Genomic DNA, 144179 nt, shown 5'->3' with positions numbered 1-144179 from the left:
AAATGACAAAAAACAGTCAAGTACATATTGTAAATCTTTCCTGCTTAATAAGAGCATTGTCTGTCCTGGTACACACTCCCCGAAGATGTATTGTTGCCCTGCCAACACTGTTAGAGCGGTGTAGGTGGGTGTAGGAAGACAGACAGTGAGGTGTAACTTCTGTCCTGTACTAACAGATCCTTTTAGCCACAAAACTCTACAGGACATACGCTCGTGTTGTTATGAGCACTTCAGCGAGGTCAAGAGAGCTTGGTGGCGCAACACAAGAAACCTTTCACTACAAACCAAATAATGTATGATCATCATTTATTTCTGAAATATTCTAGTTATATGCATGTGTGTGAATTTACTGCAATGGCACTGTACCTTAAAGGAGCTATGTACAAGGGTTTCATCCAGGTCGATCACCACACAGTTCCTGCCATAGTCTTCTATACTGACATCCGGGAGAAGGAACTTGGCTGGAGGCTGCAGAGACGACAAACACCAACATTTTACGATGAAGACATACAGGAAATACCAGTCAGCAATGCTTATTTGGGTACACTCACGCTCAGGGTGTACTGGTCACTCAGGTACCGCATTGACACTTTGGGTATCATTTGCAGGAGGTTGTTCTTTAGTGACTGTGGATGTTTCCCTCTATTGATTTTAAGGATCTATTAATTAATGCATCAATTTGTGTTGCTGGAATATCAAATAATGCACTTTAAATGCTTAATGCATGTAATTTGTTTAGCTTTCATAAGATATACACTTAAGTGATATATTGCACGGAAGCTGGTAATGATTTTGATGTAAAATAACATTGATCTTTGCAGCCATGAGTTATATTATATGTCTGAGCTACTGTTTCTCATCAATAAAGAGCTATCACATATTTAATTAAAGCTCATTTCTTCAGCTAATAGCATTTAAATTGACAGACCCACATCTTTTGTTTTTTTTGTGTGGTGCGCTAGTATTCCCGGTATCGTCTCATCGTTCAGGGTCAGGGCAGAGAGGAGAAACGCTCTCGTCCTCTTCCAAGCAGGCCTTTGTGTTACACACATGCATGGGGCAGATGGTTCAGCCATAGGAGGCACTCACACCTCACTCACTCACGCACACAGACACACACAAGTCTGTACAGAGGTGAGGAACAAGGACTCTGTCAATCTTTCACACACGTACCTACTGGGGAGTTGCTGCTCAGTATGCCAGGCATTTCCTGCACACATCAGTGTTGGAGTGTGTTTTTCCCAGCCTGGCTGTATTTATCATGTCTTATCGCGGGCATGTGTGCTGATGTATCGCTGGAAGAATTCCCTCAAAGCAAGGACACTGAATGACATCCTGTCAGGCTGTGATGGATGTGATTTACTCGTGCAGGTTGAGAAAAGAAAAAAAAAAAAGACTGATTGGGACCTTGAAATTTAACTGGTCAGCTGTGCTGAGTTAATATAACTTCTAACGCTATGGCCTGGCGGCGCTCTTCTAAACCAATCACAGTACTCTATATTGCCTGGTGGGAAATACTTCACACATGATGAGCTCAAAAATAAAATTATCTAAACATAGAAACTTTTACTCGGGTGTAAAAGGAAATTTGAAATGCCAGACCTTCCCCCTCATATTATATAAATCCACACATGAGCGAAATGTAATCTTTTGTAGTAGAAATCCGAAGTACTTTCAAAGATGTACAGATCAGAATAGGCTCCATTTGTATACTTCATGCATCTACAGTTTTATTTTTCACTTACTTATCTCTTTATTATGTTCTGGGATCTCAGTCAAAGCGATATTAAAATAGTTTGACAGAACAGTGAGGTAGAACTGGTTTATGGGAGCTGATGTTTGCACTGCCGCTGCTGATAAAACTCTGTCGGGCTCGATTTAGACAGAAATCTTTGAACGTAAAATATATGCTTCGGTGCTGTGCAGTGTGTAGGTTGGTTGCATCTTCTGTTTCTGTCGTTCTATTATTTATTTACACCGATGCATCTTTATGTCAGTTCCTTGACATATACAATGACAGCATTATCAGACATTATTGTTAACAAATATGTGTATTTTGTCTATGATTTATAGAGAGAAATGATTAACATATATTTACAGAGATAATCTGTGCAGTCCTTGTCGCATAACGTTTGATGCATTTATGTATTTGATGAGTTGTTAGTTTAAATTTTTGTTTTTTTTAATTTTCTTTTAGATGTTGTGTTGCACTTCCCTCTTTGATATTTGGCATTTTGCAACAACTCCTCGATACCTGCTGGGACATCTGTTTCAGGATCTTGATTTTCAATGAGAAAGTGAAAATGAAACGGAACAGCTTTTTTTGCTTGACATGATGCGTGTCTAATGTTACTCCCAATCATAAACTTAGACAACACATTTGGGGCCATCTAAATCTGTAAATGGAGATGTTTTCCTTTCACATATCAATTCTGTTACCTGGAATTTAGGTGTCAACTGATACTGAGAACTGACGCAATACCAGACAAGCTTTTGAATTATTTTTTTGAAATTATTATTATATTTACTTCTAACCTTGAACGAATGCCAGATAATTGTCAGAAGAGCATCAATCACTCTTCTCTGTAATGGCAGGCCTTCACTGAACTATGCCCCGGCTCCAACTGCTCGATTAAGAGGCAAACTCCAACATGTTCAGTGACTGACAGGACTTGGTCATTGAAGACAATGAATGCTGCAGTTTCCTGCATAATTACTGTGGCTCTCTGGCTTTCTCTGGGAATTTTCAATGCCTCCATCTTTCCCTTTGATGGGTCAAAGCTGTCTTGTCCTTTCACCTGATGACTCCCTAAATGCTTAATGGGGTTGCTCGTGTCACATTCCTCATCATCCGTGCCTCCTCTCAAAACCACTGGCTCGCATAATGAGCACGCTAGCATAAAATAACACACTGTTGACATCGTTTCAATGTTCGTACATAGCTAGCCCAATCTAACAACAGACATCTTCATCCGTTGACTAAAAACAGGATCTTGCAAGGCAGTATAGCATAACGTCTTGAGCTAGTTTTGAGAGTAAAACAGATAGATTGGGAGTCTGCTAATAAAAATGTAGTGGTCGAATCATGTATTCGAAGATACCGATACCCCAGTTTGTGGCAGAATGGATGTGTATTGTCATTACTGTTTTTGAAATTATAACAATATTGGAGTAAATAAGTAATTCAATAAATTAAAAAAATTAAAAACTGGGGTTTCTTAATATTTACCCCCATCATGTCATTTCACATCTTGCTTTATATGATGAACGCCGGAGGTCTGTAGTGCAAAGGTGTATCAATGGTTTTAAAAAAAGGCACAGTCCATGTCATGAGGGGGTGTAGCTGAGACAAGTGTCTGACTCCACCCCCTAAAACCGACTGTTATTGAGATATCTGAAAAGACGCATTCAACACGAGGGCTTTAGTCCTGCATTCCTGTGATTTGTTGACCAAATGATGTCACAGAGGTTTCAATAATACCTCCGGACATTATGTCCTCAGAAAAAAGTCTTCGGTGTTACGGTAAGAGGTTACACAGGTCCGAGCTTGAGTCATTTTCCCCTTTGGCTCGGATACCACCGGAAACACAGAGGGCAGACTTTATCCCCGTTTTTATTTCCTGCTACTGTAGGGAGGTTTCTGCTTGGCAGTGCAGTTTAAAACTTGGCTGTGATAAAAAGGATGCTGCGAGTGTGAATTTTCTAATTTACAGTAAACCACAGGCATCGCGTAGAGTCCAAAATAGCTTAATGAATTGCAGTTTCAGCACAGTCGAACGTTAGATCTGATAAATCCTCCTTTGTGATGAATATCCAGTAATGTGCAAACTGATTAGAAAAAATCCTTCTCGATGTACAAACTAGAGTTTATGGACTACCAATTGCATAACGACAATATAACTATGCAGACAACAAGCCAAATTAACCAAGACTTCTACGGGTACGTAATCCATTTGTTGACCCAGTCAATTCATTCAGAAATGGACAAGTGGACAAAGCCACAAATAAATCAGGTGACAATAAATAGGCCCCTATTCCGTCCTTTTATCAGTTGTCTATTTTGAGAGTAAGCAATACAAAGGGAAACCTTGAAAGCCTCACGATCATATGAATGGGAGGGAGTCCAAAATCTCATTTGCCAGCAAAGAAAAATCACCTTTGCGTCAAGAGCCACATGCGGCTAAAATGATGAAGCGCAGCAAGTAGAGAGAGGAGGTTACTGTGATGGAGCGAGATAGAGAAGAAAAATGAAAGATAATAATACATACACTGGGTGTAGGAATGGCCTCGACCTGGTCACATTGAAGAAAATAAACAAGGACAAAGAAGAGGAGACGATGTAGGGGGAAGAAAAAGAAAAAGAAAAACAGTGAAAAGGATGAAATCAATATTCTAATCAACAAATGCACAAGGAAGGAGGCAGTGATAGGGGAGGAGGGAGGGGGCACACGGTACATACGGTGGGAGAAAGAGAGAATAACTCGCTCGAAAACAAACAGAGCTGCCATAGTAACAAATACAACTGGCCAGAAATCTAGCAGCAGTACACTAGTGGGAGGGACCGCAGGCACGGCCCCAGTTTAAAAATGAGCTTCTCACTATAACAAGCCTTTTTATGGCTCAGTTCACTAGGTTCACTCTAAATTAATGGGAACGTATTTGTTAAGGAAAGGTCCGGAGCAGGTCAGCGCTGACCACATGTATCGCGTCTGTAAAGGGCCACACATTCCTTCCCTGAATGCGAGACATTTACAGGTAAACAGGAGTGGAAATGTGATACGATTCTGCTCCATTTTTAGCCATGTGTACTCGCCTTAGTAGCAGAACACTATGTTTGTAGAGGCGCTCCGTGGTTTGGCGCCTTTTCTGCAGCCAGAACGTTCTCTTCACACATCCTCACTACACTGGTCAGAGTGTGTACGAAGAAAGGGGGAGGCGTGGGTGCCAGGCAATCCATCATACCGTACACACACACAAGGTCGACTTTATGGAGATTAGAAAGGCAGCACTTTGAGTCGCATGTCTGTGTCCGTGCATGTGTTGTCATGGTAAGACTTGTGCACTCTTGCGCCCCGGAACGAGGGAGCGGGCGCATGTCTTTAGCGCTTCACAGCGTCCTCAGTGCTCTGTGTGTTATTTTGTGTGTGGTTGTGTGCGTAGGCAGATATCGAAGAATGCAAAATGGGAAGCCAGCCCGTATTTTCGAGCAGTGGATGGTAAACAACCTCTGGGTTCAACGGGTTTGAAGCAGCTGGAAAAATTTGTGGAGGGGAGCTCGGAGAGGCAACACAGCACAACGCCTCAGCCTCAACCCTCTGCAGGAAAAGGCAAACCCTAACAAGCTCTCTGTAATAAAACCAAACAAATGTTCCTCGTTATGGGACCTCTCCAGTCAAACTGGGAATCCTGTCATAAAATAGGAACTCATTCCCACAAGGTTTGTTCGATTCCCCTGAATGCACATGGTATGTAATCTGGACCCTGGTCAACTACAAGAGAGAAAAATGAGCTTTACCTTGGGAGGACTGCCATTCTCTTCTGGCGGAGGGGGCAGAGACAGTGCCTTGTTGTTGGTGGGTGGTGGCTCCACGTGGTAGTCATTGTAGTTGCGGAAGCAGCAAAAGAAGGGGCTGAAAATACTCCGACTCCGGTGCTTCTTTAGACTGCTGTTGGACTGGGAGACTGGAAGAAGGAAGCACAAATACAAAGAAGAAGCACAGTTACAAAGGCTCTCCTTTAGTACATTTGTCAGCCAGCACCAGCGTTAAGGTTATACACCGTATGTAAGGACCTAACTAAGGCACACACTTGAGGAATATCACTTTACAAGGCTGGTGTGGACAGTGAGATAAGCAGTTCAATACCACTCTCATATTTGTATGAGGAGTAGAAAGCTACAGCAACAGCCCAAAAAGCAATTTTAAGCCTGTATTATTCAAAGATGCATGTATGCTCCAACACCGTCTTTCTATACATCTCACAAGAAATACAAAATCAGACTGTTTAGATCTGTATAAACAATCATCTCAGGGTGAAGTCACCATGGGAACAGCAATAATCAATTTTGTCCACGTGCCTCTGTGTCCACAAGTGTCCAGGGGAACGGTGGGTCTGCTGCCATGGCAACATTACCGGAGAACACGGACAGTCACAGCAAAAAGGAGCTCCCATCTGATGATTTTTTAGTATCTTCTGATTATTTTATCACCGTAAAACATTGTGTAAACATTATAAAGGCTTGGATTTAATTCTGGGGGAAAAAAAAGTTATTGTACGGTGGAATTGCGAGTCTTATTCCTGTGTATTTTTTATTTGATGTAATCATTTGTGATGTCACTAGTCCCCGAACTGCTCAAGTAAATTTAGTGCACGAAAAAGTACAGGGAATTACTATATAAAGTGGCATGAAATGTAATTTATCAAGAAAAGTAAAAATAGCTGAGATGATTTTATTTTGGTTGTTTATTCCATTTCTAACAAATAACCTTTTCAGGAGCATATTTTTTCTCTACATGCTTAAGAGCTAAAATATTAGTAAAGTAGCTCCTGTATGAGAAAGAGGCTGTAAATGTGGCTAAGATGGAAAAAGAGGGAGACAAGGTTGGAGTATAATATGTATTTGAAAAAGATGCTGTAAAATGAGAATATTGTGGTGAACATACAGTTTGTTTTACATTTTGTTCAGAAGATATGTGAAATATTTTCTGGTACGTGACTTTAATGAAACCACAGCTGTTTGTTTGGCAATGGCGGTTAATCAGTGATGGAGCGTTGCAGAGCTTTGCAACTGATCAGTTCAGCCTGCTCAGTGTGATCTGCTCAGCGTGTTGTTTCAGAAAACAATGTACACATGTTGGGCCCCAGTTACATCATTCCTTGAACTGCATTGTATAACTTCTTGCTAGTAAAAATTTGTAAAAAAAAAAAAAACAACAACATAGAAACTTCAAGATCTCCACATCTGTTTATGGCTTTGAAATGTCCACAGGCTGACATAAGCTAGGGAGGATTTTCTTTCCCTGGAGCTGCCATCACACAGCATCCTTGTTTGCTGCCATTTGGTTAACGCGTCCATAGATCCGTGTGTCACACGCAGTGCAGCTAGCCATGCATGCTGCGGCTGTTTACAGCCTGCTCCGACTGCCTTCAGACTGATGCCAGGAACTATCTTTGAGTTACTCCAACTGGATCTGACAGGCTCTGGGCAGTTCATGTTCTTTGTTCTTTCTCTGTTTGTGGCTCTTTTTCTATTCTTATCGGGAGAGGCAGACAATCAGCCTATGAACGCCGCTAAATAGTTGGAGAAGGAAGACTGTGACAACATGTTGTGATCCCTGTAAAGTGGTTAAATCAAATGTATTACCGTTGTTGAAAAGGCCACTTTCTGCTGCTAAAAGTAACAAGGTAGGGAGAGCAACAATTTTATGGAGGTAAATTTCTCTTTCATGTTAAAAAAAACAAAACACATGATTTAAAGCAACTTTATGTAGTACTATCACTTCTGACCACAAGGGGTAATATAGGTCTGATGTATTGATAAAACAATCACTGACAATACTGTATTAATGAATGGGGATGGCCTGGTATGGTTTGTAATACTACCTTGTCCTAGGTGCACTTTGTTGTGTCTCACACCAGAGAATGACAGATCAATCTTCTTGTGATAGGCTTTATTCAATTTCTCGGTGTAACACTTTATGAACGGAGATCATTTATTCATGCAGTGTTTCAGCAAATGAATCCTGATAAATAGTAAAAAGTGTTTAACCCTTTAAGACAGAGATGTCTGCATGCTTCACGTTTATCCTGAAACAACAGTTATTCTGTTACGTAATTCTTATTCCGAGCTTTCAATTTATTATGTTACAATAATGGCAGAGTGAGTCATTTAAAATAAATGTGGAAGATTTTACCTTTCAGTTTTATATAAGCTTATGTCTTTTTTAGTTTCTTCAAAAGCTGAAAAACATAGCTTTAGATCACAGTTTCAAGTTTTCCGAACAAATATATGTAGTTTTGACCGTTTTTGTATTACGAAAACAAAAACAGAAGGCAACAAACAAACAATTCTGGATCTGAATAACTGCTGACATCACGGCTGCTTGGGCTTGGTTGACGAGTCAAATGCTGCACACTTAGATTGAATAAACACTGAAGAGATTCAGCCTAATGCTTTTGCCGCTAAATCAGACCGAGAAAGTCTAATGAGGATCAAAAATGGGAACTATCTACTTCATAACAAATCCTAGTGTTAACATGGAAGAGGTTGTGCTCTCAGAACCTGTTAACGCTGACAGACACACTCTCTCTCCCTGTATTTGCTCCATCCTAAAGGTTTCTGGTTTGTTTTTCTGCCAGTGATGTTTGAATTTATGTACAGTTTCCCTGGTACACAGAAAACCTGGTGCACAGTTACAACTATAATGGTCAATGGACATCCTAAGGAACTTAAACATAAAGAAATACTTTTTTGTTAAGTTAAAAATACAACCCCCTTTCGACCACAGATCTAATTTTTTTTCTTTTTGTTGTGAAATTCCATGGATCAAGTTTAAGCCATTGATCACAACATCCCCAAAAAATTAAATAATTTGGACCAAAATTCCATTTATTAATAACGTATTATAGTTGTGTACGATGCAGAGATATCCAGATTGTACTGAACTGATTGTACTATTAACGCTGGATGATGAATGCGTGTTTAACGCTCGTTGGCAATGTTAACACAAGGCGTGTTATTTGTCACCTCGTGCCTGAAGGCGAGTTGAGGAGAGGGAAGACGAGTCGGAGGCCCTATGTGTGTAACATAGTGTCACCTGTGTGGACGTGAAGAATGACGTATTATCCCTACATCAGCAAGATTTATATGCTGTCAGACAGGTGTAGTTTTCAAAACGAGGATGGATGAACATGGGGATGAGCGTTTTTTTGGCCATTTGTCATCTTTGTGTCCAGTTGTTCAAACAATAGACCATCCCTCGTGGTTCTGGACATACGCCAGTTTATGGCGTCCTCGTCTCTGAGGCTGAGTAGCGGATCTTCTTGCCCTACCTGTAACGTCCTGCGACTGTCGTTACACTCATCAGCTGTTTCTTTATTTTATAAAATAATAATAGTAAATTAAAGAAATAAAAAAAAATGGTTAATTTTACCCAGGTTACGTGACCAACAAATCCCTCCCACGACCCGCCATCCCGTGTTAGTTCTGTTTACATTAGACCCGACCCGCGGTTAACTGAACCCTCGGAGCCGAGTTATTCGCGGGGCAGCTAGAGATCCATGTGTTAATAGTGGGGTATTCGCCAATGTAAAAGGGGCTATAGATAAGTGTTCCAAGAGCCACTATTCAAAACAACGAAGATGGCCGCAGAACTGCTAATAACACCATCCTTCAACAAGTTGTTTTTCTCCAAAACCAACATTTATGCACTGTTGGCTGGCTAGAGTTTATAAGGAGCCGTCAGCTCCTCCGTCCACAGAATTTGACTGCCGCTTCCCAACAGCAGGCGAAATAATTTCATAGAAATAGTTATGAAAACCATTTGCGAAAGTCCCTGGCAAAGCTGAAAGAAAATCAACTCCTTGCATATGATGACCGGTTGAAAAGTCTGTTGGCAAGATATCTCCGTGTCGCTCCCTATCATCATCCATGCAGTGGGGTTTTTTTTGAGAGCGCAAAATCTTGCCCTGGTCATGACGAAAACATTTATACGATCTATACCTGCCCCATCTTGATCAGGGTTGTGATTTTGGATCGTGGCAGGAGGCCGGAGGAAATCCGTGCAGATAGAACTCCTCACGGTAAGAGCCCAGCCTGGATTTGAGTCGTCCTGTCGTGAGTTGACAGCCCTCATCACACTCTACTCGACAAACAAACCTCTACAACTGCTAGTGGCTTAATAAAATAGTAAGACACTTGTTATCTTTAACTTAAAGGGGACCTATTATGGCACCTATTTAAAACTGGACTAGAATGCCTTAAAAACAAGCTTTTGATTGTTTTTGCTAAATAAATAGGAAATGAAGTCTCTGAGCCATGTCTTTATCTTCCCATTCTCTAACCTCATTATCTATGTGGGATTCTGAGTGGGCGGGGCTATGATAATGAGGCTCTGTGCTGATTGGCTGCCTGAATGATGCAATACACCGCTACGAAAAGATGGTGGAAGCTCCGGCCGGCGGAGTTAGTTGTGGGCGTGGTTTACGCATCGGAGGCCAACCTATGTTAATTGCATTTTGGTTACGTAACGAAGGGAGCAGAATCTGAACGGCTCGTAGATCCACATCACACTGGATGGCTCATCCGGGCGGCTGTACAGACACTGCAGAATTTGGTTGCTTTCCTCCTTCTCTGAGTTGGCAGGCTGAGGGGAGACCACTTTATATATGTTAAAGCAAGAAAAAACGTGTTTTTCATAATAGGTCCCCTTTAAAATGTATTAAGAAGTTCAGAAAAAATGACTGTAGCTCTTAAAAAACACGGTTTACGCTGGACGACCAGGTCACTCTCACGATTTCCTGACATTTTTTTTCAATACACTGGAGTGGAAAAACATTTTTGTATAAGATGCAATCTGTTCATACTGTATATGAGCACTAAAAATGGCTAAAAACGGACGGTCTCCTTTAAACTGTAAACCTTCCTTTACAAAACCCTGCATGAGCCCCCAATCCCCTTAAACTTGGCCTCAGACATCTTGATGTCATTCTTCGCTCCTCCATTTTGAGACCCCCCCCCCCCTAAATCTGCTGCCCCAGTCAACCGCCCCGACAAAGCAGGTGGGAGTTTGAGAGAGGGAGAGAAAGGCGAAGGATGTGGAGGGGGGGAGAGAAGAAGGGCGTAGAATGGGTGGGGAGAGTCACTGTGGTGAGACAGCCTATACTTGGGTCTGGTTCTTACTCCACCCCCTCCTGCACCACCACCCTACACAAACAGAGCTTTCCTTTCTCCCTTTAGACACAAACAACATAGCTGAGCGTTGACTGCTGTCGAAGACTGAGCAGACATGCACTCAAACACGCGCACAGATGCTCTGTACACTCTGAACACTGTTCACATGTTGAGGCAAAGAGGCGTGTGTGTGTGTGTGTTGATTAAAAAAAACTGCACATTTAACACACTAAAGGACATGGAAGATTTATTTTTTCCTTTCAATGTCCTTGATCAGGAATGTGTCCGAAGTCAGCTCGCCCTGCATAGTAATGCAGCTTTTCTCAGGCCCGGGAGTAGCAGCGGGAGGTTAAAGTGCAGCTTTTGCCATTAAAGCAGGGGGCGTGTGGGTCTGCACATAACACTATATGAATGACTTAATTCACAAAAGCAATCAGACTGAAGGGATTAGCATGTCGTCTGTGGGTCTGTTGATAACAGTAACACAAAGGGCGGTGCAATAAAGTGGCTTTAAACACCAGAAAATTATCTGTGCAGGTGCGCATTATTTCACCACTAAATATGTTTCATTTCATTCAGTATCCGTGTTTGATGGATGTTGGGTAATGCAGCAGAATGCTGGCTCGTCAATCAAAATCAACCAGGCCCCGAGCTCTCTGTCACATGTTCAGGCACAACCGCTAACAAGGCCGGAAGAGGGAAAAAAACGCAGGAAATTCTTAGCATTCCTGACAGGAAGAGATAATCACCCTGTGACCCACAACGTGGAAAACTGCCAGGCTCTGAGACGGAATATGATCCGCGGCTTAGCCCCAGACCGTGGAGATGGTTGTCCTGCGCTATAGATTTATAAAGACACAAAAACATGTGCTCTGATGAAATACAACACATTTAAAATGTCAGGCTTGGATTCACCTTTGACCCAAATGAATCCTCCAGAAAAAACGTCATCTGTGATCTTGTTGTTCTCTTTCTGGAGCAATCCAAGAAGATTGTGGGGTGTTTTTGATCAGTTAATCATTATCATTATACTGAAAATAACTACAAACTTTCTACCCGACAGGAAAGCAGTACTTGCATTTGATACCTTAATTTATTTAACTTCTGTTACTCAGCTCAGCTCGGTAAAAGGATCCTTTAAACAACTAAAATGACTTTTCATGCCTGCATGTGAGCACACCACAGACCCTTATATAACATGCTTACATAATGACATCATCACATAGCCATGCACGCCCCTATACAGTATGTGATAGTGATTGATTAATAGTCCGGGGCCTTTGTGTTGGTAATTTAGGGTATAGCCTTTTATCGTTGTTTGCATGAAAAAGGGATCAATAGATCAATTTTGTTGCATATATAAATTAACTTTTGGAAATATTTCCAGCATCAACAACTTCAGTATGCTATACCTCTCATGTGTCCTCTCATTATATCATCATCTTAGAAACCACATAGTAGAAATAATGTGTTTTTTAGACTTTTTCCCTTTTTTTCCTGAAGGTACATTGCCATCACTTCCCGTAACCATTAAAAAAAATGCTTTCATTGTGTTTTTGTTGGACGAAGATTTGAATGTGGGAATGTTTCTCAGAGTCTCTCAATGTACTTTTGGCTTAAACCAAGTTGAAAACAAGTCTGGATTGAATGAGTTCTGTGTAAACAGATATCTGCATATGAACTTGGAGAATGAGTAAGGAAGGGACACGATTTGTGGTGCAGAAGGTTGTGTAGTTCCCCTCCATTGTCTGTTGCCCAAATGGTATTTACTGGTGAATTATTGAGTTTGACTGAACTTTGGCTGCAGGCCGGCAGACATCAAAAAGAACAAACTACAAAAAGTGACCATATGATTTTCCATGTTTTGTGTAGAAGTGTGCAGAGGCTCAAGAAATTAGTTGAAAGCACGTTGCAGTATTCTCATGCATAAAATAAACGTCTAACTGGATTTTTTCTACCTTCAGCTCTCTGTGATGTCACACAGGGCTGGATATCCTTGCATGGCAGTGTGCCTCCACAAACAAGAGCTTCACGAGTCATTTTAAAAGCAAAAATGCTAAATATGACGGCAAAAGCATTGAATGTTTGTAAAATGTAAGTGTCGATAGCCAAGATGTGTTTGAATTGTAGTGCAAATGTTGTTGGTGCAGCAACCAAGGTTGTATCATTCTTTTATCTTCTGTCTTGTGCCAGCAAGAAAAAAAATCAATTAACTTCAAAGAATCTCACACAAAAAAGGGATCAGTATTACTGACGAGATGGCTTAAACTGTTAGCAACACTGGAGTCAAAAATAGATTGACAACAGGGAGACATCCAGCTGTCTTTGTCTTTCTGCTTTGTCCCACTTTCATTTGCCGTACTGTTCAAGTTTAAATTCTTAATCTGATTCTGAATCAAACATGCATGGAAGGTGTTTAAATCAATCCATCCATCCATTATCTATACCCGCTTTATACTTTGCAGGATCACGGGGATCTGCTGGAGCCTATCCCAGCTAATTTCAGGCAAGAGGCAGGGGTTCACCCTGGACAGTGGGGTGTTTAAATCGTTTACACGAAATGCTGAAATCGTCATGTTGATAACCTGTCAAACTGGCGACTGGCGTCTGACTGGCGAAAGGAGCTACACTCGTTCACGAGCCGTTAACTTCGCCCCTTGGTGAGCCTCCATGAATTTGACCAATCAGAGAACACTTTAGCAGCCTCTGCTGGCTCTTAGGAAGAGCCTTTCCTTGTCCTTGTTCTGAAATAATTACAGGCTTTCAGACATGCAGGGGGGCATAGCTAAGCACAAAGCAAAGTACAAGAGATTGAAAGTAGATGACTGATTATAATATGGCCACTTTAAATGAAAATCTTGTCAAACGTTTACGGGAACAAAGAACAAGAAGTTAACCTTTAATCTGTTTATACTCTGAGTACATGGGAGCCCACAATTTTTTTTAACCCCAATGGATTGCCATGTTTGCAGTAAAAGTGTCCAAAAAAGCCATCAAACTCACAGAATCAATACATAAGCCAATTTAAATACCTAATTATTTTTTGTGATATGGCATTATCACTTAGGGGACAGATGTTGAACTGCACTCTAGTAGCACCTATTTGACCACCCGGGCAGGTAAGGTGCACAGTTCCTGGGGGGCATGGTGGTAAACGTGAGAACTGCCCATGTTAATGTGGATCTTTAATAATTTAGATGGAAAACAGGCTGGTTTTAAATGGGCCAGCCAGGTACTTTCCGCCCAGAGAGATTTTTGTGCAGTCTAGCTGGTTGATTTAAAAAAAAAAAAAAAAGCCTTGAGATGGTGGTAATCTGACATCAGTCGAACAGACAGCACCAACAAAAAAATGACATGCTAAAGAAGCCCTGCTCGTTCCCTCAGGCTCTGGGCATGGTTTCACAGAGTATTTGTCGCTTCTCGTCTCTGCGATTTTGAGAGTGGTCGGCTTGCATTTAAAGTGGAACCAGCTGTTTAGGGAGTATGCAGCAACATGTGAGATAAAGTACTTATTTGACAGTAGCTAAAATGAGGAACAGACCTATCACACACACATATATACCCAGCAGGGTTTTGATGCTCGCCTGAAGCTTGAGGTGACAATATTAAGTGGCAGAGTGAGCACCTGGAGAAGAGCCGGTTCCTGTCCCCGGCTATCACTAACAGAAACAGACAGCAGCAAGGGAACTCCTTTGAGGGGTTGTCAGCAGAATAATACTGAAGAAGAAAGACCGGCAGCAATACACCATCTCTGGGAACACTTTAAATACACAACACTACTCTTTTTTTTCTTTTTACCATACAGGCGTATAATTCATGAGCGCAGGCATTAATCAGCCTCTGAATATTTGAGGTTTTTATTTATGATGAATATGATTTCATCAGACACATCCCATTTGCATGAAACCAAGAGTGAACATTTCTTTATACTAATGCAATTTTATACGAATATACTGATTAGTATATACACAAATCTAACAATTTATAAACATAATCTAAATTATTAGAGGTGCCAGACGTCACACATCACATGTGATTTTCCTGTTTTCTGCTCCATCCTTACTTTCTTGAGTATGTTACCTTATGTCACACTGGGCACCGAAGCGCCACTGTCTGGCTGACGCATGACCAAGTGCCAAGGGCGCACATGCGTGGCACGGTACGTTGATGTGTGCGAGATCAGCCGAGAAGCATGCTACAGGAATAAATGCGATGGAGGAGGAGTTTATGTACGTGCCACACTGCTGAGGTTTCCAGCACAGCGTCTAGTTTAACAGCTTATATGAACTGATGCATTACTGCAGGCGGCCCCTTGCGGCCCCGGGAGGGAGAGAGTGAGCAAAAATAATAAAAAACCTATCTACTGTATATCTGGTCATTTTTTTCTTTGGGTCACAGAGGTCTGTTGTAGCCTGCCCGAGCTCTATTTGGTGAAAAGGCATGTAGGGGTGCAACTGGCACAGGTCACCAGTCCATGACAGGGCCACATACGGACAAACGAGCTAACACACCCACTCCAGTGGGCAATTAAGAACCACCAGTTAACCTGACACACAGGTTTTGGACTGTGGGAGGAAGCCAGAGTACCACACTAGCATGGGAAGAACATGACGCAACAATTCTAACCACCAAGCTGCCCATAAATTAATTAAAAATTTAAAAAAATAAACCAAGTTCAGCTCCAGTTTCGGTGTATTCATGAGGTAGAGATGTCATAGTCCTCCATCAGTGTGCCCAATGTGTTTATGCTGAACTTGTTCTAAATGAATACGACCTAATGATGGAACAATGCAGCCAGCAGCAGAAAACACTTGCATAACTTGAACAAAAATGTTTATATTCAAAATGTACTGCATATATCAATCTGATTAGCATATCTCTACATGACTATGTTCCTCACCAGACACTTTTACTCATGGAGGCTTTAAGTTTTAATTTCCCTTCATCTCACAATGTAAATCAGGAAACTGTTCAGTTCAGTGATTCATTGTATTGATTCAGTATCTTTAAGGACAACAATAAACACAAACTAAGCTATAAATACTTTTCTAATTAACTAATTAAAAATGATAAAGGTCTCTTTAGAATTTTATACAAAAAAAATACTTTGCTCATGTTTTACACAATAAAATTCCTGCAAGAAAGGTGATGACAATTAAAGCAGATCTGTTTCTGATACAATATTCAGTCCAAAGGGCATCTGCTTCACTATGACACTTTCTACAGTCACATATATAGAAAATACAGCTGGGCCGGTTGGATCAAATGAGCCGAGACTGACAGTTGCTGGTGTCACTCAGCGTGCTTTCTGTGCTGAGGTCTAGGAGGTCCTATGTGTGAGGCCATCGAGGCAATAATAGCACAGTATGACTAAATGAACTCCTATTAAGCCTCCTAACTTCCCCACACAGACAGCTGAGGCTGGAAATGACAGTCTGTGGAGGTACCCTCAGTTCAGACGCTTTCCAATCACACTGACTGACCGTCAGTCGCCCTTCTGGCTTTATCTCCTGTCTTATCTGGACAGATTTATATACATGTATGGCCTTATGTATGTGACACTAGTCAATAATGCATTTGAGTATTATGACTTGCAGTCAAATGAACATATAACCTTTATATAATAACCTTTTCAGTGTCACTAAAACTCCGGACCGGACACACACATGTGGGTGGGCCTGCCCCTGCTTTCCTGCCCCAGCAGTGTGGGAACTGTGCTGTGGAGGAGCCACTGTGCTTGCAGCCCCCGGAGGACGAGTCTGATTGTCTCTCCAACATTCTGCAAGATGAAGAAGGCGAGAAAAGCCAGGGAACAAACCCACTGAGAGCTCAGGGAGAAATAATGAGGGAGATCTGACTCTTCTACAAGCGTTGCGCAACCGGCAGCATTGTGGATTGTGTTGTTTGAGGCGGCTGCAGTTTATTATTTATATGTCTTTTTATTTTCTCATCTACAACTGTGCGCTGAAAGCCAACAGCTTTGGTGACTAATGGGAAATCCTTCTCGACTGGTAGATGGCTTCGAAACAAACCGTAGAATAATTAATGTCAGGGTACACGAACGCCTGTCTTTAGGCTTCACTCTGAAAGACTGATCCAGTGAGTGAGGGAAATTCAAATCTCCATTTAGTTTTTAATTTTTCAGGAACCTGGGACACTCAGGCAATCAGTTACACAGGAGAGGTATCGACATGTAGCGGTTAGAAGTGATGTCTCAAAGTAAGAAGGCTCCTAGCTCATCCTGGTCCTTGATAGATGGTCAAAATTAGAGTTTCCTTGCGGTCTCTAACATGAATCACGCCCAAGAACGCTGGGTATTAGTTGCTGCACAACAAAATCTTTTGGCCAGGTTACAGATTGGGTCTTGCTTAGTTAGTTTTATAGTTGTCTGAAGGCATTTCCATGCACAGACTTCTCATGGGCGGCAGGAGGATTAATGAAGATTAAAACTCACTTGGTTTTAAGAAAATCTTTTATTTCTAATTCTCTTATACATCCTACAGAACATCTTCATCCAGGATGGACTGTTTTCCTTGCAAAGACTCACTTGTGTTAGTTTGGTTGTGGCTCATCACATGTCCTGTTCCTGTAGCTGGAAGCTGGAAGCTGACTCTCTAAGGTACCGTCTTCTCCAAAGGATAAACTATGATTTGAGTATTTTTCACAGTAAACGAGCTGAGAGCCCATTCCAACCAGAACCCGCTGCAGGTGGGGAACCTCTTTATGGGGTTGCGATTCCAAGATCATCGAGGCCTCAGAAAAAGAAAAGGATGCAATTAAGTCTGTCCAAGATGAGACAGCCAACTACCAAAAGTCTGCAGGATAGCGACCGTAATAAAAATTAGCTGAAGATTAAAGTCGGACCAGCAAGCAGATATAACTTGTGCCACGTTCTTAATATTCTCAGAGCTCCATGTCTGTGTTTAAAAGAAGTTTGCTTCCTTTTCCTTCTTCTGGCTGTTGCACTTTTGAATAACTGCTTTATTCGACAGAGACTTTGTTTCTGTGTGGCTACCAAAAACATTTATTTGATCTTAAAACTAATTTCTAGTTTTCACAAACTCTATCATGATATGATTTTGATTTGATCCGGTTCAGCAAGCCGGCAACCTACACGAGATTGATAATATCGCATGTTGACTCGACACGATGACTTCCATTTAGGGGTGGGCAAAAATATCGATATGGCAATATATCGCAATACTTTTCCAGCCGATTCAATATCGATATTAAAAATTTGAATATCGATTTTTTTTTTTTTTTTTTTTTTTTTTTTTATCCCCGATTTTTTCCCATTATATCACCGAGTGCTCCTACCTAAGTGACAGTCCTTGGCATTGCCACTCTCTACCAACCCTGGGAGGGCCCTGCACTGAGCTCAGGTTTTATTTCACGTTTTATTTAATTTTATAATTTATTTTTTATATAACACAATTGCCTGTCCTTAAAAAATGAAAAAATAATGGACAGAGGTTTATTTATTTATGGATTTATATCTATACTGACTGATCACTGTGCCTGTCCTTGGTTTTAGTACCCATCTTTCTTGTGTTTATTATCATTTCCCACATAATTAAAGCAACCTCATACTAAATTTAATGTTAATTTCATATGATGTAAATAATATGAAAAACATATACAAATATGTTGTAACTTTAGCTTGTATAGTTATAATAAAACATTGTTTTGACTCAGTTTGTCCCATGAATTGTCACTATAATCTGATGAACGTGCAACTCGGATTTTAAGATCCATCACTATCATCTGATGTACATATATACAACTTGGATTTTAAGATGTGTAATGCATTTTTAAAATTTTCGGTGAACTATGTAGAATATAATAATCGGGATATTGCATAATCGGGATATCGCAATGTGTATCGTATCGTGGCTCAAGTATCGTGATGCGTATCGTATCGTGAGGTCCTTCCCAATACCCACCCCTACTTCCATTCATATCAAATCCCAATAAAAAAAGAAAATATCACCTCACATTTTTATTGCTGGGTTCAACTAGAAAGTTAAATGAGAAGCGATAGACTGCAGAAGAGGAGAGGAGTTGCCACAGGCCCGAACATACAGAATAACGACACATCGAGCTGCTTCCACCCACCTCCATCACGCTTTGCACCCACTGGTGACATGACATGTTGTTATGATGAACTATGACTGTATGAGGACTTGAGTTGATGCACAGCCCAGGGTTATGCAAATGTCTTACACATGCACCATTGCTCTCACGGTCTCTACTCAGGTAAATTTAAATAAAATGTTAGGAACATTAAGCCAAAGAAAAAAGAAAAAAAGTAGGCAATGCCTGAAGGACCGAATGTTGTCGCTTTAAGAGGCAGATGAAGCCATCAGCGTTACGTATCTCATGTCTGAAGCTGGTTTTTGATTACAGCTGCCGAGCAGCGGCTCTTTATTAAAAGTAAACTATCACTAAGTGGAATCTGTTGATGGCCTTTTTCACTTTTGTTTTGAGTAAAACTCACTCACGACTGAACCAGCACTGAAACATCAGACTGCCCTTTCTTGCAGTAAATGCCATTTATGCACATTAAAAAAGATGCTTGTTGCGGGTGAAAATGAAGCAAAACAAGTAGGGCATCCATTTGTGTGTGCGTGTGTTGGTGTGAGCATGTGTGAATCCTGCTCATGTATCGCAACTTCAGATTCCCATTCCTCCGCTCTCTGGAAGGCATTCACCATCATTTCCCCACACAGCATGTCCTACTTGGAGCCCTCTGAGATTCACAGCTGCACGGCGTTCACCTTTACCTATGGACGATGGAGAAAAGCCCTCCCTGTATCTCTTGCGGCCTCTGTATGGGAGTGTTTGCTTATTCTCTGCTCAGCTCTTTAAAAATGTATAAGCCCGTTCGTGCCCTTCTGCCAATTATCTCACAAACTGGGACGCGGTATAATTCAGGAACGGGTGGCAGAAAATCATTGTGAACAAAACAACGATCTCACTTTTAGAAAGGCAATTACCGACAGACGGAAGAGAGCGAAATACGCAGAAAGGCCATCCCATGTCAGCGGCAGGTTGAATACCTGCCTGTAATCCAAAGGCTTTCCCCTGCTCCCTCCTCTTGACCCACACAAACGCACACCAGCACACTCCCGCTTTGTCTCCTGACCCATGCCTTTCTCCTGACTGTATCGACCTGTTTGGCTATGTCCGTTTCCACAAATGGATGCTGAATTAATCCTAGTTTGTGCCGCCCTGTTAGAAGCGGTAGCAGAATACCGGCGGGAGTGGCCGCGTGACGTAACCCCGCAACAATACTGGGCATTTAAACTGAGGCATGACAAGCATGAGCCAGAAAAACAAGAGAGTCAGAGCTGATTAAAAGTCGTCTGAAGTTTGATGAGCTGAAATTTGACTATAAAAACTGAAAATGTCGATGAGTTTAATTGAAAACCGTCAGTAGTAGACTATTCAGAGCCCACACTGAACATTTTGAAACACTGTTTGCTCCAAAACAAGCAATCACAGCATGTGAGCTCCACTTGAGACCACATTCAAACATAAAACTTTGCCACAGTGCTGTCAACCACAGCGTCCAAAGCACACAGACATAAAAAGAATCCCGCTAAAACCCAAAGTTTGCTCTCCAGAAGAACCAACTAACAGGACAAACTTGACTGCGTGCAGAGAAATGTTGAGATTTTGATGCGCGGGTGCACATATTCTACTTGAAGTGAAGCAGTCACAAGAAATTATATAAGGAGAGGAAAGAATAAAAGCTTAAAGGAACACAGACTCACATGCTTCAGCTGGTTCAAAATGGCAATAATGTACCGCAGCCAAGAATAGAAAAAACTCCTACATGAACCATGATCCAATCAAGAAAAACTCACTAACTGTTTTAAAGACACGACTGAACCGTTGATACGGATGGGATTAGAAACAGGGGACATTTCCTCATATAACATCCTATAACCTCATCGCATGCCTGAGAGACAAGATCATGAAATGTCTGTCTAACCAACAAATATCCAAATATTGAATATTTACCACATGAACCGATAGACAGATGTCTGAATGTTTGTGTCCAGCCTGAAACTATTAACAGCTGGCCTGTAAAGCAGTTATAAAATATAAAGTGCACATAAAGCTTAACAGTGCATTACGTAAGTATTTTCAGCTGCAAAACGTGTGTACATCTAACCATGTACAGCAAATGTTCGCAGCAGCGTGAGTCGGTGCAAAAGGCCGATAATAATTGATTTTGGACACGCAGATGGTCAAATATATCCCCTAAAACACATATCAGTGTGGCTACTTGTGCTTGATGGCTGCGTCCCAGTACATGGACACGACGATGCACAATTGTACTTACATTTATGTGTTTTTAACAGTTTTGAGGCAATATTGTAACTCGAATACAAAAGAATGAGAAACATTAGTGTTTTCATGGGATCTGTTGACAGGTTCTGGCATATCTCCATCTTGAAAACGAGCTCGAGGTCTATAAGTGCAAACATGTTCGTGTGTTTCATGGATCCTCGTGCTCTGCCACGATACATGTACAGGACACCAACAATATAAATGCAAAAGGATATTTTAAACTGAAAGCTAGTCTGGCTGCCATGCAGCAGCGTGTGAACTCCCCACTGTGTTCTGAGTGAAGGTTCGAGTGTTTATAGTCATCAAGTGTAGGAGTGAGAGAAGAGTCGGCCCACACTTAGTTCCTCTGTGGTCTCTCAGAGGATGGGTTGCGTTATGATCTCCTGTGAATGTTTGAGAATCTGAAGAAGGCTGGCTCATAATTACTGGCTGGCTTTAATTGTGAGTAGACGTGAAAAAAAGATGTAAACCCTCCTAAATAATGCTGGCTCTTAAAAATGTGCCTGCCATCCCAGCACAGCATCATAAACACCAGGATTGTATCTGTCACGGCATCAGGATCAAAATTAAACAAGGAAGTTGAGGTGTTGCTGCCCAGTTGGCTAAAGCATAGGTTGTTGGACCTTTACATGATTACTTGAAATAAAAATGAATAGTCAAGATACATTTGGCATATAGGGACAAAGATTTAATTTATTACCTAGATGAGAAATATTTGTTTCAGAGATTAGCTTAGTCTGAAGGCTGAAGTCGCCAGCTAGCGTTGTGCGAGGGTTAAATGTCCCATCAGACCCTTAACTTAAAATGATTTTCACAATTTCAAACAACTAAAAAAAATAAAATAATATTAATACTAAAAACACCAAGAAAAGACTAAATTACCATACAAAGATATAAATAAATGAAATAAATATACTCACGATTTTGGTCATTGAGGGGAAAAAAATGACATCGGACGATGAAGCTTACTAACACCTAACTTCCACGTGTTTTCCAAATATTCCTGATGAAATAGTCGCAATGCCCCTCGTGTTCATCGCAAGCAAGAGCAGCTCATTAAAGGCGACAACTTAATCATGAGAAATGGGAAAAGAACCTGATTTCCTGTGTTTTTCTTCGTTCAGTTGACATATTTACGGCAAATGTGGAATATTGACCTACATAAAGGACATGAAGTGACAAGTCTTTAACTAAGTTCTTTCATATTACCAGTAGCCTTCACATGTAGTCAGTTCAGATTCAGTACGTGCCGGTCAAACAAAACCATGCATGTTAGGCTTATTGGTGACTCTAAATTAGCCATGATTGTGAGCGTGTGTAGTTGTTTGTACATATGTAGCTCTTTGATGGACTGGCGACCTGTCCATGACGTGCAAAACTGACAACAGTCATTCAGCAATATTCCTACTCCGCTGCACTACATTTTAGATGTCTGTTGTTGCTAGTCGGGTTATCCCTCTGCCTATTTTCTGTGTTTGGTTGTATAATCCAAGGCAGTTTCTTCAGCATCCGTTGGTACAGCTCCCTGGAAATGACAGGCGAATCCCGGCCCTGACCCTGACACATTAGGACCAGATCTGGGCTCATTTCAGAATGTGTGGCTCATTCACAGCATCGGCAAACGCTCTGTGTGCCAGACATGCCCCGAAGCTCATAAAGCGGGCCAAACGTAGCTTTTGATATGTGTTGTATGAGCCAGATGTGGCCCAGAATTCGTGGGCTGCTTTTGACATCGGTAATGGCCCAGGAGCCAAAGATCCAAAGAAAATGAAGATTGAGTCCACATCTGGTGTATGTGTGGTTGGGTTTAGGCAGCTCCACTCACCTTTAGTCACTGCAGCTCAACAAAGCCCAATGTGGGCCAAAAGAAACTGCAGATATGGGACAAGTTTGGGCCAAACGTTCTGTCTTCATGATTGAAGGAACCAGACCAACTCTTTGTACCAAGGAGGAAAACAATTAGGACGGACGGCCAAGCGAAGCCAAACATGCTTCAGAACAGATACGGGATGGTATCAAAAAGGTTTTTAAAGAAGCGGAAAACCAAAAAGGTGGCATATATTGTCCACTCTCATCTTTTCGTTGTTTTTAAAAGATTCAAGGTCGGCCACAGAAAAAAAACAACTTTAAAGAACGCAAAATGCTCACAAAGAAAACCAACTTCAGAGAAAAAGCATCTGAAAAGAGACAGAAGAATCGCATAAAAACACAAGTAAAAAAAGGCACAAAATTATGTCAAAGATGAAAGACATAAAAACACATAATAACTAACAGATAGAAATAAAATTGAGACAAAAAGCAACAAAAGCACAATATAAACAAACCAAAAGCATAGAAACAGAACTCGTAGCTAAAATAGTAATCTTAGGAAAACATAAGTATAACCTCCTTTTAAGCACGACCAGCAAACACCTTTTAACACTTAGGCATGATGAGATGTACAAACCATAATGGCTACTTACAGTGGCAGAATCTCTGAGCAATAAAAACACACAACAAAACATGTATTTGCTGTTTAGAGCTAATGTTCCATCGCTCCTAGTTGCTGGGAATGATTATAAACCATAGACTGATGCAATGCTGCATGTTCTGCTTCAGACGTCCACGCGCTGAGTGACGGGTCCGCGCCACACGTACGGTTAACAAGCTTTTCAATCAAAGAGCTTATGCTTGAAGGAAAACATTCAACTGTTCCCAATAATCTGCCCACTATGGCACTGGACTGGAGTAATGAAGATGTGTTTGGAAACATCTAACGCTCCAACACGTCCCTGGAGGGCCAGATAATCAGCTTTTCTGAGCAGCTCTGGCTGCAACACACTCATAAATCTGTAATAAGGACCTGCACCTCAGGGCCCAGAGTCCAGCTCCTCTCTCTTCTCGCTCTCGGTCAAAATGCTGGACCGAACATTGACTCCACAGTACGCACACAAAGCGGTTTAATGCGACTCTCCAGGGAGGTGGAAGCCTCCAAGACGAGAGCAAACCCAACACTTGAGCATGGTTGTGACAGCAGACCGCTGTACGCAGGAGAGAGGCAGGTTGGGCCGGAGGAGCCGGGACCGCCACAGCTCACAATACTCCCCCTCAGTCCCCTGCAGGTGTGGTCCTCACATCATAAACACTTTATTAATGTGCAGCAGCATATTCCAGGAATAACCTCAAAAGCCAAGTGTGCATGAAATCACAGGCTTTTTTCCAGATTAATATATAATTACAGCTTCAGTGTTTGTTTTTTTCCTCATTGCCTTTGGGAAGGCAAATAATTCCTAACCAAGATGACTTGGAAGGAATAATATTTTAACATGCCATTAGGCTGCTTGAATCTCAGCATCTGCTACTCCTCCTTGTCTATGTTTCCTTTCAGATGGCACATTTGATCTCATTTTTTTGTAAGAGGGCAGAAGGTGCACTTCAACCCCTGAAGATATTTAAAGAGTAAAGGTTAATGGTCCCAGTATAGTATACAGTTCAGTGTTTAAACTGTCCTGTTGCAGCTACAACTGAAGTGAGGACAGGACAGGATCCCAGTTTGTTCAGAAGAATGCACACTACTGAGCCTCAGACAGGAAAACCACACGTTTTTTTGTTGTTTTCCCAAGAAAGTGGTTTTTAAAAAAGCAAACAGTTACTCAACGCACTTGAGGGTAAATTCAACAAATGCAGACGGCAGAAGCAAGAAACAGCTCTATCCTCGTGTGACGCTAGATCAAACTTAGTCGCTTTCCGGGATACACGACGCGAGTCAAAGCCAAGTCGGTGAGGCCTTCCAGAGAGAAGGGCTCGCTCCGCCGTCGCTGCATTGCTGTGGGATCACGGCCCGCCATCTCTCACCCTGCGAGAAGGAAGGGCTAAACTCGGATTTGATCTAATCTGATTAAGGCAAGCGGCTCGTCCACTGACACCTGCCATTCCTGTGAAGTTATCGGGGAAAAGCCTGGGTGATTTACGGAGCGAGAGCGAGAGCGGCCGGCCTGCGCATGCACCCCCTCCCCCCCATTGTTAGTCCAGCAATTACCTCTCATTGCATCAGACCCTGTAAAATAAGGGGCTGCCAAATGAAAAGCATAATATAGCTTCGGAGAATAGAGACTCTTTTTGAAATAAATTGCTTTAAAAGAGTGCAACTTTTCTCTTTCATCTGAAAAATAAACATTATGATGTAAATCACGGCTTGAGCTTGTGGCAAGCGATGCAATTCATATAACATACACGCAAAAGTGACTTTATGGTAAAAACAAAAATACATAGCTTTGCACCAAGCTTGGTGTCACAACTGAAATAACCCATTTTGTATCGTATATTTGGAGACAAATAAAATAGTCCAAATGTGTAAAAGAAATATGCATAAAGTAGATTGAGAGGAGTCTGAGAATATCCTATCTGTGCTCTGAAATATTCAACATGTGAGTGCGTATGTGCAAGTGTACTTGTTTGAGGTTTCTCTGCAAGCAAATCACAGAGACAAGTGCCGTTCACAGTCGTGTGTGTGTGTGCTGTCATCTCTTGTCAGGGGCTGACCCTGGACCTTATCCTGCCAGATTAATTGTCAGATTCCACGTGTCATCTAGGGTTTAGTGTTCAAGTTGAGCAGGATGCTGAGGAAAAGAAAGCGTGGGAATTCTGCCCAAGAGATCAAACGGAGCTGCAAAGGAAGGACTCAATAGTTTAATTTTTCTTCAAATAAATTCCCCATTGCCAGGGAAGGAGTGCAGAAAGTACAGTGAGCTCCTGAGGGGGATGAATTCTGGAAAAGTGTAACGGCACACAAATCACAACTAATCTTGTCAAAACAAAAGTTACGGTTTCAAATCCAGATGATGCTTTCTTGTGATTTAATTAAAGGTTATCCAGAAGATTTGCCTCTTGTTAATCAATTAGCTTTAATCAAGGCAAAAAAAGAAGTCCAGATTGTCTTAATTAGGTCTGACTGTGGGGCCAATGAGTCAGAGTGGTTCATGTGCTGGATGTCAGAGCTGTTCAGAGGTGGGTGATGCAGGAAGGTGACCTTTTTCTCCAACAGAGCGCTGGGTGTTGCAGGAAGCTGTGGTCCCTCTGGCCTCCAAGCACCCTGTGGCTCAGGGGGATGGATGCCGACGGGGGGGTTGGGGGGGGGGGGGGGGGGGGATCAGAGCATATGTGTTTTTACAGCCATCCATAAAATTTTCTTCAGTATTCAAGTAAACAATAAAATGGATACTCAGGAGACACTGGTCAGTGGTAGGAGAGGGGCTCCAACGACTAATGAGAAGCCCTCTTAAAGTTAATGAAAACTCTCTACTCAAGAGGGGGATTTGTAATCTGTGTCATCACTACAGTGAAGTCTGACTCACACAAAGCAACACGGAAAAATGTGCTTTCCTTCAGCCTCTGTAATCTGCAGAGCAGCTGTTGGGTGCTTGTTTTCAGGCACTTCTTGCACAGTTGGAGATTGACATTTTTAAACAGTGTTTACACTCTCAGATCATATGATAATGCACGTTATTATGATAGCTTTGCACAAGGGGGAGCATTTTGCTTCAAAATTAGATTTTCATTGTATCATGGGAAATAATTGCAAAATATACACTGTTAAGACGGTTGCAATGCCTTTTTCAATCAAAAAAAAAAAAGTCCCTTCCAAGGGCCCAATATGGCCATATTAAATTGGTTTAATGTGTGTGTTTTCCACGCCTAATTGTTTATCACCAGTTGAATTTGTTTGCATAATGCATACAGTCAGTGATGTCGACATTGGGGAGTGGAGCAGGCCCTATAATAATCAACCCTCAGGAAACCTCACGTGATATTGGTAATAACATTTGAAAATCTTATCTGCCTGGCTGCAAAACAAATAAAGTTACAGCATGTTCCCAGCCTCATAAAGGCCAGGCCAGCTGAGGGGTCTGGCTGTAAAATGTCCCCCCAGCTTTCAGCTGAACAATGGAGATTTGCACGTCGATATTGTTTTTTTTTTTTTGCTGTTGCGGTCCGGATCCCCGGTTTCCTCTCTGCACCGAGGGGGGCTCCAGATTCCCACAAAATAAATAAATAAATACATAAATGCGCGGAGATTCAAGCATGTCAGAAATGAAAACGCCAGTCTGCTATGAATCACCATTTCTGTGCGCCTCGCTTACCTTTATCTTGACCTGAAGAAATGCTCTCCTCCTCTTTCGGATTTGCAACCTGTGTTATTATGGACGTGTTGTCCATGGAAACGAGATGGAAGTGCGCTCTCGGCTTCACCGTGTTATTCCTTGGCGAACATTACCAAGCGCGCTCCGTCCTGGCTGTGCGCAGGCTGCGAGACGGTCCACCATTAAATTCCCATTTTCTTTCTTTTTTTTTTCTTTTCTTTTCTTTTTTTCTTTTTTTTTTGTTATTACTAAGAGCGTTCAGTCCTCTCAAAAAAACAGCGCGCAGATGTCAGCGAGGAGGAGCGGCCACCGCGGCAAAAAAAACAGAAGTGACAGTGGGACGTGCGGGAGCCAAACAAAGCGCACGTCCTGCGCTGGAGCCGTGTGTGTGTCCGCTGCTGCAGGCAGCATAACCCCCCCCTCCTCCTCCTCCTCCTCCTCCTCCTCCTCCTCCTCCTCCTCCTCCTCCTCCTCCTCCTCCTCCTCCTCCTCTTCCTCCTCCTGCTGCTGCTACTGTACGAGTAGATCCACACACTTCAGTATCAACTGCGTGATTCGGTCCCAGTGTTTACGCAGAGATGGCGACCGTCTCTGTTTCATGCCTAAATTATGGTTCCACGTTAAATCGACGCAGAGCCTACGCCGTAGGTTTCTCGGCGACGCGCACCGTACAGTTGGTGTAGCGCGGAACCATAAATACCCTCAGTCCGCCCACCTCTCCCTTTTTTATGTCCTCAAATCTCGGAGGGGGCGAAAAACACTTCAACTAAGCGCCATAATGAACGCTTTGAAAACATAATCCTTAAAAAAAAAATGAATTAACTAATTCATGTAAAAAGAAACGTAGGGAATTTCAGTGTACAGTGTATTACACCACAATAACAACAATAACGTGCAGTGGATAATCATTATCCCACTACGTGATTACATAAGACGGCTCATGTATTGCCAGGAACGTGATTCTTAAAAATAAGAAAAAAAAAAAAAAGCTTAGTATTACATCACTAAAAAAAAAAACAGATTAAACGATTCTTTTTAACATAATCTGTTACAGAATGATTCAAGTACAGTACAACCGTCTTGTTTTATCTGACTTTTAATGGACATTCAAATATGTTTTTCTGTCTCTTTATTCATATAAAGACGGAAAATACAATAATAATATCAGGGTTATAACAAATAACCGATTGGCCAGTTGTTGGCCATTTTTTTAAAGGTAAAGTAAGCCATTTTTAGCATGGCACGTCTGTTATTGTTGAAGGAAATACCAACAAAGTATGGAGTGGTAACTGATCTCTCCCCCATCCCTCCAATGTTCCCAGAGAAAACATCATAAACATGGACTATACCTCCCAGCGTGTCCCCTCCCCCTGTCAGGGATTGGCTGGAGCATTGTTGTGTTCTGAGGGGGCAGCCTGTCCCCTCTCTGTCTGTGGCAGCTTTATAGAGCCAGGGCTGTTTATGAAGACTCTTCATTTTCTTTTACAGTGGACTCATAAGAGCGACAGCTAGCAGGTGGAGATGATCAATGACTATGAGAAAGAGAGTTCTGGGTTAGATACTGAGTTTAATTGCTTACCCTATCTTTAATAATTACATCAGCCATTAAAAAAACAGAACATATAGGTTGACTACTAGATAATATATACACAAAATATAACAACGTTCAGGACTAAATGACTCTGCAAAAAAAAAAGAAAACAGGATTATGTGTGAACCACAGGATGAAACATGGATTTCACTCTTTTGAAGATGTTTGCTTTTATATTATTTACAAATTTAGGTTTAAAAAAGCAAGGTTCTTGTGTTGTATGTGATTGAACTTTGATAAATCAACAAGACGGGCTGCGTAAGACGGCACAGTTTGATAAATATAATCATAGTCATCCAAAATCTGTCCTACCAACAGCCTGCAGCATGCATATTACATTCTGGCACATTATTTATTGATGAGATAATTACTTTTCATTAAGAAGCCTTTTACAAAGAGAAAACTGGCACAAATTATTGCACACAAGTTTTTGATTATTTCCCTTTTAATCTATGAGAAGTTGAACTTGAACCTCTTTTTCCCACAACAACCATCAGCAGCATACCAGCCTCAGAGTCGTAGTCCTGGATTAGACGGTGTGGCCCTCACAAAGATGTGGGCTCCACGGCATCACAGACTCTTGAATGACAAAAGAAATGCACCGTGACGGGCGAGGGACCCGGCGAGGATGTACTCCACCTTTTGCCTGAATGAACAGTTCTCCCTGGTGCTCAGAGCACCTCGTCTGCATTAAAGGGCTTTGTGCAAGTGTTAGAGTTGGCGCTGTTTGAAAGTGCCATCTTCATTCGTCTTCTTTACTGCATTCTGTATGCAGCTCACTGAAGGTGACATTAGCTTTAAAAGCCCTCGCTCTTTACTTTTAATAAATTTTAGTCAGTCAACTGTCGCAACACAGACTTTAAATGCTTCCTCAATGATAAAACACTTGGCTTTTGGCGTCTGGGCTCCGATCTTATTAATCAATACATCCACCTTGCACATGCTCTGAGAAACAAATGTGATTTGTACTGCGTGAGCCCCGGTGGACAGGGGAGTTAAAAAGGTTTTCTGGTCCGCTACCAGCAGAGATGAATTTGACCGTCGGTCCCTCCTCACATCAGCTGTCTCTTAATGGAGCCCCAAAGATCTCCACCTGAGAGACAAATGTCTGATGACATGGACAAGAGCAAAACAGCAGCAAGTGCACACTGTCATCTGCTGATGCTTCTTATAATTAGGAGGTAATCTTCTTGCTGATACAATGCTCTCACTGGGGGTCGGTTACGTCCTAATGCCTATAACCACCTTAGAGAATATTAACAATGATTATCTAACTAGTCAGTAATTGGTCATTAATAAGTGAATAAAGCCTGCTCTGATATTGGTGATACTCTGCAAGTTTTAAAGCCTTTATATTTATTATTTTAATAAAGAATCAATTTGAGTCTCTCAATGAATGTATTTATGGTGCATGGAAGCGTTTTGTTTTTTCTTTTACATTTTTTTTATTAGCAGCTTTTAGTCAACAGTTTTTATATCTGTGTCCACAATTTTGTGTCAGACTCAATAAAAGCAGCAGCACATGCACAAGAAATTCATTAAATGTGTCAAAATATGTCAAATTTAATACTCTTTTTTTTCCAGAGTCATATTCTAGATGAAACCTGTTAAAGCCCATTTTAGAGCTAAAAGTCACTTTCACGCAGCAATCATGCTATAACATTATGGTGGATATCTCTTCTTTATTTCGTCTCTAATCTCTAGCTGCGCATTCGCAGAGATTCCAGTAACAGGAAGGTGTTGGATCCCTTGGTTATTCACCTGAACATGCTGTAAAGCAAGCCCGTTATTTATTCTTTTCCTTGTTTTTGTGCCTGAACGCCTCTGTCAGACGGCCCTCTGGGCCATGTCGAACACCCCTGTGAATGGACTGATTTTATCTTCTCCACAGAGTTTTGGAGCCATCCTCATGTGGCTATTAAGCCTTTCAACAATGCCATATCAAACAGCTCTCATTTCACCCCCGTTATGCCCAGCTACTACCTCCCAAGGTGGCACAGCTGTGAAACAAAATATTACGCCATTCCACCTCCTGTGCCATTCACACTGCACGGTGGGTGAAATAAAGGTGTTACAGGGGTGAAACAAATGCTGTGATTGAGAGAAAACACACAAACACACATACACATTACATTACCAACACACCAAAATACCTATTCACAATATGCAAACAATAGAAATGGAATTAAAAGAATCTTGATGACATTAAAATAAGTAAAACGTCTGTAACACCATAGAAGACCAGGTTAGTATGGCTTAATATTTGGTTTAATATTTGTTTTTAATTAATGAAAGAAATACAGTTTCAAATAAAGTAGATAGCGATTTTAACATTTACACTACAGGCCATATTCAACCATTCACGCAGCAGTCTACAGTATATAGTCTACAGTATGTGCCATGCCCTTTCCTCCACCTCATGCTCACTCTAAAGGTAAGTTTAGGAAGGTTGTATAAGTGTTAAAATGATTAATTTTGCTGTCAACACTGATTAAAATTCATAAACCATTGTCAAAAGGTCATGTTTTTAAAATCCAGTAGATATTGTGACAGCACGGCAGCCAGTAGTCTGTTTAGAAACACTGAGCGTCTTCGCACTTGTTCAATAGTTGCAGTGTAGCTGCGTAATGAGGCTCTCATCAGCGTAATTATTGGTACAAATAATATGTTGGAAACGGTAGCTGCGAGGTATAAACTCTTGCTCGTGTCAGTGGGGAGTGTCAGGGAGGTGACAATTCATCCAAGGGTAATTAACCACTTCTACCTCAAGTAATGAGACTTTTTGATCATGGACATCAAACACTGTTGATCTCTGATTCTCCCTCTGAGAGACTCTCTGAACAGCTCAGCCACCCCCCCCAAGCTACACATTTCTGTTGCTGAATAATTAAAATACATACTGTCTTGATATCAACTTTGATAGGACACGGATGATCTTTCTCATCGTTGTTAAATATATCTGGTGTGCTGCTGTCAGACTGCGCGGTTCTTGAATGTTTTATGAATGTGGGTGGACTTCAGTAAGAAACTGGAATCACATTATATTCTGTCTCTGAACAGGCCATGATAACCCCGCGTCTGCAGGCAGACTGCACTTAAACACATATTGAGGTGTGCAGAAGTACATGTTTAAGTCAATTGCATCCTATAACGCTGAACATTACATTTGCTGTTAACCAACTGTATCATCTTCATCTAGGAGAGATAGATAATTACAAAACTAGGCATGAAATGTCATAGCTGTCCTTTGCTTTGTTGTTCTATTATTGATTTTAAAAGATTATTCCTATTTGATAACCATTTCTTCAAGATGGACAATTGTGTAAGAAGACATTTGTGGCTAAAGAATCTGCGTAAACAAAAACAACTTTGTTTTTTTAATGTTTTTTTGTATTTCTTTTTTAAACCTCTAATGCCACCTTGTGGAAAAGATCTTAACTTCCAGGAGGCAACATTCATTTAATTGTGATTGTGATGTGGATCCATTTGGATAGATTATGTAACACAGTGCACATTCTGGGTAGTTTTCTGAGTAATCCCTACCATGATATATTCATGCATAATGCATACCAAGAAAAAAATTAAAGAAAAAAGAAATGGCATTGCATCTTTATGTTTATATTAAACTGGAGGAATAAAAACACCATAATAGTGTTTCTTCTTCTTACAGCACTCTCATTTTATTTTTTACCATACTTAGAAGAAAATGCAGCTTTGGCAAAGGAAACCACATTTCTAAATTAGAAAACAAATTCCAGTATAAAAGGAAGTAAAATATCCCTGTGTAGCCATACTTCGATTATTTTACATAAGGCCATGAATTAATGAAAACTAAATTTGATTAAAGCAGCACAACGTAACTTTCAGCTTTTCTGAGTTTGGCGGCATCTTTTGGACAAAAGCGGTATTGTTTTACCAGAAAGAACACTACGTTTCCCATGAGCACCAGCGCGTACTGCTGGAAAACTCCTGTCCCGTCGCTGCATTTGTTTTGATGAGAGAACACGGGACACTTTTCTGTCCAAGTGAACAGACGGAACGCAAAAAAAAAGATGTTAAACTGCTGGAAAGGAACTGGAATTTACCGGGATACCTTAAACAAGGAAGCCAGGGAGCGGTATATGGAGAAAATAATGATTATTAACGTTTGGGTTCATATGAAATCCCTACTGAAGACCCATGTGTTTCAATAAATTTGTATAATAGTACAACATACAGGACATGTTTTGTATCACTCTTACTTCTCTTTTCTTTTTTTTTTACTGCTATATTATGCTGAAGAGGCTCCGAGGCGTGAGCAATATTTTTTTTTAAAGCGACACTACGTAACTTTTCCACCTTAATATCATATTTCCAGAGTCATTGTGATGGAACATCAACTTCCAACAGGTTTAATGACACCTCTGTCATGGTCTGAGGGGGTCTGTATCGCCTTCACTGGCACTATGTAACTTTGAGGAGCATGGTAGGAACCCTGCCACACTAAAAAACTACAAATCGTTACGACTTTGACTGCTTTACGACATACGTCACTTCCCCCTCCTTCCCGATTCGTAGTCGAGACGAAAATGGGCGGGGAGTGGAGCGCAGAGCCCCGCAGAACCTGTTGCTGTGTTGTGGCTGCAGCAGCTCCACACAACAGACGTGGGGAAAAGATCCTAATGGTTTAACTTTTCACCACTTTCCTGCTCGGAGGCAGAAACACGGAGACCAAGTATCTGATATAACAAAGTAAAAGAGTGAAAGAGTCGGCGGCTCGCTTTGGATCGCGGCTGTAACGACCAAACACCGGCTTCCACACAGTAAAGCCTGAATTATGGTTCTGCATTAAATCGACGCAGACTTACGGCGTAGGGTACGTGGCGACGCCCCACGTACGGTGCGTGTCGCCGCGTAACCTACGCCGTAGGCTCTGCGTCGATTTAACGCAGAACCATAAACAGCCTTAAACCACAAACACTCACGCAGACCGGGTCGGATCAAAACACGGGTTTTATTCCCCACTTCGCCAGCTAAACGCAGTTGCTGACCAGCTCTCTGCGGTGCAATTAACCCCAATCTTCAGATAAAACTAGTTTGTTGAGGAAAAAATATTAACTCTTATTTGTAGCTGCAGAGGAAAAAGATAATCTCACAAGGAAAAAAAAAATATTGCTCACGCCTCGGAGCCTCTTCAGCATAATATAGCAGTCAAAAAAAAAGAAAAGAGAAGTAAGAGTGATACAAAACATGTCCTGTATGTTGTACTATTATACAAATTTTTTGAAACACATGGGTCTTCAGTAGGGATTTCATATGAACCCAAATGTTAATAATCATTATTTTCTCCATATACCGCTCCCTGGCTTCCTTGTTTAAGGTATCCCGGTAAATTCCAGTTCCTTTCCAGCAGTTTAACATCTTTTTTTTTGCGTTCCGTCTGTTCACTTGGACAGAAAAGTGTCCCGTGTTCTCTCATCAAAACAAATGCAGCGACGGGACAGGAGTTTTCCGGCAGTACGCGCTGGTGCTCATGGGAAACGTAGTGTTCTTTCTGGTAAAACAATACCGCTTTTGTCCAAAAGATGCCGCCAATCTCAGAAAAGCTGAAAGTTACGTTGTGCTGCTTAAAAATAAGTAGAAAAATCTGCATGTGGAACAAGATTTCTTTGCTTGTAATGAGAAGATAAATCTTGTCCCACCGGCAGATTTTCCTACTTATTTCAAGTGAAAATTGACTTGCAACAGTTGAAAATTGTCAAATAAGTTATTTTTCAGGTGATGACTGTAAATGTTGAAATAGCAGTAAAACCACATTCATTGATGAAATGACACAAGGGATGGAAAGGGGGGATGGCAATTTTACTGGGGGGATGATTTTTACTGTTTTTATTTCAGGAGGGATGCCATCCCCCCTCATCCCCCCTCAACTCGAGTACTGTATATACATACATACATATATATATATATATATATATATATGTGTGTGTGTGTGTGTGTGCGTGTGTGTCAACCTCTAAGAGGCATAATGATAAGTTCAGAAAACTGTTTTTTATTGTTGTGTTTTGATGTATTTGATGTAAGCCCAGTGGATATTTAAAGCTTACAGAAGGCTGCATTTAACTGCTGCTATATCATTCCTGCAGTATTTCTGCAGGTGTTTTGGTCACTGCTATTATTTGTAATCAGCACAAATTATCTCTCCCCATATGATAAAATCCACCATCCCCCCATTTTTTTTTTCAACTCGAGTACTGATTGTAATATAGTAATATATATGGAATTAGTAGATAAGTTAGCAGATACGTCTTGTCAAATCAAAACATTGATAATATTAAGTAACTTAGCTAATGGGTCAGAGTAGTATGACATGGCTTTTATAATTATTTATTCCCGTCGCTTTTTGGTGTTTTTTTGGGGGGTTCTGCGTAAATAAATTTCGTGAAGTAAAGAAACCTATATATTTCACTTTTAATTTAATTAAATTTTTTCTTATTGCATGTGTGACGAATCTGCAGGTATATATCGCCGAGTGCAGGCGGTTTGCGTGCGGAAAGTGCCGGGCGGCAGCGGCAGCTGCGTTTACCTGCTGCAGGCAGAGATTTCATCATTCTCTCTGGCTGCGTGGCTCCATGCGTGAATGCTCCTCCGCGGCTCCGCATCGGCTCTGCTGACGACCAGCGCTCTCATCCCCTCCCTCTGCACCGTCTCTGCGCTCCGTCTGGGTCGGAAGTCACCCGGAATCAGGCCGTTTTCAGTGTCGGCTCGCCGGTGTAAGAAGAGGACGAGGAGCCCGTGGCTGCAGCAGCGGTCGGAGAGACAAACCATGGACGGAAACATGGAGGAGATCCTCGCTCCTCTCAGGCTGGCTGTCAAAGAGCAGGTGGGATTTATTTAAGGGTATTTTAACCACATCGAAGTGGGGGGGTTGATTTATTGATTACATGTGTTATTGGTGGTGGCGTCGGTCAAATTCAGGGTGTTTTCTCGGGCTGAGCAGCTCAACACGCCGGCTGCTGTCTTGAATGAAAGCGGCTAAAACAGCTTAAGCTGCGTTCCATTTACCTCGGAAGTCGGAACTCGGATCTGGGAATGACGTCGCAGCCGAGTTATCAGCGTTCCAGTTACAAAGTCGGAAAACAAGTTTGTAGTTTGCATATATATATACCACATGAAAAATTTGAAGTACACTATAGCAGCATATATATACTGAACAATACTTGTATATGACTGATCTAGTGTGACCAAAACTAGAATGAAGTGCTACGAATTTTTACAGAGCTCTCTTCTACTGTTTACAACCGGGGCAGCCATCTTGGAATGTAAACTCGGGGGTGGTGAAAACTCTCCCACTTTCCCAGTGGGAAATCCCACTTCGAGGGGCGTTCCAGTTGAAAATTCCGACTGGGAACTGGGAAATCCCCACTTCCGAGGACAAATGGAACGCAGCATGCGTCCTCTGCCACGTTTCAGAGCTGCTGCTGCTGCTGCAGACATAGGGTGGGGTTCAGAGATGAGGCCAAATCTGTGGTGCTACCAAACCAAATCAATGACCTCCTCTGTGGTAGAGGCTGTCCACATCTGCTTATATAGTTATCTCTGCAGTGCACTAGCTGGCCATTGTGTCTCCCTTCTCTCTGTCTGATCCCTCTTTCCCTGCTCTGTCCAGCTGGCCTCTGGCAGGAGGGCCCCCCCTTATGATCCAGGTCCTGGTCCAGGTTTCTTCCCTCCTAAAGGGGAGTTTTTTCCTTGCCACTGTTTGGCTTAAGGTTTTTCTCCCACTAGGGGAGTTTTTACCTGCCAGTTTGAGTTTGAGTTTATTCACAATACCATAATAATAATTATAATAATACAATTGAATTAAACGGGTAGAGTGAATGGGTCCCCCAAGGAAGCTAGAAAAGCTTATAGGTGGGGGCCCATAGTTCGTATAAGGGTGAGGGTACAGTCAATGGTATAAGCAGTTACCATCCGTAAAGAGATGGTGATGGATAAATGCATACAAAGTACACAAAAAAACACTTAACATACATACTTAACATTACATACACATACAGTCACACACATACATCCCAGCAGTCCATGAAGAAGCATTTTATATTATATATAGGTTAGTAAAAGATTATTTTTTAGTTGTCTTTTAAACTTGGAGATAGAAGGCAACACCATCATCAATCCCATTCCAAATCTGCGGCCCCCTGCAAACAACACTCATACTGGCGCGCACATGTCGGCGACATTTCCCTAATATGAGTGGTTTGATTCTTGTTTGGTATGTGTGCTGAGGGCTGGAGATTGGCACAAGACTACTAAGTCTAGGGTTGAGCCTGTTGACAATTTGAAACATAAGACAAGCATTATGATAATCGTTTAGCTCAGCCAGCCTTAGTAACTCAAAGCGGTGAAATAGAGGGCGGGTGGGGGAATTTATCTCTGACCAAGACAGGGCCCGTATGACTTTCTTTTGCAAAGATACTAATTTTTTAAGATGGCTTGTGAAGGTGTTGCACCATATCACATTGCAGTAGTTGAGATGAGGTTCAAAGAGAGTTTTGTACAAAGTAAGAAGGGCAGACAGAGGAAGGAAGTGTCTGATCTTGTAGAACAAACCAACATACTTGGACAGTTTGTTTACAAGATGGTCAATATGACATTTGAAATTGAGAGAATCATCAATATGGACCCCCAGGAATTTAGTGGCATATACTCTTTTTATTTCCTGCCCAGTTATTTTAAATAGGCAGTAACCAGTATGGACAAACTTTTGGTTTGATTTGAATAAGATGAAATTTATTTTGCTGACATTTAATGACAGTTTGTTACATTTGAACCAAGAGTCCACTTTGGTTAACTCAGAGTTTACTATCCGTGTTTATGTTTTTGTAATCGATTAGATTAGATTGTCCTTTATTCCTCCCTCAATGGGGACATTTGCTTTGTGCAGCAGCAGAACACACACATGCAGCAAAATGGTAAAAAAAAGTTAATAATATATAATTGCAAAATATAAACAGTATATACATTGGAATGAAAATAAAAGTAGTGCAGTATGAGAAATAAAAGAAAAACAGTGCAAAAAAAGCATAATAATTGCTCAGGGGTCAGTTCTGGGTCTCTGGAAAGCACTTTTATTGTAATAGACGCTATATAAATAAAATTGAATTGAACTCTTTGTAAACATGTCCAGAGTCGCGTTTGTAGCCTGCTCAGTCGGGTGTCTTTGTGCAAGTCTCTAAACAGCTTTCTGGTTTAGGGGGATCTGGTGCGCCAGATGAAACAGAGTGGAGCTCCAGATGTGGACGTCACCAGAGCTGTGGCTGAACTGAAAGCAAGGAAGAGGACTCTGGAGGCCAAGGTGATATTTCTATCAAGTTCTTTGTGGCTTTTTCACATTGTCAAGTGTAATTTGCAGCTGGATCTGCTGTAACTATTGGTACATTTTTTTACATTTCATTTTAAAGAGTTTGATCTGCTCTTGGTAGTCTGATCTGTCATGTATAAGGTTTCAGCTACATGACGTCTGCAGTCTGTAAAGAGATGAGTTACACAAGATTTTGTGTAATTTCTCAATGCCAGTCATGAGGTTTCAACCTTGAGTGCAGACACGCAATAAAATATGTTTTATTTATCTCTCTTCAGGAACTGTCATTGCAACCCAATGATGACATTGTTGACAGAACCAAGATGGAGGATACCCTCAAGAGGAGATTCTTCTACGACCAGGCCTTTGCCATCTATGGAGGTAACGCCTGCGTGACCGACAGTGAAGTTAGGAGATCCGTTGGCTCTCAAAGCAACACTCAGTGCTGTCTTTAAGTGTTCTGTTACCATGCAGTAATGCTCCACAGGTGTGAGCGGCCTGTACGACTTCGGCCCCGTGGGCTGCGCCCTGAAGAACAACATCCTGCAGGCCTGGAGGCAGCACTTCATCCAGGAGGAGCAGATTCTGGAGATCGACTGCACCATGCTGACCCCTGAACCCGTCCTCAAGTAGGTCCGGTGCGATCAGAGGAGGAAGGATTAATTCGGATGATTGTTTGCTATTTTGACGTGGTCTGCATCAGGTGGCGGCAGACAGTAATGTTTAATTGAATGTTAAAGTATTGCAGTTGTTGCTCTGGGTTTAATGAAATTATTTGAATTCTTTTAAATCCAGTTCAGTTTGATATTATGTTTGTTTGTTTGTTGTATTGCTGAAGAAGTTGCCTGGTGGTTCCTAGAGTCAGCTCCATCGTGCTGCACTCTAGGTTATTATTAACAGGCACAAATTGATTTCTGTGATTTTATGCATGGAAGCTGTCTCCATTGCAGCTCTCCATAGCCCGGTTGCAGAGACACGAAAAATGGCGTCAATGTTTAGATTTGTTTTTCCTTAATGAGTCTGCTTCATCATTCGTTGCATATTTGGCTTCCACAGGACCTCAGGGCATGTGGAAAAATTTGCAGACTACATGGTAAAAGATGTCAAGAATGGTGAATGCTTCAGGGCCGACCACCTCCTCAAAGGTAAACATTTTTCTCGTGGCACATTCACAGATTTGGCTCCAACATCTGTGTGAATTAAAGCTTGTTAATCCCAGAAACCCCTGCAGTCAGTCCCTGTGAAACCACACAGGGCTTTCATATCAGGGGACATCCCCACTGGCTGTTCATGAAGACTATGATGATAATAATATGTCCTTGTTTCAAAAGATGATGTAATAAACTTGAAAAGGTGCAATAACTTCAATACATTAAGTTGTCCAACAACTTGAGCTCACAGTTTATAAGACATTTGTCAGAGAAAAGTTTCACCAGAATGATTAGATTTTACTCCTTATGAGAATGTGCACGTCTTTTATTTGACTTGCATTAGAGTGTTATTATACCCTTCTGAATAATTATTCTTTGTCCCCCAGCTCATCTCCAGAAGCTGATGTCTGACAAGAAGTGCAGCGCAGAGAAGAAGACCGAGATGGAGAGTGTTGTCACTCAGGTCAGTCCTACTTTTGGACCATTTTAACACCGGATCTCGTGCTGTTCAGACTACACAACCTATTTTAGTAACTGGAGCTCCCAAAAGCCGTTGTGGTGATCATAATTACATCTAACCACACTACTGCGCTCTAAACCAGTGGTCCCCAACCCCTGTATAATCTGTATAATCCCCGGGTCATTTGGTACCGGGCCGCACAGAGAGGGAAAAAAAAAAAAAAAAAAAAAAATTTTTTAATTAAAAAAATCATTTCTGTATAATCCCCGACTGATGATGGATGACTCTCAAACTGATGGTTCACAATGTTTTTATTCCTTTGATGTAAATACACTGCAAACACACCGTAAGGGCTATAAAGGAATAAAATAAAATAAAATAGTTAGTCTTTCTACATTCATATAAGTTTAACTTAAATACAGACCGACGCAGCTGCTCGCTCGGTCGGCAATAAAGCTACCACAATACATGAGCGACCAAACTCAAGCTGGACATATATACAATATATATATAATAATAATAATATATAATATATATATATATATATATATATATATATATATATATATATATATAATAATATATACAATACGGTATAAAATTTGCTCAAATCCTCATCAGCAGGTGCTTTTTGTGTCAGTTCAGACACACTTTCTACTGCCGTTAAACTTTTACCGTTAAAGTCCGAAGCGCCGGATGTTTACGAGGTCTCGGCGAGACGCCTTCAAAATAAAAGCACTAAATATCGGTCTACTTAATATATAACAATAAAATAAAAGCCTGGCTTTAAATAACGTTAATGAGAAAACAAACATAAAAACACATATAGAAACACTGATATTATAGGTAATTTACAATTTCCATTATTTCATTTTATTTCTTCAAAAATGATGTTTTATTATTATTATTATTATTATTATTATTATTATTACTACTACTATAGCGAAAATACCACAGTTTTTAATGCCGGTCATTTTATTTAGTTTTTATCAGCTACACCTTTAGATTGGGCCGTGAAAATATTGTCAGACATTAAACCGGTCCGCGGTACAGAAAAGGTTGGGGACCCCTGCTCTAAACCATGTTTTGTCGACAAAATACATGAAAGAAATGAGACGCTCTCATTGGTTGTAGCTTGGATGCAGATTCCCCTGAGACCTTCACATATCTAGTGTGTTACACAGTAATCAGGCGGTTTCTCAGTCACAAATTGGCCTTAAAATCATGTTGTATGAAAATGAGTGATGTTTCTGACCAGGCTTAATATCACTGCACTCATATTTTTTTAAATGACTTTTCAGTTGGACAACAACACCCAACAAGAGCTGGCCGACCTCTTTGTGAAATACAACGTCAAGTCCCCGACCACCGGAAATGATCTCACAGCTCCCATCTCCTTCAACCTGATGTTCCAGACGTCCATTGGACCAGGGGGGAATATGCCAGGGTACAGTTAGATACAAAACTATAAACATTTCTGTGGTGTTTTCACATTTGTATCGCTAAATAATGTTTTTAAATCTCAATTTGCAGCTATTTGAGGCCTGAAACTGCTCAGGGAATCTTCCTCAATTTCAAACGTCTTCTTGAATTCAACCAGGGAAGACTACCTTTTGCTGCTGCTCAGATAGGAAACTCTTTCAGGAACGAAATCTCTCCTCGCTCTGGACTCATTCGTGTTAGGTAAGCAGTCATCCGGTTCACCCTGCAGATCTTTCTGCTTAGTTTGTTTTAAGAAAATTAAAATGTTTTAAGAGCTCTAACTGGAACATAAGAGCTCCACTTTTCCTTTCAGGGAATTCACCATGGCCGAGATTGAGCACTTTGTAGACCCAAACGAAAAAGTCCATCCTAAATTTTCCAATGTCGCTGACTTGGACATCACGTTGTACTCCTCCAAAGCCCAGACCAGTGGCCAGTCTGCACAAATCATGCGGCTGGGAGAAGCTGTGGAGCAGGCAAGCACCTTAGCTACTGAAGCAGTGCTGGAGGGGGTTAATTGTGTTCTGCAGTTAAACAGATTCTGTTTGTCTTGTTCAGGGAGTGATCAATAACTCCGTCCTGGGATACTTCATTGGGAGGATCTACCTCTACCTTACTAAAGTGGGTATTGCCAAAGACAAGCTACGTTTCAGACAGCACATGGACAACGAGATGGCTCACTACGCCTGTGACTGCTGGGACGCCGAAACCAAAACCTCCTATGTACGTTTTGATTTCACCCTTTTCTTTTTTTTTTATGGGCTCAGTTGTTTTCCCTCATAATGTTGCTCAAAGTGATGTTTGTCCTTTGCAGGGCTGGATTGAGATCGTGGGCTGTGCTGACCGGTCCTGCTATGATCTGCAGTGCCACGCGCGAGCCACCAAGGTCCCTCTGGCTGCTGAGAAACCTCTGAAAGAACCCATATCCTCCACCTGCTGCAGCATGCCGTACTGTCCAGAAAATGTTCAGAGATTCTCAGTCGTGTTTGTCCCTTAACTTCTCCACACAAAGTCGTGAATGTTGTGCAGTTCGAACCCAACAAGGGAGCCATTGGGAAAGCATACAAGAAGGATGCAAAGATAGCCATGGAGTATCTTTCTGTGTGCGACGAATGCTTCATCACCGAGCAGGAGCAGCTGCTCAATGACAACGGGTGAGTGCTTGGATGTGTGTGGGTTGTGTGGCTTCTGGCGGGAGGCTCCACTTTTGATCAGCAAATCTGCCTTAAACACAGTTTTGTTTGTAATAGGCTAAGTAAAGAAAGATGGCGCCCTCAGTTCTGTTGTTCTTTAGTTTAAGAAAAAATAAAAGTGACACTGACTAAAGATTTATCTTACTTTTTAACAAGGTTAAGCGGGGCATACACTGCGATATTTTAAATCGTTTCATACATTTTTTGTTTGTTTGTTGTATTGCTGAAGAAGTTGCCTGGTGGTTCCTAGAGTCAGCTCCATCGTGCTGAACTCTAGGTTATTATTAACAGGCACAAATTGATTTCTGTGATTTTATGCATGGAAGCTGTCTCCATAGCAGCTCTCCATAGCCCGGTTGCAGAGACACGAAAAATGGCATCAATGTTTACACCCGTCTGCTAGGGCTGTGCGATTAATCGATTTTAAATCTAAATCGGATTTATTAATCACAATCGATGTTAAAAAAAAAAGGAAAATCGATTTTCCTTTTTTGCAGCTGGCTGCAATACAGACAGAGCTCGTCTAGTCATCTTTGTTTGGTCAAGAAAATTGTAAATGTTGTCACTTTACTAAACTCAAGGAGGATTTACAGTATCTTTCAATTGCACTTCATTCCCAATAGGGAAATTTGTTTGCTATTTTTCTTTAAAAATAAAGATAAAATATTTTGAAACAATTTATTCCATTGTCTTTTGTAGTTTTACCAAAAAAATCGAAATCGAAAATCGGGTTTTCAGAGAAAATAAATTGGGATTTTATTTTTGTCCAAAATCACACTATACGTTCATAATCCTCACGTCGGACTTCTGTGTACTGGAACTGCAGCGTCAAAAAGAAGTGGAAGAGGAGGAACCCCGAAGTGAGAGACACCGAAGATGCTCAGCAAAAACAAACGAGCTGCCTTAAGCCTGAATTAATCTTCCGCGTTAAATCGACGGCGTACTTTACGCCGTAGGCTCTGCGTTGGTGTAACGCGGAACTATAAATCAGCCTTTAGCAATTTGTGCCATTCTGTGTGGTGATAAATGAAAAAAGATTAGGCAACGTCGTGATTGGACAAGGAATTGGCTGGGCAGACGTGGGAAATGCGGTATTTTTTTTCTGCTATTAAAACATGATTTGTAATATGAATTTGCAACACTTTAAACTACAAATAATAGTTTTTGACGTGACATCAGAGATTGCGCATGCTCTCTGTGAAAGGATGAGGCCAATCTGGTCGTAGCTGCTTCAACTGTGCGATACTTTCACGAGAAGCGACCAGGATTTCAAACACGTTTGATTTTCTTGCGAGCACACGATTTGTGATCGGGAGCTCATCGTGAGGTGTTAATCTCTCGTCGGTAACCCCACGTATACTGCACGAGGCACGACCAACGATTGGGTCGAAATCCGGCCCAATCCAAAAAATAGTTGCACGACTGAAAAATCTGTTCAAAACAAGACAATTGCACCGTGTCTGCCGGCTTTAGGCCGCTGGGTAATATAAAGGGTTTCCTATGAACATCCTTTGATTTGGAAACGCGTGACTCTTTACGGTGCCTTTTATCTATTTGAAATTTTAACATGCATACAATCATGGGATGTAAGCAAATCTATCTGTAGGTCCCATTCACACATGCTCAGCACGCCTGTGACCGGGCACTCATCAGAGCACTTGAGTCCTGCAGGTTAATGGGGTCTCTGTCGCTTTGGAGCTACTTGTGAATTAATAATTCAGCCCTTCAAGTATTGAACTGACTGCCAGGACCGCTTTCTACCGAAGTACCACTAATGTCAAGGACGGCGTTCGCAGCATTTAGGTGACTGATCCATTCAAACTGTCAAATGACGATGAAGCTGCCAGCACCATTTGATGGTGGTGGATTGTAGAAGTTCACATTATGTGATGTAACGCTGGAGGTTTACAGCTCTTAACACTTATGAGCTTACATCCAAAATCTTTTTCTTTTATTTTAACTGGTTCATTTACTTGTGAATACCCAGCTATTTAAGATAAAATGAATGATTTAACAGTGTAATAGATTAAAAGGACATTGTGATGTTTTCCTTTTTCTTTTGTGGGTCACTGCTGCACTTTGTATTAAAATATTGGTTTGAAAAAAAAAAAAGCTCTTTCCCCCCGTCTTGTGCACCTACGTATTGAGATGTGTGAAGGTAATAGAGAAGGGTTAAAGGGTGTGTTGGTGAGTTATCGATCACTTTGCATCTGCTAATATTCAAAACTTCAGCTAAATATGTAGAGCTAGATCTTTATTCCCCCTCCCTCCAGTTTTCCTGGAGAAAATGCATCCCATCATGAATCCTCCCACAGCGCTCCTTCTCCACGTCTCTGGCACGAGTCTGAACCTTCCCCTTGTCATTGATTGGCTAAAACAAAGCTTGTTATAGTTTGTTTTCCCTTTACAGAGCTAAAGCGGTAAATTAAGACCTTGTTGGTTTATTAGGGAGGAGGTGGTGAGGAGGGAGTCATGACGCTTACAGAGTTACTTACTCTGCCTTCTTATTATGGGCATGCCAAGTAGTGGCATGACCATATTGCAATCGTCCAGAATGGCCCAAAGGGCAATGTTGCTAGCATTTTGCTAACAAGCTAAAGTTGCAAAAGTCTCACGTCACACCAGTGGGTGTACAGCATGACCCCGCTCTGATGTGGAAAAATAAAATCCCCAAAAAATAAAACACGCCCGAAAAAATGAGGAAAAACATGAAAATGAAGGCGATATAATTGTATACAGAAAAGGTTTCCCTTTTTTTATTATTATTTTTATTCCGCACTTTTTTCCGTCCGTTAATGCGGCCCGAACCGCAACGTGCACCCATGCATGCCATACATCGTTGGATGCGTCTCCATCGTGCCTCGATGGCTATTACTTTTCTCAGTAATAGGGGTTACCGTGGCAACGCTAGTTGCCAAAAAGCAAAAAAAAAGGCGAAAATTCAGACGCTTATCGCTCGGTCGAACTTTATCGTAGAGACATCGTTCAAACTTTCAAACACTCTGCCCGATTGGCACTAAAGGACCATACAACCTCATTCTACCAATTATTACAGTTTTTGTGATATTGACCTTTCATTTTTTTTTTTTTCCGTTTGACTTTGGATGCTTGTTGCTAGGCAACAGGTTATCGTAGAGACATCGTACAAATGTTCCCCGACTCGGCACGCTGTGGACTTCAACATACTAAAATTTCATGAAGCTGGGATTTAAGGAAATTTTATGTCAAAATCCAGGCCAAATGGCCCCATTCATTCGGATGGGGTTTTGTACCATGGTGAAAAAAAAAACCTATCCGTTAACGTAGCCTGAACCGGAACATGCACCCATGCATGGCATACATCGTTAGATGCGTCTCAATCTTGCCTCGATGGGCATTACTATTCTCAGTCAAAAGCGTTACCGTGGCAACGCTAGATGCCAAAAAGCGCGCCCCATTAATAACTATTGGGAGCACAGGAATGAATGAAATACAAGCGTAAAAACACCTCAAACTGACATAGAACCACCCTAAACACAACCACTACAGCCCTAAACCAAAGCAGCAAGAGGGGACGAATGGGCGGTAGGGCATGCCCATATCAAAATATCCAGAAATTTTCTAGTGTTTTTTGTTCTTTAGTTTTCTAGTGACAGAGAGGCTTTTCATATTTCGGCAGTTTTGGAGAAGATTTTTTTTCACATCAGAAGTGTATAAAAATGTAACCAGTGAGTTTTTATTCCTCAGTTAGTTATGACTGTAATCTCTTAATCAGCTTGTATTTTATTTCTGACCAACAGAGAGTTCACCATCGAGACGGATGGCAAGACGTTCAAACTCACGAAGGACATGGTCAGCGTGAAGCGGTTCCAGAAGACGCTGCACGGTGAGTCCTGAAGGATGCTGATCAAAATAATGAGAATAAAATATAGATAGACGGGAGGAGGATTATTTTGGAGCCAACACTGGTGTAACTTCCGTCTGTGTTTGTCGTCTGCAGTGGAGGAGGTTGTTCCCAACGTAATCGAGCCGTCGTTCGGCATCGGCAGGATCATGTACACCATCTTTGAACACACATTCCACGTCAGAGAAGGAGACGAACAAAGAACGGTAGGTCTGCAACTGATCCATCGTCATGAAAGAAATTCATCTATGCATATTTTGCTGTTGTAAAAGGCAAGAAAATTGATATAAATTGGATTTGTTTGTGTTGTAAAGTGCGTTAAGGTTCACTGTTTTATTCAGTCAAGGTCAAAGAATGTTTTGTCACAACTGCTGGTCTGTGTCGTATTATTTTCATCCACCTGATATCATTTATTTCTTTTTCTCTCTCAGTACTTCAGCTTTCCCGCTACCGTAGCTCCATACAAATGTTCCGTCCTGCCTCTGAGCCAAAATCAGGAATTCATACCTTTTGTGAAGGAATTGTGTAAGTTTCTGCCTTACTTAACCTGTAAGTCAACTTTGCTGAGCAGGTTCCTAATTTTTCTATCCTTTCTCCGTCTCAGCCGAGACAATGACCAAAAACGGCGTGTCTCACAAGGTGGACGACTCCTCGGGATCCATCGGGAGGCGCTACGCCCGGACGGATGAGATCGGCGTGGCGTTTGGCATCACCATCGACTTCGACACAGTGAACAAGACGCCTCACACGGCCACGCTGAGGGACCGAGACTCCATGAGGCAAATCAGAGCCGAGGTACAGCAGCACTTCAGCTTCATCTGCTGCTTTTTAAACCTTTTTAAAGCCTGATGTCAAGATTCAGCACAGAGACTTGAATGCTGTAAAATAACCTGATTTATTGGTGGGGATAGGGATGTCCCGATCACGTTTTTCTGGCCCTGATCCAATTCTGAGTCATTTGATTTTGAGTATCTACCGATACCGAGTCCCGATCCGATACTTTCGTAACACATAAAAAAAAATGAACAAATGCAAAATAAACAGATCCAGGTTGTCCCCTATTTTATTTTATTTTATTTTATTCACCTTATTTTATCATTTTGCACTTAACTAGTGATAATAGTTCACTATTAACTAGTAACAATATTGCAAATTTAAACATAAATTTGGATTTAATAAAAACAGCAGCTCAACTTAAAATAACCAGCAGGCATGTAAACAAATGAGCCAATTAACGTGCAACAGTTTCATAAAATAAGGCCACTAATTTGCTTTTTAGACCATACTGGCTTAAAGAATAAAATGTTTGTGTTTGAAGTGACTTCCATTCTTCCTCGCGGTAGCAGGGTGTCCATCACCCTCGTGCACGCGAAGTCGGCGAGATCTGAGAGCTGAGGAAGACGGCAGCGAAGCTTCGGTTTTCAATCACAGTTGTAACCTAACCTTTATTTATTTACCTCCACTGTAACACGGCTGTGCGCATGTGCAGATCACCAAAAAACAAACAACTTTATTGAACCTTACGTGACACGGCCCACACTCCGCACCCCCACCTCACCCATAGCTTTCTTCATATTAGCAGCGTTGTCACACAAAATTACATGGACCCATTGCTCTTGATACACCAGTTGTTTGGCATTTTTTCCATCCTCTGTTTGATGCGCTGATCAAAATAATGAGAATAAAATATAGATAGATGGATCCCTGATCGGGATCCAACGTCCGACTTCGATCAAATCTGGAACAACGTGATCGGGCCCGATTTCCGATCACATGATCGGATCGGGACATCCAAGGTAAATGGTACTACAGGGGATTAAATGAAATGCATGATAATTGATTTGTAGGTGAACTCTCCATCTGACACGTAGCTTTAATCAATAAAGCTGTCTGCGAACCCGATGACTGCTGGGTTTCACTCTGGGCATGTTTCAGTCCTGTAACAGTGACCTGTGTTTGGTTGTCGGAGCCTGTGATGCTGCAGTGCAGCTGTTTAGTCTTCATAATCATAATAAAGTTTCTTTCATTCAACCTCCACACTGCTGGTGTGAGCAGACATCACTACATGCTTACCAGTTCCCAACATAAACCCCAGAAAGGTTGCGGTTTTTACCACATTCAGATCCAGGATTGCTGCAGCAGTTAATGAAATGACCACATCATCCCTTTTTAACCTCACATCATTTAGTTAAGGTGTTCAATTTTGGATCCGATGCTGCAGAACGCTTCGCTGAAACATGTTACTTTCTGTTCCAAACACATTTGAGCACAAAGTTAACTCTCACCTCCGTCCTCAGGTCAGTGAGCTGCCATTGATCGTCCGGGATCTGGCCAACGGCGTGACGACCTGGGCCGAAGTGGAGAGCAAGTACCCCATATTCGAGGGACAGGAGACCAGCAAGAGGGAGGCGGTCGAAGAGTAAAGATCGCTTCATCTGCAAAAGTCGCTTCAAAATCCAGTCTCGATGCAAAACCCACCACCAGGAAGGAGTTGCAGCTGTGTTGTTATGAACTACCGCGGCGCTCTCAGCCTGGCCTCTGTTTTAGATCACCGCAGTCACTCAAATGTCATGTATTTATCATGTCAAAACAATTCTGAAGAATTCACATGACTTAATGAGCAACATTGCACCCATGTATGACTATTTCAGATATTTCAAAAGGGATAAAATGTTATGACATTGTCAATGGAAGGAGAAGTCCGTCTGTTCCAGTTTTTGGGTGGATTGGGTTGCAATATTAGTTTCAATAAAAGCAGCCGGCACTCACTGGACGTGGGCATGAACTGTGGTTTTTATTACGTTTGAGAAGCACCAGGCTTTCTGTGGTTATTAAAACGAGCATATCAAATCTTAATCTAGAAATACCAATGAAAGTTTGTAAAAGACAGGAGGGACAGCATCAGTTTGGAGGGGGAAAAAAATGGTAAAAACAATTAAAGCATTTAGCTGTTAAAATGCTTTTGGAGCACCTTTTAGGTTTGATTAGCTCCCAGTGATAACTGCTGTCTTACATTTATCCACAAGAGTCTCATTACTTTTCCATCAAGACAAGGAAGCTGCACTCATTTCATTGGAGTTCAGGTCTGGACACTCGTGTCCACTGCACATGTGAAAATGATGTTGAATGCTCACGGAATGAAAAAGCTGTTCAGGAAAGGAAATCTATTTCAGGTAGTCGGCTAATATTTTTGACACGCTGCTAAAATTAGACCTGATGCAACGACAGATTTGTACGGCAGGATCTATGAGAGCACGACTTCAGCCACTGCTCTTCTCACCTGGTGACCCGGTCGCTCTGGAACAGCTGGTCTCATCAGGCGTCAGGACTTTCTGTGGCTTTAATGCACCATTTCCCAATTCCAGTCTTGGAGGGCTGCTGCCTCCCATGTGTTGGCCGTTTCCCTGCTCCACCAAGACGGACTCACTCGAGATCACACAAGAACAAGCTGGTTAATGGCCCTTCCATTTTAATTCAGGTGTGCCGGAGCAGGAGATAATTTAAAACATGGAGGGCATGGCCCTCGCGGACTGGCATCAGGGAACACGTTCTGATGTACCAAGTCCAGTCTTTGAAGCCACCTTTTTGTAATTAGCCTCACTGATTTTTTTCTGCCCAACATCCATTTAGCTGCACTCTCTTCACAGTCTTCTGGAAATCATTCAGTAATATTTGCTTTGAGTTTTACTTTGAACTTTTTTTTAATAAGATTTTACCAAATGTTTTCATGATGTCCAGTCACACTCTTTATTTCTGACCGCATGTCTTCTTCAAAGACTCTCCATCCAGATTTTATTGATGCCTTGGACAGTTTTTCATCCACACTTAAGTAGTTTTAGCAATCTTGTTGGTTTTGTTTGCCTGATGCAGACCAATAATTTGTAACATTTTCTCCACTCGTTTTATGTTTTCCATTATGGTTGTTTATATAAGAGGCTTGTAAATGCTTAATTCAGGGTAAAATAACTGCAGTAACCACTGGAGTATTTTTATTTTTGTTCCTATGGGAAGCGATTACTTATGTGCTTAGTTACAGCCAGCTGGTCTTCATTTATTTATTTATTTTCTTGGCTTGTCGGCTGTCAGAAGACTAAATTCAGTAGATTTTTAATTATGAGTTTCAGTTTTAACCACTAGCTGGTGTAACTCAACCCAATGGTACAAGATTTTCCAAATCAAGATGTCTTAAATGAGGGCTAAGAGGAAGAAAAAGATTTAAAACAACACACTTTACTGCCTAGGAAACTAGCAGCAAGGTTTGGAAACAAACTGCAAAATTGCTGCATAATCTCAAGCCAAAATAGGAACTTGAGTTTGTTCATCGTTGAAGCAACTGCAACGACTTTCGGGAAAAATACCAGACATTAAAGGATACAGTGAACCAACAAGGCCTTAAAGTGACATTTGCCCTCTTAATTTTATACAAGCTGATTGCCTGAATCTAGCTGGCGTCCTGTAAATACATTTGAACTGCATGAAGTTCTTCTCCAAAGTTTACCCTTTAAACATTTATCAGAAGATGCTGTGTGTGACCCGTCATTTATCAGCTGATGTTGAAAGCGAGGCGTGACTCACCTGTCAGATTTGACAGCTGAGTCCTGCCCTCTGCTGCCCGTCACCTGCAGGATGCTGCTGCAGCTGGAGGAGCATCAGCTGATTCATGACGGCTCACACACACCGTCTTGTGGCACGAATGAAGGCAGAAGGAGTCGCCAAAACATGTCAGGTAATTAAAAACCTAAATTATTTGTCTGAAAAATTAGAACTAGCAAAGTAATTATACACTTGATTTTTTAAAATTATTATTTACATTAAATATCTCCATGAAGAAGAAATTGCATAAAAAAGTTTTTATAGAACTGAGTGCAAAGAGAAAGTAAAGTGTAATCGTTTTTATGGGTATGAAAGTACAAAGGTGTTGAAACTGAAAGCAAATTTCTCCCTAAGATGAATAATATTAACACAATAGTTAAATAATTTACTGTATGTAGCCAAACCCTTTTTTGCCTCTTATTGTTTATTTAAAGTGTTGGTAGAGAGCCTGTTACTTTATTTGTCGTTGTCGTCATCAAGTAAATTAAATTAAATCATCAAGTATTTAAAGTCCTTATAAACTTCAATTGAACTGCATATTTTCACTTTCACTGGATACAAAATCTGGTGGAAATGTCACAAGCAAACCACAAATGTTAACATGCCGTCTGTCCTTACGTTTTATGTAAATAAGTACCTGACATATTCATTCTCCAAAGGAAAAGGAAAAAAAAAGTTTTCTTCCAGTTTCTTATGGTTCCTTTACTACAACTGACAACCCTCGTGACCCTGCACAGGATTAAGCAGGTAAGAAAATGGATGAATGTGGTTGAATCAGCATTGCTGACTCAGCTCGACCTCCTTCACGTCCACCTGCTTCTCCATGAGCCGTGTTTCCTTGGAGACAGAAATCTGTAGCTGCATTTGAATCCACTAACATTTGCTACATTCAGTTCCCAAACAAATGTACCATCTTTTGTATTTGGGGCTCCAGCAGACCCTGAATAGAAGTACGCGGGTATAGAAAATAGATTGATTGTTTGACCTGCCTTAACCTGTGCATGTTTTCAGACTCATGTCTTTACTTTGCAGCTGTAATCACGCCAAACTTGACCGGATTGTATTTTTTCATGCCGTCACTAGTCGGCACTGCGTCTCGTTTCACACAATCACAGTTCATGATGGACGATGACACATTTGACTGCACCTCAGACTGGCCACTGGCTTAGACCTTCCCAAAACAGATCTGGCAACCCCAAATATAGACAATAGACTCAGAATTGTAAAACTAAATAAAAGTGTGTCATAAAGTGACGTGACTGAAAGGAGACACCTGAATCACGGCTATGTGTGCAGACAATGATTCAGTAGTTAAGGTGGTGCGGTAAGTTGAATAAAATAGTGAATAAAGTAGGATAACTGATCTTATGTCCAGAAGAGAAAACATAATAGGCTCCATATATCATGGAGGACCATGTCTATTTTACAGATTTAGCTGTCCTCTTGTTCCGCCCCCCTCTGTGTCAATGGTCAAAGTATAAATACTTGCCACCTTTAAACAGCGGCAGCTCCCTCCCAGGGAGTCAGAGGGACCCGCAGCCCACCCTGCTCTGTGGAAGCACAGCATATGTAAAAGTTTACATTTCTTCCATACTTCTCTTTTTCCATCTGATATTTTTGTCAATATTTTCACTTCCATCTGAAAAAACAAACTGAAAAGGTTCAAACCGCTTCTTTGGACTTGCAACTAGTGCGTTCAAGGTCAGTATCACGACAGGTGCTGAGGACACACTGGAGTGCATGACCGTGTGGCATTTCCACAGCAGGCATCTCACCCGGATCCTGCGTGGAGTAAAGCAGGGGAGGTTTATTATTTGACATTTGTTTCATTCTGCATGAAAACAAAGGAAACTCTTGTCTAAGTTCTCTGTTAAAAATGAACATGAGCTTATTGTGTTACTGTGTGTTTCAGCTTACAGGCTGCTGGGTGGAGGGGGGGGGTTACATTCACAGGAGAGCAGTTGTTTGGTTAAAAATAGCAGGAGGCTGCACTTTGTTGATATCTTTACCTCTTGATTGTGATCAGTTCATCTGCTGAATGGATAAAGTGTCAAAAAGAGGACAGTGACATGTGTTTGAATAGGAATAATTAGGTCTTCAAAAAGCAGAGATGGTTTTTTAAACATTGTAAGAACAGAAAGATTTAGAGACTAAATTATCATTTACAGTAAATGATAAGCTGCTGATCTTCACTTTTGATTCCCCTAAATTATTTTACTCAAACATTTCATACAAGTACACATTTTACATATTGTTCAAACGTTTTGATTATTTGTTTAGAAAAAAAAAAGCTCTTGTCCAGAGGTGTATAGGTATTAAGATGTGCGGGTTTGTTTGAGCACTTTCATAGATGAAACTACCCAACAGCATGTCAAGATAAAATTTAAAATCCCAAATTGTACTCAACTCAGGTTTTGATTTTATTGCTGGGAGTCTATTAAAAAGGTTGCCATGATTTGACATCAAAATGACAAAAAAAAACTTTTTTTTCCCATTTATCTACATTAAATAAGCGCCTCTTGATACCTTCCTCCACCTTCCACACACAATGTTAGTGATTGATGGGTTGTACATTAATTATACCTCAAACAACCAATCAAATTTAGTCCTAAATAAGCTGTGTACTTTAAAACTGTCCTACTCCCACATGTGATGCCATTGGTAGGTCCTAAATGTGTTGCTGCAGTTTGCCTTGCTGATACTTGCACGGAAGCATCAAAATTTGAAGCAATGGTTCCTCCGTGAAACAGAGAACCCACAATTCAGTTCAGCAATTCTTGACGTTGCCTCATTCAGTATGGATGGACGAAAGTGAAAGTAGGCTTGAACTACACAGAACCATGTTCTGGTAAAATATACAAAATACACATCTTGTAAGAGAAGAAAGCCGTTACCGCTCCAATAGCTACCTAACAATCATCAACAGAATACACCTGCTAGCATTAAGTCATGATACACACACTATTACTTTTACATTTCTTATGTCCTTCCACATTCTGACTGAACAGCATGTGTTGTGTTTTGATTTCTCACAACTCTTGAGATATGAGCGTTATATTGGCAATAACTGCAAGAGGAGCGAGCAGCTGCTTCTCCAAAGTCCACATTCAGATCCAGTCAACAACTAAACACATTTTCTCTCTTTACAACTTCTTAAACAACACATTGTTTCCTTATATGCTTCTTGTCGCTCTAAATGACCTCTGAATTGTCTGTGATGTGATCATTACAGCCATCTTGGTTTAGTTTTGTGTTTTGACATTACATCTGGTTGAAGTGAGAACTGCATTCTGGGAAAGGGGTGCTTGTTACAAGATATGCCAAGTAAAATGTTTATGAGAAAAATTGTTCATGGTATTTTTGTGTTGTTCCAACAACAGATAGCTGTTCATTTAGTGTTGTATTTGAATTTTAATGTTAACACATTTCACTGCACCATCATTTACCTATACACAAGTGTTTCTACGTTCTTTCTATACCACTTTTTTGTTGTTGAGGATGTGTGAGGTTGAGATGAGACAGGTTGCAGTAGATGTGGTGAAGAAATTAGGTCTACTTTGAACCCAGGAAACAAGGTTTCTCGGGGGAGGAAACAAACACCTTTAATGTTGATGTTTTGTTACCCTGGAGACCTTAACATGTTATATTTAAGCTGTAAGACCAAGTATGTATAATATGATCTTGTTAAATATTAAAGCAACACTTATATTTCAGTGTGTCAGAAATATTGTTCAGTTTTGCTGCTCTGATTTTCCCTAAAGACATTTTTTAAATGTGCCAAAAGTCTCTCAGAACTATTGTGGAGCGAAAGCTTAAAGTGTCACAGTGGAAAATTCCTCAAGTGCGGTATTTACATTATGGCAGGAAACAAGTGTCTCCTGTTATCGTTCTTCTCTGTTGTTTTGTCACAGCAAACTAGTACCTAGCAGTACCGGTAATATCCAAACTAAGAAAGGTTGACCAGCTCAGCACTCACTTTAACATTATTGCGCATAATGGAAGAGATGTCACTCATTGTTGCTTCTTTTATTTTTAACCTCACAGCTGCTGGCTCAGGAGTCTACAGTACATTGGTTGAGTGCCATCATGGGGGTGGGGGGAGTGTGGGTGGATGGATGGGTAACAGATTTAGTCGATTGCTTTGATTGTGGTTTGTGTTCAGCAGCCTCCAACGCTTCTGCGTCCCGTCTGCATCACCATGGGGATCAAAGCTGCTCTTCCCAAGTATGAGATCTACTTTTACAACGTCGTGTTGTGTCTGGCCATGTTCTGGGCGGCCAGCTGGATCTTTGAAGTGTCCAGTTGTGAGTCTGACAGAGCACACACACACTCACACATGCACGATGGGGTAGGACTCAGAGGATGTTTGTCCATGTGCAAAACTAAGATTACTTGTGTTTAGATTTGCTAATTCAAATCATATGGAGCCCACCCTGATAAAACATTGTGTATTTATTCTTAGAGTCTGACATTTATTAGCTATTAGGGCCAAACCAATATCTAAAATGTCATTATATTGCTGTATTAGAGTCAGCTGAGGGGAGATTAGCTGTCCCCAGATCTTATGAAAAAGATTCTCTCCAAACACAACCTGCCCAACAGATTGCCTGTGTCCGCTGCCAAGAATATAGTTTCTACTGCATTTGCATGCTAATACACATTTTATACATTAACCAGAACAGAAGACAGAAACTACGATTTTTTGCTGTTTGATAATCAGCTTATACAGTTTCATACCTGCCGTCTCCCATCCAGACGACCATATTGCTCAGTGGTTTTAGCCCTGCTCTGCATGTTTTAGATGTTTCCCTTCTTCAGCACACCGTGATACAAGCAGCTGTGTCATCAACAGAGTTGTGCAGACCTTGATGAGCTAATGAGGGCCGTTAATTTGAATCAGGTGTGTTTGTGCAAGGCAATGCCTAAAACATGCAGAGCAGCAAGTATAAGAGATCAATGAATCATTTAATTCTTACATGTATGGAGCTGAAACCAGCACATTTAAGAGTATAATTGATGATCAGTTTCATAAAACTTACCTTTAAGTCTCTGTTTGTTATGTACCGCAGGCTCCAGCATACTTACTCATCCCAAGATAGTGGTTGGTCATCATGGATGTCTCACTATGTCAACCCTACTTGAGGATTTATTTTCTGTCAAAATACATTAGTGTAAAAAAAAAAAAACAAGCAACAACACTGAACTCATACTACAGGAAAGTATTTTCAGTTTTGCAGTAAAACTGCTCTGAGACACAAGCAAGTTACTTAAAAAATAGTTGAAAGCCAAATTTATTTCGGGGCCCACGGTCCTGGATGTACAGTATATGAGTCTATATGTTGTGGCTTCTGTACTGCAGTCAGATACTGACACACACAATGTGCTGTAAATATGTAGGTCAGTGTCACGGTGACAGGGTGAAGAGTTGCAGCTATTCAGGCCACACTGAGGAGATCAGGTGTCAGTGGTGAAACCACAGAGCACAAGAACAGAATGGGCCTTGTGTTGGGCCTGGACTCCTGCACTCACTGTAACAAAACTTCACATTTGCTTTTGCATTCTGAAGTCTCACACGCCAAGACAGAAAAAAAAAGTAATTTTATTCTTACCAGATCTTAAAGCAGCACAACGTAACTTTCAGCTTTTCTGAGTTTGGTGGCATCTTTTGGACAAAAGCGGTAGTGCTTTACCAGAAAGAACACTACGTTTCCCATGAGCACCAGCGCGTACTGCCGGAAAACTCCTGTCCCGTCGCTGCATTTGTTTTGAGAGAAGACGGGACGCTTTTCTGTTTCACCAAGTGAACAGACGGAACGCAAAAAAAAAGATGTTAAACTGCTGGAAAGGAACTGGAATTTACCGAGATACCTTAAACAAGGAAGCCAGGGAGCAGTATATGGAGAAAATAATGATTATTAACGGTCTGGATCCATATGAAATCCCTACTAAAGAATGGAGCTCCTCGTCTGAGCTGCACTCTTTAGAAGGATTTACTGCCGCAGTTCTGCAGAACCACCGTCTTACTACCTTGTTTAGGAGTGTTTGGCAGCTGCTTTGGTAAATGTTTGACTCGCCATGTGTTTCAATAAATTAGTATAATAGTACAACATACAGTACATGTTTTGCATTACTCTTACTTTTCTTTTCTTTTTTTTTGACTGCTTTGAAGAGGCTCCGAGGCGTGAGCAATATTTTTTTTTCCTCGTGAGATTATTTTTTTCCTCCGCAGCTACAAATCAAAAGTTAATATTTTTTCCTCAACAAAATTAATCGCACCGCAGAGAGCTGGCCAACAACTGCGTTTAGCTGGAGAAGTGGGGAATAAATCCCGTTTGAATGATCCAACCCCGGTCTGTGAGTGTTTGTTGTTTAATAAACCCGTGTTTTGATCCGACGCCCGTCTGTGTACGTGTTTGTTTGTTTACTGAGGAACGTTATGTTTGGTCGGACTCGTTACAGCCGCGATCCAACCGAGCCGACGACTCTTTTACGCTTTTAATTTGTTATCTCAGATAATTGGCCGGCCTCCGTGGTTCTGCCTCCGAGCAGGAAAGCGGTGAAAAGTTAAACCATTAGGATCTCTTCCCCACGTCTGTTGTGTGGAGCTGCTGCAGCCACAACGCAGCTTCTGCGGAGCTCTGCGCTCCAAGCCCCGCCCATTTTCGTCTCGACTACGAATCGGGAAGGATGGGGAAGTGACGTATGCCGTAAAGCAGTCAAAGTCGTAAAAATTTGTAGTTTTTTAGTGTGGCAGGGTTCCTACCATGCTCCTCAAAGTTACATAGTGCCAGTGAAGGCAATACAGACCCCTCAGACCATGACAGAGGTGTCATTAAACCTGTTGGAAGTTGATGTACCATCACAATGACTCTGGAAATATGATATTAAGGTGGAAAAGTTACATAGTGCCGCTTTAAAATGAGTTAAATCCCTCCTTAGATGATTTACTAAGTGCAGCCTCGGTGCTTCCCTATGGATTACATAAGCAGGTTTTCAGCTGCCAATCAAATACACTCAACTAACTGATCATCACAAGTGTGATGTTCTGGAAATGTACGTAAAATAAGAAATATTGGCAGTTTGCTGGTCTTGAACAATCAAGTTTGTGCTAACACAATGCCAATGCCACTTTCGCTGCCACCCTTTCCAAAAGAAAAAAAAAATCATTGATACCACTGCTCCACACTGAGAAAGATGTAGATGTCAATCTTTCCTCCCAGTAACTTTATCTCAACGTCAGAATATCCAATGCATCTTAAACTTTACAAGCGTATTACAGATAGATAAGTGCTGTGACAGTACAATTATGCAAACCTCTTGCATCCTTAAACAAACCAAACATAGCATAATAGCACAAACACTTTATACCAGCTGTCAAGCACGGTAGAGGAGGAGTAATGGTTTGGGGTTTTGTTCCAACCTACAGTAACAGAACCTGTACACCTTGAAGTCACAAGGATAAGAATAAACTCCTCAGTACACCAGTCAAATGTGAGCCCATGTGAAGGATCAACCAAACGTGCACATAATTAAATGTCCACAAAACTTAATAAAATGCAACAGCAGTGTCATGTAAAGTAGAACAGGTCAAAATTCCTCCCTAAAACCGACTTTTAAGATCATTCGGAGAACAAGTTATTGCTGCTGATGGGGGTTCTGCGTCTGCATTTTGGCTTAAATTTTGATGATTAGATAATGATATACTCTAATTATCTGGTAAGGATCTTATTATTTGTCCCAAAGTAAAGCCTGGCAATTGAAAGATGGTGTACTTTAATTTCTGACACAACAAATTTGGATGTGGTTGCAGTTACCTTATTTGCTTGAGAAGTCCTGGTCTCACCATCATTATAACATTTGTTGTTTTGCTGTTCTTTCTTCAGTGAATACAAACAGAAAGACATTCAAAGTCAGTGTGAAACCAGGATTCTTTGGGAGGAAAATGGTAGGGAATTGTACATTTCATTAAGCCATTTGTAATTAATGCATAAATATCTCTTATCTATATTGTTTTATTCTTTGGTCTATAGGACACAGCTGATTTTGAATGGATGATGTGGTTTTCCACCTTCAGAGACCACATCCTGTTTGCACTGTCTGGTCATGTGCTGTTCGCCAAGATCGGCACCATGGCTGCTCCGCAGGTGCTTTTGACTCTTACAAAGGCTTGATACGAGGGTTAATGATCTGACCTTAACATTGAGCCTCTGGGAAATGGGGGTGGAAGAAATGGTTAGACTTTTTTTTTAAGTTTTACAGCTTTAAAAACAGCCATTCAGTGTAATGTGTATGTTTCCTACAGTACAGGTCCTTGGTGCACATGGTGTTCGGTATACTGGCTGTGTGGACCAGCATGGGCTGGACCTACGTCACTCTCATCCTGTCCCACTGCATCCTGCTGTACAGCATCTCCTTAGTGAAAATCCGCTGGCTGTGCTTCGTTACTGGCCTCTGCACCCTCGCCACATTCAAGTGTGAACCCTTCGTGTCCTGGCAGGTAAAACAGCTGCCGCTCTTGGAGTTATTTCAGGAAGAAAGAGCAGGTGGCTGAGCCTGCTGTCAGTACGCTGCGTTTTGTCTCTCACAGGCTGATTTTGTGGACGGGGACTTTGAGCTGCGTCATGTTCTCTTCTATGGAGGTTGCGGGTTCACAATCATGCGATGCATGAGCTTCGCTTTGGAAAACTGTGAAAGAAAAGAGGGGAATTACAACATCCTTGAACTGCTCAAGTACAACTTCTACCTCCCTTTCTTCTATTTTGGGCCCATCATGACCTTTGATCAATTTTATGCTCAAGTGAGTGAATTTAGATTGTTTTCATTGATCCCAGTTACCCAGCAGGTCAAGTAATTATAAAACATAACGATACCCTGAAAATCAAAGCATCGCCTCCCTCTGGCCTATAGTTATCTTGCTTACCAACGAGTAAAGATTACAGGAATTACCTTTATATGTCAACTAACTTCTGTGTTTTTTAGACTTATGTTATGTAATATACTGTTATTTCCCTTTACTGCAAGAGATTATAATGGAACTCAGTTGGGGAAAAAATGAGAATAAATCAAGAGTTTACCATTGCAGTGTAGAGTTGATATGAAGCTGGACTTGCATACATACATCTATATCTCCATCAACTACCATACACATCTCAGCTCTCAGGGGTTTGAGGCCTTCTGCTTGCAGTGACATGCATTTGCTGCCTTCTGCAGATCAACAGATCGGATTTGACCAGGAGAGACAGGGAGATGTGGAATATCAGCCTGCAGGGCCTGATCCACTTGGGAGTCATCGTTGTCGTGGACGTCCTCTTCCACTTCATGTACATCCTCACCATCCCCTCTGACATGAAACTGCTGAAAAACCTCTCTGACTGGGCTCTGGGTAGGTTCCGGCCTACCTGTTCGAGCCTAACTGTTTTGATCATTTTTGTGATGCATCACATGTGGAAGGCTTTAAATTGAAGATATATAGTGTTAAGAATGGCCTTTTAGACTTTTTCATGGAAGTTATATAGTTTTCCTAGAAGTGTTTCCTACTGGGTGTTGGGGGACCATTTTTACTGCAGCATCTCACATAGCTGCATTGTTTCCAGTGGGCCTGGCTTACTTCAACCTGGTGTATGACTGGGTAAAAGCAGCTGTGATGTTTGGAGTCATCCACACTATTTCCAGACTGGATCACCTGGATCCACCCAAACCACCAAAATGCATCACTCTGCTCTACGTGTTTTCTGAAACGTAGGTTTAGTTTGCACAACTTGGTCATATTATAGACATACACTGTATGGTATTATTCTGCAGTGTTAAACCAAGTGTTTCTTTCTTTTTTTGTCCATTCAAAGGCATTTTGACAGAGGAATTAACGACTGGCTCTGCAAGTGAGTGTCTCAGGAACTCCACTGCACTGACCTCTTGTAAATCATACCAGACAGATTCTGATAGCGTTTTCTTCTGCAGGTATGTTTATGATTACCTGGGAAAAAAACATGACAATGTGTTGGAGGAGCTGGTGGCTACACTTTGCACCTTCGGCGTCACCATCATCTGGTTGGGACCGGGTCAGGCGGTCCTCATCTGGGCTTTCTTTAATTGTTTTGGTCTGAACTTTGAGCTGTGGACGGCCAAGTTCTTCCTCATGGAGCCATTTGTATCCTTTGAGGTTTGTTACTGGACGATGTCCTTTTACATCCCAGGAAAGTAGATTCAGACGAAGACTGCAATGATAATGTTTGATTTACAGATGGCAATGTCAGAAGCAATGTCTCGCCGTATCAGAGCCATCTTCAACACTTTCAACTTCTGGACCATCGTGTTGTACAACGCCGTGGCCTTGAACAGTTTGGACTTCACCAAGATGGTCGCCAAACGACTGCTTCTCAAAGGTGATGTGAATTTTACCACTTTAAGACTTGATTTGTTCCCATCTCTACATTGACAATATATGCACTTCTTCCCTCCAGGGTTCCCGATAACCACCATCATTGTCATGTTTGTGACCTACTGTCTGGTTCAAGTGATTAAGGAGCGAGAGAGGAGACAGGCCCTTATTGATGACCCGGATCCACTTCCTCCTCCTGCCCCCGCTCCAAATGCTGCCCCTTCCCCACCCATCGCTACAACTACACCTGTTGTTGTACAACCAGTCGCAGACCCCAACAAAGAGAAGGCAGAGTAGATATATGATCTACCACACTTGTCATTACTAAAATGCAGTAACTAAACTGCAATGATTGATTGAAAGCATCACATTTTGTGTCTTTATGGAGAGTTTTTGACCTGTTTTAAAGCAACTCTTTATAGCAATACCACTCGTGACAATATGGGGGCATATAGAGCTGATACATTGACAAGAGTCCCACCAGCACGTCTTGTAAATACCACTTTATACATACTGGTGTGTCTTACACATAACTTTCTTGTGATATTCTGCCCCTGTGTGGTCAGAAGTGGTATTGCTACATAAAGTGGCTTTAAATAGATTAAATATACAGGACTTTTCACACCACAGGAGCCTGTGTGGAGTCTTGTTAGAAGGGTTGTGTGATATTTCTGTCACTTTATATCAGCTGCTTGACTCTGACCATTGAAAGATCCCGAACACGGCAATATAAACCCTTTAATTACATTTACGATGGAAGAATTCCTCTTGATGTGATTTGCTGGTTTGATTGGTGTATCAAAGTGGAAACATTTTTCAATAAAAGGTTTTTTGGTTGTGCTTCCACTAGTATGCATCAGACTGTAAGGTGTCATTGCCATCTTGGATTCTTGCAGCCAGAAGTAGCATGCACGACATGCATCTGACTTCACTGTAGATCAGTTGAGCAGGAGATATGCCCGTCCCTGATAGCAGGTATGAATAGGTGCCTTTATTTAAGTGTACTTTTAACCTCCAGCGCAGTTTGAAATGTGTTACATAAGAACTCCTAATAGTTAGGGCAAAGATAATGGCTGCTATAACTAGCCTCAAATGAGCAAACATTTCTTGGAAGTGCACTTTATGACATTTGTATTTGAAATTAAATGTTTTAATTATAGTTGAATTATAAGTATACAATTATCTCAACGAAAGGTTATTAGTTAGTGATTCATGAACATAAAACATCGCTAAGATTTTAATGAGACTGATGAAAACATTTTCATCAACATAGATATTGATGTTGAAATTAACTGAAGGAAACTATTTTTTATATTTTTTTTCTTTTAAAAATAATTAGTTTGCTTCCTCTGGAATTGACTTTGATTTCCAAGGGGCGTTACCAGCGGACGCAGAAAATAATTGCCTCTGAACACCGTTGGAAAGACACAAAACAGATGAGGAAAAACAAAGCATGTGACGTCACGTACGCAGGGCAACATGCAGGCTATCAAGGAAAATCATCCAAAATATTGTACAGTGAGGTAGAAATGCTAGCAAACAACAGTTTAACTGAAAAAAACTGTTTATCTACTGTGTTAATGGGGACCAGACCCACTGCAAGAGAGAATTTTGAGTATGGAGAGTATGGATGGCCAGGCAAGTTTCTAAATAACCAGAAAGGAGTGATGCAAACACATACTTCAAACACGTCTTCAGTATTCTCCCATCCCGGTCACAGAAAGTGCATACATTATTGGGAAGAAATGACCAACATTTGCTATAACTGGGAAAAGCCTGTACCCTTAAAAAAACATTTAAAAAAACCCTGTGTTTGATTATGTAAGAACTTTTGATTTTTTAGGGACAGAGAGTAAATAAATAAGAATGATAATTTAAGAGCCCTTTCCTCTTCAAGTATAGCCACCTGGGTTCACATGTGGCAGCAGAAATGATCCCAAGAGGAATTTGATGAGGAAAATAAACCACTGAAATCTGCAGGTTGTTGCAAGTCACTCTTTTCAAGAAAATACAAGTTTTTATAGACAAATCACTCTTATACTCATGAGGCAAAACACGCATTACTAATAGCCTTGTAGAAGCTGGTAAGGGTCTGAATGATATCACGAGTTGTTAAACATTTATTTATTAATTGATTTTCTTTTTCAACCATCAAAGTTACCTCATGAGAAATGTTTGTCAATCTAAAGCTTTTAATAAACCCAGATTGTAACACCATACAAGGACCATCCAGAGTTGCCGGTTAGAAAAACATCCACCTGAGGGCAGCAGGGACTGCAGATCTGAATCAAAACTCATGCACACCCTTTACTTGTGGGAACGGTCATTCGTTCAAAAATAGAGGACAAACAGGAAGGAGGAAGGAAAGCTTATGAGGCGTATTAGTTTGTGTGTCATCACTGGTCATCTTCAAACTGCCCATGTTTTTACATTACAGTCCTCAGGGTAGCAGGTTCATGTCTGACTTACTGGCAGCAGGATAATCAGTTTGCGTGCTGTTATACATACCTCGGTCTATAACCCACATGGCTGCAGAGGAGGAACCGATCCTACCTAAGGACCTCCCAAGACTGATGGATGGTCAACTTGCCACAACACCAACGTGTGGATGCCTCTCCCAACCAAAGGATGGGGATGAAAATGTTCAGCAGATCTGTGATGCGGTATGTACAAACAGGATTGTTGATTCATAAACTTTACTTTACAGTGTTTCATTTTGATGTTTCTGCCACCTTGTTGTTGCACAGATAAACCCTGTCATAGAACAAAATGCAGGGAAGACCTACGATGTTTTTACTGCCAAGAGCTACAAGATGCAGGCCTGAGACTAACTATTTTACTTTGAATTACCTTGTGTTGAATTGTGCTATATAAATAAATTTGCCTTGCCTTGCCTATTTCATCAGGGTATTGATTTTTGGAGGAGCACAGGGACAAAAGTAATGAGCAACTGAAGTTTTATCCTCAATGCACAGGGTGAAATGTGATATTTCAGCGCTGAGGAAAGTCCAAGGAAAAGAGACTCAGGACAGATTTCAGTCATTGCTCACCAGCTTGTCCTGACACGTTTGTCTCATGTTTCCCTGCCATCACGATGGACACAGCTATTCATTCAGCAGGTGGGCTCCGGGTGAACCGGAGAGGATAGTTTTGTTTCCTCTCAACTTGTGGATAAGTAGTTCATGCACTGCTAATGAGCAAAAAAAGACTCAGTGCAGGATTGTAAAAACTGAACAGGAAAGTTGCTGCAAAGAGTAATCTAGTTTAAAGAGTGTCCAGAAGAGTGACATGGTCAGTCTATGGGAGATATGGAGGGGGCGGACTCCTGAGATGAAGCAGGGCTAACTGCTTAACAACCATTAAACTGACAAAGCCTTTAGGATAGAAGATGAAATGGCTTCTCAAACAAAAGAAAATAAAGTTATTTTGCCCTGTTTCAAGCCTCTGAGAGTTACCATTATTTAGATGACCAATAGTCTACGTCACAACACTAAACTTTAGAAATAGAATTATTACATATGGTACCTTAAAGTGGGCTATGATCAATTAGTTGTATTTCTTCCTTTTTTGTTACATGTAGTCTCAGTTTTTTAGACCAGCATACAAGCCTTCTGACACATGAAGAAGCTTACATGCAGGATTGCTTAGTTTCTGCAAGTACTAAAGGTATTTTACAGATAAAAGAAGTCGAAAGAAAATGCATGGAAATTATGTCATCAGACTCCATAGACAGATGTTTTCATGTTTTCATATCCCCATAACATCAGGCAGAAATGAAAGGGATTGTATGATAATCATGATCATCATACATGATCAGTAAATGTTAGTAAGGACCGGCCTCATTTAAAATGGACTGCGTAGGAGTCATACTAAAAGTGCACGTACACCCAAAAGCCGAAAATGCCAGGCGCAAAAAAAAATCCGGATCAATAAAACCATGTGCACGCACACCTCCACGCAATTTTCGCTTTATAAATCACAGTCCAGCTGGAAGGTTGCTCAGCTGAATCCGCCTCATATCCCGCCCTCTATACGCCCACTTCATACCAAAAATGGTATGTTTTTGTATATGAATGAGCCTGCTGAGCATGCGCAGTGGCTTCCTGCAGCCTGTTTGGCTTCAGGATGAATGAGAAGTATCCAGCCACCGTGCCACTGAATTTCGCTGAGATCTGAGATCGAGATGTTGAGGATGAGGTGGAGGACAGGAAAACGACATTATTTTGTGGTCACAGTAAAAGTAGAAAAATAAATAGTATCAAATACAGCGCGTGAGTGGCAGCACGCTGTTGCTGCGCGGAACGCCGTGAGTGCCCCGGCGCCACAGTGGGGACAAGCCCCCCCGTCTTTTCAAAATCATGTTTTTGTCCCCCCCACTTTTTACAGTTAAAAAACTAACGGTAGGATCAGCCATTAATTGCAAATCATCGACACACCCTGTGCGAAGACGATGCGAGAACAGCCCCGCAGCCCCTAAACGCTCTACGAAGCCCCTCATTTGTTCTGTCCTAAAGCGGTGGGTGACGGCGTGTCACCGCGGCTGCAGCAGCAGCAGAGTCCTGACTGACGCTGTGCTTCAAACACAGAGGGACACGATCAGCGCTATTTTATTATAAGTCTGATATATGTTGTGATATGTGATGACATTATTAAGAGTATGACATGAATCTCATCAATCAATCAATCAATCAATCAAATTTTATTTATATAGCACCTTTCGTCCAAGTACATGAAATACAAGGTGCTTTGACATTTTGATTGAAAAATAAGCTTAATAAACAAATAAAAACTGGGAGACCAAAAAGATAAAAACTGGGAGACCAATGCACCCTGACATACCATATAAAATATATAAAATGTATAAAAAGATAAAGGTTCAAGGATTAAGGCTAAAAAAAAAAATAATCAGTCCACAACAATAAAAATAGTAAAAACATTATAAGAGATAGATAAATAAATAAAACAGATACCTTTAAAAATTTTTAAACGGAATAAAACTAAAACTATAAAATGTGATGCTACATAAAAGCCAGACCAAAGAGATGAGTTTTTAGTCTACGTTTAAAAATGTCCACATTTCCAGCTCCTCTCAGATCCTCCGGCAGGCTGTTCCACAGTTTTGGAGCATAGTGGTTAAAAGCAGCATCACCAAATCTTTTAGTTCTACTCTGTGGAACAGCTAGAAAAGAAGAGCCAGAGGATCTGAGGGGCCTTCCTGGTTCATAGAATAAAAACATTTCTGAAATATACTCTGGCGCAAGCCCATGTAGCGCTTTATAAACTAATAAAAGAACTTTAAAATCAACACGAAAACTAACAGGTAGCCAGTGTAAGGTTTTTAAAATGGGCCTAATGTGTGCTCTCCTTCTGGTCTGAGTCAGAAGTCGTGCTGCAGCGTTTTGAACCAGTTGCAGCTTGTTGATGGTATTCTTGGGCAGACCAGTAAGAAGAGCATTACAGTAGTCTATCCTGCTAGTTATAAAGGCGTGCATTAGTCTCTCCGTGTTGCCCAGAGAGAGAAACGGCCTCACCTTAGAAATATTTTTTAAATGATAAAATGCTGTTTTTGTGACACAGCGTACGTGTGATTTGAAATTAAAATCTGAGTCAAATATGACTCCTAGGTTTCTTGCCTCTTTGCTCGGGTTTACTCCATATGTATTTAGTTTAGAGGCCAGTTTCTCTCTCTGGGCTTTTGAACCGACGATCAGTACTTCAGTCTTTTCCTGGTTTAGCTGTAAAAAATTCTGCGACATCCAGGCCTTAATATCTAAAATACAGTTAAAAAGTGAGTCAATCGGCCCAGTGTCATCAGGAGACACGGCCACATAGAGCTGTGTGTCATCAGCATGAATATGGAAAGAGATGCCGTGTCTCCTGATGACACTGCCCAGGGGTAACATGTATAAATTAAAAAGTAATGGTCCTAAAATCGACCCTTGTGGTACTCCATAGGTAGCCTCATAGTGTTTGGAGACATTATTATCTATTGAGATGAAGAATTTTCTTCCACAAAGATATGAAGTGAACCACTTTAAAACAGTTTCAGCTAGGCCAACACGCTTGCTTAATCTATCTAAAAGAATTTGATGATCAATAGTATCAAAGGCAGCACTCAGGTCAAGTAGTACCAGAACCGAGGGTTTATTCTTGTCAAGGTTTGTTCTGGCTTCATTTCACCACCTCAAACCCTGCGTCGCCAGTTCCCCGTGTCTTAAAGGGATTGTGACATGAAAAACAAATTTTTCTTGATTTTTTGTGTTTTGTTGGGTGTCTTGACATCAATTACACCCAAAAAACAACAAACTTTTAACATTCAGTGTATTGTGTGCTTTCTGGGATTTTCCGCATAACTATGCAAAAACGGCGCATGTGGTTTGGTGGCGGATCGTTACGTAACGATCCGCTAAATCACCGCCCCCTCCACCCAGCTCCCTGTCTCCTCTCCTCTCCAGCGCACCATAAAGGCTGATTTATGGTTCCGCGTTACACCGACGCAGAGCCTACGGCGTAGGGTTACGCGGCGACGCGCACCATACGCTGAACCCTACGGCGTAGGCTCTGCGTCGATTTAACGCGGACCCATAAATGAGGCTTAACACGCCTCTTTTGTTCTAATAACCGGAGGAAAACTGCTAAGAAGACCCGCGGCCACTGACTGGACTTAAGATAAGGGGACAGTGCTGCTTGCATGCCTTTATTTTTATGATTGTTTGCTGTGGTTCGCCCTCCTGCTTTTCCGTGCATGCTTCGCCTGTCGCTCCGACGCCGCTGTGAGCGTATGGCTGGAGGAGGAGGAGGAGCGGAGGAGGAGCGGAGCAATGATTGACAGGAAAGGGGGGAAAGGAAGCATTTTTCACGGCGCAAAAAAACACTGTAATAAAAAGCCAGGAAAATATTACTAGAGTGAAGTTTTTCTTGTTACACTCTTTTAGACACATTTGAGGGATGTTGCCCAAGACTTTTAATAGTGTTAAAAGCATGTTAAAAATGATGTCACAATACCTTTAAGTAAATTCTTACGGGAGGGTGAGGGTTGCCGTAAAGATAAGCAGATTTTTCTTTTTAGATCCCAGCCTTTGCGTAGAAGGCGGCTTCCGCATCTTTCAAGCCCTTTTTGTGCGCAAGCAAGCTTTATAGATGAGGCCCGTCTAACTTTTGTTTGTACTTGCCATCAGGTCCATGTGGGAGGAGATGATCATATTCACCTGCGTGTTTGGCAGAAACTCCCATGTCATGAACCAAGCAAAACAACTGACAAACAAAGCAAAACAAAAACAAAAAACAAACAAACCCCAACTTGCAGTCTTATCTGATCAGTTATAGTCTTACTTCATTCAGAAAACAATATCCAATGCAATTCCTGATTAATTTGACATGCTGTACATTTTATGTTTGAAAGTAGTTGTTTACTCCTAAACAGAACTGTTCTGTGCATTAAAACAAAGCTGAACGGACTTTTGTTTTCAAGCTTATGTTAATATAAAGCCATTTAATATCTTCTGAAGTACATACTCATGTCACCAACTACTTTAAAAACCAAACTACAGTTTCAGGATTTCATCAAACATGAGCTCTACCTGGAGAAAGGGGAAGGAATGTAACTTTGTAATAATTTACTCAAAACAGGTTGAGGCTTGTGCAAAATGTATATAAAACAGAAGCCAATCATTTTCATGTATTAAAATCCAATAATGTATTCATATAAGAGCATAGAGGAACATTTTGCAAGTAGTTAGGGTAAATAACAACAGAGCATCTGGGGCAAAATCTCTCAGGAGTGAACATGGGCAGCGGTTCACCAATCTATAAAAACTGCATCTAAAAACTGTGAAAACATTAAGAATAATGTTTCCATGACATACAATTCTGATGGCTTCGAGTATCTCATTATCTAGAGAATGTAATGCCATGGTGTGAGATCGAAAACCAATATCAGCTGGCCATGACATTCTGGTCCTCAGGTGCACTCCATTAAAAATTGTGATAATGTAGTGAAAATGTCTGTAAGGCCTTGCATTTTTCAGCAAGAAAAAGCTAAATCATCAATGAATCCATTTTTAAAAGCATGGCTTTTTAATGGAGGAATTTGGGTGTCAAACTGGCCTTTCATCAAAAGGACACATTTGGTGCATCGTGAGAGGAAAAATATGCCAAGGAAGACCTAGGACTATTGAGCAGCTTGAATCACGTGTCAGGCAAGAACTGGACTCTGGTAACTGGTTTACTCGGGACCCGGATGTATCAGGACTGTTGTTAAAAGAAGAAGCCATGTTACAAAGATATGTTACCGGCATACAATTTGAAATGATCTTATTTTATGTTCTAAAGATGGTTCTGTATTTTTCTTCAGTTTAACCATTAAATATATTAACAGGCTATGAGATTATTGCTGGAAAGGAGACAAGTACAATGTTCATGCTTAAAGATCAATAACTTCCTCCCATGGTAATATTCAGCCAAGACAATATCGTGGTTCCCCCGAACTGTCCAGTTACAAAAAAAGAAAATAAAATCTATTTCCCAACATCTGTGATTCTTAATATACTTAAATATGTATGTAGTCATACAAACAACATGACATGAGGCCTCCTGAGCCGTCCACATCGCGCTCTATGACTCACGTTGGACATTTTTGCGGTGAAGTAATGTGTCAGCTGTCTGAGAGTGGGGGATTGTCCTGGGGAGTGGGTGGAGAGGGAGGTGGGAAAAGAGGACAGAGACGCAGATATTGCATTTCACGTTCTAGAATAAAGCCCATAACTCCCACCCGAGCACCCGATCTATAAATAACCCTCCAGTTGGAGCTCATTTGAAGGGTCAGAACAGCTGAGGAAGAGGACCGTCCCGGGATTCGGCGGGTGCACAGACCGACTGTGCATCTGAATTCACTCTCCAAGCTAGAAACTAAAGGAGATCAACTTTTATTTGATCTTTTTTTTTTAATAGTTTTTTTTTCATTCCTGCCAGAAGCGATGGCCCTGCCTACAAACCCTATAGATGAGCCCAAGGTGTACCAGCAGACTCTGCTCCAGGATGGTCTGTACGACTTGTTGGAGAATGAAAACCTGGTTGACTGTGTGCTGAAGATCAAAGACAAGGAGTTCCCCTGCCATCGACTGGTACTGTGCGCCTGCAGCTCGTACTTCCGCTCCATCTTCCTGTCTGACCTGGATGAGAGCAAAAAGAAAGAAATTGTCCTTGAAGATGTGGAGCCCGGAGTCATGGGGCTGATCCTCAAGTACCTGTACACCTCCAATATCAATGTGACGGAGCAGAATGTCCAGGACATCTTTGCTGTCGCTAACATGTACCAGATCCCCTCCATTTTCACCGTGTGTGTCTCTTTCCTGCAAAAGCGCCTGAGCCTCAGCAACTGCCTGGCGATCTTCAGGCTGGGTCTGATGCTGGACTGCCCCAGGTTGGCCGTCTCTGCCCGGAACTTCGCCTGCGAGCGCTTCCAGCTCATCTCCAGAGACGAGGACTTCCTCCAACTTCATCCGAGTGAGCTGGCAGCTATCTTAACAAACGACAGTCTGAATGTTGAGACGGAGGAGGTGGTGTTTGAGGCTCTGATGGACTGGGTTTCCAAGGATACCGAGAGCAGAGAGAAGGAGCTCCCGAGCTTGCTGGATTGTGTTCGTTTGCGTCTCGTTGATGAGGATTATCTGGAGGAGAAAGTGGAAAAACACAAACTGATATCAACCAATCCAGAGCTGAAGCAGAAACTGGAGCTGATCCGAGACGCTCGCGCCGGGAAAATGCCTGAGGTTAAAAAAGTCAAAAGTAAAACGACTGATGGCGAAGCAGAAAAAGATGGCGAGAGTACAGACAAGGAGGAGGAGGAGGAAGGTCTCCTCCCGGGGATTCTGAATGACAACCTGCGATTTGGGATGTTTGTCAGGGACTTGATACTGATGGTGAACGACGCGGGCGCCGTGGCGTACGACCCGTCGGGGAATGACTGCTTCGTCGCATCACTCTCCACACAGATCCCCAAGAACCACGCCAGCCTGGTCACCAAGGAGAACCAGATCTTCGTGATCGGAGGATTATTCGTTGATGAGCAGAACAAGGACGATCCAATGTCCTCGTACTTCCTGCAGGTGTGAGAACTCAACATTTTTGAGAACAGAAGTAGAGGATGATATACTGTATTATATTAGTGGAATTAGTGGAATATATTATTATATATTAGTGGAAAAAGCTCATGCAATTTATAGAAAATATGGATAAAAAAAAGATCTGAAAACATCTTAAATTGTTTAAATGAAAGAAGAAAATACAAGAATACACAGTTTGGATTAGGTATACTTTCTGAAGATGTAATCTACTTACACGTTGTATTTACATACAGTTCACTACAGGTGGTGGAAAACATAACCTTTTCACAAATGTCTGACCCCTGTGACCCCAGTACGACCCGGTGAGCGCTGACTGGCTCGGGATGCCACCCCTCCCATCGCCCCGCTTCTTGTTTGGACTGGCGGAGGCCGAGAACTCCATCTTCGTGCTGGGGGGGAAGGAGCTGAAGGATCAGGAGTCCACGCTCGATACAGTTTCGGTCTACGACAGAAAGTAAGTGAAGAGTTGCTAGAATTTCTATTTTAAAGTTTGGCAAAGTGAAATTAACTCCTCTGCCGTGGTTTTGGCTGCTCAGGTCATTTAAATGGGGCGAGTCTGAGTCAATTCCTTATCAAGTCTATGGACACGCAACGGTGTCGCACAAAGGGGTCGTGTACGTGATCGGAGGAAAAGGAGACGACAAGTGAGTACATATGGCAGGGAAAATATGAACATGTATGTGTGAAAAGTGACACTTAGTGAAATTAATTTGAAGTTACCAGCTACTGGAAACGTCAGAGATCACCGTGTTACTTTTGTCCAAACAGGAACTGCCTGAAGAAGATGTGTGCTTATGATGCCCGGAGATTTGAGTGGAAGGAGCTTGCACCCATGAAGAATGCACGTTCCTTATTTGGAGCCACTGTTCATAAAAACAAGATATATGTGGCTGCAGGAGTGACGGACAATGGCCTGACAGACTCTGTGGAGGTGTACGACATCGCCACAAACAAGTGAGTTCTTCTGGGGGAAGAAACCAAACCAAATGGGGGTTACATTTATTAAAACTCTGATTGTACTTATCTGTTGTGCAAATCCAAGGAAAATCAAGTCGAACCTAAGACATATTACTGGTTCACTTCATTTCCCGTGTGAACTGCTGCAGAGGAGAAGAGGGATAACTAGAACTTTTTTACATTTTCCTTCATAACTCTTAATTTCAGTTTAGTCAACAACTGCCAGAATTGGGTTGAGACATGTTCAATGGGCTACTAAAATATGAGAGGATTTTGATAAACAAGAAAGAAATGAAGTATGAATGAAAATACATGACTCCCATTTCTGGTTATTTTGACCTTAGATTTAATTGGTCAAGGCTCTGCACTTGAAGCATAGAAATGTTATTAGTAACACCAGTGGTAACCCAAATCCTTCTTTTGCACCAGCCTTCCATCCATGATTAATGATTACAGCAAATGCTGGCGAGCAACAATTATGATATCGTACATTTATTTTCTAACCAAGTTACAACCAGGTTGCAAACATCAATCCTGAAGGTTTAAAAGAGGAAATGTTAGTTGTCCTCTTCAAGAGAATATGCAAGCTAGCAGATTTATTGTGCAACAGTACTTTAAAATAATTACACAAACAACTAATATGGTTACCGGTACCGGTACTCTTAATTTTTATAGTAAATTTAACAAATGACAAAAACATTGGCACCCACAAGTCTGCTCTAAGATGAGATGCTCTCATTTCATTTGTCCTTAAATTTGTTTAACTTAGTTTTGATTGATCTCTTTGCAGATTTTATTTATTCAGGTTCTTATTCTGAAATACTGGTAGTTTTAAAGACCATTTACAATAATGATGCAGATCATAATAGAAGCTATTATTCACTTTAGCTTAATCCCACCTTCATTATTGAAATGTGGCTCAAATGGAAATTCATTAGATGGATTGTTCACAAAAAAATAAAGAATATTTGTTTGCTGATAACGTTGCTGAGGCAGAGGAATGGGAACGAGACAGGGCAGCTGTGGCCGCCATGAGTCCACTCATACAAACCTGCCAGAGCCTCCCATTTGACAACATGTTGAAATGATTAATGTAAAAATGTCTATTAAATTCAAGGAAGCATGCAAAATCCTGCAGCTTTGTGCATTTTCAGAGTTTGAAGTTATAATCCAGCATTTTTGTGATCCTTGTTAAATCTCCCCACATGCTTATTTTCCATTTGATTGAGTTGAAACTTGTTCTTAATATCCATAAACTTAAACAATGATTCGCAAGTAAATCGATTTTGCTGAACCTTTTACAGTTGATTATTTTCTTCCTGAAAGGGAAAATGGCAATTTTCCAAGATAAATATATTAACTAGTCATTACTTTCTTGCAAATGAATGTTACTTTTTTTTGTTTGATATAGTTCCAGGAAAGATGATTTCTCATTCAGATTGTTTACTGCCTAAGATTCAGTAACACTTTAGTTGGAAATTAGGGGAAGGATTTTGTGAATGTGTTTTTGCAACTGGTGATGATGCAGAAAGAATATTTTGATGAAAGTTTCTTAAATTAAGAACCAATTTTCACAATTCTTTTATTTTCAGCTCACCATGAAGATGAGAGATATTGGTAGTGATGAACTTTGAGAGGCTTGTATTAGATACATCTCTGTACGTATTTGTGTTTCTCTTCATGTTGCAGGTGGTCAGACTTTGGGACATTTCCTCAGGAGCGCAGTTCCCTGAATCTTGTGTCTTTGGTCGGTTCCCTTTATGCTGTCGGGGGTTTTGCCATGATGCCTTTGGAGGACAGCGATGAAATGATTCCCAAAGAGATGAACGACATTTGGAGGTGCATCATAACAACTGCCATGCATTCTTTAGTTTTTTAACATTGAACACTTTGTAATTTTGAGGGTTTTTTTCCCTTTAAGAATTATGACTCATTCACCTGTTAAATTGTGTTTGTGAGATCTGCCATGTTTCACTTAATTTCCAGCAGCTGCAATCAAAAATCACATTAAGTATTTGTTCAGCGTAATTGTGGTCAAGTGGCAAAACAAAGTGTTTCTCAGTCAAAGTTTTACCTTTCATAACAAACATCTGTTAACTTTCTTAGGTATAATGAGACGGAGAAGAAGTGGATTGGCGTCCTCAGAGAGATTGAGTACGCTTGTGGGGCCACAATTCTGGGGGTCCGACTGAACACCCTACGGCTGACCAAGATTTGAAACCACTTCCGAACCTTGTTTGTTAATGGAAATCTGTCTGCCCCTCGGCACTGTTTTACACAAGGCCTGGAGCAAAAACAGGGTCACAGCCTGGTTAGCATGCTGTTCATTTGTATTTGACACAATGCTGTACTCTAGATGTTTTTCTAATTCGGGTTATGGCTTCATAAACCCTGACTTCAGTTATTGGACTGGGATAATAGAATCTAACCAGAAGAATTTTCATTTTTGCACTTAATGTAATTAATAAAAAGAAAATTTAAAAAAGGCTGTTATTTTAATATTTTCATTGACTGATATGGAAAATGTATGTAGCTATTTCCCAACAGATGGCGGCAAAGTCATGGTTTAAATCGACAGCTTAAACCTTTAAAGTCATTCTATGTAACATTATTAATTCTGACCACATGGGGGCGTGTCGCTCTGCTGAGCAATGGAAAGTTTTGAAAAGGGGTAAGAAGAGAGTGCAGTCGGGCAGGGTGGTGTGGATAGGGAATCTACCTTGAGTTATCTGTGATAGAAGAGAAGCAGTGAGAGTAAAGAGACCAGTTCTCTGTTTTTTGGAGATGACAACACTGACCAAGATACAGGAAGCACAACGGGAGGTGGCAGAGGGAGTGACAGAGATAAATATGATTAAGAGGTGAAACTGAAATGTTTTGGACACATACAATAAAAAGGGACAATATGAAATACAACAGGATGCTGGAGATGGAGCTGGTGTGCAGGAGAAAATACCAAAGAGGAGGTTTCTGGATGTTGTGAAAGAGCATGTGCATTGGTTGGTGTGGAAGAAGGTGAAGACAATGTAAGATGGGAACAGATGATCAACTGTGACCACCTCTAGAGGGAAAAGTCAAAACAAGAAGCAAATGCACTCCAATGTGTCTTGTAATACCCCTTTTTCCCACTAGAGGTGCATGTCTTTGTACCTTACGCCAGCCGCCTTCTTCTGATGTTCTGCCCCCATGTGGTGAGAAGTGGGATTTATACATAGTGACTTTAAAGCAAACATAAAAAAAACAATACAAAAAGGACAAAAAGAAGAAAAACACATAAACAAGTACATTTGCAATAATATATCTATATTGTTTAATATTGAAATGATTTAATTACGATTTGCCGTGTTACAGACAGTTAACACCAGTCATAATACAATAGAAGACAGAAAATACAGTCTAATGTTATTAGCACCTCTAGACACTACTGTCTTTGCACTGTTTTTTAGTATTTCACTAGAGCTGAATGTGACAACTACTGCATACATGGGCTTTGTACACCAGAGGATATACTGTAGTGTTTACATAAAACGGTAGAGAATCAGCAAATACCAGTACAGATCTTGGTTTCTTTAACAAAGCTGCAGTTTGAATAAGTGTGGGAAATGCATTAATGCATTATAAGGGTATGACTAGTTAAATATGTTGCCTTTGCTTATCATCAAATCTGTTTATCCCAAAAATGTCATTATATATCCTCAAGCAGGTTACAAACGACTCAAAAGTTTTACACTGAAATGATGACTTATTCTATCACTGTTTAGCACTTCCTCTCCGTTTCTTTTGGGCCAATTTTCCAACACATTTCCAGTTTTATTTATATTGAGATGGCTGAGACACTTGAGAGCAGAGCAGTGACAGTTTGTTGAGTAATCAAGAGCGCTGCGTGGCTAGTTTAACACTGGAGCAGCAGCCTTTTTCCAATAGGCTATGGAGCTGAAAAAATAAAATTAAATAAAAATAATCACAACGCTTTAACAGTATGCGCGTGTGACGTTAATGATCCATGTACTGCACTGACATTGTAATATTGTTGCTGTATAAACTCTAGCTACATTAAAGTCAACAAAACTAACAAACAAAGCTAATAACGCTGGTATTAGCCGCTTAGCGCCGCTAAGTGCATATCATTTGATTTAAACACACACCACAATGAAACTAAGGCTTGTATCCTCGTGTGTCTTAACATTTTATCAGCAAATGTGTGTTTTTTTAAATCTTTTTAACTAAGCAGTGGCAAGATAAACATGATGCTCGACAGTTATTTTTACCAATTACATTTAATGATCATTTTGATTCCTGAGCTGGTAAAAATCTATTATTTTATTCATCAGTTGGTTAATTTCTTGAGAAAAATGTATAAAACGATGCTTCTAACAGCACACAATGTCTATGAATGCTTTTGTCTGGTTCAAAACCAAAAGATTTGCTCCGCTATTAAAGAAGATAAACTTATAGATAATAAAACACAAACCCAAATCAAAACAAGCTGTTTTAGTATAGAAAATAGAAATAATTCTTTAAATTTACTTTAATCTTTTTTTTCGTGGAGACAGTACAAACCCCACTGTTCTGTATTGCAAATCTCATTTAGATATTCATAACTATTCGTATTTGTTTTTCAGGTTTGGAAAAAAAAAATACTGGTCTACCTGCAGAGCTGATGAGACGTAACATGAAATATTGCAGGTTCATACAGCTTGAAGTAACATAAATGTCAAAGATTTGCTTTTATCATCGTCATGACTATTTTTCTTCTTTTGATTTAGGGTTGTACATCAAATGCTGGAACACTGTTATTTGTACGACTTCTCACATTTTATATTAATCAATTAATTAACTTTTTTTTTTTTTTTTTTCAATTTTGATGCACCATATAGCAGCTGAAATTTGGGATTTTTAAAAAACATACATACACAAATACACTGAGGAAAAAAAAACAAACAATGCAATATCCTCCTGGAGTGATACTCATCATTTTCCCAGATGGCATTTTTCCCATTACTTAAAAGGTGAAGGCCACAAAATCAAATCTTTTGAGTCTGACTCCTCGGTTTTAGGAGCTAAAGTCAAAACAACACGACCCAACAGGGAAAAAGACTTCAGTTGACAGTCTCTGCTCTAAAATGTCACTTTCAGAGAGCTCATCTCATTCAGCTCCTCTCTCCTCCTTCATGCTGCCCGTGATTTGAAAAACAATCTCGGCAAAATATTTTAAAGGATGTTTCAACTCCAAAATGCGCCTGGAGGAGAGAAGAGGCTTGCCAGAGACGTTTTAAGAGAAAACAGAGAGATGGGTGTATCCCTCCTAAGGGAGGCATGACACATTAGTTCAATGTTGTAGATCAATTTTAAAATAAATCTTTGAGTGTAAAACGCATTTTAATGCTCATCTTCATTGAAACAGAAATGCTTCGTCTAACAAAACCAGGGTTAGACAAAGCAGCTGTGTCTCATGACATATTCAACTGACGTTGATTTTAAATAATAGCTTTGAAGGAAACATGTCTACTTTGATAAATGCTTGTTATTTCACCTTTCTGTTGGATATCTGGGACCAGGACTAACATTAGAGCAGAAAATCTAGGACTCAAACTGGAAAACACGGGAAAAGTTTCAATATATGGCAAACTTCTGTTTGCACCGTCTCAGTGGCATCTCGCCACAGTGTTAATGACAAATAAAACATTATTTAAGGACAAGAACAGGTCCTCATTTGTTTAATCTGATACAGGTCTTAGACTAAAGCCTTCTTTAAGAGAATCTGGCAAATCACAAGTCAACCTGGTTTGAATATAAGACTCGTGCACTGTGCAAAAATTCCTTCCTCAGCTCTCAGCCCTTCTGAACCATAAAACAGAGTCAAACACATCACTACAACAACATTTTGTTCGATTCTTTTCAGCATTTAAGAGATGAAGGAATGCGTAATTGCCAATACAAGTTTTCCAGATGTTTTTCGGAACGGCACAATGTATTATTGCTTCAGCAGTGTGACGGTGTTGTATTCGCTGCTGGATTTAGGGAAGACGAGTTCTCTAAATTATGTAAGACAAAGGATTACCACACATACTCAGCTCTTCGTGGTGGATTTAGACTTCCACGTACAGTCTCTGCACTATACACTGGCATAAAACTAATGATTTAGTTTTATACATTGACATTTTGGCATTCACTCAATTTCCAAATTGTTTCAAATATTTTGTTGTTAAATCAGGAGTCTTAAAAGCTCAATAATCTACTCAGTGTCAGTCACGTCTAATAATCTATATTAAAATGGTAGTTTATAGGCACTTATTTTTAGCCAATTTCAGGGTTCGACCCCTAAGCAGATAAAATAGGAATTCAGTTTTGAAGACTGAAAGAGCCTTTAAACAAAAGAGACATCAACAGCATTTGTTTATAGGATGGATCGCCTGAATTTAAACAATTTCTAACTGTTGCATTAACACATACAGTCATTTCACCAAAAGATTTGCAGCATAGTGCTACGATGTCTACCGTAAAGCCCTTGTGGCTGAACTGGAGTATGTAGTGCTTTTACAATTAATATATTTGTTATTACTCAATTTGGCAATGAACACAATTCCTTTCCATATTCTTCCAACACTGAAGTTAACATATATCACCTACTAAGTGTCTTCAGCTTGACCATACTGGCAACATGTGGAACCAACTACAAACTCTGATCCATTTTGAACAAATAATACGCAAATATTTTTTTTATAGTTTTTAAAGCCACTCAATGTAGCAATTCCACTTCTGACCACATTGGGGCAGTATATCACCAGAAAGTTAATGTGTCGGCCTCTGGCTAAAGACACAATGAAGTGCACGTCTAGTGAAACACTGGGGTATTACAAGACGTGCCGGACAGTCCCCACTCATCAGCATATTATTATCAGTGGCTCTTTTATCAACAAAGCCGGTCTCTTGGCGTGTTTCCACCACCCTATAGGCGTGTTTCCACTACTGGGAGTTCTGGGCAGATTTTTCGGGGCGTATCTCCATTACCATGAACGACCCTGTAAAAATGGCCTTCAGGAACCTTTACGGGGAGAAAAACTGCCCTGTCGTAGGAGAGGTACTCCGGTTAGCCAACAAGAACCTCCTGGCAGAGGCTCTCTGCTGATTGTGATTTCTAAATTACATTCAGCACTCTCACGGGAACATAAATCATGTGACCACAAATCATTTAAGCTTTTGGACCAGAGACATTTTGCTACGAGTACATTTGATGACATTAGAAAACGTTAGAAAAAAGACACGAAAAACGATGGATGAACCAGCAAGTCGGTTCAGGTCTTGTTGGCATATTATGCCAATATAGAGGTCCGCTTTGGGGGGGGGGTTCTTTTAATCTCAATGTGTATGACTGTGGTTTACGTAAAAACAAAAATAAAGTAGCATCCATTGTTTACGTGTTTCTTCTTCTCTTTATGCTTCTGCTGCATTCTTCGTTTTTGTCTTTTTTAATGCTGGTGGCCGTTTGTAAACAGAAAAGATGTGCATTACCGCCACCTCGTGGTCGGATGTGCTATTTTTTAAGTTTCTTGTGAGGCGCTACAGTGTAATGGAGACACGCCAGCTGAAGGGGCTGAGGAGACGGTCTGTTAGAGGTTCCTGTCTGGCAGATTTACCCTGGACTCTGTTTGTGGCAACGCGCCTTATATGACCCCATGTGTTCAGATACAGTATTACTTCAGAGAGTGGCTTTAATGTTTGCTAACCATCTCTGTCAGTGTATTCATGGTACAATTAAAAGCTAGCTGGATTAAACATTTTGTATAAATCTAGAAAAAAGAAAAAGGACATTTTTCAATCATTACTCATCGATTCTACCTATTCAACTTGTAAATGCATGCATGGCCCCATCATTTGCTAGCGTGGCAAACAAATTCAAAGTGCATAAATCAGTAGTACTAACTACTATTTCTCCTCTTTCACCATCAGCTAATAACACTGTCCAAAACACAAAAGCATTCAAATTCATCCATTTATAAGGCAAATACACAAACTAAAACCACAGTATCAGCATTGTCTCTTTGGAAAGTGTTTCTCCAGACGGGGAAAAGGAAAACAAAACAAAACCTGACTATTTTGTTTTTTCTTGAAGTAATATGGGTTTCTCCAGTGACATGTCGAGTGACACTGTGAATGACGATTTACTTTTAAGCGAGGTTTCTCTCTTGTTCAAGTGCAGGGTTGCTGACCAACTGCAGTCTACTGAACTGCCACATAGCAGAGAGATCACTTTAAAGCCCCTCTGCGTAGCTGTAAGATTCCTGACCACATGGGGACAGCATATCACAAAAAAGTTAACGTGTCACAATGAAGTGTGCTACTCCTGAGACACTGCTGTGTTACAGCCCCCACTCATTAGCACGGTATTGGCTGTGGCACTTTTGTCAATGCAGCAGATAGAGATGCCCCCATGTGTTCAGAAGTGGTATTACTACATGGAGTGGCTTTAAAATTTACATCATGTAGTGATTGTTGCAGTGTTTCTGTAGTGCTACATCTGCTTCTTTCAAGACATGTTCATTGTCTATATTTTGCAAATTGATCTCATTTGTTATGATAAAGTTCAGTTTGACTTTCAAAATATGGGCAGTCACCTCTGCTGATCACTGCGAGTGTGTAAATTCAAGCTCCTTTTCACCGAGTAGTTCACCGTCCACTTAGGCTAAACTGGATTTAATCACAGCCAGAATATCCTTCAGCTAAATTACAATCCAACAGCTCTAGACTTTAATTTTAAAGGGCAGTCTCAAACTGGACCCTGTACAAAAACAGCAAATCAAAATACAAAACATGTGTTTGACACATGTGTTTTCATAAAAAATAAAACTAAACTGTACCATTATAAGACAATGTTTGATGCAGGCCCTTAACATTTACCCATGGCAGTTTAAGATACACGTGTATTCGGGGTAGACATAATACAACATAATGGTGCTCAAATTTGCCTTTCAAAATAAAACAACAAACAGCTTATTACATTTACAAAAGCAATCAAACACTTTCAACTTTCCATAGTACCAGCCGAGACACGTGTGGGGGGCACATTCAACTGACTCTTCATGTAAACATAAGAAAAGAAAAAAAAAGAAGATCACAAGGAATAAACACATCTGAACCGTATATACAGGTTAATGCTACAATGCACAAAGACTATACAAAAGGTAAGCGCATCATTAGTGCCCAGAGACAATTATTATGAAACTGACTAACATGTCTGGGAAGATTCCTTATTTGTGTTCATACTTTGAGTTGAAGATGCCACTCGTTTCTGGTTAACGACTGGAAATGACGGGAAAAACAGCTCTGAGTAAAAGGCCCTGCAACTTCATCGACCAACTCCAAGGTGGGGATGCGTTGTTGTTGCCTGTAGTGGAGGATTTTAATCTTTTCAGAGACATATGGAGTGGGAGATTGTCAGACACACTGGTGCAGTTTTTCTACTGCAGGTTATTGCTCAATTCAATTTGACGCTTCCTGATTTCCCAAAACTGATACCATTTTTCCTGCCGGTTTTAAGCTGATGGAATGCGGTGAGAAACTGCAAACAATACTTGCTGCAATCAAATCTAGTGAAGTTGTGCATGCAGAGGGAAAATGATCGTGTATCTGAGCCAGAAAGACAGAGTGGTTGATCTCCATCCATAAACCCCCCTCTACTATGGTCAAAAGCAGTAACCAGAATAACAGGACGCAGAACCAGGAGGCAGTGATGTGCATCCTTCTGATGAGACGGTTGAGGGGTTGTTTCACATCAAAAAGGACCAGTTAAAGTGGACGACATGTGCTCTGAAGTATTTTACTTCACGTTAGGTATGTCCTTCAGTGGATTTGAAAAATGGCTTCGTTTCCCCTCGAAGGAGCTTGAGGGGGTGGCTGTGGACCAGGGGCTTTCCAAGCCTGGACATGGATCTGCGTAAGCAGCAGAAAACCGATATGTATGATTTGACAAAAATGAATTTTTGTGTAAATAAGGGAGCTTTAGAGATGGTATTAGAAGGAGAGTTCTGCCTTTAAACAACGCCAATACTGCCATTTCCAGTCGAGCCGGATCAACAGATCTTTGAGTGGTTTTGAAATTATCATCCAACTCTTAGTGAGAATCCAAATAAACACATTTCTAGAAATGTCCAACCATTTTTTTGAGTGTTTCTGAAGGAGGTTGGATTTCTTTTTCTTTTCCGTATCTACTCTGGTAGGGAATAGATTTTGATTGGTATTATACTGCATTACACTGTAGGTCCAAGACTTTACTTAGCTGCTGAAGATCACCGTTTTCATACAAAAATAAAAACAAAACTAAAACTTTAACTAAAATCACTGTCGTTTAGAAGTGATGTAACAGTAAGAAGCTCTTTAGTGGCAGGCTCTGCAGGGCCAAAAATAATCACTTTCTATACTTTTAAAGACATGTAGCCTTTTAAATATTTTCAACCTTTTTTGCAATATTAGTTCCTTCCTACTTTAAAGAAATCTTCCCGCTCATATACTAGAGTACATTTTCATTTTCAACTTGATTGTTTCTAGACTATGCAACCAAATCAGGTTTAGTTGGAAAACAAGCTGCATGTAACTCGGGTTTACGTACATTATTCTTCACTAAGAAGTGACAGAAACGCCATATCGTCACACAGTGGGATCTGCAGGAGACAAGTGTGCTTGCTTAATGTAAGCAAAAGATGAGAGTCAAACAAATTCATCTCCTGACTTTGGGGAAACTCAAGCGTCACTTCGCTCTGGTCTTTGCATCGCAACTCTTTCTCTCTCTCTCTCACACACACATGCACACCATCACAAACACATCACACTCCATTGCACGGCCAAATCTCCACGCATCGCAATGTCGCCAACGTCCTTAGAAACTGACGCCACAAAATTACACATATAAAAATCGAAGACAGTTAGGAGTACATTTTAAATATCACTGGAGTTAAATGTAAGGTGCAGGAGCGGTTATAAATGCTGTATTACATTTTTCTAACTAGAGCACGTGAGCTAAGAGGATTTGGTTATTGGCGATGTCATATACAAGGACAAGTTCAAAGACAAATCAGCGTTTGGTTATTGCTGGGTCAGACCATAAGCGCTCGCTACATCTTGGCAGAGAACAAAAAATATATATCTTACTCAAATCTCCATTCCTTTTGGGAAAGGGTCAGGAAACTCCTAAATCCACTTGGGAAAGGATGCTACAATCTATGCGTTGTGCAAGACTCTGGAGAGATGTGTGTCGTGTCGGCAAATCTCAAATAAAAACCAGGATTCGTTGAAGAGGATTAACCACCACACTGAACTCGGAGGTTATCTACTGTCTTCAACAGAGTAAAAAAATAACAGTTTCTTGTTGTGGGATCTGTGTACTGTAGGTGATTGTTGTGAGGTCTCCATTCAGCCATTTGTCAGTCCTTTCACCATCTGTGTAAATGTCTCTGAGGTGCATCGCTCTCCCGCTGCCGCTTCTCTGAAAAGCTCAAAGAAAAACAAGGAAACAAAAAAAAAAACAAAGTGCTTTTAATGCTACGGAGATGTGTTAGTTGTTGGAGTTTACCCTACCAGCAGAGAACAACGGAGGCGGCGGGGGTAAGTGCGAGGCCGGGGGCAGCCCCCCCATGGAGTGCAGCAGGGGGAGGGACAGGTGGAGGGAGTGGGGGTTAGAGGCAGCAGCAGGCGTGTGTGCAGACGTGGTCGGGGCCGCGGCGCCCGGCTGGACCTGACCGGAGGAGTCCACGGTGGGGGAGGCCAGAAGCCGGTCCAGGCCGAGGGGGGCGCTGCAGTCGGTGACCAAGGGGTTGCTGACGCGGAAGCATTTCTCCCTGTGAGCCTTGAGCATGTTGGAGAAGCGGAAGCGCTGGCCGCACACCTCGCACGGGTACGGCTTCTCCCCGGTGTGGGTGCGCCGGTGGCGCTTCATGTTGGGTCGGCTGGTGAAGCTCTTCCCACAGATCTCGCAGATGTACGGCTTCTCTCCTGCAAAGAAAAGACAAACTGCTGTTACATGTCTACATTTGTAGCATATCAAATATCTCTATGTGAAAAGGGCTCGCTCGCAGTGGCACACCCACACTGAATTACCACTCAAGACCATCTTTGAGTGCAATGTTTTAATTCATAGCCTGCAGCTTTACTGATTTTATTCCCTTTAAATGCTTTCTGTCAGGATTTCACCCACTTGCAGCAGGCATTTATTTTGCCGCTTAAAGCAACTTGATAGTGAAGGTCGATCAAAAAGGAGAATTTAGCAACAGAATTTTCTCTCAGGAACCGCAAAAGAAAACAAAATCAAAAGTAATAAGTGGACTAAGAATCATCAGCTTCACAAGCATGAACTCCAACGTAAAATAATTTTGCTGCACATCTTGGTTGAACGAAAACAGTTAGAATAGAATAGAATGTCTTTATTGTCATTTGTACAGGTACAACGAAGTTGGATGCAATCTTCTTTAGGGTGGATGGTTTAAAAAATAGATATATTAAAACAAAAAATAAATAATCTCTAAAAGGACACAAACAGGAAGACAACATACAGTATTCACATTTGGCAGGTATTGCACGGTTCGGTCAGTATTGCACATGAAAAAGTCAGGTGATTATTTAACAGTATTGAGTGTAGTTATGGCTCTGGCATAGAAACTGTTCTAGAGTCTGTTTGTGCGTGATTTAAGTGTCCTGAAACGTCTGCCTGATGGCAACAGTTCAAAGAGTGAGTGTCTGGGGTGAGATGGGTCCTTGAGATGAGTTTGCTCACAAGTGTTTACACAGTCTTAACTTTATTTAGCTATTCAATTAAATCAAATGTGATGCTTATATGGTTTATATGTGTCTTTCATTGGATACCAACTATACACATTTTTAAGTCATCAAAACACTGTTTACATTATGCATCCGTCTAAAGTCATTTTATTTATTCATTTTCAGACTTTAGCTACATGCCATTGGAAGTAGTTGGTGACATTTTCTCCTGCTGCTTTTGTGACAGTAATTTCCCTTTCAGACTTTTCTTGGAGCAGTCCTTAGAAAAAAGAAAGTTTACATGGCTTGAACTCTTTGTCACATGCTGTAGGAAGTAGCACGCGGGAAGTAGTGTTGTTGGTATTTGTAGAAGACGTCCCAGCTTTAAAGGGATTGTGACATGAAAAACACATTTTTCTTGATTTTTTGTGTTTTGTTGGGTGTCTTGACATCAATTACACCCAAAAAAACCGAACTTTTAACATTCAGTGTATTGTGTGCTTTCTGGGAGTTTCCGCATAATTATGCAAAAATGGCGCATCTGGTTGGGTGGCGGACCTATACGTATAGGTCCGCTAAATCACCGCCCCCTCCACCCAGCTCCCTGCCCATCACCTATCCTCTCTCCGCTGGAGTCCTGGGAGTCCTTGAAATCCAACGTGTTGAGAATAAATCATGTACAGTGTACAGAAAACAAACTGAATACATAGCTGGTCTGGTAATCTACATTATTGCTTATGCTGAGCAAAGACTAGTTGAGGCTAACGTTGAAAACGTTATCGTATGGTATACTGTTTGGTACAGTTTGCATATGATCGGCAAGACAAAATCACATACCATTGATCCACTGTCTGCTGTGTGCGTCGTGGACGAACTTGTTGTGGACTATCTTGAAGTAAAAGATCTACTTCGGGATCTGATTCGGGGTCGAATAAATGCGCATTAGCCGCCATTGTATATATAAAAAAAAGTTTTGGAATAAATAAAAACTATTGCCGTGTCCTTCGGTGTTGCTATGGCAGCGTGAGATGCTGTGAGGAAAAAAACTGTAAGTTTTCGTTCATCTGAGGGGGACGGGGAGTTTGGGGGAGAGGAGGAGTGGAGAATGGGGGGGGGGGGTTTGGGAGGAGGAGCGGGGCAAAGATTGACAGGAAAGGGGAAAAGGACGCGTTTTTCACTGCGCAAAAAACACCGTCATGAAAAAGCCAGGCATGGAGTACTGGAGTGAAGTTTTTCTTGTTACACCTTTTTAGACACATTTGAGGGATATTGGCCAAGACTTTTAATAGTGTTAAAAGCATGTTAAAAATTATGTCACATTACCTTTAAAGCCACTTTATGTAGCAATACCACTAATAACCACATGGGGGCATACAGAGCTGCTGCGTTAACAAAAGAGCCAGTGATGACACTGAGTTAACGAGTGTGGACAGTTCTGGATGCCCCGTGTTGTCACATTCATTTAGTCTTTCCCAAGGGGCTCATTCATTAATCTTCTTGTAATGAGCTCCCCATGTGGTCAGAGGTGGTATTGCAATATAGAGTTGTTTAAAGGGCAACCATTAAAATCACTTAAAAAATGTTAAATGTCAGCAGACATTTGTGGATCTGTGGATTTGTCTACTCGAGCTACTGAAACTGACGAGTCGGATGATGAGAGTAGGATTTTGAGAAGTGACAGCCTCCTTAGCTTTTGTTTTTAGAGTAACACTTTAAGAAAGATAGTGCTGTCATTCAGCACCAAACACAAGCATTCAAATCTATGAAAAAGCCTCAAAGAGTGACTGACCAGTGTGTGTCTTCATGTGCTCATCGAAGTACTGCTTCATGTTGAAATCCTTCCCACACCACTGGCACATGAACTGCTTGTGTCCGATGTGGATGCTCATGTGGGAGCGCAGCTGGTATTTGTACTGGAAGCGCTCGCTGCAATTCTGAAATGTCACACAGTGGACACTTTTTACAAGAAAGTATTTTCAGAAACCACGGTCAAGAGTTCACTTGATGAGTCTCATCGCTGTCACTGAGGAAAAAGCAGAACACAAGCTAGAAAAACAACTTATTCTCAGCCCAATAGTGAAAGAAATATATAAATATATATTTCTTTTACTGTTGGGCTGAGAATAAGCCATTTTTTTAGTTTGTGTGCTGCTTATATTTCATATAAACCAAGCTCTTCAAACGTATATTTACAATGGGTCTGTTCAAACTTCAAACGGCTGCAGTAGTTAGATGATATTTGGTACACTTCTGTTTGTACAGTAGATAAGAATGAAACAGCAACAGGCTAAGAAAAATGTGTTTAAAAAGTGTGTCCTTGTGTTTAAAAGGTAGCCAAATTATAAATTAATGATGTGTTTTCCTGCAGTCTGTTTGGATTGGCACGCCTGGGCGCCTGCTCCATGTGGACGTCTTGACCTTGACATAAGTATTTTTGAAACTCTTCATGCGAGTGACACGGAAAGCTGCGGCGTGTAGAAGGAGCTCAAACCTCACACTTGAAGGGTTTCTCTCCCGAGTGCTGCAGAGAGTGAACCTTCAGGGACATGCTGCGCTTGAACGACTTCCCACACGTCTCACAGGTGAACGGCATGTCCTTTGTGTGGGCTACACAGACACACCAACACATCCCCCAAAAAACACACACATCATAAGATTAGTAGAACTCAGCAGTAAGCCGGACTTCATCAAATGACAGTAGGATTTCTCTTTGACTAAATACAAAGCTGCAGATGGGAGTTATTTTAAGTCAATGTCAATTAACTGAGTCGGTTTTGGAGTCTACAATGTTACTGACTTTTTAAGCGGTTTATTGAGCACTTTTAATAGTATTTTTGTTGTCTCCCAGATGCAAGCACTAGAGAAAAAAAAGCATCTGATTTCCATGTGTTGTTAAAAAGATATTTCTTTAATCTTGGGATCCAGCCTCATCCTTCTCCACAGATAAAACCTACAATCACATATTCAGACGTGATCATAAAGTCTATAAATAGAAGTGGACGAACCATCTGTGATGTCACCTCAGGGTTTTAATCAAAAAAATGGGCAATATGAGCAAATCTGCCAGCTGGGTGGAGCACGGCGGGGTCACCACGCCCACCTGACCTCAGTTACCGGTAATAGAAGCTAGAAGCTCATGCTCATCTATGATGCTATCTCATGTTACCTTGGATTCATTCTGATTGACTCCTCATCCTTGTCCTCACTTCAGGTGCTGCTACTGAAACAACATCTGCAACAAGTACTGCTGAAGACGAAATGAGGGTCCGCAGCTGCTGCCTACGGCTGCTTAGCCAAGTTTAGTGCCTAGAACATTTCCAGGCCGACCCACAGCTGGTCAAAAGTCAGGTGGTTTTTCAGATGTGCTGATAATCCAGTTTACCACAAAAGTGTCATGAAAACCCTTTTTTCGCATTTGCACGTCTCTGGCAGCGCCAAAAGTGATATAGTCGGTCAATCTAAAGTCGTAAAAAAGTAGTTTTCAGCTGTTTTTGACCTCATTAACACAATGTCGTTGTGCTATAACACTACTTAATCATTACTGCATTACATAAGGGCCTTGCCTTTGAATAATTTGAACGATCATCCTGGCAGGGGATATCGTTCATTCGTCAAAGACTAAAGATCTTTCTGCCCATCTTCTTCAAAGTTGAGATATTCTTTTTCATTGTTTTGAGGAGAAATCTTGCAGGACGAGATGCAGAGAATTACGCTTGTAAAAACAAAAACACTGTTCAATGGAAAAATGCTAACCCTAACCCTGCAGCGGTGCCTTTATTGCAAATTACAGTTTTGCTTTGGTTTTGTGAAAAAGTCTGGAGTGATCTCGAGTGGTCTGTTAGCAAAGTAAACAAGCCCTATTAACTTAAGTCCACTGAAAGTGCTAAGCTGCTATAGTGAAAGCTAGTCGTTTGACAGCTGACCGTTGGTTCTTGGACCGTTTGAGGCGAGCCAAGAGTCGCTTTCAGGGGTCGGTTAATGCAATTAACATCATAACAAGCGATATTATCTTTAGAATTTGTATTATGTGTTTTGTTTTAATGTAAAGCGTCTTTGAGTGCCCAGAAAAGCGCTATATAAATAAAATGTATTATTATTATTATTATTAGAATAAGAGCAATAATCCTCTCTTAGTCCTTATTCAAACACCAGAGATCGATGGAGACTGAATCCCTTTTGGGGCGACCCCCCAGTGGTCGTTTAACGATCTAAACCTCTCTCTAGCTCAGCAATCACATCAGCTCTGAAAGGCAGATGTTTGATTGTGAAGGCAGAGGTGCACCATTTTTTTCTCTTTTAAAAACACCAATGGGTGAGTTGGTGTTTGTAAGCACAAACTCATAAATTCGTTATAATAGTGTAATATGCATGTTTGGAAAGCTAACAGCAATGCAGTATCTCACTCACTCAAAAAAAACTGTCAGAACTGAAAAGGAAAGCTCTCTTTTAGTCGTTCAGGCTGCTTGTAGAGCTCATTACCTCAGGAAAACCAGAACAATGTAGGATCTGGTCTGTGGGAGAAACCTGACAGGCGGTAGCCTACCTATGCAATAACTAACTTCCACATAAGTCTCCACAACTGCAAATCCCTCTTGGATGGTATGCCCGTGTGGGAAACAAGATGCTTATCTCCACAAAAAAGGAAAAAGGAAAGCAACACCCAAAACAACTCCCGCACAAACAAACACAACAGTAGAAATACACGTGGGACCGAGGTTTTACAGCCACTCACCGACCATGTGCTTCCTCACATGAGCCATGGTGTAAAACTTCTTCTCACAAATCTCACAGGAGAACTTCTTCTCGGCGTAGCCGTGGACGATCTTGTTGTGCTCGTGCAGTGACCACAGCTTCTTGAAGGCCTTGCCGCACGTCACACACTTCAAAAAGGAGGCACAAGAGGAGGAAAGAATATAGAGATCGCTGGTGATATTTGGGTGGGGGGTATTAAAAAGATCAGTTTCCAGAACGTGCTTTTCAAATAAAATCCAGACGTGTGTTCATACAGATGCTTGAATTTACACTGTGGCAAAAAAAAAAAAAAAAAAAAAAAAAAGCAATTAGAGAGAGTAGATTAAAGCAGCAAATGATCTTCAAACCCACAGCAGGAGACTAGCAGCTCAGTGCAGAGGAGGTAATAGTGGAGCTAGTGGGACATAACAGAATTAATTATCACTCGCTGCCAGCTGATTGAGTCTGACTGCTTCTAATCATTGCAGTTGTGCACACAGAAATAAGTAACACAATACTTGTCATGCAGTGACAGCCGGCGTTGTTAAATGTGCTCATGGATGCTACGGAGATGGATTGGAAACTGTGAGGCCGGAGTTGTACCTGGATGCTCTTCTCGCAGTCCGTCTGCTGGTGCAGCAGCAGCTCGCTCTCCAGCAGGAAGCGCTTCCCGCAGTTATTGCAGATCTGCATGCGGTTGTGGGTGACGTTCATGTGCTTCTCCAGGTACCAGCGGTTGTTGAAGATGCGGGGGCACTTCTTGCAGGGGAAGTGCTGCTTCTCCTCCAGCCTCACCTTCTGGCCCAGCCCCTCCGTGTCCGGCGTCCTCTTCCCGCCGTGCCGCTGGTTGGCCAGCGTGGCCTCGGCCAGCGTCTGCCTCATGGCGGCGGTGGTTCCTGCCACAGCCAGAGCTCTGTTGCCCCGACGGGGCCTCTCCATCATGGGGGGGTGCTCCAAACCTGGAATGTTAAGGGTGTTCTCCTCCTCCTCCTCTTCATCCTCCTCCTCCTCCTCCTCCTCATCTTCCTCCTCCTCCTCGCTGCTCTGTCCCAGTATGTCACACCTCTTCAGATGTTCATCTCCGTCATCCGCTGCGTCATCGTTCTCCCGCTCATTTTCCTCATCGCATTCTGAGTCTGGCACGTTGTCGTGGCAACGGCCAAACATGGCCTCCGTGGCACACGCAGATTTACCTTCCGATCCCTTTGACACGTTCAGGGTTTGGTTGTTCAGGTTGACCTCGACGATGATCTGATCCCTGTTGAAGGATGTGTGTCCGTCGGCTGTTTTCGACTCCTCTCCGCCGCTTTCCACTTTACACAGAGTGGCCACGCCCATGCCGGCTCCGCCCCCCTCCTCTTTCTGGTAGTACTGCTTTGACTGCAACGCCGCCTTCCCGCCGTCCTCCACTCTGACAGACAGCGGGCTGCTGCCTTCTCTCTTGTACACCCTGCTGAGCTCTGACTCCTGCTTGATCTCCTGGTAGAGCTGGGCGGGGGGCATCATCGCCGCCGCCGGGCCGCCGCTCCTGAGCCCCTCCTGATTGGCCATGTCGGCGCAGGTGGCTCTCAGGGAGTGGCTGCTGATGAGGTCGCGACAGGAGGCGGCGATGTCGCTCATCTGGAGCAGCGTGGCGGCGTTGAGCACGTCGCGCACGGTGCGGCTGCTCACCAGCAGCTTGGAGGTGTAAATGAAGTTGAGGATCTGCTGCAGGCCCTGGGAGGTCAAGGCATCGAGGGACAGGTCCACGCGCCGCAGCTGCTTGCTCTGGGCGAACAGAGAGTGGAAGAAAGGGCTGTAGGCTGCCAGCACGCCCTTGTGAGCCGGGAAGGTGCTGTGCTGACGCACCAGGACGATGTCCACGTCACACAGGTCAGGCTGGAAGAGGCGCTGCTCGTTCAGCCTGTCCATCAAACAGGTGAAGTGCAGAGCCACATCCTCCACCAGCGAGAACTCAGCAGAGGGGAAGTCTGTGGTCTTCTCCACTATGAGCTGCAGGAGAGAGAGAGATGGAGACACAGGAAAGAGTGAGGAAGACAATTTATATGTAAATAAAAACAAAAAACAAACCTTGCAACTGACGTGTTCGTGAAGGATTAATTCAACTCAACTGTTTCAGGTGTTGTACCTACAGTCTTTTTCTCTTTAAATGATTCATTCTTGTGTCTGTGATCAGGGAACGGCTTGTTAAAAAGCTCCAGTTTCGTCTTTTCTGCCCAAACGGCACACAAGTTTTATGGTTGGCGATATCCATTTTGACAAAGTATTTTAATGATTTGTTTTCAACAGTGCAGTCCTCCTTGGCCGTGCACTTTGGCACAAACAGTGATGGATGGCGTGATCTGAGACTGATGTGCCCCGACCTTGGAGTTCACCTTGAATTCCCTTAGAAGTAGTTCTGGGCTGTTTGGTATGCATTCATATTGTCCATCCTTCAGCCACGTCCAGGGAGGTTGGCTAAGGTCCCGGGGATCCTAAAGTTTTGAACAAAATGTCCAACTAGTCACAGGAACATCGAGCTACAATAAGATGGTCTCCTAACCTTTACCTGTAACATATCTTTCCATAATTTTCTTTCTGATTTCCTCAGATTACTCCCCTTTGGGTTTTTTGGTCCATGTTCCAGGAGGTGAACACACCATGGTGCCGACCTGCAGAATGACAACTTTTCACCCTTTAACAGTCAGAATGACTGCAAGATTGAAGACTCTACCGATATTAATTAAAAGGACACTCTTTAGTTAAACACATCACTATTGTCAAGGTCTTTAAGTCTTTTCTTTCTATAGGGCAGGGGTCAGCAACCCGCGGCTCTAGAGCCGCATGCGGCTCTTTAGCACCGCCCTGGTGGCTCCTGAAGCATTTTCAAAAATGTTTGACCTTTTTTCTTCTTTTTTAAAATTTGTTTCTTCTTTTTTTTTCTTTTTTCCTCCCTTTTTTCCTTCCTTTTTCCTTTCCCTTTTAATCTCGACATTTCAACACTTTTCCTTGAAATTCTGACTTTTTCTCGACATTTTGATTTTTTCCTCAACATTTCGACTTTTTTCTCAACTTTTTGACTTTTTTCTCGAGATTGTACTTCAACATTAATTTCGACTTTTTTCTCGACATTTCAACTTTTTTCTTGACATTTCCACTTTTTTCTCAACATTTCGACTCTTCTCGACATTTCCACTTTTTTCTCGACATTTCCACTTTTTTCTCGAAGTGCATAATGAAAAAAAAATCTTCCTCCTCTAAAGTATTATTTTTATTTTTCTCCTGCCTGGCCCTAATACTCTTCCATAGATTTGTATAACAAAAAGAGTCACGTGGAAAGACATTAGCAGCTACATTTGCAGCCGAGGACCCAGTTATAACTAATATAGAAACATGCAGCATGTGTTGTCTTCATTCTAAGGCTTATACAAGACTTTTCATTTTTTGCGGCTCCAGACATATTTGTTTTTTGTGTTTTTGGTCCAATATGGCTCTTTCAACATTTTGGGTTGCCGACCCCTGTTCTAGGGGTACCAACTAATTTGTCAATGGTTGATTTAAAAAAAAAAAATCTGTTTAGCCACAATTCAAAAGCAATGTTTGATTGTCCTCGGTCAATTTTCAGTAAATGATTATATATTATTGCTCATTTAAGTAACAATTGTGGGTTTTTCCTTTCTTTTATTAATAAGTAATAAAAATAAAATAAGTCTCCCTCACCAAAAATGTTAAGAGTGAATTTTCTGTTGAGTTTCTGCCATACACAGCAGGACTTAAATCATCTGAGAATGGACTCCTAAGATGCCGTCTGAACCGCTGCATTAACCTAATCTCTGCAGATTTAAGCCTTCTGGGTGCACGGATGCCTTTCACCGAATGAGAGCTGGGAGAGGCTCCAGCAGATCCCCGTGACCCTTAATAGGAATAAGCGCGTATAGATGATGGATAGATGGATGGTTTCTGGCAGCTGTGATCAACTTGACTGTACCAAGAAAAAAAAAATACTCCCATTGATACATTTAAAGTCTCATAACACGGACACAGAAGGAGAGTCCTGGGACGCACCGAACCACATCAGTGAATCACAAGCTACACAACTGCAGCATCGAAGGATTTCACTGATGTGAACTCCCATTTCTACCTCTATTTATACACTTCTAAACATAACAACCTTCATTTTTGCAAATGAGAAAAGAATCTCACCACGAGGCAAAGCTTTTCATCACACTGCACGACCTTGATTGGGTGGAGTTTGTCCTGGTGTGGATTTAAACCAACACGGGGACAAAGCCTTAAAACGTTCCTAATTAAAAATAATGAAGCGGTTTCAGTTTTCAATAAGTCGAGTGGAATCTATGTAACCAAGCGCCCTTCAGTTAAAAAGGTCTTAAATATGTTTTCATTAAAAAAAAAACCTCACTTCGACAGATGTTTTCCCAGCTCAGGGGATCAATATGTGCAGCTCACAACTCATAATCAATCACTGAACGGGATCATTTAAAACTCAAGGTGAGGCAGGTTTTGCAGCCAGAGAAGTGTAGCTGTTTTCTCCTAAGGCTTTGGGGGTATTTTATTCATACTTTTAGTCTAAAAACATGATTTAAATAATAATCTAAGACTGCAAGTACTGTGGCACAAAATACAAGCTGTGCTTATGTGAGCATCATCTTGTGATTATTTCTCTCTGATATCGTTGGTTTTTAGTTATTCTGTGATAATATAATAGTAGCAAATAAATAATGTTTAGAAAAATACTTTTACAGCATTTATTCTTATTTTAAAAATGAGCAGAATAAAGTACTTGGCTGCAGTTTGTTATACGAGTCCGTGAAAAATCAAAAGGTGTTACAATCGGCGCTCTGTGTGAGGGCCTCAACTTCCCAAGGTGGGTTTATTTTAGCACAGGAAGGGCAGGGTTTCGATCCAGACGGGATGCGAGGGAGGACAGAGCAGCAAACAGTAGCGCGCACGCAGAGACACCAACACACATAAACGATGGGCTATCGTGCACTAAACAGACACAAACAGCGTCTGGTCTTTCTGCAAGGACTGACTGGTGTGTGCATTTGTATTCAATGCCATTCCCTCCTATTAGCCGGCTCTCGCAGCACATCCACTCACCACGCTCTCCCTGAGGGATGATGAAGTATGCACATGACAAAACAAGCCCCGAAAAATAAGAAGGAAGCCATGCTTAATAAATGCTAACACTCCAAATTATTAATTGAAATGATAATTCTGCATGTCTTTGGTAAGAAGAAAAGGAAGGGTATTGATTTGAGCCTTGTTTTTGTGAGCACGTTACTGAAAAGCAATAAGTACATTTTGTATTTTTGGGGTATTTACAGTTGCACAGAACAAGGGGAAAGAGATTATGTTAATTCATTTCGGTTCAGACAATGACAATCATGGCACTTAAGGAGCAGAGCGTGGACGCTTAATGAGAACAAATCACAGTCTAATTGTTAAATGTACTTTGAAAGATATTAATAAAACAGCAAGTACTTTGTATGTCCTGTCTGCTTCACATATTTTCCATTTAAGATCAGTGAAAATGTGCTGTCATTGTTCGGGCTGGAAAATGGATTTGCATTTGGAGCTAACCCTGAGAATCAGCTCTGTTTGAAGAATTCAATTATGAAGTGTTAGATTTATTCATAGCTCAGAGCTGCTAAATTGGACTCTGAGCAAGAGGAGCGGAGATCGGGTTATCTCTCCCAGTGCAAGGCTACAGACATTGCCCAAGGGCAAAACGCAGCAACCTTAATCAGATCGAGTATAAAATGCAGGCTGGAAGTTATGCTCCTACATCAATAATGATCTCCTTCTTCTTCTGGGACTGAAATAGGACGGACACAGTCAAAGCCTAAAGTCTACACCTCGAGATGCAGGGAGATTAGAACAAACACAACCTCTGATTTTACCTATTCCACCTGTTTAAGATCATACTTTCTTACCCATCGTTGGTAAAACAGACTGCTCAGTATTTTTGTTTTTATGTTGATAAAACATAACACTGGGTGAGGTCTCAATCTTTACATCCTCAATCTTTACATCTCATTGGTAATAATGGTAACTTTGGTCAATTTCTATCAAATTTTCAAAACCAAACTAAGTTTGAAGAAATCTTGGAATAAAAGAAACACGGGTAAATGTTGGTGCAAATTAAGAATCATTTTGCTAATCGCGTAAAAGACAGCAATGATCATCATCGAGGATTTGCCCCTTTGAGTGAAAAAACCCCCAAACTCTTCACGCAAGTTTTAAATTTAAATTTTCATATTAAGCACATCGAAATAAGATCTGGATTTAAACCAGGTTTAAAATTTCTGAGTGACATATTTATAACCATAAACTGCAATGAAAGTAGTTCACAGGGTACCAGGATACCAGGAGACCAGGGTACCAGGACAACAGGGTTTGTGCAGTCCACGTCAAGTGTTTCGTTGACGTTAATGGGAGCTCATAGTAAAACAAATGCTGGAACTGAAGTGGATGAAATGTAGCAGTTAGTCTCCAACCTAACTGACTAAGTAAGGTAACAAAGTTATTTAGCTGCCAATGTTAAGTCAGTATAACATCTTTCACATTGTTTTGGTATTGAGGAATTAACTTTAGTCCGCTCTTTGCTCCAACTGTTTCCAAGGCCATTTTTTTATATTATGGTGGTCCATCAATTTTTTTCCCCACAGAAACAGTCCCCGAAAAGAGTTAATAAAACAGATGTCTCAAATGCCCGGTTTGAGATGAAAGAAAGGTAACAGTAACTTAAATAACCAGTTGTTATGATTAAGGTGAGCAGAAGACCATTTCTGATGGAACAAGATGTCAAATCTTGAGGCGGATGGGCTAGAGCAACAAGAGCACTGCTCCTACCAGCAAAGAACAAAGAACTAAAGCTACAGGTTGCATGGTTTCACCAAAACTGGAAATTAAACACCAGTCTGACCAGTATTGATTTCTGACAGGATCAGAATTTGGAATTAAAAACATAAAACCAGTTGATCCATCATCCCGTCTATCAAGGCTTCAGGCCGTTGGTGGTGGTGGTGTGGGGATTTTACTAGTGAAACATCATTTAAACATCACAACCCATGGGAGTATTGTTGTTGACCATATCCGTCCCTTATTAACCCCAGTAACCATCTTCTGAAGACTATTTCAGGCAGTCACAAAGCTCAGATCATCTCAAACTGCTTCTCTTTTTTTTAAAACATAACAATACATGATATAAAGATACTCAAACAGCCTCCACAGCCGCCAGATCTCAATCCAATAAAGCATCTTGAGATTAAGCGAAACATGAGCTTCACATGATGGATGTGCAGTCGGCAAATCTGCAGCAGCTGTGCCGCTTTCATGTTCATATGGACCAAGATCTCGGAGGGATGTCAGTACATTTGAACATGAGAGCAGAACAGTAGCTAAAGGGGGTCCAACTCTGCACTGGAAGTGGACTAACAAGTGTTTCAGAGTAACTCCATAGCAGTTTCAGAGTGTTAGCTTTTTTTTTTTTTTTTTTCCTGAGTTACACTATCGGTAAAAAGTTTAAGAACACCCCCATTTTTCCATCTAATTATTGAAATACAGACATCTTCTCAATGTCTTCTGAAATGAAAGCATTGAGCAAATACAGCTGACAAAAAAGACAAAATAAATCAGTTTATAGGCCAAAATCTAAACTTTTGACTCATCAAAGTACCGTTGGCAGAGAAAGAAGTTGAACACAGTCCTTCTCTGACATTCTTTCAATTTAAAAATAAAAAAAACTGTACAAATTAGGATTTTTAACCGGTAGTTACATCATCGAGTTACTCGTTCTTCTCTTGTCTTGATTAAACGGGTCACCAGCTGGTGAGCTAATTGTAGTCACAGAGAGCGTATTATGCCCTTTAACTGATTCATGTTTATAACATCAGATAAAAATAAATTATATTCCATCTTTCTTGTAGCGTAAAATATTCACGAACTGAGGCTCCAGTGTTTATCTAAATTACAAAGGGGTTTCAATAATGGCATAACTGCATTACTTTAATCTAGACAGATGTTTCACAACTGTCTAATCCAGCAGAAAATTATTATAGCAGCTGCTTCGGAGGCCACACTGCGCACTAAAGACAAAGCCATCCTGTCAAACTGCATTGAAAAATTAATCCAGCTACCCAGATCTGTCCCTGTGTTGTTCCCTCCCCGCCTCAGCCCTTCTCACCTCCCTCGTCTCCTCTGAAATGTCAGGGAGAGCACTTGTTTGCTGTCATTAGCGGAGCGGCACCTTTAACCAGCCTCTCATTCAGATGTCTCCCAATACATTATTCATATGTGGCCTGACCTGTGACAAACACGCCGCTTTGTGATTACTGACACGCCCAATGAGGGGAATCATTTAAACCGGCAATCAATCAAATCTATGTGCATCTTTTGAAAAACACACCGTTTAATCACCAGCAGCAGTGTGAGGAGGCCCTTCCCCTCCGTAGGAACCTCAGTGAGCCTTTTCAAACAAGGCAGCTATCCAGCTTGACGCATTTTAGTCCCACAAAAATCCTGCTTTGCTTTGCTGCAGAGCATTCGGATGACCTTTATACAAAAAGGAAAAGCTGTGGTAAGAGCTCGATATTGCATCAATACTCCAAACATGTAAGACCTTGTCAGGAAATCAGGATCATAAAGTCTTCTGTGATGTACTGTGGAATCCCTGATTAAGTTTTTAGCAACAGTAGGAGTGCGGTGAATTAAGTCTGTACAGAAAGACTCCATCCATCCAGACTTAAATCACTCAGTTAGATTCTTCCAACATTCACAGATCTCAGTAGGTAAATCATGCTGGCACTGGTGAGAGCTGGGACTGTATTTTACAATAAAACTGCTAAATATGTGAACACAAAGCACGGAGCTGCCTGAATACAGTTTCAGAGATGCTTGTATTGCTGTACTGTAACTGCAGTTTCCATTCAAATATTTTACTAATTTGCCCGATGGAAACTGTGTAATTAAATGTCAAACTCTGAAAGGCAGCAGTTCATACAAATACAACTCCACCCTGTCGTCTAACTGCTTTAATGGGGAGCTGCATTGGGAGAAAAAGCACTTCACTTGTCTGTGTGTATGTGTGTGTGTGTGTGTGTGTGTGTGTGTGTGTGTGTGTGTGTGTGTGTGTGTGTGTGTGTGTGTGTGTCACATGTCCAATCAGCCAAAATTTGGAGAGATGATGGATTTTAGAAAGATAATCAAGCATTAAAAAACAAAACAACCCAATGAGAGTGTTTTAATTAAAAGTGTCCAAGCCTGCCACTACTTCACCACTCTTCCAGTTTGGATGGAGCTGTGATGGATGACGCTCAGGATTACAGCGCTGTCTGCATCGCTCAACAGAAAAATTATCAAGTATATACCAACGACTGGGTTCTAGAACAACTAAGAACAAACCCAATGCTGATGAAGCAGATAAGGAGGAGAAAGATGAAGCACTTCGGCCACACCATCAGACATGACAGCCTGGAGAAAACCATCATGCAGGGCATCACGGCAGGGAAGAGACCCAGAGGGAGACCGGCAAGAACCTGGGAAGTTGACCTTGCCAAATGGACGGGAGAGAGCCTAGGGGCAGTTACAAGAATGGCCGAAAATCGGGATCTGTGGAATGCTACCGTCGATGTCACAGCAGCTCAACCAAGAGCCACCTGACCCAGAGAGAGATACCAACTCTTTTGAATTTGTTTTGTGGTCATCTTCCGACATCGAGTCAAACCAACAATGAAGATATCGGTCAAAGCAATTAAAAGAATACCATGCAGCCACATCAGGGCCGAAGCTATGCTCTTGGCCAGTCTTGACTTTTGGACCAGACCCAGACTCAGGATGAAACTCCTCTTTCTAATTTCACTGCAGAGAATGCCACTTCTCTCCCACAGCTTTACACTGAATGGCCTATGTGGATTTACTACTTCATAAAGTCTTCAACACTGTGCAGCTGGATGACAGACTGAGGATGTTTTGGGACCTCTGCTGCTGCTATTTTCATTTTTCATTCATATCTGTACATGCAACTGGAAGATCTAAGGCAGCTGAATCAAATACAAATCTCAGTCAATGAAAGATCTTTTAATATTCTCCCATTTATCAAAAGAAAAGGCTGAGTATATCAGTTTTTAAATTTGCACCATCAGATAAACATATTAGCATGAGGATGGTCACAAACAGCATTATTAAAGGCAGGGTAAGGGAATTTTGGATGACATCATATCTGTTAATATTTGAAACTAAAACATCAACAAAAGCAAAGAGCTAGCTTCTCTGTCCATCTCCCCCCAGTTACTGCCTGAGAAAACATGTCCCATCATGCTCTTGTGAATTGTTGAAAACATTTGACTCCATTCATATATACTGTATGATTCTGCACAGATCTTTTGCACTGAAATATAAGCAGTAAATCAGCAGAACTTCTCACATTTGTTATAAATGAGACCAGGTTTAGTCAATCTGCAGGTAACTGTGGTCTAGACCCGCGACCAGCCACACTCAACTAGTTGTGACTGCAAGCACAAGCAAAGCTCCAGTAGTCCTTGTTTCAGGAATGAACACTAATCTTGAAACTAGTTCTGAAACAAATGTTTTAGTTAAGTAATAAATAATTTCAAAGCAAGACCACACATATGAAGAGAGTGCAAGTGCTCACTTCAAAACAGACTAGATTGCAGTGTCGTTTTGGCAAAGACGTCTGAAATGGGGACCTTTGGACATATTTGATCAGAACAGATCTTTGGTAACTCGGGCTGCAACTAACAACTATTCTGATAGTCAATAGTCATCGTCTATTGAAACGAGTAGTCGACTAATTAGATTATGAATCTCATAATGAATAAATGGCTCTTGTTTAGCACTCAGCTTTTTTGCATGAGGTTTTTGGTTTTTGTGCTTGTGTTGTTCTCTCATATGTAAGTCGCTTTGCATAAAAGCGTCTGCTAAATGACAGTAGTAGTAGTAGTAGGTTGTTTAAATTTGGGCTAATTAACAATAAAAGACAAGAAAGGTGAACATTTCATTCAAAAATACATATTTTAATGAACTTTGCTGCCAGTTGCTCTGGTGTTGCATCGGCTGCCGCCATATTGTTTACCTGGCGCTGATTTTATTTTTGCCAACAATAATAGACAATTAAATTCATTGGCAACTATTTTTATTATTGATTTTCCAGATAAGCGGAAGAAGATGGATTTTTGTCAACTTCGACTAATCGTTGCCTAATCGTAGCATGAGCTAAGCTAACCATGCTAATGCTTGTGTTAACTGAGCTAACGCAGGCAAGACTTTGATTTGCAGCACAATCCTACACCCAAACCTGGTACTACTCAACTCAAACTGACCTCTACAAAACTCACAAAAGGCTAATTAAAAAGGTTTACAAGCACGTGTAAATTGCTACCAGCCAAATGTCAAACTTTCCACGACTCTCGACCCGGAACAACAGCCTCGCGCACACATGAAGACAGCAATCCCATGAGCTCATGCCCCTGCCCCCTTTTCACCCACTGGAATGGTTGGGGGTCAGGAGGTGTGACATGCCACTTCCACCCACAGAGCACTTCAACCTACAGTAAAGAGCACACTCAGCAGCCCTCTTCACAGCCAGACCTCCTGCTGAGGCTCCCAGCACAACACTCGACGTGACTGACACCCAGAGGAAGCAGAGTGGGCATCGTGTCAGGCCTCATCTCACTCAGTGCAAGGGAAATTGTAGGAGAACAGTGCCCATCCTGGCACACACACACACACAAACACACACACACACACATATCCCTGAGTCATCATCAATTCAGAACAGAGTGGAGCAGGACAGGCCAAAATGCTCTGCACAGAGATCACAGAGTTACAGCAGCAAATTTGGCCTCACAATCACGTTGGCGTTATTTTCCACGGCGGGATTTGAAACAGCTCATCTACAAATACGACCCAATGGAAATTTAAAAGGTTAAACAGCCATTAAAAAGTCCATCTATCCAATTTCCATAACACATTTTGCTGTTCAGGGTCACAGAGAGGGGCTCAACTCTATCCCAGATGCCACCAGGCATGAGGTGATGCATATCCTAGATGGGTCACCAGTCCTTCACACACAGAGGAAAACAACCATGCACGCTCACAATCACTCCTACAATCATTTCAGGGTCACAAATTTACCAAAATATGTGGGGTTTTTTGGGGGAGTGTGAGAGAAAGCTGGAGTACCCACAGAAAGCCTGTACAGAGTGGCTCTCAAACTCATCCAAACAGAATAGCCACAGCCAGGATTTGGACCGGGAACCTTCATGTTACTAGGCAACAGCGTTGATGGCCACATGAAAAAAAAGAAAAACAAGAATGGACACAAGAGTGTAAGAGTTTAAAGGAAATGACAGCAAAGAGAAAGAGGAACTCGACCATAAATCCTCTGACTGCGGCCTGCGCTCACTTTTTAAAATGTGATGCAGCATTGACCCTGAATATACAATAGTAGATGGAAACACCCGCCACAGACAAACATGACCACACCAGTAAACAGAATGTAAATACTGTAAATCAGACATACAGGATGACACTGGTCCTCCAAACCCTAGCGAGGGGAACTCTCTCACTATTAGACATGCTGCTCTTGTAGAGTGTTTAAGAACCAATAACAACCAGAACCAGTACTTTTAATAGGTCCCATGGCAATCATTACAACATCATGATGGAAAATATTACTAAAAAAACAAGGTTCAGTGACTACATAGAGACCCACAGAGCTGGATGTCAACACACCCACTGCTGAAGGACAGGACTGTTGCTTACACATGCCCAACAGAGATAGCTGCTAATAATAATATTGTAATAATAATAATGATATTAATTATATCTGCTATAATATACAAAATTTGTGGTGCAAGGAATTCATACTGTAGGAAATCAACCATCACAAGTCATTACAAAACTGAAGAATCTCATTCTAAAAAATGCTGAGAACTGAAATATTTAATTATTTTGTACGCTGCAGACAGTCATATGTAGAAACAAAGAGTCTCCAATGTCACAGTTTTTTAAGCCCCCTCCCGATGCTTTTTCATGTATGAGTTAAATGCTTATTCAGAGCATGATGCATCGTTTAAGATGCATCAAAAACAGTTTTTTTATTGCAGTCCTGACTTGATGAATACTTGCAAAAATGGTTAAATAAACCAGCTCTATAGCACAAGAACCTAAACTGCCAGAGAATATGAAAACTACAGGGGATTTGGTTAAAATTAACATCAGTACAACCTCAGATGCAACAGGAATCCAAAACTACTCGAAAATGTGCTGCTGCTTCTCCAGTTTTCTCACTCCACCTCTGTAGCTAATTATTTTATTCCCTTCAGCCTATTAAAACATTTAACTCCCTTAACCATGCCATCCACTGCTGGCTGCAATTAATAAAGACAATATTATCAGTGTTAGCGCTGCTCTAATCCCAGAAATCCAGTCTCCCCTCACCATTATAGGCTTTTCCCACCCTAATCTACCAGTTTGGACTTGACACAGCGTCGTCCTGGTGGAGGGGCCCCCAGCTTCCGACATTATATCTAAATACATTTCCATCTATATGTTAATGCCACCGCAGGTCACAAGCCAATCTAAAACTGATATGCGTTTATCCGAGCATGAAATTGGGGAGCACAAACAAAAATAAGGAAGACAACGCACATGCCAAGATGAAGAGCATCTTGGCATCATAGAGTATATCATATAATGATGCAGTATGTGAGGGACAACCTCAACTCCAGGACTCTCAGAGCCGTTCACCGCTCGTGCTGTGAACAAGCTGGACGCTGAGTGTGTTGCTCAGTCAGAAGGGATGCTGAAAGAAGACATCAACCGGCCGTCGCCCGGAGTTGAGATGAAGAGCGGGTGCATGATGAAAGGAGGCAGAGAGCGTGGAGGGAGGAATCAGGGGCAGAGATGAGGGTGGAGCATGCATGTTGAAGTTCTGCCAGGAAGTTTGTGTCTGGGCCAATGAGCTGAGAGAGGAAGCGCTGAGTCAGGAAACCTGGCCAGGAGAGGGGCCCGTGGCGCTGGCATCTCCTCCTCGCACACTATGATACAATGGTCCGCACACCAACACTCTACAGGAGTCATGGCACGCTGCTCCCAAGCCAGCCCCCATCACAAATGTGCACAACGCAGCGCCGATCCCAAACAACCACCTGCTGTGCCCGCGTTCAAACAAGCGTGATGCTAAAACACCTGTGGCACAATAAACTGCAGATGGTTGTAGCATTTGAAGAATCCAAACAAAAGAAAAATCTAATCTTAAATCACCAAATCCAAATCCACCTAAACAAATGATGCAAAAGGTAAAAGTGCACCTGTGAATAGAGCTGTTAGAGATAGGAGATAATGCTTGTATGCAGCAAAGAGCAGGTGCAGACAGAGCCGAGGGCTGGTACGCAGGGTGGAACTCTGATATCTACATTATCTTTTTCACAGCATGATACAGAGAGAAGAAGCCAGCATAAGACTCTGGGGAGCTTCTTATCAGATGAATTTGTCTTGTGTGGCAGTACTGTGTGTGTGTGTGTGTGTGTGTGTGTGTGTGTGTGTGTGTGTATGCGTGTGTGTGTGTGTGTGTGTGTGTGTGTGTGCAGAGACAGTTAATATGTTTGATAAGAAGGTCAGAAAGGACAGAGAGGAAAAAAAACGCACACAGAAGGAGCATCAGCTTTCTGAGGCTGCAACCACTGACTGGACAGCAGATTAATGGGGAATATGAGCTATAAGACAAAGTTTCACATGTTCATGCGAAGTACGTTTGAGATTTTAGATAAGAAAATGCTTCTATGTGTTGTACATTTGTGTCTATAAAAAAGCTACAGCATGCGGCTGGTTAGTGTAGCCATGCACAACAGAAACCTAAGCCTGAGCCTTTTCTGAGCCATGTCTCATTATAGTTGCTGATAATATGTTAAAGCAGCAACAAATCAGTCATCAGTTGTACTTTAAAGCTACTCTATGTAGTAATACCATTTCTGACCACATGGAGGCAGCATATCACAGCAAAGTTCACGTTTTAACGCCTGGCATAAAGACACAACGAAGAACATCTCTGGTGGGACAAAGTGGTATTAAGCTGTGCCGGACTCTCCTAACTCATTAGTTCAGTAATGTCAGTGGCTCTTTTACCAGGACAGCATATATGTATGCCCCATGTGGTTAGAAATGGTACTACCACATAGATTGGTTTTAATGATCCAGCTTGATTCAGACAAGTCACAATGCCAGCTAGAACATAGAAATACGGTATTTTCCATTTGTTCAAGATTAAAATGTACAGAAAGGGATGTATAAAGAAGGAAATAGGTTTTACAGCTTGTAATTCACTATGAGAATTACTCTGGTAAATGGGCGATCCAACTAATCACTTTTATGTTTTTCATGTCTGATCTTTAGGACAGTGTGCACACAAGTTATCCACCTGCCTTTGCTGCTGGACAACATGGCTTTTAAGATAATACTGTAAGCATCAGTAACAATGGAACCACCCCCCTGTGGCACTTTTAACAAGGAGTTTTCGATCGACTTTCAAGATGACCCTCTCCATAATTGGAGAGGACAGTTTAATTCAGTATTAAGCATTTGTTCATCCTTTCCACAGTTATCCATCATGTCTTTCATAGGCCTCTGCTAATAGCAGCAAAAAAAAAAAATCCCTTCAACACTGACATCCCTCTGGATTTCATCTCATCAATGACCCTGTTAACATCTCACGTTAAAATGTGTCCTAGGATATCCGATCAGAAGTGCTCAACGACAATGCAAAGTCACTTGTTATTGTCACACACAAGGCACTGGTCACTGGTGGTTTTGTTTCTCAGGACACGTGTGGGCAATGAGAGTCATTGCAAGTGATCCAAAGGTTCAGTTAGAGTGGCCACATCTTGCAGACAAGGATATATATGTACAAGTTCCATAAGAATTCCATTTCTAGCCCAAAATAGGCTTTTTTGCATTGTGCCGTTGTTTAGCCTTTCTGAAATCCACTTGAATAGGTGGACTTGGGCCTGGAGGACCAGGGTTCAAGCCCCTGGGCTCGCAACGGAGGTGAACCACGGTGGCCTCGTGTGCAAGGTCCTTAACCAACAACTGCTCCCTGGACCCCCTGGAAAAATGGCAGCCCACTGCTCCTAGTGTAACTAGTGGTGGGTTAAGACCAGAGTCACGAATTTCCCCAGGGGAATTAATAAAGTATACTGTATATAAAAAAAAAGAATATAGAATATTTGATTTCCACTCACAAAGCCTTTACTGTACTTACAGTAACATTAACACCTGGGAAAGATATTATCTGTCACTTCATCTTGCTTAATTGACTCCACTGTTTGATTTTTGTCAAGTTGACAGAGAGGAGAGAAATGAACAAGCCCGGTAGAAAAACTTCTATGTAGTTTTTCCTGAATAAGGCCCTGTGAAAATATGCTTAAATGTTGCACCTGGGGTCTAGGGTTTACCCCTGCCTTTCACCCAAAGGGACTGGGATAGGCTAGCCGACCCCTGAGACCTTTAATGGGTAGAAGCAGGTACAGATAGGTAATGGATGGATAATTGATAGTAACATGATTTGTAGGATTACTTTAAGAGCAGACCATAAACTATTTTTTGAATGCCATTCTGTTGAAGTGACTCTATGTAGCAACACAACTTCTGAACACTTGGGGGCATAGAGATCTCATGTGTTGACAAAAGATCCACTGACAATACTCTACTACTGTGAGGGGATGGTCCAGCAAATTTTGTAATCCCACTTAACCTACTAGATGTGCACTTCATGTGTCTGACATGTTCAAATTAAAGAGTGAATGTGTGCAAAAGGCCGGTGCAGCCACTGTGACATCATCATTTTGCTGTTGCCATCCTCGGTTTTTGCAACCAATCAAAGAAAGAGACTGAGGATATGATGCAGGTCCATCAAGTAACTTATCTGTTATTATGAGATGTTCTTGCATATTACCACACAATAGTAAATGTCACCCCTGAACAAACAGTTTTATTCAGACATATAAGCTTTTTAGACCAAAACCATTAACTGTTAAAGGCTTTAAATGTGTATTTCTATTGTAAAGCTTAAATCAAATTGCTTCCAGATGATTAGCAATGGTAATCTCTTGAAGACTCATCACTTCAGGGAACAAATCCATCCCAACACTCGAGCCTGCACTTATATTGTACTTTTGTTGCCGTTTCTCTTGTTCTGTGTATTAAGACTGAACCAGAACAGGGTTTCTTTGTGTACTGAAACCTCAATGATCTTGCTCACTTTTCATTTCTGATAAAAACACCTATTAATTAACAAAATCTAAAGTAAATAAGAATTAAAAATGCAAATATACTTTTGGCTATATACCTCTGCACTTTAGAGTTTTAAGATTCCCTGTTCTTTTAAAAGTTGCTTTTTTTAACTAAATTTATCAAATAACTCATTAACATTTAAAGCTTGGTGAACAGAATAACTAAATCAAATCAGATACTTGTGGAACCATCATTACTCCTACTGACATGTCTTATTTTCAAAAAAAGAGAACAGTTTTTCTTTGAGCGCCCATCATGGATGGAGTTGAACCGTCTCTTTAGTCTTTTATGTAATCCCCAGACTGGCTCTATGATGATGTGATCAGTGCTCTGAGAGAGAACCATAGCAACTATTTATCTCTGCACAACACAAGAATATATAATGAAATTACCATATACAGTCCCCCAGGCGCAAAACACAACCCACAGCAGAGAAATATGGTCCAATCAATGTTCCAAAATGAGTTCATGGGAGGGCTCTGAAGGTGCCACAAACAACGTCTTTCCTTCTCAGGTGGAGGTGTTAATATGCTGCAGGCATTTATGTGAAATGGTCCTATTTGCAACAAAGTCACCATCTTTGATGTAAAGTAGGGCTGCATGAGATCTGAAAACTGACACCACCTACACTAGCCTCACCAAGCCCGAGAATCCCTTTCCACGACCACGACCACTGGCACCAACACCATTCATCCTGACTGCAAGCCATTGCAGCACCATTTCATCAATTTTAAAATAATTAAACTATTTAGAATTAAATATGACCAATTATCATTCAATGGCAGTGGGCCTGTGCAGAATCAACCCGTGGCGCTGTACTGGCCTGCAGTCAGGATGATTGGAGAGGGATTCTCGGGCTTGGTGAGGCTGGTGTAGGTGGGTGCCATGCTACCATTTCATCAAGGTGTTTTGGTAGCTTATTTCAATAAGTCTGAGATGACTTTAGTCTCAGACATTTTACAGTACTCAAATGTGAAACATCCAGTGAAATTCTGCCCAAAATATTGCTGCGTTTTGTTCTTCCTCTTCGTTGATGTTTTTTTTTTTTTTTTTTAATTGGTTTTCTGTTTTCTTCTGCCTCTCCTGTCCCTCATGGGGATCTGTTGAAGTTCACAACTGGCCAATCCCACATTAAAAAAAAACACTCCCCTCCTTTAGCATTTAAGAAAATTAGATAAAAAGAATCCAGTAGCAACGCAAAATAAAAGTCATGAAATAAATAAACAGACCATAATTAAATCGAAGTGTCATGGATTAAATATGTTTTTATTTTAAAAACAAAGATTTTAAATTCAAAGATTTTAAATTTAGTTTGTATTTTTTTCAGTGTCCTATTTATTTATTTTTATGGAATGTTTATTAATTTAAGTATGCATTTAATTTTGAATGAGACGACACTCCATACAGGTGAATCAGACAGAAGAGCTGGGAATACTCTTGCGTGCAGATGTTTCAGATTGAAAACTTGGTTCACTAAAACAGAAGGAATGCTGGTGCTCATATGAATAAGTGCACTAAATTAAGTTAGAAAATGAATTTCATGCGAGAGTAATATAAACTCAGTCAATTGTGCTCTATCAGATGGACTTCTCTTCTGGATTAGACGCAGAAAATGAAAACTGAGCTCTCTTTGTGTGCCAAGCTGTTAAAAAAACCAACAAAAAAAAAACAAAAAACAAACCAAAAAACGAGTTTGAATCATTTGGCCCTACGTGTCATTGCAAATCCTTCACTATTGCTATCCTTCATGTGAACATCTGAGTGCAGTCTTGGTTTTCTGTGGACCATAAAGTCTTGGATTTTACTGAAGACTGGAAAACAGAGAGTTCATCAGGTGCAGTTAAATTTCAAAGACAGGGACTACATTGAATCCATGAAAGAACATTTATCTGACCTCATCATTATGACATGCTACGCAGATGACGCCTTGATTTACTTGCCTCTTTTATTAAACCACTACGGTCCATTAGACTCACTCTGTCAGAGCTTAAAGCAAGTGAATACCTGGATGCAATCAAACTTCCTTCAACTAAATTAAGCCAAGACATAAATGATTGTATTTGGCAACAAAAAGTAAAAGAAAAGAAGTCAAGTCAAAATGTTAAAAGTCCCACAAATATAAAAAAAATCCTTTAAATGCAGAAGTTACAGCTGAATAAACCAATTATATGACCACAATAGTGAGATGTAAATCTAATATATATCTTGAACCTTTCTGTGCATTGTATTGCAGCTTTGGTACACGTCCACAAAGATAAGCAGCTAAAGAAGGATAATGAGGTCATTCCTGTACGAAACCCAAACATTAATCTGCATCCATGACTGAACATCAAAACAATATTTGTGAAGACTATCAGATCAAGGATTCCTGCTTCAACTCAGCAAGTCTTTGAAGGCAGCACAAAAACTAATTTCAGTCAGCTTTCAAGCTGCTCTAAATCTTTTTTGTTCGTGTTTGAATTCAGCTGTAAGAACATTTTAGATACCCTCATCTTAAATCTGTCAATATTTTCCAATGTCAGGCAATGAAAGGCTACAAATCCTCAAGAGCTGTTTGGTCGCTTTAATAATGGATTGACAAGGATTTTTTTTCATGATTATGATGTTTTTGTTTTGTTTTTTCCATAAGTACCACAGGGTTAAGCTGTAGTAACTGTTTTCCTCAGATACGAAAACATCAGAGTGCATTTTTTCCCAGAGGAGAAACAACCTGGACTTCCTTCAAACAAGCTTGTGCCATTTGAACCAACAAAGAACAAAAGAAACCTTACATAAGCCCTGGGAGTTTGACCTTGCTGTCTGCAGGGCCTTGTCCACTGCTCTTAATCTCAGGGGCATAAATTAGCAGCACCTACAGTACGCCCCATGTTTCCGAGGAGAGGATGTCTTCAGGATTTGGTTGCCGGGTCTCAGGAATGGTTGCACTTGTCACAAAGACTAAGGATGGTTCCCTCGCTCAGCACCCACAGACACTGACGCCTCAAAGTCAAGGGTGGGCAGGAATGCCCTGAATAGGCAGTTACATAAAACTCACTGCACCCTGAGAGGACAGCCAAAGAGCTGCTCAGGCCTTCACAATGCTGACTGAAACTTAACTGTATCACAGAGACTCAAGCATACATGAGAAACATGTTTAGTAAGTGTGGAGATGGAGCAAGTTTCACACACAGACATTCTGGGAATCTTGGACTGTTGGACTGACGTTGAACCCTGCCCACAAAATAACAACACTGAACTTTGTAGTTCTATAATGTTGTTGTTTTTTTTAGACTTTTTTTCCCCCTCATTCAATTTTGGAATTTTATCCAAAAAAATGTTTCCCTGAAACTGTTGGGTTTATCTAATCATTATTCATTCATATTAGGTGGAACTTTTGCAAAACCTTTTTGCCATTTTGTGTCTTTCACAGATCACCAAATTCTCTATGTGGTGTGGGAACTAAGTCTTTATGTGACCATTTTGCCTCTCTGTAATTGTTTTGCTTCTTGTTCTTGTGTAGCTGCGTTAAGAGTTATGGAAGATTGCAGTTCCTTGGCTGACCACTGGGGGTTGGCTCCAAAAGCGAGTCAATCTCCATTGATATTGTCCATGCTAAAATGTTTAATTTTAAATCAGAAACAAACACACAGCCTTGAATAAAAAAAGTTTTTGTCGCCATAGCTAGAACTCACATCCATGACATCCTTACTGGGGCTGAGTTGTTATGTATCAGGTAAAATTATATAAAACTAGTTCATGGTGTTTGCAAGTAGCTCTCATCACTTTAGTTATTTAGCATGTAGTATCTCATTGATGAGTTAAAAGCTAAGAGAGCAAAATCCCTTTTATTTTAAATACATGGCTTGTGTTAATTGTACTAGCAGACTAGTGTAACTGGCTCTGAGTTGGCCTCGAAGAGTCCAGAGGCAAAGCCTTCGTCTGGCGCCAAAGCTTAGCAAGCGCTAACTGATGGATGTATGACCCGACAGCCTCTGGCTTGCTACCAGCTGCTACCTCTTGTAGAAGGTGGAGTAGCCAAGTCCTCAAGTTGAACGACCGTCACCTTTGGTGACTGACTGAACCAATGGCCAATAGGTAGCCAAACGTGCCAAACATTACCCATTTTCCACCAAACCGGTTCCAGAGCTGGTTCTGGGCCAGTGCTGGTTCACTACTTGTTCAACTTGCAAACCAGCTGAGAACCGGTTTGGTTTTTCATAGCTCAGGTGCTAAGGGGAGCCACGTCATTACGTCACTGAAAATGTCAGTTTCGTCCCTGCGTTTGCATTGGCGCTATAGTTGAAGCAACAACAACGTATTTGCTCTAATTCGGACTTGATCTGCGCAGGACCCTCCATGGACCACATCGCTTAAAGACAGGTTGTCTCCTCCACAGACCACTGCTACTAATTCGTCGCTTATTTGAAATTGGCGCCATCTCACCATTGCCATTGGTCTTAACTCCGCCCCCTCTGCTTACATAAGCGGTTCTTTCCTCTAGCCCAGCAAAGAGTTGATGCTACTTTGGAACCAGTTTTTCTGTCCCTGAGCCAGTTCTTTGTCAGTGGAAACAGAAAGCTTGGTTCCAAACTCAGCACTGGCCCAGAAGCAGCCCTGGAACCGGTTTGGTGGAAAAGGCTTGTGTTGCAACCGCTGCCTGCCAGGCGACCAAATGACTGTGCTTCCTAGGAGAGCTTCGCCAGTCCTCAATTCAAATCCAGCAGTACTTGTTTCAAACAGTGCTTTGGTAGCTGCTTTGAGGATCGATGGACAGACTCCATAAGAAATGTAAGGTAACGTTAGTTAGCATCATACTTTAGCGTGAGATAAGCCAAACTTGTGTTAACTGAGCGAGGGAGGCCGTGTTGCTCGTTGGATCCACTTACCCATTCTTGGAAGGACTCCTCAGAAATCCTGTGGGTCACAGTGGCCCATTCATTTATGTACAGTCCATTATTTTTTTTCTCGTTTTGTTTAAATGCTGAATTGTTTTGCATCCATTTGTGCTCATTTAAAGTTTATTTTGGTCGGTTTCTGTGAGGTTTTTCTTTCTGGGATCTCTCAGTGCTTATTTCTATCTAATATTAACTAACATGAACTTTATTTGTGATCACTTTGCATTTGTATTTTGGAATTTTGAGTAATTTAGCAATCATGTGACCTTTGCCATAGTCTTATGTTTTGTTTTTTTCAGAATTTTCTTTTCTATTTTTGGTAATTTTGTGTATGTTTACTTCAGCTGTTTCTCGTTTTGTATTCTTAAAGTTGCGTTTCAAAGCCATTTGACATTGTATACTCAACATTTTGCATTTCTCTGAAGATGTTAGTCTGGTTGTAAAGCTTTTATGTCTAAAACTAATTCATCTTTCTTTGAGGACTTTGCTTTTAATTGTATTTTTTTTTAACTATCTTTGTTTAGTCATGCCTGTTTTTTAGTCTCTTTCTGTTCATTTTTCTAACTCCATGCTTTCTGTGCTCATCTTTGTTTTACTTTTTGCCTGTTTGCTAGTGGTATGTCTGTAGTCATCTGACTTAATGTTAGCACTTTCCACAAATGCTCCGGTTGCAGGGACTCCGTGAGTCCCAACCCGTAAGCTCTGCATGCCATTTCCCTTAAGAAATTGAATCCATCATGTACAATAAAGAGATCAAGGAACTAAGGGGGAGACTAATCACTCTTTGATTTCCACAATATAATTGCAAAACTTATCTTGGACCTACACAGAAAAAAAACACTGCATATTGCTGCAATCGACTCTCATGCATTCTCCAACAAAAACAGCATTAACCAAAACTCCCTGTTCCTCTGTGCTCCTGCCAGAAGCCACCCAGCGAGCACCAGGACTAACCCTGCTGACCTGACCCACATATTAACCCAAGCCTCCAGATGTGAGCGCGCGCTGGGATTACTCCACCACTGCATAAAGCTCCACATGCTTTTCTAATGAGGCATCCTAAAATGACCCCAGAGACATAGCGGACTGTCTGCTTCGCTCTCCGACTCGGTCTCAGCTGTGCTTGTATCTGCTGATGCAGGATGTATCCAAACCTTGTGGATGGTGCCTGACAAAACAAGTTATTTGTTTTCTGACATACATAACCTGGACAATACCCCAAAATATGTTAGCTATTTCACTGCTTTGACTTTTAAAGCATTGCATGAATTTTAACTTATTTGCACAAGACCAAACTTGAGATGTTTTACGTTCCCAGGACCATTTCAGCTCCTCATCAGTCAGGATTGCAAACAATTCAAGTTAATAAGACAAAGAAGAGTGCATCCGCTCCCTGTATCATGCATGCATGTCTGTTCCTGACAAGCCTGACCTGCACCTGTCTGGAGAAAAGGGTGACAGCTCCACTTCCACTCATTTTCTCCACATTTGGACCAGTCACGACCCGAGTCTCTCATATCAAGGAGTTTAACTCCTTCTCTGCATCAATGTAGCTTTTGTAGCCACTGCATTCTTTGGTTCAGCTTCAATTTCCAACTTGTGCCGTGTCGGCAAGTTCCAAACTTCTCTGCAAATGCAACGAAGCACCCAAAAAAAACCAGGCGGATGACAACGAGCGGCGAGGAATGGTGAAGAGGCAGAAGTGTGGCAAGTTTGATCGGCCTGCTAAGTAGCTCAAATTTGCAAGAGATCAAGAAGGGACACAAAATAAACACACACAAAAAAAAATGCAGCGCTGCCCTGCAGCCTACCATTTTGATCCAGCGGTTCGAGGCTCGAAGGAGTCCCAGAATAACTCCTTTCGCTCCAGTTTCCACCTCGCCATGAAAATAATCGTTGGATTGTCACATTTCTTCAGTTTGTTCCTTCTCCTCAATCTTTTTTCCCCCCCTGTGCTGCTGTAGCGTTCAGACAGACAAAAATGCAGAGGCTGCTTTTGCAGAAGGAATTGGTGATTGGAGCTCGGGGATCATATGGGCTTTTTGTCAGACGGTTTTAAAGGGACACGGTACTTGTTTGAGACGCGGGGTTGCGTAGACGGGCGCATTTGCGCCTACTGTACATGGATGTTGCGGAGCGGGGAGGAGGAGGACAGCTGGGAAGGACATGCGGACATATGGCGCAAACGCCGGGTGCGCTTCCCACCGCGGTGCGCTCCCGCAGCCGTGACGTCAGAGAGCGCGCAGACAGATGCGGAGGTCAGAGAGTTCACGCGCTTCCCACATTACAGCATCAAAACACACTAATGCCCTTTTACCTCAGATTTGATCCATATGTTTTAATCTTTTTTTTATACATATTATACAAACAAAATGTATAAGGCACAGACATAATAAAACATGAAGTAAAACAAAAGCAACATACACACACGGACAAACACTTTGATTGAAGGAAGAACTCGCAGCGGCCACTGAAATAATCTGAAATTGAAAAAAGTAACATTTACTAACAATTTACAGAAAACTGACTATTGAAAATCAGACACTGTATTGGAGTTTTGGTTGAAAGGAATCATTTAAAACAAAATCTAAATAATTTGACCATAATGAAATGCCAAACTAAAGTTTTTCGTGTAAAACCAAACACTGGAACAACTTTAGGCCAGTCACGTTTATTGTTGTCATATTAAATGAGAGACTCACACTGAAACAGTCTGATAAATTACAAAGTCTGGCAAGAATACTAATGCATTAAAACACATTGAGGCACCTGCAGAGCATCTAAAACCACGTGGGTGATAAGTGAAAAGTGAGTTGTAGCCCCTGTAAAAACAAGTCAAACTAAATTCTAAGGGGGTCGGGGGAGTATATAATTACAGTTCAGCATGCTTTAATATCATTACATTTCTATTGTATGGAGAAAAAATTAAAATAATATAAATGTTAACCTTTCATGACATTGTATGTAGGATTGAGGGAATTTGAAATTGGAGTCATTCTTAAAAGGTAATACAGAAATATGAGTTTTTGTTTTTCCCTGCCATCTCCACTCCCTATTGACTATTGAAAATCAGTTGGAGTTTTGGTTCAAAGGAATCATTTCAAACAAATTCAAATTAATTGACCATAATGAAATGCCAAACTAAAGTTTGTCCTGTAAGTTACATCACGAGTGTCTTTAGTTTTGTGTGTCACTGCTGCTTGGTATCATGGTGCTCAGGACACTGAACATTGACCAGAGAAACCACAGGAGAGAGTTGTCTGAGGAGGTCAGAAAGGAAATGATAGACAACCATGTTAAAGGTAAAGGCTATTAGAGCATCTCCAAACAGCTTGATGTTCCTGTGACTGGAAATTTTATTCAGAAGTTACAGGTCCACAGAACTGTAGTCAACCTCCCTAGACGTGGCTGCAACAGGAAACTGAAGAGAATGATAACTAAAGGACCCACATATGTGTGTGTGTGTGTGTGTGTGTGTGTGTGTGTGTGTGTGTGTGTGTGTGTGTGTGTGTGTGTGTGTGTGTGTGTGTGTGTGTGCATGTGCGTGCGCGTGCGCATGCGCGTGCGTGCGTGCAATAAAAAAAGAAAAGGGAAAACAAAACAGAGATCACAAAATAAGTTTTAACACATTTAAAGCAGCATATAAAATAATTCAATAATTCACACAATTATTAAAATTAAAATCATTATTCACAAAAACATCATCAAGCACTAAATGTGCCAAATAACACATTTTATAAACCCACACCCTCCCCCTGTCGTCACCACAAAAAAAAAAAACTGATAACCCAACTGTGATTCACAACGCGTGACATTTACAGCCTTTTACAAAAGAGTAGCTCACTAAATACAAGAACAAACCCAAAAGCATATAAAACAAGAGCTATTTTGGCCCAGTTGCACTCTTACAAGTTTCGCTGAGATTTAGAGTTTAATCTATCTTTTGTAGTACTTGTGTTTGTACTCAGAAGTTGGAATTTCCTAGTTTGTAGTTGAGATTGTAACTGGAATGGCCCCTGGGGTAGGAAAGTCTTGGTCTAAATGCCCATTAAAAACAAATGGGAGGTGGGAAAGTGATGTCATATCCCATGTCAAATGAAGTGCTCCAAAAGCTTCAAAACCAAACATGGATGAACCCAGGAAAGCTGGCATTGTGCTCCCCCTGTCAACGACACACAATAATAAGCAATATTCCTACATATATCCTATATATATATATATATATATATATATATATATATATATATATATATATATATATATATATATATATATATATATATATATGCACAATATACACGTACAGACATATGACCGAAATGTTGGCCAGAAAGTGAAAAGTAGAAAGTGAATAATCATTTTAACTTCAAACGATGAGGCACGCCTAAGACTTTTGCACAGTAATGTATCAGAACATTTTAGAAAATGCATTTCCCTAAAAACAATAACCAGGGCACACGCCTTTAAAATAGGAGACAGAATGTTTCCAAACCAAACAAAAAACACAACAAACAACAAAGCGAACACATTTCATGAAACACATCAAAAACCAAAAGTGCTGCTTAGTCTCTCACTTCAAGGCCACCATAGCTCAGGGCCGAGGCGGGATGTTTTCTCCATAAGACGGGGCCTTGGGAACACTCCTTCATGGCAGCTTATTCACACTCTTACCTTGAGCGAGATGACACACTGAATATGTAGCTTTCACAGCTGCAGAAGAGTTAAGCAGTGAAGCTTCATCCTTTGTTTATCTTCTTATTCAGCTTTCATTAAGAAAGTGGATCAAACTTTCCCTTAGATGATGATGTCAGTAGTTTAATACACATTTACAAGTTATAATAGAGATTGTTGCTTAGGTTGCCACAATTTATTTAATTGTAGAATCATCTGTTAAGGTTTACCTGATAAAAAGCTCAGTTTATCAAAGTTGAATAGTGAAATCAGTTTTATCTGATCTAATTTTATCTAATCATCCCTGCTTCCCCTGAACCCCCCGAGCAAGTCCCACCTTCCCATGATCCCAGCCTTCTTCAGAGGAACCCTGAAGGTTGTGCATGAAATCAGCTTAAAACACTATTTGAAATTCAGTGATCTGATATTATATATGAATGAGTTTAAAGCCTTTTTGAATGAATTTAGAGGAGGTACCTGAAGATGTACTCTCCGCCCACTTAATCATGTATTTATGTCTGTATGTATGTATGTACTGTACATACAGACATGTATATATGTTTTGATTCTTTTTATGCTGCTGTTTTGAAAAAAAAAATGTACGTACCGTATATATCACTTGTAAGCAGTAAAAAGTTATTGTAGGATGGGGTGCTGCGGATTAGGGCTAAGAAATTAAATTACTTTCAGAGGAAAATCCAGAAGACAACTGGGGAATTGGAGAAATTGGAAAATACGTACAATAGTACGATGAGAACATGAGTCATTATCATTAGTATATCTAATGATAATCATTTTAACTTCTAATTTAACTATATAATTTTTTTTATATATTAATGATTCATCAACTCGAAGTTAAACAAAATGTAAAGCACAGACATAATAAAACATGAACTAAAACAAATGCAACATACACACATGGACAAACACTTGATACCCTTTATTTAAAGGAAGAACTTGCAGTGATCACTGAAATAATTTGAAATTAAAAAAAGTTATAATTACTAACAATTTAAAGAAAACTGACTATTGAAAATCAGACACTGTATTGGAGTTTTGGTTCAAAGGAATCATTTAAAACAAAATCAAAATAATTTGACCATAATGAAATGCCAAACTAAAGTTTTTCCTGTAAAACCAAACACTGGAACAACTTTAGGCCAGTCACGTTTCTTGTTGTCATATTAAATGAGAGGCTCACACTGAAACAGTCTGATAAATTACAAAAAGTGTGGTAAGAATACTAATGCATTAAAACACATTGAGGCACCTGCAGAGCATCTAAAACCACGTGGGTGATAAGTGAAAAGTGAGTTGTAGCCCCTGTAAAAACAAGTCAAACTAAATTCTAGGGTGTGGGGGGAGTATATAATTACAGTTCAGCATGCTTTAATATCATTACATTTCTATTGTATGGAGAAAAAATTAAAATAAAATAAATGTTAACCTTTCATGACATTGTATGTAGGATTGATTGAGGGAATTTGAAATTGGAGTCATTCTTCAAAGACTCACAGAAATGTGAGTTTCTGTTTTTCCTTGCCATCTCCACTCCCGTCCAGCAGGTGGCGGTACTGCACCTGTGAGTTGGTCTGTCTGCTGCTGGGCAACTTTAAAGGCTGATTTATGGTTCCGCGTTACACCAACGCAGAACTTTCGCCGTGGGGTACGCGGCACGCACAACGTACGGTGCGCGTCGCCGCGTACCCTACGCCGTAGGCTCTGCGTTGATTTAACGCGGAAACATAATTCAGGCTTAAAGAAATGAGAGACGCATCACTACTCTGAGAAACCAGAAGCTGTCCAGCTGCTCCATCAGCTCACAGCTGGCAGAAAAGTACACCCATAGACATAGCCTATATACGTCTATATATGTCTATGGGTACACCCATCCACCGTCCAGTGAACTCTGGCCAGAAGTGGTTTTCATGGGAATATTGCGTGCAAAAGTCAAACCCCTGACGTAGAGACGAGACCAAATGACTCTATTCAGCACAGAAACACATGACTGGAGTGAGAAGACAGCGGTGACGCACGGGGGAGGTGCTGTCACAGTGTGGGGTTGCATTGCTGCTAAAGGAGACGTATAGATACTTATCCAACATGTAATATCACCAGGGAGGTGTCTGAATGGCCTCTAGTGTTATTCTACAACAGGACAACCATCGCAAGCGTACACAAATGTGACCATCATCAGTCTTGGACGTGATGGTTTAACCCAGTGTTTCCCAACCTCGGTCCTCAAGGCCCACTGTCCTGCATGTTTTAGATGTTACCCTGCTTTTCAGCACACCGTGATACAAGTGGCTGTGTCATCAACAGAATTGTGCAGGCCTTGATGACAAACTAATTAGGACCATTAATTAGAATCAGGTGTGATGATGAAGGGTAACATCTAAAACATGCAGGAGAGTGGGCTTTGAGGACCGAGGTTGGGAAACACTGGTTTAACCTCAACAGAGACCTGAGCTCAACATAATCCCGTCGTTCTGGGATTATATGAAGCGACAGAAGGATTTGAGGTGGCCTACAGCCACAGATCTGTGGTCAATCCTCGCATGATGTTTGGGATAACCTACCTACAAGTTCCTCCAAAGACAGAGATGCACCAAGTATCGGTGCTGTTTTAAAGGCAAATACTGACTGAATAGAGCGTTTTTCCTTATGTTCGCTCACTAATTGATAAAAAAATAAACTTTATTACATAAAGCATTTGTTCGCACCTGTATTAAAACACCAATTGTCATTTGGATCCATGATATTTTGTCATGGATGATCCAGATCTCTGCCTTGTCCTTCCTGGTTGTCAAACACGTGAAAACATACAGTACAGTGCTTCCACATCACTAGATGTCTGAAGGTGCATGATAGAAACAAGTTGTTTCTTTAAACTTTTGGTGTGATATAAAGCTACACAAAGATTTAGTTATTTAATCTGGACCATCCATCTAATCAGGCCTGAACAGCAGACCGTTTACAGTCTTGCTCTCTGCAGATGAGAAAGTCACAGCAACTGAGCATAATCTATATCAGAGCAACTCATAAAAGCTCACACTGGCCAATATTAGGGTTTTATCCTGAAAACACTTTTTAAAAACAACTAAATCGTGCTGGCCTTGCAGCGTTTAATCTCAAAGACCTGGAATCAATACCCGTAACAGCTGGAATCCAAGGTTTAAGGCACCGTGGCTTTCATGTCTTGGAGGTTGCTGGAAGTCACGACTGCACTGCAGTTCTCAGCTGAAAGCTGGTTGGCTGTTCAAACTGGAGAGACGGGTAAAAAGCAGAGCAGAAGCTCGAGACGTGGTGGTATTTATTAAAGGTGAACATTCGTAACAGCATGATAGAAAATGAGAAAGACTATACTTCTGAGTACAGTTTTAAACATTCATGGCTCAATAAAAGTAATGAAAAACAGTTACAGAAACTTCTCCTTAGAAGGAATTCTTTTAAAACTTGAGGTTTAACCTCAAGTTGACAACATTGTCACCCACAAACTTATCAAACACATACAAACTAAGGATTAGACAGTATTGCAACCTATAGTTCAGTTTAGAAAAGACTGAAGTAGAAAAAGAATACACAACTATACAGTCATCTGAATATTTAAACGTTGTTTCTCTGATAGTACACATTTGATATTTATTTCAGTCAAGTGTCTGCAGATGTTGACCTTCCTGGTCCCAGCTGCAACAGTCCCTAAAAGAAGGACGGATGACTTTTAATGTAATATACTGTTTATACATTCTACAAGGTCCTTCTGTGTGACGACAGTCCGCTTATCTACAAGAACATTCAGTACAGTATTAAAACATGAAGAGGATGGAGGAGAACTCTTCATCCTGCAGCTTCAGTTGCTGATCTCCTCAGGTGCAGGCAGGCTACAGGGCCGTCCTCTCAGCATGGGCGAGCTGCACCTCAGCTGTAGCGACTGCTGCGACTGTGACTCCTGCACCTCGATGAACTGCCACTTGATGAGCGGTACGACCTGGGCAAAACAAGAGACTACACTGTAAAATTTCATGTTTCAGACCTCGACCAGTGGACAATGTTCATCAGTTTTAGAGGAATTTCAGTGAAAATAATCCAGACAGTTAAACCGTAATAGCTTTTTAGGTTAAACACGAGAGAATGCAGCAACAAAAGTGTACGATCCACAATCAGGTGATGGAAGGAATCGAGTTTGACGAAACAAGACGCATTTCAGACATAGCACTTTGCTCGAGTCCGTCAGGATCCAGCAGGGACTTACCGGGATCGACGCTCGGAGCTCCTGTAACTGTGGCTCCGTCTGCGCCCTCGTCTCCTGCTGCCGCTCCGACTCCGACTGGAATAGCTGTCGTAGGAGTCTGACCTGCATGAGCAGAACGTCACATGGGACAAGAGATTATTTTGGGAATATCTGCAGACTGACGTTGGGGGCTGAAATAAAACCTGCAGCAGCTCCTTTGTTGCCGCGTTAAAGACGTTTGATGAGCTTTTACACAAACAGAACAGCATGTGAGAAACCGACGGTGGAGCCTCACAGACCTGGATCTCCTGCGTCGCTTATAGGAGCGGCCTCTGGAAGGACTTCTGCTGTAGCTCCGACTGATGGAGGAAACACAAGACAATGTTGTAATTCAATCGTATTAAATCAAAATGATAAAATACAATTGGAAAAGATTAGTGGAGGCCTCGGGAAGAGTAAGTGCCAAATGAAGCAGATGACTAAGAAGTTCCATGTCAAGTTTCTTCTCTTGATGTTATAACTTTACTGGCAAATATTTCAATAAGTGGCTCCTGTATGTTCCTGGTGAGTAGGGCTGTTCGACTTTGCCCAAAAATAAAATCTCGATTTTTTTCTCTCAAAATCCGATTTTCGATTACGATTACGATTATTTTGTGAATTGACAAAAGGCAAAGAAATTATTTCAAATATGCAGTTTTTTTATTGAACATTTGCCCCATTGGGCTTTAAGTGCAAACTTTGCTCTTATTAAACCAAAAATGAATGAATAAAGTGCAAAACTCTGTAAAATAAGTTGAAAAAAAGTTTTAAAAAATATAATAAAATATAAAGTTTTATCTCTGAAAAAAAAAAAAATCAGCAAATCAGCACTTGCAAACATACAGTAAGTTATATTTCCAATTAAATAAAACAAGACATTTTCTAATTAAACTAAACTGGGTCTTTGCATGCTAAATAATGCAACCCATGAAGGAGGTAGAGGTGTGTAATGTCAGTCATTACATTTGCTATTCACATTTGCAAGTTTTTTGCAAGGAACACGAGCCGGTCTACCGCATCTGGCTTGAGGGATGCCCGGTGGCATGTTCCAACGGCCCCTCCTACACTAAAGAGCCTCTCCGATGGGGCACTTGTCGCAGGTATTGAGAGGTATTTCCATCAATCATTAATATGGTATCAATCATTAATATGTGTGCAGACAAGGTTAAAAAAAAAAAAAAAAAAGTGAAAAATCGATTTTACGATTTTCACATTTTAACATCGTTCTAATTACATAATCGCGATTACGATTTAAAATCGATTAATCGAACAGCCCTACTGGTGAGCAGTAAACCAGTGTTTGAAGGTTCACCTGCGGCTCCTGTAACTCCGGTACGTGCTGCTGCGAGAGTGAGAGCGTCTTCTCCTGCGTCTCCCCCGACTCCTGCTGCGACTCCTGAAGGAATGAAGTTAAAACTGAGATAAGTAAGTGGATGGACAGACATCTGGCTCCGACAGTGACTCCTTCACCTCTCCAGCTCTTTTTTTAAATTCAAACAAGCCATTTTCCTTTTTCTCCTACCTGGAGGAGTAGCTGGAGCTGTGGGATCTGCTTCTGGACCTGCTGTAGGAGCGGGACCAGCCTCTGGAGTGCGAGCGGTGACTGGACACCGAACGGGAGTTCCTGGACTTCTTAGGGGAGCTTGTCCTGTCCTTCCCGACGGACGGAGACCGCTCCTCGCTCGAGCTCTCCTGGTTTCGGGGCCTCTGGTTGAGCCGTGCGGTCTTACGGACCTCGTCGAACAGAGAACCCGGTCGGACTCGACTTTTGCTCTTTATCTCCATCCTCACCCCCTGAGAGTTCTGGCTCTCTTGACTTGGTGTGTTTTTCGAAGCGACCGGCGCTGCACTCGCATTCTGCATGGCTGACGTCCCTTTTAGTGGTTTCCATTTGAAATTGAACACGGGTTTGCCAGCTGTTGCGGCAGTGGCCGACTGTTCTCTGCTCTGAGGTAAGGTGCCATCGTTGCTTGCCGTCTCGGAGGACTTTGAGGTAGATGTCGGGGTCGGGTCGGAGTCGTTGCTCTTGGGATCGCGTATGACTTGAGGTTCGAGAATCTCCGCGTTGTGCTCTGGAGTGCAAATGTCCATGTCATCTAAAGACTGCTCTTTGATGCTCGACCACTGGCTGCTGACAGCGCTGTTTCTGTTGGACGACTGTTGATGAGGTTCAGAGTGTTTGGTGTTTTTGTTGGAACTCTCCTTTGATCTCTGCGGACCCCTGTCTTCTTCTTCTTCTCTAGTAGGATTCTTGTTCAAACTGGTAGGATTTGGGTCTTTTTTGTTCATGTATTCACTCTGGTTTTCTCTTCCTGGACTGTGTCTTTCCCGTTTGGTTTCATCGTCCTCTTCCTCCTCCCCGAACTCTAAAGGCGGCTGCCAGTGGAAACTCTCCTTCAGCTTCTGATGCTTTCTCTTCGATTTCTTTGCTTTGTCCTTACTGTGACGAGAGCTGCTCTTGTTCACGCCTCTCCTCTTATGTTTATGCTTCCGTTTAGCTTTCTTCTTACTCTTGCGCTTCTCTTGCGCTGCAGCTTTGTCAGGCTTGTCATCTGCCTGAACAGAAGACGTGGCGGCGGTGGCAGCGGCGGTGATCTTGTGTGCCACGTCTGATGCGTTCCGATTCGAGGCCTCGTTATCCGATTCTGAACTCGCCTCCCCTTCCTCTTTCTCAGATATGGCTAAGGTCCTGCTTGTTACATTTTCAGAATCACTCTCTGAATTCCACCCGGACAGTTTCTGGTCCAGTGATTGGCTGGACTGAGCCGGCTGTTTCTGCTTCTTTAACGGGGCGGCGGTGATGCTGCGGCCCACTTGATCGCCGTCACTGTCCCATTCAGACTTGCTGTTGTAGCTCCCGGTTGGCAGGGAGTTGTCATGTTTTGTCTCGGGATCTTCTGAGCTTTCCTTCTCTTTTACGTGCTCACAAGAGCCACTGATATGACTACGCTCACTGATAGTGTCCTTCTCCGAGCCCGAGAGACCGTCCTGGCTACCTTTGAGTGAAATGTACTTATCTAAATTCTTTATCCGACTCACTGAACTGTAATACTTGTCCCATTCCCCGTCTAATAGTTTGCTATTTGCTTTCTGGGGGCTTTCAGAGTCTGATCTGTTGTAGGAAGATGATCTGCTCTTGTATCTACTAGAACTTCTGCTCCGGGAGCCACTATAAGAACGGCTGTATGACTTACTCCTGGAAACTCTACTCCGGGAACGGCGTGCAGCTTTGTGTGCTTTGTCAACTTCAGTGGCTTCAGACTTTGGAGGAACTGAAGTCTGGATGTTTTTTGTAACGCTGGCAACTGCTTGTCCACTGGAGGACGTCCTGTTGGAGGCTACTTTAGCTTTAATCTCTTGGATATGAATATAAGAGGGCTTCCAGGGTTTCTGATCGGGTTTCCAGCGTGATGGAGGAGGGCTGTCGCTCATTGGAATCACGGCAACCTTCTCGGGGGCTGGGATCGTTGGCAGTCTGGGAACAGGCGGGATCTTGTTCTCGGGGAGTTTCTCAGTGATCGTGGCCTCTGGTTTGGGCTTGCTTGCTTTTCTCCTCCTTGGAGATCTAGAGGAGTTCCTTTTCCTAGATTGAGACACAGACCGGGATCTGTACCTGGACCTGGATCTTGAAAAGGATTTTGATCGGGATCTCGACAAAGATCGACTTTTAGACCTAGAAGAGCTTCTGGACCTTGAATAAGACCGAGACCTTCCTCGGGATCTGGATCGACTGGATGTGTAGGACCTGGAGTAGGACCGGGAGAAAGACGGCGACGACCGCCGTCTCCTCCTGACCGACGAGCGGGGACTTGAAGGAGAACGAGTCGGTGAGTGGGATCTTCTGGACTTCCTAGCCGAAGACGACGACTTTTCACCATCTGACACACGGTGTTCATGAGACTTGTTCTTGGAGCTCTTTTTCTTGGTGTGTTTGTGTTTTTTGGCTTTCTTCTTGTGTTTGGCTTTCTTCTTCTTCTCTTTTTTCGATGGTTGCTGCTGGCTGGACCTCTCGGAGTTGCGATCTGAGGAGTGTTCTGCAGACCGGGACCATGCAGAGTCACTTCTGTCATCCCATCTGCTTGAGGAATGGTCATTCAATCTGTTAAGTCAAAAGATGCATGAAGGAGAATAAAGGAGAAAGAAAAAATAAATAAATAAATAAATAATAAATATATATATATATATATTGGAGGCAGGAGGCAATATGAGTCATACTTGTCTCCTTTGCTCCACCTCTCCGTGTTCGGGGGCTGATAAGTTTTGGTTCTCTTCATTTCCTCTTTCCAGTGAGGTGGAGTTTCACTGCTCCCACGCTCCACGGATACAGAGCGGGACTTTGACCTTGTAGGAGTGTGATATCTCTGCAAAGGTAATAATAATAATTCAAATGAATAAAATAAATTAGATAATATAAAGATAGACTTTGACTGGTTTTGCAAATTTACTTTTTGCAAACAGTTCAGCCTATATAAAAAATAAATATTGTCCCTATAATGTTTGAATAAAACAGCAAGGATCCATCCAGCTACCACCTTAAAAATGTGTTTATAGCATGAACATCATACTCTGAGCCTCAGATCTTATTTGAGAGGTGAGCGTACAATAGTTCCTCTGCCTTTAATCTTCCGTCCAGACTTGGACACAGCTGGTTTCTGGTCATTTGAAAGAGTTGCTTCTTCCTTCACGACACTGAAAAGATAACAAAAAACTTAAGTCAAATTTCAACAGATACCACAATCGCTCTAGTCCGCACTATTTAAGGTGTGTGTTGTGATGTTGTCATAGTGTAACTAACACTTCTGGTTTATCTTCCTGAGACGGCATGTCCCGTCGCAGCAGGAAGCGGTTCTCTGGCACAGGCGGGATCTCCTCCGGCCGAACAACAGGCTTCTCCCTCTTCCCACCCTGATCTCTCTCCTCCTCTGCCTCGTTGTCTTCCTCCAGCATCTCCTTTTCTTCATGTTGGCTAAGAGCAGTAAAAACACTATAAATTAAGATGCATGAAAGTTTTTTCAATTAGCATAAAAGAAAAGTGACTGTTCGAGTGTAAAAATGACCTTTCATTTGAAGGCAGAACATTCACGCTCTTCTCCCTCTTCGCTTCTCTTCTTCTCTTTTTCGATCGTTTACTTTTTCCATGTCTTTTGTGCTTGTGATATTTGTGCTTTTCTTCCGATTCACTTTCGGTCGAGGAAAAGTGCGAGGATGAGTCAGTGGAGTTGAGGGACGAGTCAGCAGAGTGGGAGTTTCTTTTCCGCTTGGCCTCAAGCACTGAAGGTAACAGAATAGACATCAAATTAAAACAAACACTTTCTTGAAAGAATACATAGCATACATTTAGAGTGAAGTAAACAAAAAAAAAAAAAAGAAGACATAGATCAAATGTCAGAAGTCATTTTCAGGATGGTGCCACTGCCACAACAAGAGCACTGCTTGAATTTTTTGTCTCCCTTTTCTGTTCAGGTATGTTGGAGGCAATAAAAGCTGGCTTGGCCGCGACAGGTGGGCTGGAGGCAACTAAATCCACTGAGATCACCTCACTGCTCCTTATTGAACAAAATATCGGGTTACAAGCACATAAGAACACATGAAGAGAAAAAGTCTGGAGTCCAAAACAATTTCACAAAATTAAATCGACCAGTTATGATATTAAAAAATGATCCAGTTACAAGTACTGGCTAAATATGTTTCTGCTCAAGAAACAAAAAGAGAACATATTTAAATAAAAAGCAAACTTGTGAATTGATGACTTGATGAGTTTGTCAGTGACATTTTATATTTTTGTTCACAAGTCCCTGTAAAATTCAAATAAACATTAAAAAGTCTGATGTACTTTTGTCCCAAACCTGCTATTTGAGCAGCAATCAGACCCCCAGGAAATGCCTAATTTACTCCTGGTTAAATAAAATGAGTTTAATTCAACAACACACAGCTGCTTTAGAGATAGTCCTCAGGCTTATTTGGAAGTGAGACATTTATTAAGATTCGCTTCTTCACAAAAGACAAATAAGCTTGAGGGCTCATCACCACCAAACCCAGATGAAAACCCAGCAGTGCAGAAACCTCCTGCTGCATATGTCTGCTCAAAAATACATCACTTACACCGCACAGAGGTTGTCTAACTGTTACAGAGGACTGAAGGTGGCAGCAGTCTCTCCCATTACATACAAATGTAAACAAAGCAACGTTTGCATAAGGTCGATATGTTCATATTTTTTAATCATAGTTTTAGTTTAAAAAGGTGTGTTTTAAAGCTCATATCTAGATCGAAACAAGTCATTTGGTGTGATTTGCATATTCTTTCTTTTATTAACCATTTAATGCGTTCATGTCACATTAATGCTCATTCACTAAGCCCAACTGTCAATCAGAGTGGAATCTCACTGACAGACCTGATGTATTGAACAGACACGCAGACTGGTGATTGCTGTGCTGGTCTTTCATAATAAAGAGAGAGGCCAGTTAAAATGCCAAACTGTCAATCACAGTTCCCCCAGCTAGGTATTTAAAAACAGGAGTCAATAAATGAGGAGCATCTCGGACTAAAAGGGGACAAGATGTGGTTGCAGCAATGTGCATTATAAGAAAAACAGAGCATCTGTTCGAGTAGATTCCCCAAAATTAGATTTGACATGGGTTTCATATAAATAAATAAACAAATATTAGACAGAGCACGTAACTGACCATCGTTGGCAGACTTGGTGATCAGCTGTCCACAGTCCACCACTCTCACATCAGCGTACGGCCTGCTTGCTGAATCGGTCTTCAGCCCTTCAACCTTCTTTATCACTTCAAAGCCAGAGATGACGAGGCCGAAGACAACGTGGACCCTGGACAGAAACGAACAAGCCCCATCGGCTTTGAACGCAATCCCTGTATGCACTTTTGCCAGCGTGGCGTTTGTTAAAGCTTACCCATCCAGGTGAGGTGCCGTCTTAGTGGTGCTGTTTACAGGTAATCCAGCAGAGAACATGAGGTGGTAGTGGTGGAGGTCATGTTAAAGGAAAACAACAAAAAAAAGGGAAATAATGAGAAAACACACAACGCTGAGAACATGTGGGTGTTACTATATCTCAGGGAAAAAAAAAAAAAAAAAAAGTATATACAGTATATGCAAAACCACCTTTTGCTTACAAAAATTTGATTTGAAAAGAAAAAAAGAATATTCTTCAAATTGTATAAATGACAACACTTGAGTGTGGGAATTAAATAATCATATATAATGTGATCAAATAAATAAATACAACAGAATAATTGTGATAATACTAATAGTCCATCATCATTGATTCCTTCATGTTTGAGTTTATGTCATTGAGGAAAATTCAAACTCAAATCGGTTTTATTGATGAAGGAGGTCTACCAAGCCAAACAAGCCAGTTGTGAAGTGTTTGAGCATTTCTAAAATAAATGTACTGTGCAGAATGTTTGCAAATGTAAAGTATCAAATGAAAAATGAAGTTAGGAGAGAGAAACACAGCCTTTGAGACACATTACCTTGGAAGATCAGGATGTTAGAGTTTCTGTAAATTTTACACAAAAACGGCAAGAGAAAAAATGTAACACATTTGTAGGTAAAAAGAATGAATCCAATGTTTTTTTTTGTACTTTTAAACCTAACTGCACACAGAGACGGGACTTTTGATGGTCACACTTAAAAGACACATTCTACTCAGCAGGATCACAAGAGGAGGACAGGGACAGGAAGCCAAAACTAAAATTACATTTTCTGAAGAATGACAGTTTATTTAAAGTGAAATTAACTCACATGAAAAACTGTGAACCGTTGGTGTTCTTCCCACGGTTGGCCATCGACAGCAGGAAGGCTCTGTCGTGTTTGAGAGTGAAATTCTCATCTGTTGGGCGAAGAAACATAAGAAGCAAAGTCTCAGAGCGCATTTCTGAATTGAGTTCAGATTCTTTTCATGGAGAAAAAGAATCTGCACAATAATGCGTTATAACCCTTTTCACAGCCAAAACAACTTACCCTGGGCTAAATATAACTGGAGACCTTTTAGCTTGTTGTGTTTAAAGCAAAATACAGCACTTTCCAGACCATTAAATAAATGATCTGTTCATTTCCTTATTGCACTGAGAATCCATTCATTAAGATGTCAAAGGTTCATGTTGTGTGGAGGAGGACTATACATAAAATCTGATTAATCTAAGAATAGCTGAATGCAGGTGCTCTTTTTTTTGCGAGAGAATCAAGAATCTCATCCAGAAGACTTAAAAAAAAAACTGATGCTAAGGTTCATCATCAATTTAGCAGGAATATTTTATTAATATCTGTATTAAAAATGCTTTAAAGAAAAAAATATGTCAGGCATCAGTGACGATGCTTATTCTTTAGAGGCTTTGAGACTTATAATCTCCAAGTCACAGGGAGAGTCTGGGCATTTTCCAGGGTTGCTCTTTAAATCATGCAGCACAAAGTAGTTGATTGCCTGATGAATTGTGTTTACTACCAGAAATAGGCAGCACAGTTTAGAGAAAAGGCAGAGCTTGGTTAAAGTGCAGGAGGCAGCACATCATGCAAAATGTAGCCCGTTAATAATTTGATTAAAACAAAAGTGTCTCATATCGTCTTGAATTTGTCTTAAACCACTAATCTGTTTCTGACGACATGCTGCGTATAGCATCGCAGCTGAAAAACACCCCGTTTGTCATGGAAAGACGTTTGAGCAGCCAAACGCTTTACGGGACCAGCAGCGCAGCTGCCTGAAAAATCCTTGAAGCCATACGGAGATTTTTGGAAGCATTTCTTTTTTCTTTTAACTTTTGTTACTGACTTAGAAAGATGTTGACATGGTGTTACTGAACTGTGTACATCTCTTACCTTCTCATTTTGCAAAAGACCACTCTATAAATAAAAGAATATGTTGAAAGTTTTAGGCAGGAAGATTGTAGCTTTCAGTAAAGAAAAACCAGCTATGTCCCATGCTGATTTGATAACGTTCAGTACTAAACAGCTCTAGACAATGGAAAAGTGAAGCTCAACTGAGTCACACAAAAAGAGAATTCACAAGAGACCAATGATAACAACTACAAGCACATGCAACATTAAGTATTATCGTATTTAGAAACACATTTCTTAGATAAATTATGCCACCTGCTTATTAAATAAATTTATATTTTCAATACCTTCAAAGTAGCCACCATATATGGATTCCCCTCCTCTTCCAGTCCCTGTAGAAGTACACACAAAAAAACCTTAGTTATATCTAGGTACGAACCTAAACGCATCATATTTCAGAAAAATAAAAATATTCTTTCACAAGAAATTGATTGCAGAACAATTTTTTGAGGAAACTACATCTCCTGGATGTCTGTCATAAACAGCCGAGTGCATTCCTTCCCAAAGATAAACTAAATCAGATTCAGTCGTAACTTAATGTTTAAGTGAATCAGCAGCTTGAAAAAGCATGATTTATGTGAGGTAGAATTAATTAAACTCAGGCAAGAGTTTGTGTTCATAAGTTAATGTGCCATTACCTTCTGTGAAGTCGCCTCCCTGAATCATAAAGTTTTTCACAACTCTGTGAAAAGTAGAGCCCTTGTAGCACAGCTTTTTCCCTGTGACTTTCCCACTTCCCCTTTCACCTGGAATTACAGGAAAGAAAAGAAAATTAAAAGAGCTCCCATCAAACACAAAACCTTCATCAGACCAGCTACTGCTTTCAAGACACCAGATGTCTTGAGATCATCTGCTTCACAAATCCTGAATATAACTTGAATGTTGCCACACAGAATGTTTTGGTTCATATTGTGTATATCGTTGCGTCTGGCGACATCTCACTCCCAGCGGCCAGGTGGGGGACGAAAACTGGGAAGCCTCCACTGCTGGTTTGCAGATCTAAACATATCCAACTGTAAGCAGGCCACCCCCGACTACGATACAGCGGTCTGCTCCATGAGATTAATTATCAAGAGAAAAAATTGCCACCCATCCAGTGACTCCATCAATCACTGAATCATTTCCACTTAAGCACCATTGCACTTCTCTAATTTCCACCCCTCCATTATTCTCCTCAGTATTAGTATTATTATTACTACATGAAGCATATTCATACCCATCAAATGACTGTTGTAACAGATAGAACTCGGCCTCCCTCCAAGTCTCTGCTTTAGGAAATTCAATTAATGAATATACAATTTACCAAATGTTACAAAAGCCTGTTCGAGAGGATAACCTTATCGACTGAACATTACTCACCAGTGCACAAGCAAAGGAAGTTTTTGCTGGTCTTGGGACAAATGTCTGAAAAAAGCTGAACGACAATGCGCCCAACTAGAAAAAAGAGAAAAGGACAGAAGTTACTAAAATGAGCATTTATTTGGTGCAACTTTGTTTTAAAAGAGTCTCGGGATGCAATTATTAAGTACATTTATGTTGTCTCAGTGCTACTTACTGCACCACCTAAAGTGAAGTGATGCTGCCTAAATGACTGATAATCCTCCTATTTCTTTTTTAAATGATTAGGAATGTCCTTACCGGGCTCTCGGTTGAGCTCCACATCAAAGTAACACTGAGGGCGGTCTTTCACCCCCATTGTTATCAAAGTCCAGGTGACCTAAAATGTAGAAAGAGAATACAAAAAGAAAAGACATTGCAATAGTCTGAATCTAAAGAGTCATGGTAACGCTCTTTTGCATGCCCTTTTTGCGTGTGGCAGTCTAAGTCTTGAAATGCACAGCATGTAAAGACTGCGTGGGAAAACAGTGAAGACACTGAATGACCACCGCGATGCAGGAGACAAGATTTTAAAAGGAAAGAAAGAGAGAAAAGTCTGAGAAAATGTGACATTTTTGCAAATTTAATTAAAAGACATTAAAACTTCCTCACTTAACATTTTGAATTAGCTTTCATTTAACTGTGAGACTATCCAGGAGTTGTGTCACAGCTTTCAAATGATGAACTATCAGGTGTTTCTTTTTACGATTTAATGACTATTTGGCCTGGATGTCTGATTTAAAATAGATGAATATAAAAACCCTATCCAGACCAGGGCACATAAAACATAGATGATCACTGGTTTTAGAGACACCATCATCCTCACCGGTCAAGAACCGGTCTCCTTGTGTACTAATCAAACCAACCAAGAACAGACACGTGAAGTAGGGAAAGCAAAACATTAAAACTTCCCAGTTGTAATGTGTGTGGACAATGAATGCAAAAAGTCTTGCATAGTTTTTTTCTGCGAATTCACTAAAATAGACAACAATCTCTGAGTTGTTTGATGTTAACACTGAATAAAAACTTTCAACACAGTGACTAAATGCAGGTTTGAAAACCTTATCAAGTTTAAAACTGATGCCATTTCTTTGCATTTTAGTAAAGTTAGTCTTTGAAAATTCTTTCCTGCCTACCCCACAGCTCAGTGTAGAAATGCTCCAACACATTACTAATGTAATGCAGAGTAAATATTGGATCTAAGCGTAATAATCGCAAATCGAAACCTTAATCTGTATCCCTGTAAAAACAGTGTTTGTATCAAAGAGGAAATTAATTAGGAGCTTATAAAAGGGAATTAAAAGGTCTTTAGGACATTTAAGCAGCACACCATCAGGGAAAACATGTTTTCATTTGATAAAAGCTATTACCCAACAACAATTGCATCCCCTGAAAGTATGCTCTAAAATATAGGGAGAGAGGACTGCCTTATCACCAGAAAAACTTACACCAACACCCACAAATATCTGTAGAAAAAGAGGGTTTTTAGAGTAACCACCACAAACAAACCAATGCTCATTAATGGAGTTTAACTATGAGTTAACATATAGATCTGATGCAAAGTCTTACTGAACGTCTTACTTAATTAACATTGACTGCAACCTGAAAAATGTTGTAAAAACGCTCTGCACAGCTCTACAGGGATGGAGTGAAGTGAACAGGAACATTAGAGAGTGCAGGATCCTGCAGATCCTGTTACAAGGTATTCACAGATCTAGTAAAGGTTATTGTTCTCAGTCTTCAGCTGACAGGCCCTTTTACTTCACCACACCACAAACCCAAAAACAGAACTGCATTGTATTCGCTGCGTGCTCCGTTTCATGTTACTAACCTTGACACTCCCTTTAACAGCCCTGACAGAAAGTAAATCTCTCCTAAATACAGACAGCTACAACCGACCTTGACATCAATAAGTCACAACCATACAGACATTTCCCAAGGTCTTTAAGTCCTATATTCACCAAGTTTACAGTCTACAACTCTTCATTACACTTAAGACATCTTCTAAGTATGTGTGAGGTCGATAAGATGGCTTGTTAGTTTGTGACATAAAGTATTAATCCAGATCTTATTAGACAAATGATGCAAGAGGAGAGAGAGACAGTCAGTGCAGACTGATAGATCTCAATTACTTTGTTTCTCATTTGTTCCTGAATTTGTTCGTTTGTATGTTAGTATACCCATAGGCGGCAGTAATTTTATTTTATTTTAGTTTTTTATTCACTTAGTTGTTGTTTTTTTAATTTATGTTATTTGTGAATTTATTTCTTGGAAAAAGGGGCAGATCAGATACGATTCTTCTTCTTTTTGCTCCCTTTTCATTCACAATTTATGAACATTTGTATTTGTATTGAATTGTTTGTTTTATTTTTGAATGAGATAAAGAATAAAATGAAATGAAATGAATTTCTTTGGATTGCAGCATGATGTCTATCTTTTGAGGATCTTTTATACTACATTTTGTCAGGCAGGTCCTATTTGAGTGATTTCTTGATTGAGAACAGGTGTGGCAGTAATCAGGTCTGGATGCGGCTAGAGAAATTTAACTCAGCTTTCCAAAGATGTAATAAACCACAGTTAATTTATGTTTTAACAGGGCGGGCAATCACTTTTTCCACACAGGGCCATGTAGGTTTGGATGATTCTTTCCCCTTAATAATAAAAACCATCATTTAAAAACTGCACTTTGTGTTTAGTTGTGTTATCTTTGTCTAATATTTAAATTTGTTTGATGATCTGAAACATTTAAGTGTGACAAACATGCAAAAAAATAAGAAATCAGGAAGGGGGCAAACACTTTCACATGTATGTATGTGTACATATATATAAAAATAACACCTTTGAGACACAATTTTAGTTGGACGTCCCTCAGTCGTGCAGAAAACCCCTACCAATAAGCACAGTTTCAAAACGACCTCAGTAAAACAAAGTGATCCTTTTCTGTGTTAAATCGACGCAGAGCCTACGCCGTACGGTACGCGGCGACGTGCACCGTACTGTGCGCGTCGCCGCGTGCCCTACGCCGTAGCTCTGCGTTGGTGTAACGCGGAACCATAAATCAGCCGTAAGATGGTCGGGCTACCAGCTACAGAGACAGCTAACCCCAACGCAGCAGCTTCACGTTACATTTCCCTCAGCTGAACAGATTGTTCACATTTAGCGTGTGCATGGGAGTCACCATGCTTGTTATCTGAAGTTGCAGTGTTGTAGATTACCTGTGTGCTGCGGCGGCCGCTGATGGGTCGACAGCAGCTTGTGCTAAGCGAGCGCGGCTCTGCCGGAGCGCTGCAGGAAGTTTGTCCCTCCCGCGCCGCCGTAGCAGATTTGTTGTTGTTGCAGCCTCGCAGCTCCATTCAACTTAGCTTACTGGATCATTTTTTGAAGCGTATTAACTGCGTTTTTAAAGGTTATCCTGGTTATTATTATTAATTATTAATTTAATTTGTATCATATAAATGTGTATTTTTTTATATGGCGTTATAGTCAGCTAAGTTATAGTAGCTTTTGTGATAGGGTGCAGCATGAGGCTATTAATAATGAGGTAAGATATCAGAACGTTTGTGTTTTTAATTTACTTTGGCATTAAAAACAACAAGAACAACAATAAAAACGAACATAAACAGCTTACATATTTAAAGTAGTCATTGCGTTGCCAATCAATTCAGGCTAATTACGTTAACAATTATACAAATCCTTTTTTATCAGTGGGCTGATTCGGCTTTATTATATATTTTGAGATGTACTTCATAAGACTGTAGCATTTCTACTGGATATTTTAAGATATTGTATGTTTATTGTACTTTGTTAGATCTTCACTAGTTATCCACGTTTTATAATATTGAGTGGAGAGTCATTTTTCATTTTCCCAACCTTATTGAGAGGTACACTTAGTTAATTATAAAATGTTTTTTTATTCTGTTAGATTTGAGTAGTTAAAATAAAATAACTTTATTAGAAAGACATGAATACATATCAAACCAAAACTCCAGATTCTTACTATTTATGATATCAATATTTTTCAGATATGCGTTTTTATTTATAAGCTAAATTCAAGTGAAGGTAATATTCCTGGACAGTTCAAGACTTACTTTAAATTAAACTCAGAGATTCATTCTTATTCAACTCGACAATCCTCAGATCTTCATCCTCCTAAATTTCTCACTTGCAGAGGTCAATTTTTGGTGAGATTTAGGGGCACTAAATTGTGGAATGATTTTTCCCACTTGGCAAAGAGCTCGTCCTCTCTGAAATATTACAAAAGACGTTTGAAGGACCACTTGACTGCTGTTTTGTAACTGTTTTCCCAATGTATTGTTGTTTATGTATCCATGTTCTTTTTTTTTTTTTTTTTTTTTTTGTGTTTCACTCATAGTGACATGTACAGTCTTATTTGCTCAGGAGTCAATATAATATAAGTTGTAAAAACAATATCCCATGCACACTCACACACACACTTATTTTTTGTCTTTATTCTTTATTATTTATATATTGCATTATTAGTTTGCCATCACTTTTGTGTAGTTTTACTTTCTGTTTTTTTGTATGTTAATCTTGACATGAAATTTTAATATCTTCGGTGGAGGCTTCAAATAAGCCCATTGGGTTTTTTGCCTCTTCCTGCACCTATAGTGTTTATCATTGATATGTCCTGTATATTTTTTTAAAACTGTGCAAAACAATAAACTAAACTAAACTAACTACAATAAAACAGAAACTACTATGCAGTCTTGCTCTCTTATATCAGGACTGGTGCTTTTAACAATAATAATATATAATAATAATAATAATAATAATAATAATAATAATAATAATGATGATGATGATGATGATGATGATGATGATGATGATGATGATGATGATGATAATAATACAAAGTTTTAGATTAGATTTGATTAGATGTCTTTTATTGTCGCTGGACAAGTTCAGTGAAATTGGCATTGCAGCTCTCTCTTCTATTGTTGTTTTCATCTTGTCCTGTTCTCCACCTAGGCTGTGTGTTCTTAATGGAGCCAGTGGATCATGTCTCTGATCCTGTTCGCCTTTCTGGTCCGGGTCAGGGATGGACTCCCCCTGTCAGCCTCCACAGACTTTGAACACAACCGAGAGCTCCAGGAGAGGAAGCAGCAGCTCAAAACAATCAGCAAGTCTCTGGCCCGCTTGCCTGATCGAGCCACCATTAAGGGCCAGCAACTCAACATATAGTAAGCCCTCAGGAAGCAAAGCAGCAGTTGACTGATTCATTGTACCCTCTGTACTTACACAAAGATATAGCATAAAGTCAAAAGCAGCTCTGTTTGATTCAGTGATGCAAAAGGCAGACATGCTGATGTCCAAGTGAGCGGAGGGGCATCTGTGTCGCACTGCGCCGGGTTGTTTGTTTACTAAACACCTTTGCTCATCTCACCTGTTTAGCTTCGTCTCCTCAGAGGGTGTATCCTACATGAGCGTGTGCCACAGCAGCATCCCTGTTGCTAAAGCCTTCTGCTTCCTGGAAGATCTGCGGTGGGAGTTCACAGCATGCTTCAACAGCACCGCCGTTGCTTTGGCAGCCAGGCCATATCCATTTTTGGAATTTGGTGAGGGGGTGGGGGGGTATTGGCATCTAGACTTCATAGTGCAGGGTTTAAAGATATTTTTCTTTAATTTAAAATACAATTGATTTTAATAACATCATTTTTTTAATCAAGAGTTATTCAGCACATTTAGTTTTTTTTTTAATAATCTCAATCCTGCTTGTACCTGACAGACAGCACTATTCAAAAGCTGAAGCAGCAGTACAACCACCGGCATGGTCCGGCACTAGAGGTGACGCTGGCAGAAGTCCAGGATGATCTGAGGATCCATCCACCTCAAGTAATAGATTTGGATGAAGTGGAGCTCACCAATGGCATTGCAAATGGGCACATGGAGCAAGGTCCTGCATCAGGTGAGAGTTTATAAATGGGATATTAACTGTTTGTGGACTGATTATTTCTTGCTCATGTAACAGATATGTTATGTGCTTTTATTTTTACTGTGTGCTGAGCTTATTATATCTACGTTCATTTAAATCTTTTTCTTTTTTGGTCAAGTAGGTCAGAATCAGAGGCTTGAGCAAGTAACAGCACCAGGCATCCTCTCTCTCGTCCTTAATATCCTGTGTGCATCTTTGAATGTGATTCGCGGGGTGCACCTCATAGAGTACACATTCCAGGTACGGCCAATGTATCAATACAATTTTTAATTTCCAAATGTGTGTTCATTTGATAGCTTGTTATATCTAGCAGGGATGTTATCCAGAAGTAGCCATGTATGAACTCATCTTAATCTACAATTGTACAAAAAATAATGAACTCTGCCTTTCACCTCTAAGGCTTCACATATCAGGACATAGTAAATAAAACAAACAAACTAGTCTTAAAATAAGTAATCAGTCCCTCATATTGTTTCTATTATGGTCGACCTTTCCTTACATTTTTGCTACAGTTCATTTGGGCCTGCACACATTTGTTTATATAAAGCCCTCTTAAGCATTTTAGTCCGCTTGACACGTAGTATTACAACATCTTGATTTGTTTCTTTTGCATTTTTTGGTTAAAGTTTTGCTGGTGTGCATGTTATTAGCTGGTTATGACCTGGTTTACATGGAAGCTGTGAGGTTTTATTTGGTTTTTACCTTAAGAGAGCTGTGCTTAAAGGAATATCTTAAAATGTATTAGAGATTATGAAGAGATTATTAAAGTCATATTTATTACCAGGGGACTTGCTTACTTCAAATTTTTAAAAGCTACTCTAAATGATGTTCTGACATTTTTATAAATGAGAGTTCATAATTTAAAAATGAATGAAAGGAGCAGACTTTGCTCCAAAAATCAAATGATGATTTTAATTAATTGTGTCTGTCCCTGTTTTCGCAGGATGATCATGATGGGATTTGGAATGTTGTGTCGTTTCTTCTGGCTTTTGTCTGCTGTGCTTTCCAGGTAAACAAAGTTTTACACGTCTCATGTACTCATTTCAAACAGGAAATAACAAACTTTCTGAAACTTTCCCCTCCACAGTGCCACCTTTACCTGTTCCACTCATCTCGTAAGAAACTGAAAGCCTTCGTTCTCTTGAGCATCATCATCCTATGCAACTTGTACCTGTTCGGCCCGAGGAACATGTGGCAGCTCATCTTCCACATTTCCGTCGCCTCTTTTTCCACCTTTCTCATCATCACGCGCAAACTCCTAGACAGACCCAATGACTGTGGGGTCTGAGGAGCTCTGGACTGTCATTTGGCACCACTCCAGTGTTCAAGCGGGAACATCAGGGAATCAAAAGGATTAATGCAGAGACGTAATGAAGATTTCATGTGGATTTTTAACTAAAGCAACAACAACCAGATCAAAAGACATTTGCAAATTTTGTGTCCCCCTGGAAATTTCGTCCGACTTCATACTTTCTTACATACATTAAATACTTGCACTTTTTGTAAACTGTTTTCAAACCGAGAAGGAGAATACCGTGAGATATACGGAGTCTTAAAATGCTTGGTTATCCTCAAACTTGGAAGAGGAAGAAACCCCAAGTTTTCATGGAGATGAAGGAGTTTTCCAGTCAGAATTGCTGACCAAAGTTTTTCACACAGAGACAGTTTTGCAAGTGTCTTATGTGTTCAGGCTACTTGTGATTGATTCTTATTCCTAAGTCTCGGGCTCATGCTCAAGCTTGAGCTTTTTTCGGTTTTCACAAGCCATTGATTAAGTTGTCATGATCAGTTTACAGCGTGACAATTTGTGATTGAAGAAATGGATTTAACTCTACTTTTAAGATAGGAAAACATCTTTTTAAAAATTATGACATCGCATTGGTAGGAGTCTTATACATAAATGCTTAAGTGTAGTTTGTATTAATGTTTTAGTGAAACTGAAGGGAAGTGGGTATAACTGCTTTTTAGATTTGCCCAAATTAGCTTCGATTTAGCTGACTGGAGAAACATAATTTATATGAGTTTGCTGCAAAGTTGTGGCTTGTTTTATGCCTTATTGCTTGACAAAGCAAACATAGTCTCATGCTTTGGTTTATTCAGTCACATCGTTTTATAGATGGCATTATTTAAAGTTGGGTAGGAGATCTTGAAAAAACAGTGATGTTGGCCTCATACTTGAGGATTTTATGAGCAATTTCAAGATTGCAGACAAATTTCTGCTGTTGGGAGCAACTCGTGAGAAGTCTTGCTTGAGTTGAGGCATGTTTCCAGTGATCTCAGGTGGCATTTAGAGCAAACCGAGGCAGGTTTTACGATAAAAGCAAACATGTCTCTAGTCTTGCCAACTGTGCCATCCCATGATGCAGTTTGAGTCAGCTACCAATTACGAGCGTTGTCCTTTGATTTACAGAAGTAATTTGGTTGTAGTCATGTAAATGGTGAGTTCACAAAGCTCCCAGTCTTAAATCTGCGACTAAGAACTCTGGGTTTATAGTTTTAGATGTGACAGGGTTTCAGATAGTTTTTTTTAAAGTTCTTGCAAAGTCATCTAAAGTTTAGTTGCAAGAGTTAAAAAGACGAACAATTAAACATGACAACTGCCTCCCTTCACAAGCACATGAAAAGGTCTAATGACTTTGCTTGAGTCCGTCTTAATGATTGGTACATGTTTTAGAGGTTTTAATTTAATTAATAATTTTTTTGTTATGATGAGAGAGCATTTACTTAATCGCATGCAATCTGTGTGTTAAGTAAATTTCAGGTAATATAGCAAAAAGTGGTTGAGGAAAAAAAATCTCCTACCCAACCTTTAATGATTTCACAGTCATTTGGAGACGATATTCCTCATGAAGGTAATGATTTGTCATGTAAGTTATGCTCAGGCTTGTTATTTTTTTTATTTTTTGCATTACATCTTCAAATAGACAATTTTCTAATATATATAAACAGTTTTATTAAGTAAAGAAGTCTTTTTCTGCTGCTCTCTGCATTGTTAAAATGCAAACAAATGGTAAGGGTATGAAAGCACTGATTTCATGGTTAAAAATTGTAATTTGTTGAAAAAACTGCACTAATGGTAAGATTTTTTTTCACAAGATTTATTTTAATTGTTTTATGAATGTGTTGCATATTGGTTTTAGCTGAAAGCATATTTATATCATGAGCTCTTTTTAAAACAATCTTTCTTTCTTCTGGTTTCACACCACCATTTCCTTTTTGTAGTCCTCGGATGAATGCAAACTCAGAAAACTAGTTTTCCTACGTTGTAGCTACATAAGCTACATAAGTGAACAAAGTATTGTTTAGGTGATTTTTTTACAATCTTGTTTATAATGTCCGAACGTTGGTTCCACCAAGTTCTCGGGTCCGGGGGTCTTTCTGTGTGGAGTTTGCATGTTTTCCCCAGGCTTACGTGGGTTTTCTTCGGGTACTCCGGCTTCCTCCCACAGTCTAAAAACATGCATTATAGGTTGATTGATCATTCTAAATTGCCCGTAGGTGTGAATATGCGTGTGTGGTTATATGTCTGTATACGTGGCCCTCTGATAGACTAACAACCTGTCCAGGGTGGACCCCTGCCTCCCGCTTCTAATAATTAAATAGGTATAGAAAATGGATGGATGGATGGATGTTTCCACCAAGCAAAGAACGTCCAATTATCAGATTGTTGTAATCTAAAACAAATGGCTACATTTTAATATTGTAATCCCTCCGTCTTTCTGAATGTTTGAATTTGCAAATTATCTAAAATGTTTTTTTTTTCTTAATCCAATAATCCAAACTTCCATTACTCTCATGTACATATTGATAAATTAAGCCATTGTGCTACCTTTACCGTGCTGACTGCAGCGTTCTCTGCCAGGGTTCAAGTACATTTTATAATTGTTCATTGTAAAATATAGTAAATACAACGACATTTTCAGTTATGATGCAGGGTATTTTCTGTGTCGGATTTGGTGATGTAATATCTTTAAATCTGAAAGATTTAAATGGTTCACCATTTCAGTGATGAGGTTTAAAAATGCAGTACAGACCAAATGGATTGTGAAAGAATTATCACGGTTTTAAAAATGTTGAACCAAATCATATGGAGGACATTTAAATGAAGGATACTTGGGTTTGGTATGAACGTTTTTTTAAATACAGTACAAATGCGCTGTACGAATGAAACGTGGGAGTAATTTATTTTAATCTTTGACAGACAAGCAGAAGTTGTCTTAAAGAGAAAAATTAAGTTAAAAAAAAATCAGAGACGTGTCGTGTCTGTTTCCTGGAACTTTTCTCTATTATAATAAAAGGTCAGTAATTTGCATCTGAATCAACTCATGTAAGTTTGATTCAGTAGTTGCTTTTTTTTTAAATAATGGTTTCAATAAAAATAAAAACAGGATTGTGTCATTCTCTGTGACTCCCAAAACACTGATCACACAGCTTTAAATGTATCTGCTGTGGTAAAACAAAGTTCATGATTCAATACTGTCTTTTTTCATTTGTTGAACATTCATTTTTAAATGCATGGATTCAGGGAATCTGCAGTGAATAGATAATATAAACACAAGGATTGTTTCTTTCATTAGCTTTAGGGTTTGGCTCAGTTTGCGCAAGTAAATGTTGCTTTATTCCCACCCAAATTAGTGTTTTGGGAATTAAACAGTGTATTATTTCTAGTTTTGCAGCAGGTGGAGCCCTCTCACAATGTAGAAGATGCTGTATGTCGCTCCGGAGACCGGATGAAAATGTAGAAGTTGCTGTATGTTGCTCCAGAGACTGGGTGGAAATGAGCCCACACTGTTACAAACTGTACAACTTTATAGTTTAAGGGCAAAAGTACTCAGATGTGCAATGATATTAAGCTAAAATAGTTATAGCAATCAACAGAATACAAACCTGAATGGATCTTATATTAGGTGTTACCAACCTGTAGCCACAGATGTGTAAATTGTACAGAAATGATAGAAAATCGGCGTAAAAACATGTGACTTCTTTATACATTTGCTACCTAATCCCAAATGTGAGTGCAGATTTTCTGTAGAGGGCAGTGATACTGAACCAGTGATGTGTGTCACCCTGCAGAAGTGTTAATAAAGGTAATAATATCTTAACAATCAATCTTTTAATAATTCTTGGAAAACGCTTTTGAGTTTTGATGAAAACTGTGATAAAGACAGCCCTTTTCATCAACCTGTATATATGAGAGAGCGATAAGAGGATGTCACCGTGGGTTATCAGAAATGTTGAGCACAGAGTCCTCTGCATTGTTCAGATGTTCAAGGATTTTATTAAATCTGTATTCAGCTAAAGGTACACCTTGATGGTGGTAAATAAAACTCCACATATTTTACGTCTTTATTTCTAAGCCTTGACATTCAAAAATTAAACAGCCCATAATATGCTCAACTCTTATAGTTGAAAGCTTTAATATGGAACCAATGGAAGTCTATGTTTTACACATATTCATTTGTTTTAGATGTTTAGTTTTAGAGTCATGGTAAAAAAAAAAGTATACTAGTACATTAATTAAATACATTATGTAATGTAATCTCTATATAGAGGGTATGTCCAACGTGTAGTTCTTCATACCTGAAAGGTCTCTGATCAGTTTTGGCATATAAAGAGCAACAATGAATTATATGATACTCAGTTTTTACTGACTGGAAATATTGTCAAGTCAATGATTGGCACGTCCATATTGGAATAACCTAACAGAAACGTGATAGTTGTTGATTGTAAACGTTTTCTTGGCCTGAAGGAATAAGAAGCTTTGGTTGTACCGCAAAGCATAGAGGAACAGGGTTGATATGGACTTGTTTGCAACCACTGGTCCTGGGAACCTTGCAAAATCTTTTTCTCCATCTCTTCAAATAATTTGACCCGTTTGTTGACCCCTATTTTCCCACATGCTCTATAAAGGGGTTTGGAGATCGGTTGGTTGATTAAGTTAGAATCAGATTGTGCCATTGCCGAACAACTACTTAGAAACTGTTCATTACAAGAAAGCAATTCATGCCATCTAGTTGTAGTTTCTTCTCTTTGAGGAACTGCAGTATTTCTGAAGTATAGTACAGTATTACAGCACTCCTGACTTGTTTTTTTGTGCACTTATCATACACCACATTTAGGACTGAAATTCCTTCCTACTCAGGAGAATTAATGCCTTCTGGCTCTTTTGACGCAATTGGAGGCAATAAAGGACTGCATTCCCGCCAGATGAAACTTGGAAGGCAGATCGACAGACGTGTTCATTCCGGCGCTACCAGGGGAACTGGGCTGTTATCCAGCGTAGGTGGAGAAAACACCATACCCATGCATTTGGGTTTGTTATTCCATCATTGGGAATAATGTAGAATCACACTGACTGTATGCTCCTACATCAGCTTATGTGAACAGGTCTGCCTCCCAACCAAAAGGTACTTTAACCAAAAGCCCTGATTCTCCAAGCAGGTTAGAGAGCTCAGAAAGAGCAGGCGTAAGCCCCTTTTACGCCGGGCGATGCTCAGATCTAGCATGTCGCCTGTCCTTTTTACATTGAATAACTCGCCTCTGAGGGTACACTTAACCACGGGTCAGGTCTAATCTAAACAGAACCAACGTGGCGTGGCGGGTCATGGGAGGGGTTTGTTAACCTCACAACTCTCAAGGGGTTTTTTTTATGTATTGTTTTATAAAATAAGGAAGCAGCCGATGAGTGTAGCAACAGCAGCATGAGGTCTCAGGTAGGGCCTATATTTGCATGAGATCTGAGCTACTCAGCCTTCACCAGTGTGTGGTACCCCACATCAAGAACAGCCAGTGGTCTCACGGGCCTTGAACAGGTGCCTGTGTGACTTTGTGCACTTGCCAGATCCATGTAGGGGGCTTAAAGTATAGT

General features: G+C 40.8%; 7 protein-coding genes and 2 non-coding genes across 15 annotated transcripts in view; 6 read left to right on the top strand and 3 right to left on the bottom strand.

The window, feature by feature from the left end:
* ctdspla (CTD (carboxy-terminal domain, RNA polymerase II, polypeptide A) small phosphatase-like a) overlaps positions 1-27783 on the bottom strand; it is a 44054-nt gene extending 16271 nt beyond the window's left edge. For 2 of the 4 annotated variants that reach the window (XM_061713202.1, XM_061713204.1), the window contains exons 1-4: positions 27370-27783; positions 5516-5682; positions 4269-4292; positions 367-468 (exon numbers count right to left, since the gene is read on the bottom strand). In XM_061713202.1, coding sequence (XP_061569186.1) covers positions 367-468; positions 4269-4292; positions 5516-5682; positions 27370-27445 — 369 coding nt within the window. In that variant the 5' untranslated portion in view covers positions 27446-27783. The remainder of the gene's footprint in view (positions 1-366; positions 469-4268; positions 4293-5515; positions 5683-27369) is intronic. The other 2 variants (XM_061713203.1, XM_061713205.1) reach the window with 1 other exon arrangement.
* Positions 27784-35535: 7752 nt separating this feature from the next.
* gars1 (glycyl-tRNA synthetase 1) lies at positions 35536-49242 on the top strand. The gene is made up of 17 exons (XM_061712995.1): positions 35536-35822; positions 38193-38294; positions 38579-38681; positions 38788-38929; positions 39357-39445; positions 39838-39914; positions 41213-41358; positions 41445-41594; positions 41707-41869; positions 41952-42116; positions 42208-42316; positions 42403-42547; positions 46366-46451; positions 46566-46675; positions 46901-46994; positions 47074-47264; positions 48767-49242. The coding sequence occupies exons 1-17, from the start codon at positions 35580-35582 to the stop codon at positions 48890-48892; spliced, it is 2241 nt and encodes a 746-aa protein (XP_061568979.1). The 5' UTR covers positions 35536-35579; the 3' UTR covers positions 48893-49242.
* On the top strand, positions 39144-39279 carry LOC133423760 (small nucleolar RNA SNORA84). Its single transcript, XR_009770830.1, has one exon. It is a non-coding gene; the product is annotated as a small nucleolar RNA SNORA84 (small nucleolar RNA).
* On the top strand, positions 42821-42956 carry LOC133423765 (small nucleolar RNA SNORA84). Its single transcript, XR_009770835.1, has one exon. It is a non-coding gene; the product is annotated as a small nucleolar RNA SNORA84 (small nucleolar RNA).
* Positions 49243-52558: 3316 nt separating the features above from the next.
* On the top strand, positions 52559-62280 carry hhatlb (hedgehog acyltransferase like, b). 2 transcript variants are annotated; one of them, XM_061713720.1, is made up of 12 exons: positions 52559-52763; positions 55228-55366; positions 58946-59007; positions 59093-59206; positions 59365-59559; positions 59650-59859; positions 60273-60444; positions 60656-60800; positions 60905-60940; positions 61020-61221; positions 61303-61444; positions 61523-62280. In XM_061713720.1, exons 2-12 carry the CDS (start codon positions 55261-55263, stop codon positions 61735-61737), a joined length of 1599 nt encoding a protein of 532 aa, XP_061569704.1. In that variant the 5' UTR covers positions 52559-52763; positions 55228-55260; the 3' UTR covers positions 61738-62280. The 2 variants fall into 2 exon arrangements, with proteins under 2 accessions (XP_061569704.1, XP_061569705.1); XM_061713721.1 differs by having other exon boundaries at positions 55225-55366.
* Positions 62281-70269: 7989 nt separating this feature from the next.
* klhl40b (kelch-like family member 40b) lies at positions 70270-75003 on the top strand. The gene is made up of 6 exons (XM_061713001.1): positions 70270-71546; positions 71858-72018; positions 72101-72208; positions 72333-72518; positions 74211-74360; positions 74628-75003. Exons 1-6 carry the CDS (start codon positions 70416-70418, stop codon positions 74737-74739), a joined length of 1848 nt encoding a protein of 615 aa, XP_061568985.1. The 5' UTR covers positions 70270-70415; the 3' UTR covers positions 74740-75003.
* Positions 75004-75827: 824 nt separating this feature from the next.
* Positions 75828-114177, bottom strand: zbtb47b (zinc finger and BTB domain containing 47b). The gene is made up of 6 exons (XM_061713024.1): positions 113998-114177; positions 90603-91991; positions 90001-90148; positions 87760-87875; positions 87058-87202; positions 75828-84506 (listed from the first exon to the last, which is right to left on the bottom strand). The coding sequence occupies exons 1-6, from the start codon at positions 113998-114000 to the stop codon at positions 84070-84072; spliced, it is 2238 nt and encodes a 745-aa protein (XP_061569008.1). The 5' UTR covers positions 114001-114177; the 3' UTR covers positions 75828-84069.
* Positions 114178-120153: 5976 nt separating this feature from the next.
* On the bottom strand, positions 120154-134662 carry nktr (natural killer cell triggering receptor). 2 transcript variants are annotated; one of them, XM_061713774.1, is made up of 17 exons: positions 134574-134662; positions 131620-131698; positions 131341-131415; positions 130620-130727; positions 130269-130313; positions 128893-128980; positions 128042-128071; positions 127812-127957; positions 126185-126398; positions 125923-126093; positions 125729-125816; positions 125343-125488; positions 122650-125226; positions 122440-122523; positions 121388-121447; positions 121110-121211; positions 120154-120845 (listed from the first exon to the last, which is right to left on the bottom strand). In XM_061713774.1, exons 2-17 carry the CDS (start codon positions 131675-131677, stop codon positions 120776-120778), a joined length of 4062 nt encoding a protein of 1353 aa, XP_061569758.1. In that variant the 5' UTR covers positions 131678-131698; positions 134574-134662; the 3' UTR covers positions 120154-120775. The 2 variants fall into 2 exon arrangements, with proteins under 2 accessions (XP_061569758.1, XP_061569759.1); XM_061713775.1 differs by lacking the exons at positions 130620-130727; positions 131341-131415; positions 131620-131698; positions 134574-134662 and adding an exon at positions 129964-129987 and having other exon boundaries at positions 130269-130304.
* On the top strand, positions 134614-141728 carry sec22c (SEC22 homolog C, vesicle trafficking protein). Of its 2 annotated transcripts, none has more exons than XM_061713777.1 (7): positions 134614-134899; positions 136348-136559; positions 136771-136934; positions 137105-137284; positions 137433-137551; positions 138255-138320; positions 138399-141728. In XM_061713777.1, exons 2-7 carry the CDS (start codon positions 136378-136380, stop codon positions 138597-138599), a joined length of 912 nt encoding a protein of 303 aa, XP_061569761.1. In that variant the 5' UTR covers positions 134614-134899; positions 136348-136377; the 3' UTR covers positions 138600-141728. The 2 variants fall into 2 exon arrangements, with proteins under 2 accessions (XP_061569761.1, XP_061569760.1); XM_061713776.1 differs by having other exon boundaries at positions 137430-137551.
* The last annotated feature ends 2451 nt before the right edge of the window (positions 141729-144179 follow it).

Source organism: Cololabis saira, chromosome 22 (assembly GCF_033807715.1).
Source record: "Cololabis saira isolate AMF1-May2022 chromosome 22, fColSai1.1, whole genome shotgun sequence".
Classification (NCBI taxonomy): Eukaryota; Metazoa; Chordata; class Actinopteri; order Beloniformes; family Belonidae; genus Cololabis; species Cololabis saira.
The sequence above is the reverse complement of the archived record's forward strand: the minus strand, read 5'-3'. Positions and strand labels throughout refer to the sequence as shown.

Coding starts and splice junctions, on each gene's coding strand:
- nktr (XM_061713774.1), bottom strand. CDS start 131,677: ATGGGGGTGAAAGACCGCCCTCAGTGTTACTTTGATGTGGAGCTCAAC. Junction 128,981..130,268: donor ATATGGTGGCTACTTTGAAG/GTATTGAAAATA, acceptor TTCGCCCAACAG/ATGAGAATTTCACTCTCAAA. Junction 125,817..125,922: donor CAGGAAGATAAACCAGAAGT/GTTAGTTACACT, acceptor TTATCTTTTCAG/TGTCGTGAAGGAAGAAGCAA.
- hhatlb (XM_061713720.1), top strand. CDS start 55,261: ATGGGGATCAAAGCTGCTCTTCCCAAGTATGAGATCTACTTTTACAAC. Junction 59,207..59,364: donor GCACCATGGCTGCTCCGCAG/GTGCTTTTGACT, acceptor TGTTTCCTACAG/TACAGGTCCTTGGTGCACAT. Junction 60,941..61,019: donor ATTAACGACTGGCTCTGCAA/GTGAGTGTCTCA, acceptor TTTCTTCTGCAG/GTATGTTTATGATTACCTGG.
- klhl40b (XM_061713001.1), top strand. CDS start 70,416: ATGGCCCTGCCTACAAACCCTATAGATGAGCCCAAGGTGTACCAGCAG. Junction 72,209..72,332: donor GGAGGAAAAGGAGACGACAA/GTGAGTACATAT, acceptor TTGTCCAAACAG/GAACTGCCTGAAGAAGATGT. Junction 72,519..74,210: donor TACGACATCGCCACAAACAA/GTGAGTTCTTCT, acceptor TTCATGTTGCAG/GTGGTCAGACTTTGGGACAT.
- sec22c (XM_061713776.1), top strand. CDS start 136,378: ATGTCTCTGATCCTGTTCGCCTTTCTGGTCCGGGTCAGGGATGGACTC. Junction 136,935..137,104: donor ATATCCATTTTTGGAATTTG/GTGAGGGGGTGG, acceptor TGTACCTGACAG/ACAGCACTATTCAAAAGCTG. Junction 138,321..138,398: donor TTGTCTGCTGTGCTTTCCAG/GTAAACAAAGTT, acceptor TCCCCTCCACAG/TGCCACCTTTACCTGTTCCA.
- gars1 (XM_061712995.1), top strand. CDS start 35,580: ATGCTCCTCCGCGGCTCCGCATCGGCTCTGCTGACGACCAGCGCTCTC. Junction 38,930..39,356: donor ACCCCTGAACCCGTCCTCAA/GTAGGTCCGGTG, acceptor TGGCTTCCACAG/GACCTCAGGGCATGTGGAAA. Junction 41,595..41,706: donor TCTGGACTCATTCGTGTTAG/GTAAGCAGTCAT, acceptor TTTTCCTTTCAG/GGAATTCACCATGGCCGAGA.
- zbtb47b (XM_061713024.1), bottom strand. Junction 87,876..90,000: donor TGTGAGGAAGCACATGGTCG/GTGAGTGGCTGT, acceptor GTGTCTGTGTAG/CCCACACAAAGGACATGCCG. Junction 87,203..87,759: donor AGAAACCCTTCAAGTGTGAG/GTTTGAGCTCCT, acceptor GTGACATTTCAG/AATTGCAGCGAGCGCTTCCA.